Genomic DNA, 144,179 nt, shown 5'->3' with positions numbered 1-144,179 from the left:
TATTGCTTTCCTGCAATGTTAACTATGTTAAAGCACTTATTTTAACTGATATTATACACATTAATTATACTCTTATGTATGTAGATAGAATAAGAAATGTGCAGAATATGACAGTGTAATGGTGGAGGTACACACATATTGATAGATGTCTTGTAATGCACTGTTGAGGAACCTGTGACCCAAGTTTTTCATTCATTGCATAACTACACCGTAATTGTGTATGATATGTCAATAAACCTTTGAAAATCTTGAAAGGGATGTGCAAAATAGCCATAATATACAGTCTTTAATTAACTATTAGTAGAGAATAACGAGTAATGAATATACTTTATTACTTGTTTCCATTAATGTCAATTGCAGATACATGTTTAGTCTTCTCAAGCACCAACTATCAAACATCTCTCTTGATTGTTGGCACTTGACAATCACCTTACCTGAATTTTACTCAGGTGTAACTAAAGTCTGATTTAAGGGTTGTTTATATTTCACATAATTAATCAGAATCTGCAAAGTAACTCAAATAAATGCAGTGGAGTAAAAATACCAGGTTAACCTCTGAATTGTAGTGGAGTAGAATTACAAAGTAGCAATGAGCTGTCATGTGGGTATATATTAATGCTATATATTGATGCTGCGCATTATGGACACAAGTTATTTTCACCCATTTATTAATTATATGTTTTACATTTGATAACATTAATGTGTTTAATAATGGCAACTTCTAATTGTGGGAAAAACGAAAACGTTCAGTAGAGATGTCCCATAGAACATTTTGCGAAACACAATAGCCAGCATGTGTAGTTCTGGAGGGGTGTTCGATTCAGTTTTGGATAGTCTGGCGTGGTTTCGTTCCATTTCACACAGCTGTTTGACGCTCTGCGTAACCTTACGGGAACTGTAGTCCTAAACGATAGCTGGGGATTATGGGTAGTGTAGTGTCTTCGGCCATCCTAAACTCAGAAATGTTGACAATCACAATGATGCTCGAAATGTCCCTTATAGGCCTACGTCTGTTTCCGGTTATTTTTATTTTGAAATTCAGTTCCTGACGGACACCAAAAAAGCCCGAGATTATGGAATTAAACCAATAAATAAAAGCAAGGATAATTGTGTGTTATTGGTGAGTAAATAACAGTGTGTTCTTTTGAAAAGAATAACAAATTAGAAGGAAGCAAATATTTAAAAATACAGATTTCAGTATCCTGAAGCTCTGAACCCCATTTATTTTCCTCACAGACGGCAACAAAAGTCCGAAATTATACGATTTAAAATAAAAGCAATAATTGTGGCTTGATATTGAGTAAGAACATGTTTTTATGAACCACACAGCTTCCGGTCTTCCACGACCCGACCGGAGAAAAAGACGTGCTGCAGCCTGCAGGCACGAAACACGTTACCAGTAGAAATACATTGCTTTTAAAATCGTGCTGTGCAACACGAAAAAAAAGGGGCAAATCGTGATGGTGAACACGAATCAATAGATTAAAAATCGTGTTGGTGAACACGAAATGCCGTGAGACTGGGTTGGTTTGTGTGCTGTGTTTCGAGTGTTGTTTCCTGAGAACATGCTCAAAGGTCTTTTTTCCACATGTTTATGGTCAATATGTTCAGTAATGATTGATCAGCAGAAGACACTATATAAAGCTGGCACAGAAACTCTAAAGTAGATCTGAACAGACTGCCTCTTTGAGAATGGAGCGGACCATGTGTTTTCCTCTGTTGCTGCTGATCTGCTCTCTCTCTACGGCTCAGCTTCTGTCTGACAATGACATTGTTCCACATCCTGCTGAATCCCAGGGAGGAGAACCAACAAATGTGTCTGAGCACCAACAGACCTGTCCTCAAGACATCCACGCTGTGCTGAGAGAGATGAGCGCCTCTTTGGCTGAACAGAGGGTGGAGACGAGGCACCTTCAGAGAGAGAACGAAGGTACTGTGGTGTGTAAGGTGCGGACATATGGAAACCGTTCTTGTATAAAGTTTTTTGACTAAACCAGTTTACAGGATTACTTGCTGATAATGATACTGTTCACTTTACACTCTTCTTTTGTTAAAAAGGCTAGTTTGGCATGTTAGCATGCTGCTAACGTATGCTAATCAGAACCTCAGCAACATACAGCTGAGGCTGATGGGAGCATCTGTAGTTGAGTTACAAACCAAGCTATTCCGACCTAATACAATGTTGACTTGATGTGTCCAACCCAGTTTGTCACTCAAAATGTCTTTCTGGTGGCAGTCAAATCACAATGTCTGTAGCAACTGAATAATACACGTTGTTTTATACAGAGTCATGTTGTTAATGTGGTTTGAATAGGAACTACACAATTCAGTGAAATAGTAAGGGACGATGTGCAGCGAGGCGGTCCTTAATGAAAAAAGAACACTGGGTGATAATGGAGCCCAACGTGAAGCGGAGGGATTTTGATCTCAACAAACCAACGACTTGAGTCACTATTCATTTTTAAATGATTTTATTGATTTAAGACGTATTGTATTGCTCATACAAATGCTCAGACAAATGCTCCGTTCCACTGCGTACCAACGGCTGGAACTGCAGAATGTCTGAACTTAAGATGAATGGCAGCACTGATCGGGGTTAACTGTTCCTGTGCCAGTACGTTCACACTTTCTTCTTCACTAACAAGTCCTTAAACAATGCCAGAACAGCCCATAACGTGTTCCTGCTTTTACTTCCTGTCTGCCATCTTCTGTTGATTTCTCAGACGTTCAACGCTCTGCCTTTGAAGCTCTTTCCTTATCTCCCTTGATTCTCCTTAACAACGGTCATTATGTTTGCTAAGCAGCTGTGTGTTATCTTGTATTATTACATGCTTAGTTGAATACTCGATTCTGATTGGTCAATTCTGAACACGTGACACGTTGTTAATACCGAACAGACAGACCGCTGTCAAGGACTTATTGACCGTTGTTAAGGACGCTCACATCTTCAGAAAGAAGTCCGGTCGATTTAACTGTATACAGTTGGGCTTTTCGAACTGGGACATGAAAAACAGCGGAGAAGTAACGGGGCAGAAACCCTCCTTTTTACGCAGCGGTCCAGACATAGACATCAAACGGCGACACATATTCAGTGTGCAGTTACTTTGTCATTAGGGCAGGGATATCTCGAAACTTTCCAAGGTTTGACATCATGAATTGTGCTACTTTTAAAGCAAGGAGCGATGTTTTCAAATCTGTAATTAAAAAGCTCCTCAAAAACGCAAGCAGTTCCTACCGTTGGTTTTTCATACTGACAAGACAAGAGACGCTCGAACTGTTTTTCAAATGTAACAGTTTGAAAAGCAAGCAGACTGTCTGATTGTCTTTAGTTTTCCGCAGGCGTGTGATAGCAACATGGAGGATTTTAACATTCATTTTAATATATTTGGAGAGCACAGTAATTTGGAGGAATGGTTAGTGGCTGATGAGTCCCCAGTGAAGAAAAGAAAAAGACAAGAGGGACAATAAAACAGCGGATAAGTAACGGGGCAGAAACCCTCCTTTTTACGCAGCGGTCCAGGCATATACATCAAACGGCAAAACATACAGTGTGCAGTTACTTTGGCATCAGGGCAGGGATATCGAGATACTTTCCAAGGTTTGACATCATGAATTGTGATACTTTTAAAGCAAGCAGCAATGTTTTCAAATCTGTAATCAGAAAGCTCCTCAAAAACGCTATCGAAGCAGTTCCTGCCGTTGCTACGTTAGTTCAAACGGTAACAATGGACTATTTTTCTTAGCGGATGCATGTCAATTTAAATCAATACATACAACTATTTTTTAAATCAATAAAATCATTTTCTAAATCCATAAAAGCATTTCAATTAATATTGGGAGTCATAACGTTACTTTGTTGAGAATGTGGCCATGTAATAAGCGGGATAATGTGCCGATCTAGATCCCTCCGCTTCGCGTCGGGCTCCTGATCAGCCTGTCGGTGTTCTTTTCCCCATAATGACCGCGTCGCAGCACATTATCCCTTACTTAACAACCTCTGCAATAAAAAAATTGACCAATCAGAATCCAGTATTCTACTTAGCTGTGAAATAAACGAAAGTAGTGCAGGAATTAATTTGTTTTTATCGTTCAATAACTAACTATACATTCATTTGATTATTTAATAAAGCACAAACCGCTAAGCTGGAGTTACAGAAGACTGAGCTGGAGAAGCAGAAGACTGAACTGGAGAATCAGAAGACTGAGCTGGAGAAGCAGAAGACTAAGGGGGAGTTACAAAAGACTGAGCTGGAGAAGCAGAAGACTGAGGGGGAGAAGCAGAAGACTGAGGGGGAGAAGCTAAAGCAACAACTTCAAGGTAATGTGTGGACAAGATCATGGCTCAGTCAATTTATAGTGGAAATGATTGATGATAGTGTATCTTAAGTAAGGAGAAAACCCTGTTTGAGCAGACACATATATTATAATATATAATATATGTATTTTTTAAACATAAATGTTCCATAGGCAAAGCTAACCTTGATGAAGACAGTGAGGATGAAATACTTGTAACTATCAAACACTATTTCTTTCAGACTCAAATATGTAATGATGTCACTTTCTTCACAGTACAAGCAGCAGAGCTGATCACTGTGAAAGCCAGGTCAAATGTCACAGAAAGCCAGGTGGAGGCTCTGAGGAGAGACGCAGAAGGTAAACATAGATCTAAATTATTAAAGGTGACCTATCATGCAAAATGCACTTTTGTACGTCTTTTATATATGAATATGTGTCCCCGGTGTTCCAGGGAACTCACCAAGTGTCAGAAAACACAACCCTCTCTATTTTCCTCTATACCCAAATCCCTTAAAAAGGGGATGCAATGGATCTGATACAGACTGATCCAGATTTGAACACTTCTGTGACGTCACAGAAGTGGCACTATGGCTATTGGGCCAACTCCACCAATCAGGAGGATACAGCCACGGACATTGCCGTTCGAAAGCGCTGGAGACGATGTAGTACATATGCCAGGCCTGTAGATGGTGTTGTTCTCACAGAATCAGCCCGTGCAAAGACAGTGTTAAATTGAGCGAAATGAGGAATGGCTAAAATGCATGATCTGTTTGGTATTTTGAATATGCCTTATATAGGTATGGTCCTACACTATATTATTCAAATATAGCATGATAGGTCCACTTTAAATTAGGTTTTGAACAGGCTCATTCCCAAATATGTGCATATTTCAAAACTTGAATTCACAGTAAAAAACAATACAATGACTCCCTCTCCTTTCTCTCAGTCAAACAGGTGGCTTTCTCAGCCTCTCTGTTGGCTTCAGGCAAAGGAACTATCGGACCATTTAACACTCAAACTAATCTGGTCTTCAGATACGTCTTCTCAAACATTGGGAATGCCTACAACCCAAACACAGGTACTCAAATGTCCACACTTTGGCTATGCACATTTCAAATCAACAAACACATTTTAAGTTTCCTTCACTGACAAAAACTGTCCCACAGGTTTTTTCATTGCACCAGTGAGAGGAGCCTACCACTTTGAGTTCTACATAGGTGCTGATGGACACCCTTCACATCCTTCAGTTGCTGGGTTGATCAAGAATGGAGAGCTTGTTTGTATGGCATGGGAACACCAGCCTTCAGGTTACGGAACATCAGCAAATGGTGCCACGCTGCTTCTAGAGGTCGGAGATGTTGTGTTTTTGCGTTTGTGGGGAAACACAAGGATATATGACAGTGGGGATCATCATAGCACCTTTAGTGGTCATCTGCTTTTCACCATGTAAACAAATTAAACTATTTTTTTGCAATAGTACTTGTTGAAACAAGTGTTATTCATTTTTCCTTAACCCTTATGTTATGTTCACATTTTGCACCCTTTGGCAATGTTCGGGTCAAATTGACCCGGGACATATTTCAGGGTTTAAAAAAAATACAGAACTAAATTCAACATGCACAATTCCTTATATATATTGTCTCTAACTCATTCCCCAACAATATAAATGAAATATATGATTAGTTTTTGAAAATACTCTTTGCTGGATCAAATGTAACAATGGAAGTGTCCATCATTTTTTGTGATAAAAATGTAATTTATGTTAAAAATATATACACTGTAATAAAAACTAGGTTTACATTTTGCTCATGCTTTTCTAGGACTAATGTAAATGAAAAATGTTTTCATTAATGTTTATTATTTTTAATCTGTCATATAATAATCAAAGCCCTGAAGGAAATAAAGCAATGTATCAGCAATTGGAACACAAGAACCACACATCCAAAAGTATTTGGCTGTGAAATATAGAGGGAATGAAGCATCCATATAAATTACATAGAACAGATATAAACACAAAGCAAATAAAAACAATTAACAGTCACTATTCATAAAATACAGTATATCCGAAAACTATATTTGTCAGGATTCTCATGTTTTGTCACGTTTGTAGTTTTGTATGTCTGGTTATGGGTATTTTCCTCCTGGTATATTGTCTGGTCTCTTTTCCCTGTGTTTTCATGTCTGTCGTTGGTTTCCCTGGTGTGTCTAATTTCCTGATTGTTTTCACCTGTCACTCCTTGTGTGTCTCCTGTGCTCATCAGTGTCAGCCCCGCCCCTGATTGTTCCCACCTGTGTCTAGTTACCCTGTGTTTAAATTCCCCTGTCTCCCAGTGTTCAGTGTCGGTTCGTCTTGTGATTTGGCTTGTCCTCGGTGAGTGTTCTGTCTGTGTATATATAGCCTTGAAATAAAGGAATTATTTTTACTTTAATCTGCATTTGGGTCCTACCTGCTTCACACACCGTAACATTACGAACCGACCACAAATATAGGCCCAGCAGATCCTTTTGAGCAGGAGTTATTGGACTTTACTTTTTCTTTGGCTACCTGCTCTGATCAATGGATAGGAGTGGTCAGGGTTCAGCAGCGAGATGCTGCTCTGGCAACGCAGTCCACCTTACACCGAGGAATCAAAGTTTGGTGAAATTCTTACCTGCCAGGCTTTTAGATTACCTCACAATTTGTTTTCCCGATCCTGACAGACCCAGGTCTCCCAACTCCTGTTTTGACACCACACGCATCGGTGTGGTCCGTCTGGCGTCAGCCCCTGCTTCTCACCCAGTGTTTGCTACTGTCCAGGAGCCATTCGCTGGTACTCGTCTGGCCTTTGGAGGTCCACGGAGCCTCCAAACGGCTCCTAAAGGAAGGGGTCGCAAGGCCAGGTTGGCAGCACGAGCCCAAAGGGCCAGAGTTCCAGAACCAGTTCAGCCCCCAGCAGCCATGGTTACGGACCCAGTTCTGGCCCCAGCAGCCATGGTTCCGTGCCCCAGTACCATCCCACATAGCCATGGTACCGTGCTCCAGTACCACCCCACACAGCCATGGATCCGTGTTCCGGTTCCCTGCCCAGCAGCCATGGTTCCGGCTCCAGTGCCGGTCCCAGCAGCCATGGTCCCTGCTCCGGAACCGGACTTTACAGCCATGTTTACGGCTCCAGAACCGGACCTTTCAGCCAGGATTCTGGCATCAATTCCGGCCCCAGTCCCGGTCCCAGCAGCCTTGGTTCCAGACCCAGATGTGGCCCCAGCTGCCACAGGCCCATCTCCAGTTCCCCCTCGAGTTCCCTCTCGAGTTCCCTCCTCTAGTCCCTCCTCTAGTCCCTCCTTTAGTCCCTCCTCTGGTCCCTCCTCTAGTCCCTCCTTTAGTCCCTCCTCGAGTCCCCTCTCTAGTTCCCCTCTCGAGTTCCCTTCTCTAGTTCCTCCTCTAGTCCCTCCTCTAGTCTCTCCTCTAGTCCCCTCTGGAGTCCCCTCTCTAGTTCCCCTCTCGAGTCTCCTCTCGAGTTCTCTTCTCTAGTTCCTCCTCTAGTCTCTCCTCTAGTCCCCTCTGGAGTCCCCTCTCCAGTCCCCTCTCCAGTTCCCTCCTTTAGTCCCTCCTTTAGTCCCAACTCTAGTCCCTCCTCGAGTCCCCTCTCTAGTTCCCCTCTCTAGTTCCCCTCTCGAGTTTCCTTCTCTAGTTCCTCCTCTGGTCCCTCCTCTAGTCTCTCCTGTAGTCCCTTCTCTAGTCCCTTCCCTAGTCCCTCCTCAGGTCACTTTCCTAGTCCCTTCTCTAGTCCCATCTCAAGTCCCTACTGAAGTGCCGTTGGAGGTCCCGCAGACTACTCTTCTGCCGGGGGTCCTGCCAACCCCATGTCCTGTCTCGTTGGAGGTCCCGCCGTCTGCTCTCCTGCCGGGGGTCCTGCCAGCTCCTTGTCCTGTCTCGTTGGAGGTCCCGCCGACTGCTCTCCTGTCGGGGGTCCTGCCAACCCTTTGTCCTGTCTCGTTGGAGGTCCCGCTGTCTACTCTCCTGCCGGGGGTTCTGCCAACCCTATGTCCTGTGCTGTTGGAGGTTCCGCTGGGGTTCCTGCCAGCTCCATGTCCTGTCCCGTTGGGGGTCCCGTCGACTACTCTCCTGCCGGGGGTCCTGCCAACCCTGTGTCCTGTCCCGTTGGGGGTCTCGCCGACGACTCTTCTGCCGCGGGTCCTGCCAGCCCTAGGTCCTGTGCCGTTGGAGGTCCCGCCGACTACTCTCCTTCCGGGGGTCCTGCCAACCCTATGTCCAGTCACGTTGGGGGTCCCGCTGTCAAGTCTTCTGCCGGGGGATCTGCCAACCCCTTGTCCTGTTCAGTTGGAGGTCCCGCCAGCACCGGTCTCGTCGGAGGTCCTGCCAACTCCTGGTCCTCTTCCGTCGGGGATCCTGCCGAAGCCTGTCCCACCGGCTCCGGTTCCTGTTCGTCCTCCGGAGCTGATTGGCCTTCGCCCCACCTTGGACTCTGCCTTGCCCCCGGGCCATCCGCCCGAGTCCCCCACCTTGGACTATGCCTTGCCCCCGGGCCGTCCGCCCGAGTCCCCTTTCTCGGCTTCTGCCTTGCCCCCGGGCCGTCCGCCCGAGTCTCCCACCTTGGACTATGCCTTGCCCCCGGGCCGTCCGCCCGAGTCCCCTTTCTCGGCTTCTGCCTTGCCCCCGGGCCGTCCTCCCGAGTCCCCCTTCTCGGCTTCTGCCTTGCCCCCGGGCCGTCCGCCCGAGACCCCTTCCTGGTCCTCTGCCGTGCCCCTGGGCTGTCAGCCCAAGACCCGTCCTCCAGACCCCCTCCACCCACCCTGGTGGCCTTAGTTTTGGGGTCCTCTTGCGGCTGGCTGTGGGGGTCTTCCAGCAGCTGACTGTGGGGGTCTTCTTGCGGCTGGCTGTGGGGGTCTTCCAGCAGCTGGCTCTGAGTCAAGTTCATCTTCCAATTTGCTGTCAAATTCTGAGTTTACCTCCACATTATCCTCATCTTCAGAAATGTCTTCCTGTTCCACTTCACCGTGTTCCTCGAATGCATTCCACTCACTCTCATCCATTATTAGCTCCAAGGCTCTGAGCAGAATATCTATTGGCCATTTTGCTGGTAGATAATTGTAGTTCTGCACTACACACTGTAATGTGAGGTTATGTCTCTGTTTAGTCCCTCCTCCGGCGTGCAGGTGCGAGGGGGACAGTGCGAGAAAATGTTTATACATTTCTGGAAGATCTAAAATGTTTATAATGTTTTAGGATAGTTTTGTGTACACGCTACAAAGGGTAAAGATCAAGAGAAAACAGGATCAAACAGCTTGTGTGTGTGTGTGTGTGTGGGTCAGATTGACCCGAACCTCTTATGAAGGACATAAATGCGGGTGGGCATTTTTGTGGAAAAAAAATTAAAACAATTCCACATGTCCTTCACAATAAATAAGCCCCGGCCATTGAGTTTCAGGTTGAACGGAAATATCCTTATATTTTTTTGTATTCATTGGAAATGGAAATATGGTCAATTTGACCCGAACACCACGCAAGGGTATGACATCTGATTTACAACGCTGCATGTGATATAATGATAATATATATTTTTTTTTAATTTGTGAATTTTTCCATTCATGTTCCTTTCTGCTTTTGAATGAAATACCAATTGACAAAATACTTGTAACACATTTCATCATAAAATAAAGGAATTGTTATAATTTATGAAAATATTGTGTACATTTTCAAAATTAACTTAATTTACCTCACCATTTTGAGAAATACTAAAAATCAATACATTTTATTTTCCTCAATCAAGAAGACAAGGATAATCTACATGTTGGTTAGAGCTCAGCATCCATCAAAACAACTTTACTTTTCCTGTCGGATCTTTTTGTGTTTTTTCACTTTGCTTTATAGAAATGTGAATAATTGAGTTAATGTGACAGGGGAATTCCGTTTGTTGCTTCAAATCCATTTCACATAGCTGTGCTTTATCTGTTTTAAGCATCTCGACATACACAAGAACTGTACCAGTGCCAGCAAATGAGAGTCTCATTGACAGAGTTTGTCCTGTACATGAAACCTGAACGACGAAGTTTCAAGGCAGCAGTCATCTAAAAAAGTTAAATATATTGTTTTCATGTTCTCATACATCTGAATAAAAGCACAAACAAATCACTGCAATACTCCTTCAGGACTTTTCTTCACAATGATGGTTTGAAAATAAAAGAACGGGTTATTGTTCAAAATAATAATAAATAATAAAACAATAATAAAATAGAAGTGTCTTATATCTTTCGAAATATAACATAAACCCCAATGTTCATATATATATAATAATGAATTTGTTACCATTGTATTGAATAAACACACTAATAATACAAACACAATACAGCACACAATGCGTTCCTTCCTCATTTTTTGTTTTACTTTTTATTATCATTTCTCACATCGCATACAAACATATTTGCAAAAAACTTATTTACCACCAAATAAATAAGTTATAATAACATTAATAATGACAATAAAGACACAAAATGATATATACAAAGAAACAAAAATATCAAGACAGCAATGAGAAAGGGAAAGGAAGGGACGTGCAGAAGAGAGTATTGTGCTAATGTGTTACTGTGAGGGGATCCTTTGTTGTGAAGTGTCCGGCCTTCACGTGTGTGAAGAGGAATCTGCTCTGAATGTAGAGCATGAAAGGAGACAGGTTTTATTGACGGGGTTATATTGTCATTTTGTGTTGAAGAGAGTTTTCCCAGGTCTGCATGATCTGTTGAACGATTGAACGAATGGTTAATCGATCATTTTGTTCTGTCTCTCCAGTTGAGTAGACTAGTTTTTCTTTGCTACAGTTATTGCTATGATGATGAAAGTTTGGAGATGTAGTGGGAGAGTGATGGAGGATACATCTCCTATAAGAGAGCGATGGAGGGGGTGGGGGATTGCCGATTTTGAGGACCTCTGACAGCTTTCTCATGACCTCCGACCGAAACCGGGTCACTTGTATTGAATGAGTTGTATTTCAGTTACGGGACATGCTAAATGTTTTATTACTGATGGTGTGGCCGTTAATGTCTGTCTGATTTGGATCTGATGCCCATTTGTGTGTTGGTATGGAAATAGTGTTGTTGTGTCGAGAAAATAGTTTGTACATTTGTGATGATATCTTTTTTGGTTGTAATGAAGGAGGGAGATTGTCAAAGTGAGTCATATCCATTGTCTTATATGGCCTCCTTCAAATGTAGGGACTGGAAGTTGTCAGGGTTGGGGAAAATCAGGACCCAAATGCAGTTAAGAGGACAAAAGGTCAGGTAACAAAAAACGTGCTTTATTAAAAAGCCGATGACAGGAAAAACAAGAAACTTAACATGAACAAAAAGCGGGGAGCAGGACAGACAGGAACACACTTACAGAAGGGAACAGGCAGGTAGCACGGACACGGAAGACGAGCAGGTAACATGGACCAACATGGAGCGTGACATGAAAGACGATCGGACATGGAGAGCAGGGGAAGACAAGACTAAATACACAGAAGGGTAATCACAGGACAAGACACAGCTGGGCGGGGGAGGAGAAACACAAGGGCAACAGGTCAACACAATGAGACAATCAGACACAGGAAGGCAAGATCTGCGTGGGGTTGACTTGTGGAATGATCTGCCAGAAAGCGTTGTCACATCCAAGACGGTTAACTGTCTCAAATCCCGCCTCGACCATTACTGGTCAAACATCACCTTCACTTTGGACGATGTGACTGTTGCCAGCATCCATAGTAAATAAAGAATCAGTGATCTACTTATATATTTATGAGCGACTAAAAGGCCTTAGGCCTATTACAGCCGTATCCTATTGATTGATTGAAACACAGGAAGTAGGACCAGACAAGACACAAGGAGGAAAACATTTCAAAATAAAAAGGTGGAAAATTGTAACAAAATCCCAAACCATGACAGAAGTGACAGTGGTGGGGTAAATCATATGTGTGTATGACTTGGTCGCAGGTGCTAAGAGAGCTGCTAATGAAAAGATCCACTGCGTTTCTTCCAAACAAAATGTGAAACCAAAATGTTGATAACATATTTTCTGTCTGCGTCCAGGTAACAGACAGAACTGCATTGTGAAGCGAGGCGTTCAGGGAACCGATCTAAACACCAATGGCGTCATTATTCTAAGGAATATCATTGAAATGTTATATATTTTGAAGGAGATAATGTTAGTATTATGATCTCTACTTTCTAACTCTTCCTGTAATATTTATTTCTGCCTGTTCACATCTAGATCTAAATTGCTGTTGTCTCAGATGTTGGTGAGATCTCAGGCTCTATGAACACAGTCACTCTTTTTTCAGCTGCTTTACACTTTGTCAAATTTTGACTTCATGACTCAGCACTTTTTGTTTAATATCAGTTAGGACGAATAAGGTTGTTCTGAAGATCAGATAAAGCTGCTACTTCCTGCCTGTAGATGTTTTTATAACTTTGTGTTGTTCTTTAAAAGTCAGACTTTGTAACTATCCTGCATTAATTGAGGAAGCAAAGAGAGAACATATATTTGATAGTCATCTGACTTTGGTTTCTGGAAAGTCTTTGATCATATCAGCCAATGAACAGCCTCATTGAGGTCACCTTATCTCACTGTCATCAATGTTTGAACAAGTGGATGATCATTATTTTGTTGCATTGACCTGTTTTCACTGACCTGCCATGAAGTCATTTTAATAAACAAGTATTTTAATATTTGATGTTCCACATTATATATTTGTATTGTTTTATAAATAATACTAAAATAATACCAACATATTTCCTTCACACTAATGCACACCATTCATTGTAGATATTACAATAAACAATGTTTGGCCTTTAGAGATAATGAAAATGCACTTTGGCAATGAAATGTGTTTGAGTTTATATATATTGTACATTGTTGAACATGTCAGCTATTTAATTTGCTCTTCAACTTGTAAACAAGTCTATGTCTCTGTCGCTCAGCCTACATATTGTTTTGCTGTGTTAGAGAAAGCAAGAGACAGTCTGCCCTCACTCTTTCTCTCTCTTTGTCTCTGAGCTTCTGTAAAGCCTGCTCCTTCTCACAACAGTAATCTATTTCCATCCGCGTCTCAAACTAAACTGTGTTGGGTCCTTGAACTTGAGGGAATACGGCCTGTCAAGTCCTTGAAAAGTCCTTGAATTAGATTCTATCTGAGTCTAGACTCTATCTGCAGCTTTTCCAGAGTCATTTCTTCTGATTACATTTTTCCACAGGCCAACAACAGCTTAAAAAAAACTATTCCCTCAAAGAGAAAACCAAACATGCCCTGCTGTCGTGAGAGAGAAAGTGCATGTAAACTCAGTGTGCTGCTCTGTGATGCTAGTTCAGATACTTGGCATCTCATCTTGGGAGCAAGGTCATCAATGTTTGGGGTCCGGCTCTGAGCGGAGGAGACCCTCAGGATGGAGTGAAGGTGCAATATACCGGCGGGCCAGATCTAATAGTAATTAGAAATTATCCTGCGGGCCGAAAATTAAATCCACCACGGGCCGGATTTGGCCCCCGGGCCTTGAGTTTGACACATGTGTTCTAGATAATGTACAGTATATTGGTATGGTGTGTTTTATTGTTGTTTTCCTGATAACATGCTCAAAGTACTAAGTGTTATCAGCATTAGTTATTTCCACATGTTTATGGTCAATATGTTCAGCAATGATTGATCAGCAGAAGACACTATATAAAGCTGGGGTTACAACAGAAACTCTAAAGTACATCTGAACAGACTGCCACTTTGAGAATGGAGCGGACCATGTGTGTTCCTCTGTTGCTGCTGATCTGCTCTCTCTCCACGGCTCAGCTTCAGTCTGACAATGACATTGTTCCACATCCTGCTGAATCCCAGGGAGGAGAACCAACAAATGTGTCTGAGCACCAACAGACCTGTCCTCAAGATATCCACGCTGTGCTGAGAGAGATGAGCGCCTCTTTGGCTGAACAGAGGGTGGAGACGAGGCACCTTCAGAGAGAGAACGAAGGTACTGTGGTGTGTAAGGTGGGGACATATGGAAACCGTTCTTGTATAACGTTTTTTCACTTTACCAGTTTACAGGATTACTTGCTGATAATGATACTGTTCACTTTACACTCTTCTTCTGTTTGCTACATGTAGAGATCACAACAGTCGTTAAAGTGTTCAGGGAACCTCATGTAGCCTTCTTCTCAACGTTGCATGTGTAAGAATACATGCATTAACAGATGTAACAGCTTTCAGTCTGAACAACTATTGTTAAATGCTTGTTCACCTTTTATTTTAGAACAACAGCAATAATCTGATGTTGCTGAGAACATGTTCGACAATCCCGTTGATTATCTTTTCTAAAGGAAGGAGGTTAGCATGCTGCTAACATTTGCTAATCAGCGCCCCAGCAACCAGGGCCGGCCCTGACCAATTTGCTGCCCTAGGCAAGATTTTTGCTGGCGCCCCCCCTCCCCTTACCATCGAGTATTCAACTAAGCTGTGAAATAAACGAAAACAGTGCAGGAATGAATTTGTTTTTATTATTCAATAAATAACTATACATTCATTTGATTATTTAATAAAGCCCAAACCGCTAAGCTGGAGTTACAGAAGACTGAACTGGAGAAGCAGAAGACTGAGCTGGAGAAGCAGAAGACTGAGGGGAAGTTACAGAAGACTGAACTGGAGAAGCAGAAGACTGAGCTGGAGAAGCAGAAGACTGAGGGAGACAAGCTAAAGCAACAACTTCAAGGTAATGTGTGGACAAGATCATGGCTCAAACTATCATGCAAAATGCACTTTTGTACGTCTTTTATACATGAATATGTGTCCCCGGTGTTCCAGGGAACTCACCAAGTGTCAGAAAATACAACCCTCTCTATTTTCCTCCATACCCAAGTCTTTTAAAAACGGGGCTACAACGAGCGGATACAGATTCCATCCGACCCGACGTCAGCCCTGAATAGTGGGAGGTGACGCTCCGCCTATCAGGGGAATGAGAGGTTGCCGTGGCATGGTAACAGCATGGTAACAGCATGGTAACATGATGCTCGTGCCTCGCCCCCCTGCAAAGGAGGGGGGCGAGGTCAGCTGCAGCCCATTTGCCACAGAATCAGCCCTTGCAAAAACAGGGCTGGAATAGAGCAAATAGAGCGAAATGAGGCATGGCTAAAATGCAGGATCTGTTTGGTATTTGGAGAAAAAAAAATTCACAGACATGTTTTATATAGGTATGGCCCTACACTATATTATTAAAATATAGCCTGATAGGTCCACTTTAAGCAAGGAGAAAACCCTGTTTGAGCAGACACATATATTATAATTAGGGCTGTCAAGTTAACCCGTTAATAACGCGGTAAAGCAAAAAAAAATTAACGCTCCTAATTATTTTATTATTTTATGTGTATTTTTTGTCCTTGGTCGCCCGGTAGTTTCAGAGCGCATCGAGTTTAAAATACCATCTACAAGCTGATGCTGGCAGCCCCGCTCCTGCCGTCCGCTTGCGGCAGACCACACTTCCACGCTCACCGGCAGGCACCGACTGGCCATCGGGAGGACCGGGAGGGTGTGTGTATGTGTGTATGTGTGGCGCGAGCGAGCGAGAGAGAACTGACACACCTTACGTGTATTGTTGTTGTTAGCATCTGGTGCTAGCTAGCTACGCTAACGGATATAAGGAGCTGTTTCAATGAAAACAGAGGAGCGACATTTCGCCACAACTGCGCCGAGCACTTGACTTTATGCAGGAAGCCAGACAGTGGGACATTGTAGGAAAAGTCAGCACACTCAGCACGGATAGTGCGCGCAATATGATTGCAACGTCCAGGAAGCTCCCGTTCAAGCATATGCCTTGAGTTGCACATAGCTCCAACGATCCATCACACACACACACACACACACACGCACGCACGCACGCACGCACGCACGCACCCACACACACACACACACACACACACACACACACACACACACACACACACACACACACACACCACACACACACACACACACACACACACACACACACACACACACACACACACACACACACACACTTTGTATTGTATTATTGTATTGTATGAGAGAGGTTCCAGGTTGAATTGAGGCAGATATGTGTAATGTTCAGAGGTTGTTATGTTTAATATTCATGAGAATATTTGTCATTGATCAAATGATAACAAACAAACATTTGCATAAAGCATATTTGTCCACTCATATGTTGATAAGAGTATTAAAAACTTATTTTTAACTTACTTACTTAAAAAAAAATATCCCTCTAAGGAACATTTACAGATACAACATTTGCGATTAATTTGCGATTAATCGACTGACAGCCCTAATTATAATATATCACATTACATATTATAATATATTACATTACATGTTATAATATATTACATTACATGTTACTTGTTAGACGCTTTTATCCAAAGCGACTTACATACTCAATACTGTGGGCAATCCCCACATATATAATACATGTATTTTGTAAACATAAATGTACCATAGGCAAGGCTAACCTCGATGAAGACAGTGAGGATGAAATACTAATAATCAATTATATGTAATGATGTCACTTTCTTCACAGTACAAGCAGCAGAGCTGATCACTGTGAAAGCCAGGTCAAATGTCACAGAAAGCCAGGTGGAGGCTCTGAGGAGAGACGCAGAAGGTAAACATAGATCTAAATTATTAAATTAGGTTTTGAACAGGCTCATTCCCAAATATGTGCATATTTCAAAACGTTCATTCACAGTAGGTAAATAAAATGTCTCTCTCACTCTCTCTCCCTCTCTCCCTCTCTCTCTCTCTCTCCCTCTCTCCCTCTCTCCCCCTCTCTCTCTCTCTCTCTCTCTCCCTCTCTCTCTCTCTCTCTCTCTCTCTCTCTCAGTCAAACAGGTGGCTTTCTCAGCCTCTCTGTTGGCTTCAGGCTCAGGATATATCGGACCATTTAACACTCACACCAATCTGGTCTTCAGAAACATCTACACAAACATTGGGAATGCCTACAACCCAAACACAGGTACTCAAACGTATACATTTAAAAATAATATTAGGTTTTCCGCTATGCTGAATACTAATACATGATCAGTAAACAAATCTCAAGTTTCCTTCACTGACAACAAATGTCCCACAGGTTTTTTCATTGCACCAGTGAGAGGAGCCTACCACTTTGAGTTATACGTAGGTGCTCACGGACATTCTTCACATCCTTCAGCTGCTGGGTTGATCAAGAACGGAGAGAATATTTGTAGTGCATATGAACATCAGACGTCAGGTTACGGAACATCTGCAAATGGAGCCACGCTGCTTCTAGAGGTCGGAGATGTTGTGTTTTTGCGTTTGTGGATAGGCCAACGAATATATGATAATGAAAATCACCATAGCACTTTCAGTGGTCATCTGCTTTTCACCATGTGAAAGGGAAACTCTTTTTCTTCAGCCATATGCTCTATTTTTTGTGTTAAAGCTTCTTTTGTTTTTCGACAACAACCAAAAGGACTGTATCCGTAGAAGCAGATTAAAGTCCTGTAAATGAAAGCTTCACAGAAAAAGCCACTCATAAATATCACATATGTTGTTTCATGTTCTATTACATTTGAATACAATCATAGACATATCACTGCAATACTTTTTCTAAACACACAAAGTTGATAATAACAAAAAATAAATCTCAATGTTTGAAGAAAACCAAAAACATGCGTCTTATCTGTTTTGAAATGAGAGATGAAACACTCACCAATAGTTGTTTCAGATGTTGGTGAGAGCAGGCTATGTGAACACAGTCACTCTGATCTATTTCCAGATGAGATGCTTTACACTTTGTCATATTCTGACTTCATGACTCAGCACTTGGGTTTTGTTTTGGAAGAGAGAGGTTAATATCAGTTAGGACGAATAAGGTTGTTCTGAAGATCAGATAAAGCTGCTACTTCCTGCCTGTAGATGTTTTGTAACTTTGTGTTGTTCTTTAAAAGTTAGACTTTGTAACTATACTGCATTTATTGAGGAAGCAAAGAGAGAATATATTTGATAGTCATCTGACTTTGGTTTCTGGAAAGTCTTTGATCATATCAGCCAATGAACAGCCTCATTGAGGTCACCTTATCTCACTGTCATCAATGTTTGAACAAGTGGATGATCATTATTTTGTTGCATTGACCTGTTTTCACTGACCTGCCATGAAGTCATTTTAATAAACAAGTATTTTAATATTTGATAACCCACATTATATATTTGTATTGTTTTATAAAGAATACTAAAATAATACCAACATATTTCCTTCACACTAATGCACACCATTCATTGTAGATATTATAATAAACAATGTTTGGCCTTTAGAGATAATGAAAATGCACTTTGGCAATGAAATGTGTTTGAGTTTATATATATTGTACATTGTTGAACATGTCAGCTATTTAATTTGCTCTTCAACTTGTAAACAAGTCTATGTCTCTGTCGCTCAGCCTACATATTATTTTGCTGTGTTAGAGAAAGCAAGAGACAGTCTGCCCTCACTGTAACTCTTTCTCTCTCTCTTTGTCTCTGAGCTTCTGTAAAGCCTGCTCCTTCTCACAACAGTAATCTACTTCCATCCGTGTCTCAAACTAAACTGTGTTGGGTCCTTGAACTTGAGGGAATACGGCCTGTAAAGTCCTTGAAAAGTCCTTGAATTAGATTTTTAGGAAAATGTAGAACCCTAAACATACTTTTTGAACATAAACTGATTATCAACATATTTGGTATCCCCACTCCATCATACAGGTACTTCTAGATAATTTACAGTTTGTTGGTATGCTGTGTTTTTATTGTTGTTTTCCTGATAACATGCTCGAAGTACTAAGTGTTATCAGCATTAGTTATTTCCACATGTTTATGGTCAATATGTTCAGTAATGATTGATCAGCAGAAGACACTATATAAAGCTGGGGTTACCACAGAAGCTCTAAAGTAGATCAGAACAGACTGCCTCTTTGAGAATGGAGATTTTTAGTGCAATTAATGGCTCACCAACTTTAAATGTTAACAGAGAGAGAGAGATCAATAAAACACAAACACAGATATGGTTGACATAAATTATTATTCAGTTGCACAACAACAAATAATAATGGGGTACATCACCTAGAAGACTACTATCTCATTACCTCTTTAGGAGTCTTGCAGGATATGAATTATCCAATTGGCAAGACTAACAGCATTTTATTCTAATCATGGCCTCTTTGGTCTTCCGCTGACCTTGGTCAATTTACTTAGCGTGAATACATCTGGTAATAATTAGCAAAGACGATGGGGCCTCCCTGACCTGTGTTACCTTAATGAATAAGTGAGAAATACGCTGTTATAAGGAATCTGCCATAACAGACCAATGGAAACGTTGTCATGTTGCCGTTGTTCAGCATGGAAAGATTCATTAGCTAACAATGACATTATTGTTCTATTAATATAAAGGGAGGTCAGGTACTCTTTAAAACAGCTGCTAGCTACAGATGTAGCGCTTCGTTTCAGACGCCTACCCGGGCGGGTCCGTGATCGGCACGGGGTGGGCCCCTGCTGAAAAGGAAAACCCCCCCGCAGGACTTGAAACGCCCCCTTGATAAATACATTTAATTATAATGAAACCAGCAGCAATGGATCATGGATCCACCAGGGGGAGCCGTGAAAAGCTGCCACACTGGAACTCATGTGAAATAAACAGCTGATCTACAGGTATCTGATATAGCGGATATTTGTTAAGATCCATATGTCACGGATAGGATCACATTCTGTGCTTAAGTAAGAGACATGTAATCATTTACTAAACATCACCATGTTTTTATTTAACAAAATAATGTTTAATTCACGTTGGCGTAATTTACGCCGCGTAAGTACAAAACCATCGCTATGTTTTTAGATCAGGAAATGCATCCAGGGTCAAACAAACGATGTTCGATCGTGATCCTCGCGATCATTTAATGTATCATATTTCGCGAGTTGAAATGAATGCACTACATTTAATCCACGTGAGTTTACAACAACGACAATAATCGCTTTGTTTTTATATCACATCCGACGCAGCGGCTCTCTACCGATCATCCTAATCCCACGGGCAAACAATAATATGTACAGTGTTCATAGTTTACTGTATTATTAGTGTCTAATATTACTGCTATAATAATCACACATTGAGTTGTTGAAATCAGACCGTCGTTTTTTTTAAACGCTCTGAATGAAACGGCAGCTCTCAGGTGATCAGCTGTGTGTTTACACAATAAAATATGCATAGTAATTTAATACCTTCCAACACACATTGTAAGAATAGTTCTGTTTCATATGAGTGTTGAGAGCCGTATCCACAAATCTACTAATTTTGCCCTCAGTGCACCAGATTGATGCATTTAACTTCAATTTAAATAAAAACATCTTCTGTTGTAACAACAATAACATTATAAATAGTAACATAGCATGGTATTGCACATTTACTGTAGCTTTGAGTGTTACTGGCCTGAGATTTTTTTATTACATGAATGAAGGTGACTGAGGCTTTTTAATATAGACTTTTCAGTGTCCCACATTTTGCACAGAACTGTCCCACATTAGGAAAACAGATTGTCTGAGACAACTTGGCACTAAGAGTACTAATATGTCTACCATTTCTTGTATGAGTTTAATATCTGCATGTTCTCTTTTGGTTTGATTAGGACACATCCTGGGGATTTCAGAATGTTACTGGATTTTGATTTATTGTATCGGCTTCATGTCGCAATATATTCCCGAAGTCTGAAATGCAAAAATGTTCCACATTAGGGCAATTCACCCTGCATTTAATCATTTTGTTTATTTTTAACGAAATAAATGTGGTTTAATCCATCATGAAATTAATGTAGGCTATTTACTTAGTACATATCTGACATTAACGATTAACACACTGTTCATACTGCTCACAGGCTGATATCTAGTGTATTCATACCCCTCACTGTTTATTCATCATTCAATTCATTATATATTTTATTCTGTAGATTGTGAACATTACTTTTCACTTTACTGCTTGTTGCACCTGGTTAGAAGCTAAACTGCATTTCGTTGTCTCAGTACCTGTAATCTGTGCAATAACAATAAAGTTGAATCTAATCTTGAGCAGGAACTAATGTAGGCTATTTACTTAGTAGGCCTACATATCTGACATGAACGATTAAACACGTTTGTGCATTCTTTATGAATGCAAACCGAGTCATTTCGTTTATTTTTAACGAAATAAATGTGATTTAATCCACATAATTTACTGTGTTAATTGTTTACTTAGTATTGTTTAACTTGAATGTTCTTCACTTTTTAAATGCCTCTGTGATGTGCTGCTACCCATTTCCCCTCGGGGACTAATAAACGAATACTATGACATGAACGATTAAACACATGTGTGCATTCTTTATGAATGCAAACCGAGTCAAGCCGACTCTAATAAACGAATACTATATATTGAACGTCTATTGAATGGCCTTTGTATGTATACAGTACAGTATAGCCCAACCATTTACACCTTCCTTTTTTCCCGTCAAGAGTTTGAATTGGAGAAAGGTAATCGGTGGTGCTTTTATAGCCTATTGCATAATAACTGTGTGATTTATATTGCTTTTCAAATGCATATGGCCACCCATTTACACGGCTCTTCCCGTCAAGAATATGAATAGAACTTAGTTAGATCACTTTACATTTCTGCGAATGAATTTGTAATCACACACGTCTCCTTTGTAATCACACACGTCTCCCCATCCCGAAAATAAAAAGAGGAAACAATTTTCAAGTTCAGTTTTCACCATTTTATTTAAAATAACTGACATACAGTAACAGACACATGCTGTAGGCCTATCTGCTGCGGAAACCAGGACGAGCGATTTCGGGATCTGTTTTTCTGGGGCTCCTCAGTCTCTCGTTTACCCGGCTCCTGATCTTATGCCACTGGTCAATGTTCAGATTTGGGAACCGATTGGAAACATAAGACTCAATCTGTTGCTTCACATTGAGGGGAAGAGGCATTTTCCCATTGGTCCCAGTCCAGTTGGTTATTTTCACCATTCTCCCATATGTTACAAATGGCGTTATGGCCATGAACATATTAAGCAGCATAGATCTCAGGGCGATGCTGTCCCTTAAAAAAGCTGTCCCGGTAAAAACTTTCCTCTCGTTCTGAGGAAACAGCCCTGGTGGGTTCATCAGGAGTGACCGACTGAGACAACGAAATGCAGTTTAGCTTCTAACCAGGAGCAACAAGCAGTAAAGTGAAAAGTAATGTTCACAATCTACAGAATAAAATATATAATTAATTGAATGATGAATAAACAGTGAGGGGTATGAATACACTAGATATCAGCCTGTGAGCAGTATGAACAGTGTGTATGAATATGCTAAGATATATAAAGTATGAAAACGGTAGGACCATACCGTTCTCCAGCCCCAACCCCCCATGTTTCATATGTATGTTGGGGACCCTTTGTTTAAAACTAATTGGCCATCGGAATGTGTGGAGTCACATTCCACAGCTCTCCGCCCTCCTGTGATCCCCCGCACACAGAGAAAGAAATATCAAACATTTAATAAAAGTGAAAAACAATGAACAAGACTTAACGTATTCATCATAATTAATTATATTTATTTCGTTTGGATGTAGGTGATCTTCTACTATATGAACATTTTGGACCCAAAATCACAACATATATGTAAAAACAGATTTTGAAAATGATTTTATTTTTCACAACACAAACATACACAACGAAACCATTTAAAAGCTGGAAATATATACATGGGATGTGACTATGATAATGTGAAAGTTTGATTGAGGTAGCATGGGATTTCATTCTGATAAGGCAAAAGTGTTATTATAAATATAATACAAATATATATATATATATACACATTATGTACACAAATCTGTTTTTTCTGTCTTTATCTGTGCCACGCTTCAAAGCGGTTTCTGTCAACTACGACACAGAGGGCAACATCACAGATTCCTCCTCCTCCATGTCAAAAAACAAGCTTAAAGCTTGACTCACGTTCAGAGTTCTCTTCATCATAGTTGAGTCTTCAAAACTCTAAATATATCTAACTATATCTACATTTTCAATGTTTGTTTGTCACTTCACTTCAATCGCAGTCTCCCGCAGCCTCTCTTCGTCTCCCGCAGCCTGTCTTCGTATATCTTCGTCTCTCTCCATTTCCCGCCGTCTCTCTTCGGTTCCCGCCGTCCCTCTTCGTCTCTTTTCGTCTCGTTTCGTATCACTCCGTTTACCTGATTACCTCACCCCTTCCTGGTAAATACATCCTGTTGAGCAGAATCTACAGTTTCCAGTATTTTCCGTTTCGTAAAATGATAAAATACGGCGAAAATATTAAAATATGTGCTTCCATTATTCATACTTCTGAAATATATCTGTATTAACTTTATATCATCGTATGTCCGTGTTTATTGGGTATTTTTGCATGAAACAAAGACTGGCATATAGTTTCGAGCCAGTACTTTCGACAGAAATACACATATACATCCTGTTGAGCAGGATCTACAGTTTCCAGTATTTTCCGTTTCGTAAAATGATCAAATATGGCGAAGATATTCAAATATGTGCTTCCATATTTCATACTTTTGAAATGTATTAACTTTATATCACCGTATCTCCGTGTTTACTGGGTCTTTTTGCATGAATCAAAGACTGGGATATACAGTAGTTTCAAGCCAGCACTTTCGACAGAAACACACGGCAATGTTGTCCGGACTGTTGTTTTTATGCGGCACCGGCTTGAACAGGTCATGTGATCTGATCACGCCGGCGTGACGGTCGACTCCAAAGGGTTAATATTAAATACATATAAGTATTTGTACAACTTGTATTTAGAAATACTCTGTTGTAATTATTGATGCATACATTTGTTCATCCATTTAATGTGGCATCTGCTATAATGGGGTTAATGTATTATATTACTTAATAATACAATACATTATAATATATGATATAATAATTACATTTTAGTTTTATTCATTTCTTATTTCATAGTTTCTCATTATTATTATTATTTTTTATCGCTCATTTTATTTCCCCACGGGATTAATAACGGGATTAATAAAGGTCCATCTTATCTTATCTTAATGTATAAATTGATTTACTTCAATCTACTGTACAATATTACAGGAAATATACTGCATAAAGCAAACTATATACTTTATTTGATCTAAAATATTGATGTTTCTACAACACCCATTGTGTATTTTGTGAATGAAGCGCCATCTCATGGTTAAATCCTGTAATTGAACAAATGGGGAAATTGGGCAACGCCCTCTAGCAATTTGGCAACACCCCCAGCCCCTGGCATCCGCTGGGCTTTTGACTGGGACACACCCTTTTGAGTCTGATCTGGAGTTCTACATCTGTATGGGTACTTTTTACTGAAGTACATTTCAAAGCCTCCTTACTTTTACTTGAGTAAAGAAGTGTAGTCAGTACTTCTACTTTCACCAGAGTATTTTTAAACACGAGTATCTGTACTTCTACTTGAGTAAAGGATGTGTGTACTTTTGCCCTCTCTGGAGGCCAAAGGGAATTTACCCGTTAAACCATCCATCGATCTTTTAACGCTTATCCCGATGCTAAATAAATGGAACAGTGTAAATAATGAACTTGTGTTTAATGTTGAATTCATGTTGAACTTGGGCCTGCAACCATAGGAAAACCCAACATCTGTTGAACATGGCATTAAAATGAGTCCTTACCTTGGGCAGGAAGCGAGCCAGAATGAAGAAGACGATGATGAGAGAGGCGATCAAGCCGGTGCTCATACCAGCAGAATAGAAGAACACTTGACTCCTTTATGGAGGGGAGAAAGACGAGTGGTTCAATATGTTATTATCCTTTTAATTTAAATGCATCTTAGTGTTGTTAAATAGTCCTCATAAAAAGTGACCAACTGAGTAAGACTGCAAAGACGAACAACAACGCTCCGGAGAGGAAAACCAGAAACAGATAAATATCAAACTCTGCAACGAGAAAGAGAGAAGAGGAATCAATCAATCGATCAACGTTTATTAATAAAACCCAATATCACACATTCTATATTTCTCTCTTTACAGTTTGTAACTTAGAGAGGAGCAAACGTTCAACAGAACATGAGCTCACCCTCTGTGTTGTATTCATTACTGGCAAACAACAGGTGGACTAAAAACAAACCAACAAGACCCACGTGACAAACACCAGAAGTGATGATTAAATACAGATGTGTGTGATCTAAAATAACAACAATAATGGAGTTGATTGCCTCAGGCTGAATAAGCATGCTGGTTCCTATAACCTTTGTTCCTAATCTCAACCTCCTGCTGAACCAGAGTTGTTCAAAAGGATCACTGTAATGCAATGTCAGACTCAATCTCATCACGGGCACATCAGCATTAAGGTTGCACTCAAAGGGCCGGTTGTAACTTTAAGACTACATAAATATACATCTATAATATATATAAAATAATGTATTATATTATATTAGTGCCTCTGCATCGGATAGGGTAATAACTTCATAATTAACTACGTCTGAGAGCAGAAGTCTAGGGAAAATAATTGTAAGTCTCTTCAGTGCGCATGTCACAAAATTATTTAAAAAAGAAATCTCAAATGATGAGAAAAACGTCAAGTTCTGAGAAAAAAGTGGAATTCTAAGAAAAAAGTCAGGTTCTGAGAAAAAAGTAAAGTTCTAAGAAAAAAGTCGAATTCTAAGAAAAAAGTCAAGTTCTGAGAAAAAAGTGGAATTCTAAGAAAAAAAGTCAGATTCTAAGAAAAAAGTCAGGTTCTGAGAAAAAAGTCAAGTTCTAAGAAAAAAGTCGAATTCTAAGAAAAAAGTCAAGTTCTGAGAAAAAAATGGAATTCTAAGAAAAAAAGTCAGATTCTAAGAAAAAAGTCAAAATCTAAGAAAAAAGTCAAGTTCTGAGAAAAAAAGTCACATTCTAAGAAAAAAGTCAAAATCTAAGAAAAAAGTCAAGTTCTGAGAAAAAAAGTGTAATTCTAAGAAAAAAAGTCAGATTCTAAGAAAAAAGTCAAGTTCTAAGAAAAAAGTGTAATTCTAAGAAAAAAAGTCAGATTCTAAGAAAAAAGTCAAGTTCTGAGAAAAAAGTCAAGTTCTAAGAAAAAAGTGGAATTCTAAGAAAAAAGTCGAATTCTAAGAAAAGAAAAGTCAGATTCTAAGAAACAGGTAACAATGTTTTATATCACATTAGTGCCTCTGCATTGGATTATTATCAGTTCTGGTAATAACTCCATAAATAACTACGTCTGAAAGCAGAAGTCTCGGGCAGATAATAGAAAGCAAATATTCAACAATTACACCAATCGATCCGTCCTTTGGGGGTCTTGGAGGGGCCACAGAGAGGTGATTTCCCTGGTCTCTGTCCTGGATGTGTGAAATAACCTGAGTCCCCATTTCAGGGACACATGCTGGAGGTCTCTCTCCCGAGAGTGGACGTCCATTGTCTCTAAATAGGGTGAGGGAATGCTCCGGTTTTGGGACAAAATTAACATTAATTAACACGTACTTCGCCTCACTGGAATATTAACGGTCAGATTGAATACAACATCGACCCAATTTCTCCGGTCAATGACGGGAGAGACAAAACACTGTTCCACACATTTAAAAACACTTAAACAATTAAACAATGTTTACCCAGGATTCAGGCACCTACCCTGGCTTGTAAAATGCGGTGATGTGCCCTGTAGTTATCAGACTATTTAAAATATGTATACCCAGGATTCAATCACTTTTCCTGGCTTGTAAAGTGCTGTGAAGCAGCCTGTTCCCTGGGTGCAGTCTGGGTGGGAGAGCCATGCAAGGAGCTCTCTGTGTCTCTGTGTGAGTCTCACACCCCGCTTCTCTCTGGCTACTCTCTCCCTCTATTCACAGCACTTTTCTCCAGCTTTCAAAGACTCATTGCTGGGTAGGAAAGCCTTGTGCATCACCCTGGATCTCTGCATAGGTGCCTGTGAGTGTGAGACCCTGCTAACAGCAGTGAACCTGCTGCCATCATTACTAACATATTAATCAGGTGTTTTAACACTTTTTTCCATGAAAATTATTTGTATTCACTATCATGGGCTATAAAAGTGACATTTCTGGGTGACTTTGTCAGTTTATGGAGCTTAGCCCACAATTCCTGGAGGTTCCAGGCCACATTTGGGAGCTCATAGGCGGCCTGCCATGCGCCCCCACCCGTGGAAAGAAAAAAAAAAAAAGTAAAGAAAACGGTCAATTATATCTTGAAAAATTCTCGAAAAAACGACGGAGTGCCAACGGAGAAGGGGTTCAAAAAAGCTCAACCCTTCGGCGCTTCGGGCCGAAGCCCCGGACACTTTTCCACTCCCCCGTTGCAACTTACAACGGAGAGGGGAATCCAAGCCTCCCCTTCTCCGTCAAAAAAATGCATTCATCATTTTCAAGCTACCATCTGCATGAAATCGGAAACCCAGTTTTTGCATGGAGACCCCCCAGCATGGTTCTTACCAAACTTTAAGTTTTTGAACTGGTCTCTGGAGGAATGTAAGGGGAGTTGTCAGGGGACTCTATCCGCCTTTTGAGACACTATTTTCGGATACTTTTTTCCATTTTCACCCCTTTACTATGGTTCTCCAAAAAGTTAACTCAGACTTTTTCTGACTCTGGAGGAATGTAAGGAGAGTTGTCAGGGGACTCTACCCGCCTTATGAGACACTATTTTCGGATACTTTTTTCCATTTTCACCCCTTTTCTATGGTTCTCCAAAAAGTTAACTCACACTTTTTCTGACTCTGGAGGAATGTACGGAGAGTTGTCAGGGGACTCTACCCGGCTTATGAGACACTATTTTTGGATACATTTTCTCACGTTCACCCCTTTTCTATGGATCTCCAAAAAGTGAATTCAGACTTTTACTGACTCTGGAGGAATGTAAGGAGAGTTGTCAGGGGACTCTACCCGCCTTATGAGACACTATTTTCGGATACTTTTTTCCATTTTCACCCCTTTTCTATGGTTCTCCAAAAAGTTAACTCACACTTTTTCTGACTCTGGAGGAATGTAAGGAGAGTTGTCAGGGGACTCTACCCGCCTTATGAGACACTATTTCGGATACATTTTCTCACGTTCACCCCTTTTCTATGGATGTCCAAAAAGTGAATTCAGACTTTTTCTGACTGTGGAAGAATGCAAGGGGAGTTGACAGGGGACTCTTGCGGGCTCATGATGCACTATTTTCGGATACTTTTTTCATTTTCAGCCCTTTTCCATGGATGAATTGAAACTAGTTTTTTTTACATTTTGGTCAATTTGACCCAGTTCTGGTACCGCATTGCCTGGAGGATAGGACCGAGAGATGACAGACTCTCTGGCCGCCTCACAAGTCACTATTGTCGGACACTTTCTTTGCTTTACCCCGGTTCTATCACTCTTTCCTCCTTTGACCATAAAACGTGTTTCCTGGTTCTGGGGCACCCCAAACCCTCTCATGGTCGGGGTACCATGAATTGATGCATCGGACCCAATGTTGCCATCACCAGCCCCGCGTTGGTGCAGAGGTGGGACCATTTAACCTGGTGGTAACCCAAGTCCTCCCTTGGTCTGTGTACCATGCATTGAAGCATCGGACCGATTGTTGCAATCACCGGTTACGCTAACGCATATAAACGGAGAAACAGAAAATAATTTAAATAAAATTCCCTGTGTCTGTTTTAGTAAGGATGTCGTCCGAATGCCCGGTGTGCAGACTCTTCTATCTGGCTTTGAACAAGCACCTTAAGCACAAACATGCAGTGCGGTACTTGGAGGAAAGATTGACTCTTTGTTTGTAGATATCTACTAAACTACAGCATACAAATACAGAGAGTAATGTAGGCCTGTCATACTGAGTGATATATATTTTACACACTGCTCTGCTTTCTGCACGGACCTCACAGCTGTTCTCACTGTAAACATCGCATCGCGATGAGAGCAGTTTCTAAAATAATATCCAGGGGATGCATGCAGAGCTGTCATTGGCTGAGATAAGTCCGGCCATGCGTAACACCTCCACCGTTCCCGGAAATGCGTCCGCGGAGGAGCCGTGGAGGAACCATCAGTGTATCCTCGGTTAGAGCTCCTCTAGAGAGCCTCCTCGATGCTCGGTCCTTGATGTGCATTTAGAGAAATTAGATGTCCTTCAACATGGCGCGCTGAAATCCATTTACGGGTCACTACCGGAGGACCGAGGAGTCGAGGAGGGGACATTAGAGTATTGAGAAACCTCAAATCTCTTTTTCTTGGGTCCTGGAAGAGAAACATAATGAGCATGTGTTGCACGCCTGTTACGAGCTTTCCGGAAACCAACACGATGAGGAGAATTGCTCTGAGCCAAAACACCACTGTGTGATAGCACAATCCCTTCCTCATCCGACATAGTGGCGGCCTACTTTCGCTTCAAAGCTGCACAGTCTGCTATCAAATGACCAGGGTTATGACAAAAAAAACAAGGCTTTTCTAGCTTCGGACCTGATACTGGAAAACTGGCACAGGGAACGTATGTGTCACGAGCTCTATGGAAAAAATCTCGCTGAGGGGAATCACCCTCTTGATGAGGGGGATCACGCTGAGAGAAAACGCTTTTATGTGTACATTAAATGCAAACTCATCTGCTAGAGTGGCAGCCTGCTGAAGGGTAGATACTTTTTGCTCATTTAAATGAACTACAGTACGCTCTGGTACACAGTTTTTAAATTCCCCCAGCATCATTAGTTCACACATTGAGGTAATGTTATCATCTTTATAAGCTCTACACCACGTGTCAAAGAGGATTTTCTTCTCCCTCGCGAAGTCCACATAAGTCTGGCCAGAAATGAAATGAACATTTCAGAGTGGCCTTTTATTGTGGCCAGCCTAAGGCACACCTGTGCAATAATCATGCTGTCTAATCAGCATCTTGATATGCCACACCTGTGAGGTGGGATGGATTATCTCGGCAAAGGAGAAGTGCTCACTATCACAGATCTTTTCAGATTTGTGATCAATATTTGAGAGAAATGGTTATTTTGTGTATATAGAAAATGTTTTAGATCTTTGAGTTCATCTCATGAAAAATGGGAGCAAAAACAAAAGTGTTACATTTATATTTTTGTTCAGTGTATGTGGAATTAGCACATTCCTTACGGGAGATAACAGAGCCAAGGTTGGTCGTAAATGTCAACACACAGAATAATATCTTAGGAGTAAGGAAGAATTATTCTTTGACACTTAGGAGTAAGGAAGAAATATTCTCTAACAGTATATATTGTGACCACAATAGGTCCAAGCTCTGAGCCCTTATGCTTTGCTGCGGCAACACTGGCTGGATTCAATCAAACAGAACTCTAAACACATTTTCAGCTCTGCACACAATCTGCAATTCAACTCTGCACTTTCTAAAACCCTGCACACGGCTCTCTGAGTAACACACAGAGATCTGACATATTCACCTGTCAGCCATTTTAAAAACACTGCCATTAAACATGCTACACATAGGAGCCAATGAACAAATACACATGCCAGCTGACCGTTACTGCCTGCTGACTCATCAATCAGGATATAAGGACAAACAACAACATCCTGTTTATGAAATACACAAGAAAAGAAAGAAGATTGAAGTCGTTAATTCATGAGAAAAGCACTCTGATAGAAAGTCAGAAACATTTGATTGAAACAAATGTAAATAAAATGTCCAAAGAAAGCATTCAGAGTAATTCTTATTACAGTTTTATAATTGTTTTATATATTTCACAAATGATCTGCTTTGACTGCAGCTTGAGAAACTTCTGGATTCAGTCTGAAAGCATCCTTTTTTTAACTTTAAACATGATCTTTAATAATGTTGTAGTTTAGTTGAACTCTGAGAGGTCGACTCGCTGGACTCCTCACTGGGACTCTGGTTCTGGACCAGCTTGCAGGGTCCAGGAGTTCTTGGAGAGAAGGAGCGCTTTCTGCCGCAGGACTCGGGGGATGGGAGCTCCTGAACAGGGAGAAACAGCTTCAGTTATTATGCTCCAAATATCTGGAACAAAGTCCCATAAAGAATGTGTCTGCAGCTCAGAGAGTCCTGCTGGGAACCCACACATGTTGAGGAGCCCACAGTGTGATGATAGACATGTACAGTACGGGTCCCCAGCACATAGAATCTGCCGGATGCTAACCTGCATATGTTGGGAGAGCTTTACAGACCAGGAGAGGAACTAAGTACATTTACTCAAGCACTGTACTTAAGAAAAATTGTAAGGTACTTGTACTGTACCTGAGTATTTCCCTTGTAGGCTACTTTGTACTTTGTACTTCTATTCCACTACATGTATTTATACCTTTAGTTACTTCACAGATGTTTTGATAGACAGTTGTTGTGAAGAGAAACAGCCAAAATGATGAAGAGAGAAACCAGAGTGTTGTTTTCCTCTGAGGACATGCTCCATCAAAGAGTTTCATGTCTGGATGAATGGAGGATATTCAGTACTCACAGGTCTTCTGGATCGTGGCTCTGATCGTCTCATCTCTTCTGATCCTGTAGGGATGAACACAATCCAACAGTTATGGATCCAGTTTAAAATAAGTGTTTGTTCTTTGAGTCAGCTTCAGAGTCCTGATCTCATGCTTTACATCCCATCATATCTTCTCTGCAAACACTACGACTGACTGCCACAGCTCTCAGCTGCATGACAGGAAGTAACAGCCATTAGTCAAGGAACTAAACACATCCCATCAAACACAGACCACCTTTTCCACTCTTCTGTGAAATCCCATATGTCTGGTGGAAAGTTGATTACTTAATGAAGCTCAGCGCAAGTTCAACCAGGAAGACCGTCTTTACTCTTCATGTATTTCTATTCCCATGCTACTCTCTCTCCTCTCAATAAGTGACCGGGGGCGTCACTCTTCAGCTTAACCAATCACCTAGCTCTATTCCCAAGAGCCTATCATAACGCTCTGTCAAACCTTTTAAATCTGCTCTTCCCCCTCTGACAGCTGTCATTTCAGGTGACTCGATGCAACCCTCCTCCACCCCTTTTCACCTCCTGTCCCTCTGAATCCAGGGTCAAGCTAAACCACTCCCCTTCAGACCGACCCCAACTATCCATTCACCACCACCAGTGTCTCGACCCCAGGGGGATTTCATCGGATCGGCTCTACCCTCCCGAATGATTACAGCCCTTCCCGGGGCCTAATCACCAAAATTACCATTACATTCATTTGTGCATCTGCGCAATACATATGTATTATTACATCAAAACCTCTCCTGATTGAACTAAATATGGCTTTGCATTTCCAGCTGGCCTTCAATAGTTGATAGAAGAATGAGAGAGCCTGCAGTCAGTGGGTAACATGACTGATCTGTTGTGTTTCCCAGTGAGAGAAACACCTCCCTGTGATTCATACAATACTGCTGAACCAGCAGAAACCCCGTACTGACATGAGGGTCTCCAGTCTGCAGTCTGGACTCTCCAGAAGATCTCTCAGCAGCTCCACATCTGAATCCTGCAGAGCGTTCTCACTCAGGTCCAGCTCTCTCAGATGGATGTTGGACTTCAGAGCTGAGATCAGAACAGAACAGCTGATCTCTGACAAGCTGCAGTCCCTCAGTCTGAAGAAAGAAAACATGATGAGGATAAAACTTTGTTTATAATCCAATCAGATGTTTCTCAACATTTAAATGAATCTGAACAGAAACATCTGTCTACTTCAGAAAGTAAACTTTATCATGTAAAACTAAAATGACATCAGATGACCTTTATTCAGACGTTATCGTTTACTAAATATTAATTACATAGATTTACTTTTTACAACTAACATCTATTACAGTTCCTTTAAGAGACAGTCAACATGTCTGTCTGCAGTTCTTACTTCTTACTCTTAAAAATGAAATATGAATAAAAGGACATTTACAACTCTATGGATGTTAGTTATTAATGAATATTAATGAGGTTCAGTTACAAAGTGAACATGTGAGATCTCCAGCAGTAACAGAGTCAGTGAACTGACCTGAGGGTCTCCAGTCTGCAGTCTGGACTCTCCAGAAGATCTCTCAGCAGCTCCACTCCTGAATCCTGCAGAGCGTAGTTCTGACTCAGGTCCAGAACTCTCAGATGGAGGTTGGACTTCAGAGCTGAGGCCAGAGCAGAACAGCTGATCTCTGACAAACTGCAGCACTTCAGTCTGAATAAAGAAAACATGATGAGGATTAAAACCTGTTTATAATCCAATCAGATGTTTCTCAAATAAAAAAATAAAAGAAATAACCATAAAAAAGTCAAATCAAAGCAACTTTCTTTCAGTCACAGTTTCTCACAAATACTGAACCATGAAACCAGAACACAATCACAAGTCACCTTCACACTGTCTAATTACGCTTTCTTTATACATTTTCTTAAACATGAAAATGTTCTTAAAGCCCTTTGAATCATTCGGCAAAGAATTCCACTTCTTTGCTCCAGAGACACGTCTGCTTTAAAGCAGGACGTGCAGACGTGCGGTCACCACTAGATGCACTTTAACACAGGGGTATCCTCTCCTGCACGCTATGCATCCGTGCTGCTATGTTGTTTTGCCATGTCATAAATACTTGTGTATTCTGCTCTTGCTCTTTTGCACTTTTCTTGTATGTCGTGTATTTGTATCTGCTATGTTTGTAAAGGTCATGTTCTTAATGTTTGATGTGAGGGACTGCGGATGGAAAGTAGCTCAAAGCTAAACCCGGCATATTTACGCTTGGTACATGTATTGTTTTAAGTGTTCATTAAAGTGCATGTCCCTAATAAACCATTACAGCAGATAAACGAGCTGATGCTTGGAATGTAATCTCCTGCTCTGATGCTCATCCTCTGAAGTTTAAACTAATGTGTTTGGATATCTTCTGGCAGTATTCTGTTGTTTGCTTTATGCATAACTAAAGCCGTCTGTAATTCTATTAAACCTTCAAATGTGAACAGCCTTGACTCAATAAACTGTTTGTTCTCTAGGTTGTACATTATGCAACATTCTCACAGCTTTTCTCTGTAATGAAAGGTTTTAAATGACTCATCGAGGTGAATCTTTGAGTATATGAGTCAGCTGCATGCTGGCTCTGCTTGTTTGATGTAGCGTCGCTGTCCATCCATGGTGCGGCGTTACATTTGTGCCTCTATCCTGAGCACGCAATGAGCTCTCTCTCTCTCTCTCTCTCTCTCTCTCTCTCTCTCTCTCTCTCTCTCTCTCTCTCTATGTCTCTCTCTCTCTCTCTCTCTCTCTCTCTCTCTCTCTCTCTTGTGTGCTCGCTCAAGTTGGCTTCTCGAGTTCTCCGATTGGTTGGTTTTGTGGCACATTTGTAACGCTGTGCCAACTTGAGCGAGCAGGCAGGCCTGGGGGGGGAAATGTATGTCCGGGTCTGTCCTTTACAGCTCCTTTAAGAAACACTCAACATGTATGTCTGCAGTTCTTACTTCAGTACGTTAAAAATGAAACATGAATATAAGGACATGTACAACTTTAAAGAGCCTGTGACACCATCCCAACAACTGTTGTGCAATGAAATATTGGGCTACTAGTAATCTCGAACCGTCAGTTTAAAAAAGAAAAAGCGATACCGTTCCGTTAAATATCAATAATTTCGAACATCGCGGGGAAATTCCTTCACTCATTTTGAAGTTTTGGGAGAAGCCGGAAGTGACGTCAATGCGGGAACGCTTCGAGAGCCAAACACGGACAAAGTGTGTTGTGTCATGCGTAGAAATTGTGAATTGCTGAGTTTAGGCACGTTAATAACGTTTTAATGAAGTTGACTACAGTATATTCATATGAGTCAGTGCTTTCATGTCAATTCGGCGACATAAACATAAATGATCGTGGTGAAGATGATGATTACATTAGGATTAAAAATCGGGAGTGAGAGCTGCTGAATTTCCTCCTGTCGGATGTGATATAAAAACAAATCGATTATTTTTGTGGTTATAAACTCAAGTGGATGAAACTACATTTATTAGTGCTTTCATGTAAATTCGGCGAACATATGATACATTAAATGATGAGTGAGGATGATGATTAAAAATCGTTTGTTTGAGCCGGTCTGCATTTACTGATGAGAAAACAAACCGATGCTTTTTGTAGTTGTAGTACACCAACGTGGATTAAACGTGTGGTTTTTTACCACAATGTTGGGGAAATTAATGGATAAAATGCACGGATTATTATTATTATTCCCACTCCGATCGGGACACTAGGTCCACCGTTTCCCCGCAGCGAGGCTCCCCCCGTTGACAGTTACGTGGGCTGGGTGCAGTGGCGGACTGGCCATCGGGACGAATCCCGATGGGCCGGTACCGAAGTGGGTCGGTCGGATAAGTAACTAGCACATCCCCCATAGGCGGCGCGTGAGGCTCAGGTTTGAGAAGGCTAAATAACTTCTTTTACCTGACGCTGGCCGCCTCCGGCGTCTATAGAAAAGAGATCCACTCAGTGTGCGGAGTTTAAATCTCTCAAGTCATATTACAGGATAAAGGAAATACAGTTTAAACTGCCGTATGCAGAGAAGACGCCGACGTGTCGCACTTATCATTCATATTACATCATCAATCAGATCATCGATCATATAATATCATAATATATCATATATTTCCTGATCTGACTCAGCTTCTCCAGCCTCACCTGGCCGTGCAACACTCACAGTGTCACAGACTGGATGCAGAAGTATTATTTAACACATTATGTTGACGAAACACTCGAGACAAATGTAATTAAAGTCAGATCCACTCGTGTCTTAGACGTGAACGCGCTCTCAGCTGGAGAGAGAACCCCTGGCTTGATTTACCGAGTTGATAACCAGCGTCATAGGACCGCTTAGCGAGATCTCGTTTGTTAGTTTGTTGTTAGTTTGTTTGTTACTCAAACATATCCAGGGTCTGTTGAACTGGCTTCGTAGTACAGGGCACAGGTGGCGAGCAGCGCTAATGTCAAAGACACAGACATTATACATTATATTTGTATTTTACATCCCCCGCTCCCCCCGTTGACAATTTACTAGCGGTACCGAAGTGGGCCGGTCGAGAGTCCCGGGATGATTTTTAGTCCCAGTCCACCACTGGCTACATGACCATATGATCGCCCATATTGACGCACCTCATTCCTAAACTTCTAACAGATACAACATAAACCGATCCTTCAGCCTCATATGAGCTCTCAGACACGTTCAACATTAACCTGTCATCGCTGTCTGAGCTTGCTGCTGTGTGCGCCGTCGTGCGTTTACATCTGACTGTATATATATAAAGGTTTACATGCAGAAGCTGGGATCCTGGACGGTGCAGCTGGAGCGCTGTGCCCGCAATGACGTCACCCATCATTTGGCGGGACTTGAAGAATCTGCGAGAAGATCCAGAAAATGGTCAACATTGAAGGATTAATGGTTATCAAAGTACAAATATCCAAAATCAGTTCAGTAACGGTTTTCAAGGGGACAATATGTACTCAAATTGATGGGTTTGGATGATGGGGGAAAACCGTGTCACAGGCTCTTTAAGGATGTAAGTTATTAATGAATATAAATTAGGTTCAGTTACAAAGTGAACATGTGAGATCTCCAGCAGTAACAGAGAGTCAGTGAACTGACCTGAGAGTCTCCAGTCTGCAGTCTGGACTCTCCAGAAGATCTCTCAGCAGCTTCACTCCTGAATCCTGCAGATAGTTCTCACTCAGGTCCAGATGTCTCAGATGGAGGTTGGACTTCAGAGCTGAGATCAGAGCAGAACAGCTGATCTCTGACAACCAGCAGCGCTCCAGTCTGAATAAAGAAAACATGATGAGGATAAAAATCTGTTTATAATCCAATCAGATGTTTCTCAACATTTAAATGAATGGGAACAGAACATTCTGTCTACTTCAGAAAGTGAACTTTATCATGTATGTTACAGAAACATATTATACTCACTTACTTTAATAATATCATTGTTTGATTCTTATTTGCTAATGTTTATCTATTTTTACTACTTCTCACACTTCTTAGCTAAGCTTGGGAGAAGTCCTTATTGAGAAGATGTGTTGCAGTGTTGTTAGTGACTCTCTCTGTGCACCAACAGTATGACCTTCACCTCAGGTGAGCTGAGAACTTCCTGATACGGCCTCCCTCACTCCCTGACTCCCAGAATGCTCCTTCATCATCACCAAGCTCCCCCCTCCCTTTCTCCTCGCTCTGTGTTTAAATATGCAAACCAAACTCTACTCTTCGTCTTCCTCTCTGCAGACTGTGTGCTCTCTGTGAGACCGACTGAACCTTCTTCAAGGAATGAAATACCACAAAGAGCTGAATGCTTTGACTCTCGATCCACATTTGATGAATAAAATCCCACCACAATGTGAAACTAAAATGACTTCAGATGACCTTTATTCAGACGTTATCGTTTACTAAATATTAAATACATAGATTTACTTTTTACAACTAACATCTATTACAGTTCCTTTAAGAAACAGTCAACATGTCTGTCAGCAGTTCTTACTTCTTACTCTTAAAAATGAAACATGAATATAAGGACATGTACAACTCTATGGATGTTAGTTATTAACGTATGGAGCCCCCCCCCCATCCAGGATTTGGGCCCATGAGAAATCAGGGCTGATTGAAAACATTGAATTGTTGTAATATTATGTTTAGTGTTGTTATTCGTAGGGCTTTGTCCTAATATTTATGTTTGTATTAAACTATGTTGAAAGATTAGTGTAATATCATTTTTTAATTTTGCTATGAAACTCTGAATGAAAGTCTGCGTGATCTTAGAGATGTTAGTTTTCTAGTTCCAGAGGACCTTGGCGTGGATAAACCAAAACTGTAACATCCCGTCATGTCTGCTAAATTGTTCATGTCATGGTAGAAGGAGGCCCCGTCTACGCTGTAAAGAGACTGCTGGCAGTTCGTAAGCGAGGGCGAGGAAGACAGTTCCTTGTGGACTGGGATGGGTACGGTCCAGAAGAGAGAGCATGGATCCCAGCGAGTTTCATTGTTGATCCGGCCATGATTAATGATTTTGATCGGGATCACCCAGAAGTTCCTGGGACGTCAGGAGCCGTCCCTAGAGGGGGGGTACTGTAACATCCCGTCATGTCTGCTAAATTGTTCATGTCAATCAGGTTCATGTTATTGTTTCACGTTTAGTTCATAGCCCAGGTTAGATTTATGTTTAGTCAAGTCTTTTTGTTCACCTGTCTAGTCCTGTCATTGCACTTCCTGTTTTATTTTGTACTTACCTCTTGTCTCTCATTTCAGGTCCCCTTACTTCCTCCCTTTGTGTGTTTTCCTGCCATCATCAGCGTCTGCCCCGCCCCTGATTGTTTCCACCTGTTCCCCTTTACCTCATGTATAAATAGTCCTGTCTCCCTTTGTCCTGTGCCAGTTCGTCTTGTGCCTTGTGCCATTTAGAAAGCCAGCTTGTCTCGCCAAGAGATTAATGTACTTTGTGACCATAGTCACGTTTATTTAGTTTGTAATTTGCTTTGCTACGTTTTGCCTCTCGGGAGTGATTTTTTGTTTGAACTTTATACTTTTCCAAAGTAAAGACTTTTTTTGAACAAACTTTCTTTTGAGTCATGCTTTTGAGTCCAAGTGTCTGTAAGGTTCCTAACAAAAACAGGAAGTCCTGGATAGTTCCCCCTCTCGGCTCTTCTCCGGGAAACAAACGTAGTTTTCCAGCTCATGGTACCAACACCGACCCTGGCTTGAATACTCCGTGAAAGGCGAGGCTGCGTATTTCCCATGCAGAAAGTTTAAGGCTCATCATCATGACGCATCGTTCACCGTAAAAGGCTTCAAAGACTGGAAGCATGCCTTACAAAAGGACACAGCTCTTCCAAGGAACATTTTGTGTGTGAGAAATCGTGGAGAGAAAAACAAATGCGCATCGAGACTGGTCAGGAAATCACAACTCTTGTCAGCAAAGATCCGCTGGCTCGGAACAGATATTACTTGGGCTCCATTATTGACATTTAAAAAATTAAATAAATGAAATAACCATAAAAAAGTCAAATCAAAGCAACATTCTTTCAGTCACAGTTGCTCACAAATACTGAAACATGAAACCACATGTATTCTGCTCTTGCTCTTTTGCACTTTTCTTCTATGTCGTGTATTTGTATCTGCTATGTTTGTAAAGGTCATGTTCTTAATGTTTGATGTGAGGGACTGCGGATGGAAAGTAGCTCAAAGCTAAACCCGGCATATTTACGCTTGGTACATTTATTGTTTTAAGTGTTCATTAAAGTGCATGTCCCTAATAAACCATTACAGCAGATAAACAAGCTGATGCTTGGAATGTAATCTCCTGCTCTGATGCTCATCCTCTGAAGTTTAAACTAATGTGTTTGGATATCTTCTGGCAGTATTCTGTTGTTTGCTTTATGCATAACTAAAGCCGTCTGTAATTCTATTAAACCTTCAAATGTGAACAGCCTTGACTCAATAAACTGTTTGTTCTCTTGGTTGTAAATTATGCAACATTCTCACAGCTTTTCTCTGTAATGTAATGAAAGGTTTTAAATGACTCATCTAGGTGTATCTATGAGTATATGAGTCATAGATAGTCGGACCCATTAGAGCGGTGCACTCACTTTCACTGTCCGGCTGAAGCGCACGAAAAACAAACACTTCATCTCGGATCATCAGAGGCTGTTGCATCCAAGAAAGACTGATTGAAACCTACGTTACGAGAGACTACCACGATAATTGTAGGTGACTTAAACTATTGTATCTGTGTAATTGTAGATGTAAAGTAGAGATGTAACTGTTCATTGCCTTTATTTTTATATAAATATGATGTTAGTGCAATATTTTTACTATAACTTAAGCTGAAGCTAACGGTAATAACTATAAGATATATCTGAAATAAATAAGTGTACTGAAACAAATACCAATAACTGTATTGTATTGTTTTCTTATACGCAATTACTTCATACTGTCTCGTTCTCTTTTTCGTCCTGCATTTATTTTGCCCCCCTCAGAAAATAACTGGCCCCCCAGTGGCCTCCCCAGTCAAATTGGTCTAGAACCGCCACTGATAATAAGGCCGTCAACAGCCTGATGGCAACCTAAAACCCCTCTTTTTCTTTATCTCAGATAGAAGATATGATTGGAAACGAAACAGCCAAACAGAATTGACCTTCTCGAGTTCTCCGATTGGTTGGTTTTGTGGCGCATTTGTAACGCTGTGCCAACTTGAGCAGGCAGGCAGGCCTGGGGGGGGGGGGGGGGCCGCCCTGATCAAATGTCTGTCTGCCACCGGGTCTGTCCTTTACAGTTCCTTTAAGAAACAGTCAACATGTATGTCTGCAGTTCTTACTTCTTACTCTTAAAAATGAAATATGAATATAAGGACATTTACAACTTTATGGATTTTAGTTATTAATGAATATAAATGAGGTTCAATTACAAAGTGAACATGTGAGATCTCCAGCAGTAACAGAGAGTCAGTGAACTGACCTGAGGGTCTCCAGTCTGCAGTCTGGACTCTCCATAAGATCTCCCAGCTGCTCCACTCCTGAATCCTTCAGATAGTTGTTACTCAGGTCCAGATCTCTCAGATGGAGGTTGGACTTCAGAGCTGAGATCAGAGCAGAACAGCTGATCTCTGACAACCTGCAGTCCCTCAGTCTGAAGAAAGAAAACATGATGAGGATAAAAACCTGTTTATAATCCAATCAGATGTTACTCAACATTTAAATTAATCTGAACAGAAAAATCTGTCTACTTCACAAAGGGAACTTTATCATGTATGTAATAGAAACATATTATACTCACTTACTTACTTTAAAAATATCATTGTGTGATTCTTATTTGTGCATGTTTATCTATATTTACTACTTCTCACACTTCTTAGCTAAGCTTGGGAGAAGTCCTTATGAAGAAGATGTGTTGCAGTGTTGTTAGTGACTCTCTCTGTGCACCAACAGTATGACCTTCACCTCAGGTGAACTGAGAACTTCCTGATACGGCCTCCCTCACTCCCTCACTCCCAGAATGCTCCTTCATCATCACCAAGCTTCCCCCTCCCTTTCTCCTCGCTCTGTGTTTAAATATGCAAACCAAACTCTACTCTTCCTCTTCCTCTCTGCAGACTGTGTGCTCTCTGTGTGACCGACTGAACCTTCTTCAAGAAATAAAATACCACAAAGAGCTGAATGCTTTCACTCTCGATTCACATTTGATCAATAAATTCCCACCACAATGTAAAACTAAAATGACTTCAGATGACCTTTATTCAGACATTATTGTTTACTAAATATTAAATACATAGATTTACTTTTAACAACTAAAATCTATTACAAGTTTATTTATATAGCACTTTTCAACACAAGGCAATTCAAAGTGCTTTACAAAAAATGAAAGACATTAAGAAAATGGCATTTAAAATCAGTCATTAAAAAGAAAAGCTAATAAAATAAACATTAAAAGAAAAAATACATGGATAAAAGTTACAGTGCAGTCTAAGATATGAATAGTTCAATTAAAAGCAGCGACAAAAAGAAAAGTCTTCAGCCTGGATTTAAAAGTAGTAAGAGTTGCAGCGGACCTGCAGGTTTCTGGGAGTTTGTTCCAGATATTTGGAGCATAATAACTGAATGCTGCTTCTCCATGTTTAGTTCTGACTCTGGGGACAGAAAGCTGACCAGTCCCTGAAGACCTGAGAGATCTGGATGGTTAGCAGGAGGTCAGAAATGTAATTTGGGCCTAAACCATTCAGTGCTTTATAAACCAGCAGGAGTATTTTGAAATCTATTCTTTGACACACAGGAAGCCAGTGTAAAGACTTCAGAACAGGAGTGATGTGATCCACTTTCTTAGTGTTAGTGAGGACTCGAGCAGCGGCGTTCTGAATCAGCTGCAGCTTTCTAATATATTTTTTAGTGAGACCTGTGAAGACACCATTGCAGTAGTCGAGTCTACTGAAGATAAAAGCATGGACAAGTTTTTCCAAATCCTGCTGTGACATTAGTCTTTTAATCCTAGATATATTCTTTAGGTGATAGTAGGCTGATTTAGTAACTGTTTTAATGTGACTGTTGAAACTCAGGTCAGAGTCCATGACTACACCTAGATTTCTGGCTTTATCTGTTGTTTTGAACATTGCAGACTGAAGCTCAGCGCTCACTTTTAAACGTTCTGCCTTGGCTCCAAAAACCATTACCTCAGTTTTATCTTTGTTTAATTGGAGAAAGTTCTGACACATCCAGTCATTGATTTGTTCAATGCACTTACTCAGTGTTTGAATTGGAACATAGTCTCCTGGTGAAATTGTTACGTACATTTGTGTGTCATCCGCATAGCTATGGTAACTTATTTTGTTGTTCTTCATTATCTAAGCCAGTGGTAGCATGTAGACGTTAAAGAGAAGAGGCCCCAAGATGGAGCCTTGAGGTACCCCACATGTCATATTTGTCAACTCAGATGTGTATTTACCGATAGAAACAAAGTTGTTTCTGTCCTTTAGGTAGGATTCAAACCAATTTAGAACTATTTCCGAAAGTCCCACCCAGTTTTCCAGTCGGTCTAGTAATATGTTGTTGTCAACAGTGTCAAACGCAGCACTGAGATCTAATAATACTAACACTGAAGTTCTGCCACTGTCTGTGTTTAAGTGGATGTCATTAAAGACCTTGACAAGAGCAGTCTCAGTGCTGTGGTTTGGACGAAAGCCTGACTGGAACACATCGAAACAGTTATTTAAATGCAAGAAATTACTCAACTGTTGAAAAACTACTTTTTCAATGATTTTAGCTAGAAATGGGAGGTTTGATATGGGCCTGTAATTGTTCATTACTGAAGCATCTAGATTATTCTTTTTCAGTACGTTAAAAATGAAATATGAATATAAGGACATGTACAACTTTAAGGATGTAAGTTATTAATGAATATAAATTAGGTTTAGTTACAAAGTGAACATGTGAGATCTCCAGCAGTAACAGAGAGTCAGTGAACTGACCTGAGAGTCTCCAGTCTGCAGTCTGGACTCTCCAGAAGATCTCTCAGCAGCTCCACTCCTGAATCCCGCAGATCGTTGAGACTCAGGTCCAGAACTCTCAGATGGAGGTTGGACTTCAGAGCTGAGATCAGAGCAGAACAGCTGATCTCTGACAAACTGCAGCTCCTCAGTCTGAATAAAGAAAACATGATGAGGATAAGAATCTGTTCATAATCCAATCAGATGTTTCTCAACATTTAAATGAATGGGAACAGAAACATCTGTCTACTTCAGAAAGTGAACTTTATCATGTATGTTACAGAAAAATATTATACTCACTTACTTACTTTAATAATATCATTGTGTGATTCTTATTTGCTAATGTTTATCTATATTTACTACTTCTCACACTTCTTAGCTAAGCTTGGGAGAAGTCTTTATTAAGAAGATGTGTTGCAGTGTTGTTAGTGACTCTCCATGTGCACCAACAGTATGACCTTCACCTCAGGTGAACTGAGAACTTCCTGATACGGCCTCCCTCACTCCCTGACTCCCAGAATGCTCCTTCATCCTCACCAAGCTTCCCCCTCCCTTTCTCCTCGCTCTGTGTTTAAATATGCAACCCAAACTCTACTCTTCGTCTTCCTCTCTGCAGACTGTGTGCTCTCTGTGTGACCGACTGAACTTTCTTCAAGGAATGAAATACCACAAAGAGCTGAATGGTTTGACTCTCGATCCACATTTGATGAATAAAATCCCACCACAATGTAAAACTAAAATGACTTCAGATGACCTTTATTCAGACGTTATCGTTTACTAAATATTAAATACATAGATTTACTTTTCACAACTAACATCTATTACAGTTCCTTTAAGAAACAGTCAACATGTATGTCTGCAGTTCTTACTTCTTACTCTTAAAAATGAAACATGAATATAAGGACATGTACAACTCTATGGATGTTTGTTATTAACATATGGAGCCCCCCCCCCCATCCAGGATTTGGGCCCATGAGAAATCAGGGGCTGATTAAAAACATTGAATTGTTGTAATATTATGTTTAGTGTTGTTATTTGTAGGGCTTTGTCCTAATATTTATTGTTGTATTAAACTATGTTGAAAGATTAGTGTAATATCATGTTTTTATTTAGCTATGAAACTCTGAATGAAAGTCTGCGTGATCTTGGAGATGTTAGTTTTCTACTTCCAGAGGACCTTGGCGTGGATAAACCAAAACAGGAAGTCCTGGATAGTTTCCCCTCTCGGCTCATCTCCGGGAAACAAATGTAGTTTTGCCGGCTCATGGTACCAACACCGACCCTGGCTTGAATACTCCGTGAAAGGCGAGGCTGCGTATTTCCCATGTAGAAGGTTTAAGGCTCATCATCATGACGCATCGTTCACCGTAAAAGGCTTCAAAGACTGGAGAGTCAGTGAACTGACCTGAGAGTCTCCAGTCTGCAGTCTGGACTCTCCAGAAGATCTCTCAGCAGCTCCACTCCTGAATCCTGCAGAGCATTGTGACTCAGGTCCAGATCGCTCAGATGGATGTTGGTCTTCACAGCTGAGATCAGAGCAGAACAGCTGATCTCTGAGAAACTGCAGCTCTTCAGTCTGAAGAAAGAAAACATGATGTCACTTTAGAAAACAATGTTCCTGTTTGAAATAACTCCAGGTTTAATAATCTGTTCAGAGTCAAACAGGGTTTTAATCAGTGGCGGCCGGCCCATAGGGGCGCTAGGGGCGCCTCCCCCCCTCTTCCCACATGTTTGATTGTCATTTAAAATTAAAAATAAATAAAAATATATATTTACAAAATATATATATATTTTTTTTTTTTAATGAACAAGGTAAATATTATATAGTTGGTATCAGTAAAATGTATAATCTACAATAAAATCTCGTTTAAAATTGTTTTACTGATAAGTCACATGTTTCCTGCCTGGCCGCAGCGTGTATCATTACCCTCTCTCGTCTGGGCGGTAAGAAAGAGCCCTCAGCCAGAGCAGCAGCAGCCAACAAGCTGACTGTTGCTATCTGTAAACTATGCCGCCGAAACATAATTTCAGCCAATCAGCGTTGTCAGATCTGATGTTCAAAGGGCGCCCTGTCAGCGCCCTGGCCCGTGTGTCTGTGAGTTGTTTAGACTCGTATCCAAGGTGACGCTAAAGTCGTTGTCGAGGATGGCTGCGTCTGCTGGAGACTCCGGTGCTAGTGGATTGCCGGAGCTGTAGATTAACATTTACATGCTTATTGTTGTTGTAAGGCCAATGCCTGTGGCACCATGGAGCATATGTGTGGGCTGGACCTGTATTTTACAGGAAAGGAGTGAGCAGAGGGTCGAGTTGTCGATTCTTGTTCAGTTTTCATCTTCCTCACCCTCTCAGACTCTGAGTTGCGCGCACTGCTGCTAAAGAGACGCGCTACCATGGAAACCAAACAATGGTGTAGCTGTATTAAAGTCCGAGTGGAAACAGTCGTGAGTAAATCTGATTTTGTCAGAAATCGGGAAAATCGGGAGGGTTAGCAAGTATCACACACACACACACACACACCACACACACACACACACACACACACACACACACACACACACACACACACATAATGTTCGTATATAGTCTCCTGATTTTAAATGGGAATTAAATCATTTGAGTGTTCTCAAAGCACCAGTGTTCTGCAGTTCGTGTGGGCATACTGTACTGTTGCACAGTTTTGGAAGATTCATAGCTAACCACACCGAAGATTATGGATTATTTCATGTTTGTAAGCCTCAAGTTGTCCCCCCCCCCCCCGCCCTCTATCATCACCAGAAGTCATCATTTAAGGGGTCATTTCTCAAAAAATTCTTCCGGGGGACGATCCCCCGGACCGCCCTAGTATGGTTTGGTCACCATTTCCATAGCCCCACCAAAAATATTTTCCACCTGCCGCCACTGCTTTTAATGTCAGAGATGATGCAGAAACAATCCACTGATAATCTGGAACTTTAACTTTGATCAGATGTTGAACAACTCCTTCATCTCCCTCACAGCTCCTCAGTACTGACAGCATCTACACTGACTCCTGGAGCACAGGGTGAGTCTGTGGAAGCTCAAACTCTCTCCCTCACACATTCACCTTCTCTCTGTTACTCTGATCAATATTCAGTCATTAGCAAAACGGAACAAATTAAAATAACATTGTATTTGTTCAAATTCAGAAAATCATAAACACAAACAGATCAATATGAACTGCAGTCCGTGAACTGACCTGAGAGCCTCCAGTCTGCAGTTTGGACTCTTTAGTCCAGAACTCAGCAGCGTCACTTCTGAATCCTGCAGCTCGTTTTCACTCAGGTCCAGATCTCTCAGATGGGAGGGATCAGACTTCAGAGCTGAGGCCACGACTTCACAGTGAGTCTCTGAGAGTCCACAGCCAGTAAGTCTATAATAAAACATATATTACAACATGTGTTAAGAAAGGAGGACACATTATATTAACCTCAAGCATTTGATGAAAAAATAGGTGACATGTTCTGATAGTGTAGTGGAGAGGTAGAGATAACTCAGTGTTGGCACTAGTTTTGTGTCTATCACTAGGTTCACCAAGTTGGAAACATTTGCGTTACATCAGCATGTGTACCAGTTGTAAATATGCAGTGGTGTTTATTTGTAAATCATTTAGTATAATCACACAAATTCTGCGTTTTATATTTAATAATTATGTGTTCTTTATTTATTGATTGTTCAATACCTGACAAGGTCGGAGATGAAGAACTTGGGTCGCAGGTTCCTCAACAGTGCATTACAAGGCATCTATCAATATGTGTGTACCTCCACCATTAAACTGTCATATTCTGCACATTTCTTATACTATCTACATACATCTTATAAGAGTATAATACATATGTATAATATCAGTTAAAATAAGTGCTTCAACATAGTTAATATTGCTGGAGGTATACACAAATATTGATAGATGTCTTGCAATGCACTGTTGAGGAACCTGCGACCCAAGTTTTTCATTCATTGCATAACTACACCGTTGGTGAATCTTGAAATCTTGAAAGGGATGTGCAAAATAGTCATTATATACAGTCTTTAATTAACTATTAGTAGAGAATAACGAGTAATGAATATACTTTATAGTAGGGATCCTATTAATAAAAATAATGAAATTAAATAACATGCTTTAACCACTAGGTGTCCCTTTATATCAGCTGTGCACCTTTATGGTGTAAATACAGCCTATCTACCAATTGGATCAAATATAAAAGTCAGCCGAAATAGTGTTGATACTGCAAGGAGATGTATTGTGTGAAAAGAAATGTAAGATCTTGTTTAATTGCTGATATATTTATGATCCAGGTCACGTTTTCAGTGTTGGCGGCAGTTCCTCATGTTTGTCTAGAAGTCTTCTCATCAGGGCTCTATAAATAGCGAACTACGGCAGATATGTAATATTTAATGCAACCGAACCGTGTATTACAATGCCGTTATGTGATGACTTTCAAAGAGAAAAGCAAGAGCACTTGGAATAAAGTATTATTTTTTTTTTTTTCGGTCTCTTTCCGGTATTTGTTTATGATGATGTGATGTGAGATGTGAGATGTGAGATGTGAGACTGGGCTGGAGAATTGCACAGGGGAAAATAACGTATCTATGGCACCATTTTAGATGCGGATTGTGTTAAAGTAATACATTTGCGCTGTGGACCAACACTATACATTGACGGGGAAGGGGGTAGCAATAAAGATAACACCATTAAACAGTTACACAACCAGTATTCGAGTTGAGGGGGGATGAGGGGGGATGGCATCCCCCCTGCAATAAAAACGGTCAAAATCATCCCCCTTCTAAAACTGCCATTCCCCCTTTCCATCCATTATGTCATTTTATCAATGAACGTGGCACTGGTATTACTGCTATTTCAACATTAATTTTGCGCATTTTGAGTAAAATACTGTGGGCGAGGGAGCACACACACGCAATGACATTTTTACCAAGTCACTGATGCTATGCTATGCTAGTGCCCTAGAGGGCGCCAGAGCGCCGTGATGCACCTGTTTAATCGATGCCAGAAGCGCAGGTAACGGTCATCACAATGGCCAAGCGACCAGGAGGACAACGCGATCTGAGGGACTTCATATTTAAAAATACTAAAAATAACATTTCAGGTAAGTCAAGAGTCAGTCATCTTAGTCATTACTCATTACTTTACTCACCAAAGGTGGAATCTATGGACATAAGCAGCAATAACAACTTAGTTTGGAGTTTAGCTACGTTTTTCTCTCGTGTTAGCTAGCTGGTAAGACTCAAAACTGTTGATGAAATGATACCACCAGCACCAGAAGAGCTGCAAACCAAAGTTAGCCATGGAGTGCCACAGGGCTCAGTGCTCGGACCTATTTTGTTCACATTATATATGCTTCCGTTAGGCAATATTATAAGGAATCATTCTGTAAACTTTCATTGTTATGCGGATGATACTCAACTATATTTATCAATCAAGCCTGATGAAATTAATCATCTAAATAAAATTCAAGACTGCCTTAAGGACTTAAAAATGTGGATGACCTTAAACTTTTTGATGTTAAACACGACCAAAACTGAAGCTATTGTACTTGGCCTGAAGAATCTACGAAAAAAAACTATCTAAAGATATACTAACTATGGATGGCATTAATTTGGCCTCCAGTGAGACTGTAAGGAATATTGGTGTTATATTTGATCAGGATTTATCCTTTAACGCCCACATAAAATAAATTTCAAGGACCGCCTACTTCCATCTACGTAACATTGCAAAAATCAGGCATATCTTGCCTCAAAATGATGCAGAGAAACTAGTCCATGCATTTGTTACTTCTAGGCTGGATTAGTGTAACTCTTTATTATCAGAGAGTACCAAGAAGTCAGTCAAGTCGCTTCAGCTGATTCAAAATGCTGCATCTCGTGTACTAACCAGAGTTAGGAAAAGGGACTACATTACTCCTGTTCTGGCTGCCTTACACTGGCTCCCTATAGAACACAGGATATCATTTAAAATTCTTATTTTCGCCTACAAAGCCCTTAATGGGCAGGCGCCATCTTACCTTAAATAACTCATTATACCCTACTGTCCTACTAGGGCATTGCGTTCCAAGAATGCAGGGTTGTTGGTTGTTCCTAGAGTCTCTAAAATTACAATGGGAGCCAGAGTCTTTTCTTATCAAGCTCCACATTTGTGGAATCAGCTTCCAGTTTGTGTTCGGGCGGCAGACACCCTATCCATTTTTAAGAGTGCGCTTAAGACCTTCCTTTTTGATAAAGCTTATAGTTAGGGCTGATTAGATTCAGCCCCTAGTTTTGCTGATATAGGCTTAGTTTGTCGGGGGACATCTTACTTCTTCCTTCTCTCTGTCTATACCTGTGTACTCTCATGTTCCGATTAACCCAGCTTCCCCAAATTTCTTCTTCTTTTGGTGTCTATATACGCCGGGATCCGGAGTCATGGATGATCCTGCGGTCCTGTGTCCTGGATCGCGAGCCCTGGATCGTGAGTCGTGGCCGTGGTCCTGGATCATCGGTCCTGGATGGATATCCTCGTGGATTCATCTTCCTATTATACACACATGCATTTCCAAACATTTGGACTACCTATGTTGCAAATGTATTATCTTTTCAATTTACACACGGCATCTATTGCATGTCTGTTCATCCTGGGAGAGGGATCCCTCCTCTGTTGCTCTCCCTGAGGTTTCTCCCATTTTTCCCTTTAAACTGTGGGTTTTCTTCGGAAGTTTTTCCTTGTACGATGTGAGGGTCTAAGGACAGAGGGTGTCGTATTGTCATACTGATATTCTGTACACACTGTGAAGCCCACCCACTAAGACAAATGTAACATTTGTGATATTGGGCTATATAAATAAACATTGATTGATTGATTGATTGAAACCCCTCCTTCAAGCAGTGAACACTCTGGTCATCTCCACAGCTGAGTGTGAACGTGGGTTTAGTCCAACACACTCTCACTCCCTAAGCGTCCAATAGCGACGTTTGGTCAGTGTCCGTGGCGTCCAATTGTGACGCTCCTAGGCTCCTTCAGCGTCATAAAGAGACGCAAATAGCTTTCAACTGATTGCAATGTATTCCCATCTGCGTCGGGATTTGACGCTCATGGAAGCACGGCATTCGTTTATGTCGGCTGCCCTTAAAGGTAATGTGAGCGTCCATTCCCAGGAGTAAAGGATGGCAGAAGACACTACACTACCCAGAATCCCCAGCTATCGTTTGGACTACACCATGTGCTCTGTTTGACAAACCCCGTGATAGTCCTCAAGCTCTGTGATTGGAGAGTGTGCCGATTCTCGAACAGCACTTGAAATGGGATGGAACCACGGCAGACTGTCCAAAACTGGATTTGAACGGGTCCACCGCGTCCCCCCTCCCCCACCCCGTCCCCAGAACTACACATGCTGGCTATTCTGTTTCGCAACATGTTCTCTATGGCACGTCTCTACTGGGAGTTGTAGTTTTAAAAAACGTTTTCGTATTTCCCATAATAAGAAGTTGCCAGTATTAAACTGTGTACATCCCTGGAGGTTTAGGGGACAGGAAACACTCACATTTAAAACATATAATTAATAAATGGGTGAAAATTGCTTGTGCCCATTATGGGCAGTATTACTATATATACCCACATGCCAGCTAAGGTCAGAAGAGCTTTATTTAACAGCTGGTCTTATGTGTGTGACCCCTGTGATAACATTACATTACATTAATTGATAAGCCTGAAACATGCACTTGTCAAGGTTCAGAGGCACATTGTGCAAATATGGCAGTAGCCATCGATCAGCTTAAGATAAGATATACTTTATTGATCCCAAGTTGGAACATTTGCGTTACATCAGCATGTGTAACAGTTAAATATGCAGTTGTGTTTATTTGAAAATCATTTAGTATAATCACATAAATTCTGTGTTTTATATTCAACAATTCTGTGTTCTTTATTTATTGATTGTTCAATACCTGACAAGGCCGGAGATGAAATATCTACATACATCTATAAGAGTAATACATTATGTATAATATCAGTTAAAATAAGTGCTTCAACATAGTTAACATTGCTGGAGGTATGCACAAATATTGATAGATGTCTTGTAATGCACTATTGAGGAACCTGCAACCCAAGTTTTTCATTCAGTGCAGAACTACACCACAGTTGTGTAGGCCTATATGATGTCAATAAACCTTAGAAAATCTTGAAATCTTGAAAGGGATGTGCAAAATAGTCATTACATACAGTCTTTCATTAACAATTAGTAGAGAATAACGAGTAATGAATATACTTTATAGGGATCGTATTAATATCTAATAATAAAAATATTGAAATTCAATAACATGCTTTAACCACCAGGTGTCCCTTTATATCAACTGTGCACCTTTATGGTGTAAATACAGCCTATCTACCAATTGGATCAAATATAAAAGTGAGCCGAATTAGTGTTGATACTGCAAGGAGACGCATTGTGTGAAAAGAAATGTAAGATGTTGTTTAATGGCTGATATATTTATGATCCACGTCACGTTTTCAGTTCCTCATGTTTGTCTTCTCATCAGGGCTCTATAAATACAGAACTACGGCAGATATGTAATATGTAATGCAGCCGAACCGTGTATTACAATGCCGTTATGTGATGACTTTCAAAGAGAAAAGCAAGCACACTCGGAATAAGGTATTATTATTATTATTTCGGTCTGTTTCCGGTATTTGTTAATGACGGTGTGCTGTGAGATTTGAGACTGGAATTGCACAGGGGGGAAATAACGTAGGCTATCTTTAGATGCGGATTTTGTTAAACTAATATGTTTAGGCTGTGGACCAACACTATACATTGACGGGGAAGGGGGTAGCAATAAAGATAACACCATTAAACAGTTACACAACACAACAGAAATAATATCGATAGCAGCGTCCCTAGCAACCACCTTGGTAACAATGAAAACGTCGCGATTTCCTGAAGTAATCTTCGTAATAACTAGCAAACTAAAGATCATGTACATCCACTGCACACATAATCTGAAATAACAACTCATATTTCTCGCATCAAATGACATCAAAACGCATTTTAATGGCCAAACTAACTTTAAAATAGGCATTTTACAACTAGAATAAAACGAAGTTCGGCCATGTTTTCTTTTTCTGCAGGGAGACATTTAAAGATCACGTGACATAGACGCCAGCCATCGGAATGAATGGTGAAAAAAACGGGGTTTGTCAAACAGAGCACATGGTGTAGGCCAAATGATAGCTGGGGATTCTGGGTAGTGTAGTGTCTTCTGCCATCCTTTACTCAGAAAACATATTTGTTTCTCCGAATCGAAGGAGAAAAATACAAAAGCATTGTACACAATTTAAACCAATCAATGTTGTGTAATTAACAAGGATAATCTGGTGTTTTTTAGTCGATGAGTAGTGCAGATATCACTGTAAAATCAATCGACAGTAAGAGGAGTACTTACTTCCGGGTGTAAAATTTTCCGTTATCCAATGGGAATGGATGCTCACATTGCCTTTAAGGGCAGCCGGCATAAACGAATGCCGTGCTTCCATGAGCGTCAAATCCCGACGCAGATGGGAATACATTGCAATCAGTTGAAAGCTATTTGCGTCCCTTTATGACGCTGAAGGAGCCTAGGAGCGTCACAATTGGACGCCACGGACACTGACCAAACGTCGCTATTGGACGCTTAGGGAGTGAGAGTGTGTTGTTTAGTCAGATGAACATTTGAACCACAACTAGAAGCTCCCAAGAGGTCAGCCTTGCTTTTCATCAAGTGTGTTGGCCCTCCACTGAACAAGTTCAGACCAGAGGTATATGTCAAGACTTGGCTTCAAAGCCATTGCTTAGCTAACAATCCGAAAGCAAGAGCCAGAAAAATTGAGACCAAAAAATATGATTATGAAAATCTTTGGAGACTTATATGAGATGGGGGAGAGTGGAGTAGGCAGCCATTGACAACATTGGTCCTATTCTGTATTATCTTTATAATCTTTTAATATATTTTCATATTTTGTAAACAATTTTAATTTGCACTTAATGCCCTGTTAAAAAAAGTAACATTGGGAATGTTAACATAAAATATTTGTATTTGAACTGCAATAAAATGATGACGGATCAATATTTTTCTAATTTGTTTTCTCAATTTTTTCATGAAGTGTTTAATTTACATAATGATTTAATGAATAACGATACAAATATAACCCTTTAGATACCAGTTTTGATCGTATACCAGTAACTGCTTTTTTGAAAAAATACACTATAATTCAATATTCTAAAAACTATTTTGACTTTATTATTAGTATAATCAGCAGAGCCATCTGAATAATAAAGGAGGGACTGTTAACCTACAAGATTTGTACCATAGACTTCCATTATGACCATATTTTTGTATCTCCTCCCCACCTTTAAATTAAAGTGAAAAAAAGATTTTGCACTAATTGTCCTCTGCATTTGACCCTAAATGCTAGTGGTGCCATGGCAGCCCGGGACCGACTCTAATTCTGAGGTGCCTTGGTCAAGAGCAATAGCCGCGTTCACACTGCGGTACTTTTCCCACAAAGGTTCATGCGAACTTAGTTCATGCGAACTCTTTAGTTCGCATGAACTAAGTAGAGATCGCGTTCACACCGGAAAAAGTCCCTGGGGGTGGATTAGGCAAATGAAGCCGCTGACGGCACTTCTTCTTCTTCTGCTTTGGGTTTACTGGCAGGCCGCAAACCACTTCACGGCGTATACTGCCCAAAGTATACGCCCGGCGTATGCCGCCCAAAGTCCCCGGCCGGAAGTCCCCGGAGTTGGGGACTGGCTTCAGTAGAAGCTGCTGGGAGTCCCAGCAGCTTCTACTGAAGCCTTCCGAGTACATCGCCAGAACGCCGACACCTCCTCATCTCCACCGCTCCCATGTTTTATTTTGTGTTGCCATAAGTTAGACTCTCTGCGTTTCTGCGCTGGGCTAATGCTAATGCTAATAATGCTAATGCGAGGATAATAAAATGGCGGCTTCACAACACTTTTTGGGAGTTTTACGGGGCGTGGTTTGCAATTCGCCCAGCCAATCAGGAATATAGCTCTTTTCTCAAAAAAGAGCCGCTCGAAAGTCCCTGCTCTCTAGCAGGGACTTTCGAGGGGGTAAAAAGGTTCGCATGAACTACTTTTAGTACCGGCTCTTTTTGGTGTGAACGCGATCATGAACTAAGTTCGCATGAACCTTTGTGGGAAAAGTACCGCAGTGTGAACGCGGCTAATGAAAGGAGTATCTGAACATCCATAACAAGCATGTTGTTTTAGGAGTATAATATTTATCTTTATGCTGGTTGGTCTCCCATCCTCTGCGGGTTATCAGCACAAATGATGTCCCCATATGATAAAATCCACCATCCCCCCTGATTTTTTTTTACAACTTGAGTACTGTACACAACATAACAGAAATAATATTGATAGCAGCATCCCTAGCAACCACCTTGGTAACAATGAAAACGTTGTATGGACACAATCTCCTGAAGTAATCTTCGTAATAACTAGCAAACTAAAGATCATGTACATCCACTGCACACATAATCTGAAATAATAACTCATATTTCTCGCATCAAATTACATCAAAACGCATTTTAATGGCCAAAATAACCTTAAAATAGGCATTTTCCAACGAGAATAAAACGAAGTTCGGCCATGTTTTTTTTTCTGCAGGGAAAAATTTGAAGATCACGTGACAGACGCCAGCCATTGGAATGAATGGTGAAAAAAAACGTAGGGATCTTACAATTTCAGAGGCGTTTTTGTAGAAATACTACGTCCCAAATTGTGGACCAACGTAGTTATTACACGTTTTTTTGTGAGACTGGGTTGTCATTTCGGACGCCCTTACCCATGTGGGTCCGTGATCTGCACGGGGTGGGCCCTCGCTGAAAGGAAAACCCCCCGCATGACTTGATACGCCCCCTTGATAAATACATTTAATTATAATGAAACCAGCTGCAATGGATCATGGATCCACCAGGGGGTGCCGTGATTAAAAAGCTACCACACTGTAACTCATGTGAAATAAACAGCTGATAGATCTACAGGTATCTGATATAGCGGATATTTGTTAAGATCCATATGTCACGGATAGGATCATATTCTGTGCTAAATAAGAGACATCACCATGTTTTTATTTTATTTAACATCACCATGTTTTTATTTAACAAAATAATGTTGTTTAATCCACGTTGGCGTACTACAACTATACAAAAACAATCGTTTTGTTTTTTCATCAGGAAATGCAGGCCGGCTCATACAAACAATTTTTAATCATCATCCTCACGATCATTTAATCATATGTTCGCCGAATTGACAAGAAAGCACTAATAAACATCTTATCTTAATGTATAAGTTGATATACTTCGACCTACTGTACTGTGTAAAAACACCTCAACAATATTACAAAAAATATACTGCATATTAAAGCAAATTATTGTAAAGGTAAAAGTATGAGCATACAAAATAAAGAAGTGTAAACATTTACATTATTATTATGATTATATAATATATAAAGACTATATATTATTTAACTACAATTAAGATACAATTAGATATACTTTATTTGATCTAAAATATTGATGTTTTTTCGTTATAGCAGCCTGTGAAAACCATAACAAATAAGTGATTACATGCTCTTCAGCAAACACAACTGCAGAGCTGCAAACATTGCAAACAGACTAATTTCTACTGTATTTGTGAATGAAGCGCCATCTCATGGTTAAATTCTGTAATTGAACAAATGGGGGAAATTTGGCAACGCCCTCAGCCACTGGGATCTGCTGGGTTTTTGGTTGGAATCCGCTGGGTGGAGTCCTATCTGGAGTGCTACATCTGTACATTGCTTTTATCCTGTCATGTTATACTAATGTGTCTATTGAACTGCTGTGAAGCAAGTTTGGCTACAATTCCTGTAATAGGTGCTATACAAATATAAAGCTTATTACTAATATTAATATTATTATTATTATTATTATTATTATTATTGTAAATTACCTTTAATATGTCTAACTATATTTAAAATGAGTTACCTTTTAGAGAAGTGATTATATTTGTATGCCAAATAAGATAAAGTTTTCGTTTTGGACTTATATTTTGATAGTGATACAATCGGGACTCTTATTTTGAAGGAACTTTTACCGGAAGTCAATGGACAACAGAGCAGTGTAAACACACATGTATAATGATGGATAGATGACGAATAAATTAACATACTAAATAGTCGCATTCGGTTTTTAGCACCTGGTTGATAAGGGCACAAGCTCTTACGTTGGTCATGATTGTATACAAGCAAGGGTGTGCAATAAACAGATACCATCAGTTAGAGAGTCTGACCATCATTCAGCCGGGGATGCTACAATTATTATAGTGAATGTTTAAATGTTATCAATAAAGATTAAGCTCCAGAAAGCACATGGCTACTTAGCATGGAAAATGACGTCATTCTGCATGTTAAGTAGCCATGTACTTTCGTGTTATCGGCTGAAGTGCTTTTGTGTTATCGGCTGAATCTTTATTTATTGATTAGATCACGTTACTCTGATGATAGTGTTCAAGACAGCCAATATGTCTGAACTTGATCCTTAAAGTAATGTGTTACGGAGCCTTCTCTTCAATCTTTTTTCCACATAACGAGCATTTTGCTCTGCTCTTTTCCAATATGGAAGCAGAATGTGTGAAAGCATACAGCACAATGCAGGGTGTGTCTCTAGACATCTCTAGACTGGAATAGCGGGGCCCAGTACGTGAACTCCCCTCGCCGGTACAGACGCCAGGATAGAGGACATCAGGCTCCAGAGAAAACTTGCTTGAGTCCGAGTCCAAGTCGGAGCGTCAATGTACAAGTCGAGTCCGAGTCATCGTCGGGGGGAAAATTCACGAGTCCGAGTCCAAGTCATTGTACGCGAGAATTCACTAGTCCAAGTCTGAGTCGCGTCAATCAGTGCGCGAGTCCGAGTCGAGTCCGAGTCGAGTCACGAGTCCCGAAAATCGGCACTCGAGTCCGAGTCTTGAGTACTCCATCTCTGGGGGGGGGTGTGTGTGTGTGGGGTGTGTGTGTGGTGTGTGTGTGTGGGGGGGGGGGGGGTGGTTTTTCCTATAAGGGAAATAAACAAAATACAATCAATTGTAGTGATCACTTATTAACACACTGACACATAATTCACACGTGGAACTACAGTTGGGGGTATTGTTTCCGCACGGACATGTATGTGGTTTACTATATATATTGTGTGCCCTCCTGGCTTCTTTCTCTCTTCTTCCCGGACTGCAACCGGACAACATGGCCTTTGCTGCTCCCAAATAAAGTATCCTTTTGCACCTTTCAATGCACCGCCTCCGACTCCTATCTCTCGGCACTACACAATATAAGATAACTTATGCATACATAAAAAATATACATAATATTCCCAAAGCTTATAGAAATAATAGCCTAGACAAGCTATAATACAACATGTCTCCCTTCACCTACAATAATAAACACATTAACACATAATATCAAACACTCATTACCAGGGACACACAGAGATTCGAAGTTAAGCTACCACTAATGCTAACGTTCCACTTCCGGTCTTTGGAAAGCCGCAGCCGATGCTCTTATTGTGAAACGCTACAGACATAATACTTCTGGTTAGCGGAGAAATAAAGATCGATAATCTCTAAGAATCTCACATACATAAATGTTTATCCACATGAACAACATCTTAAACATTAATTATAAAGTGTAGAAAAACATAACAAGCAGTACTGTGGACAAACACTCACCTTCATTTACTAATGACACACTACACAACTGCACAACCTCCTGTAACTTTACTTCTGGCACACATCACCCGCTGAAACATGACGTCACCCAAAACACGTGGGTTAGCCCCTCCCAGTGGCGTCCGGCCCATAGGGGCGCTAGGGGTGCTGCCCCACCTCTTCCCACATACAAAAAAAAATATTAAAAAAAAATATATATTTATATGTTTAATGAACAAGGTAAATATCATACAATTGGTATCAGTAAAATGAATAATCTACAATAAAATCTCGTTTAAAATTGTGTTACGATGTCTAAAGTTACTGATAAGTCACATGTTTCCTGCCTGGCATTGCCCATGGCATTAGTTTATCATTACCGGGCGGAGCCCCCGAGCCAAACAGCAGCAACCAGCACGTTGCAAAAGTCTCAATAATAAACTGTGCCGCCGAAACATAATTTCAGCCAATCAGCGCCGTCAAATATTTTGGTCACGAGGGCGCTCACGTTGGCGCCCACGTTGGCGCCCACGTTGCTTACGTGCATTGACGTGAGTTGTTTTTTAGACTCGTGAGTGACCAAGGTGACGCAGTAGTTGGATGAGAATGGTGTGCAGGTGGAGTCGCCGGACCGAGGTCCGCACCCAATTCCGTGCAAGAGCTACTCTCCAATCCTTTCGAAAGGAGAAGTTTGGGAGATAAACTGTTGCTTAAAGACCTTGGACCGGACCAACCCGATTTGTATATATCGCAGCAAGCTCGTGAAAAAGACAAAACGTATCAACGAGGCTTCTAGCTGGTACACCAGAAAGGCATGGCTTGCTGGATGCAAACAGGTAAATGCTGTCTTTTGTTTCCCATGCTTGCTCTTCAAACAGCCGAGGACAGATACGATCTGTTCAGAAACTAGACAAAAGTTAAACAAGTACAAACCACAGACTGTCTGTGTCATGGAGAATACAGTAGCTGGTTTATTTATGTCTGTATAGGCCGTTGTTGTGAGTGTGGACGGTCGGAGCATATATAACGTTAGCTTAGCCAAGCTCCATTCAGAAAACAAGCATTCTAAAAGGTTTTTCGCCTGCCGTCTGTCTGCAGACTTGTCAAAGCATTAATTCATGGTTTTTACTAACCGGTATCAGTATGTTGTTACGTCGGCATCATTTAGAAACGTGTATTACAATTTAATCACTGTAAAATATGTTCATTGTGTTGTAGTTGTAGCTCCCGAGCCAGCACGTCTTGTTTGAATGATGCGAGTAAACACAGCTGGCAGCCGCGGTGAAACTCGAGCGACTAGAGCGATGCGATAGGAGCGTTTAGAGCGAAGCGAATATTCGCATGGCGTCCGGTCTGAACGCAGCATTAAAGCGAGCTCCGCGCTGCGCTGGAAACGCGTCATTACCTCACCAGAAATCCTAATTTAAGGGGTCGTTTCTCCCAAAAAAAATGTTTTACTCAGTATATCAACAGCCCCGCCAAAAATATTTTCCACCAGCCGCCACTGGCCCCTCCCCACTATGAAGACACAACTAAACTCTGTATAATAAAATAATACCAATAACTATAACTTTGGTGCATTTTCTACAGATAGACCTTTGCTGTTAGTCCATTTAATATCATATATAATAATATATTATATTAGAGAGTAAGGAGTTGTCAGTGTGATCTGATCACATGTCCGTGCTCCTGCTGTCACTGACTGTTACCAAAAGAAACAGAAATGATATGAATCACTTGACAATATTAGAGATGTACATATTTAAATGTTAATTAATATTCGGATGTGAATGATGGATGAAGGAAGTTTTGGCTTCTCTAAGCATCTGAACATTTATTGCACACACAAACACAATAAGGGGCGGACTGGGGGGAAAAAGTGGCCCGGGGATTAATTGACAGACAGGCCCACTTAATGCGCGGCATGTATCGGCCGGCCGGCAACGAAATATGTTACTTGCATTTACATGAACCCTATGCATTTTATGTTATTTTGGACAATTATTACATTACCTGAGCCCTTGAGTTGCCTAGAGAAAAATACTTACAGCATATATTTAGTGATTTTAATGTTAACAGATCATTGATGCAATAACATTTTGACCCAATTTGCCTGACTTGAAACATGGAATAAAACATGGGCGTAGGAAGCATCCTCAATGTGGGACAATTTAACAGGGGGTCTGGGCAGGTGGTGGACCTCACCTCCTCTAGGGGGGTCCGGGGGCAACCTCCCCCGGGAAGTTTTTTTTTTTAAATGTTGAAGTTAAATGCATCAATCTGGTGCACTTTGAGGGCAAAATTAGGGACTAAATCTATGGCAGTCAGTAGGGGCTTGGACTGTGAGCCGTAGGGTTGCCGGTTCAAGTCCCCGACCAGACCTACATATGGAGTGTGGACTTCTACTTGGAGAGGTCCCAGTTCACCTCCTGCCCTGCCGTGGTGCCCTTGAGCCAGACCCCCCATTTATCCGGCCAATGACGGGAGAGTTTTGAAAGTGACAAAACACTGTTCCACACATTTAAAAACACAATTAAACAATGTTTACCCAGGACTCAGGCACCTTCCCTGGCTTGTAAAATGCGGTGATGCGCCCTGGAGGTATCAGACGATTTAAAAAATTTATACCCAGGATTCAATCACTTGACCTGCCTTAGAAAGTGAGATTCTCTCCAAACGTTTTCCCCTAAAATGATTTATAATCATTATTTTTGCATTTAAATGATTTATTTTATTTTATCTTTATATATTAATATGGTTCCCTAACACAATGCACATAGTCTGGAGCTCACTGGGGTCCTGCATATATGATTTTTAATCACTATCATGGGGCTATATAAATCAAATTCCGGGTAATTCGGAGCACAATTGTACCTTTTACTATTTAAATGTATTTGTATTATATATTTTTGGGCTAGAAAGTGACATTTCTGGGTGATTTTGTCAGTTTATGGAGCTTTGGTCACAAATCCTGGAGATTCCAGTCTGAATGTGGATGCTCATTGGCGGCCTGCCATGCGCACCCACCCGTGGAAAGAAGAAAAAAGTGAAGAAAACGCTCAATTATATCTTAAATTAATCAAAAATGAAGTTTTAATTTTTTTTCGAAAAAACTACTGAGTGCCAATGGAGAAGGGGCTCGAAAAATCTCAACCCTTTTGCTCTTCGGGCCAAAGCCCCGGACACTTTTCCACTTCTCCGTCACAACTTACAACGGAGAGGGGAATCGAGACCTCCCCTCCTCCGTCAAAAAAATCTATTCATGTTTTCCAAGCTACCATCTGCACGAAATGGGACACCCGGTTTTTGAGAGGAAAAAAACGGCTGTTTCACTTCATGGAGGAATGTATCCGCTCCATGTGTGCTCTGGCTCGGATACAATTGTTGCACCCCCCAGCATGGTTCTTACCAGACTTTAAGTTTTTGAACCGGTCTCTGGAGGAATGTAAGAGGAGTTATCTGGGGACTCTATCCGCCTTATGAGACACTATTTTCGGATACTTTTTTCCATTTTCACCCCTTTTCTATGGTTCTCCAAAAAGTTAACTCAGACTTTTTCTGACTCTGGAGGAATGTAAGGAGAGTTGTCAGGGGACTCTACCCGCCTTATGAGACACTATTTTCGGATACATTTTCTCACTTTCACCCCTTTTCTATGGATCTCCAAAAAGTTAACTCAGACTTGTTCTGACTGTGGAGGAATGCAAGGAGAGTTTGATGGGACTCTACCCGCCTTAAGAGACACTATTTTGGGATACAATTTCTCCATTTTCACTGCTTTTCTCTGGTTCTCCCAAAAGATAAGAATATTTCCAGACTCTGGAGGAATGCAAGGGGAGTTTGATGGGACTCTACCCGCCTTAAGAGACACTATTTTGGGATAACATTTCTCCATTTTCACCCCAAAAAGTCAGACTTTTTTCCTGATTTCTCACTGATCGAATGGCAAACGCGACCCGCCATCGGAGGGCCTCCACCGGCCCGGCCTCGTGCCGGTGCTCTGGCGGTCGGTTCCTCCGAACTGCGGGTTCGACTCTGATGGCCGGGAGGGTGTGATGCGTGGGGGTAACCCCAAGAAAGCAACCTGCAACTTAAAGGAATTGACGGAAGCGCACCACCAGGAGTGGAGCCTGCGGCTTAATTTGACTCAACACGGGCAACCTCACACAGCCCGGACACGGAAAGGATTGACAGACCATCTTCTAACTGACACTGCTTCTAATAATACTTCATGATGTGCTGACAGCCAGTCCACCACACAATAAACAAAAACGGCTGTCTGATACCCTGGATGAAAGTACCCTCTCTAAGTGCACTATGTCTCGGATATATCTGATGCCTGGAGACCCCCCCCAGCCTGGTTCTTAACTTTAAGTCCAAACTGGTATCTGGAGGTGTTGCGGTGTGCAGGAAGCAGGACCCAAACGCAGACCAGAGTAAAAATAATTCCTTTATTCCAAGGCTATATATACACAAAGACAGAACAGGACACTCACCGAAGACCACGTCAATACACAAGACGAACCGACACTGAACACAGGAAGAGACAAGACTAAATACAGGGAGGGGTAATCACAAGACAAGAAACAGCCGGGCAGGGGAGGAGAAACACAAGTGCCCCAGGTGAAAACAATCAGACAACTAGACACACCAGGGAAACTAACGACGGGAGGAAAAACACAGGGAAAAGGACCAGACAATATACCCAGAGGAAAACATGACAGGGAGAACAGCAAAACACCCAAACCAAGACATAGAAAACGTGACATAACACAATAATCGTAACAGGAGGAATGCAAGGGGAGTCGAAAGGGGACTGTTCTCGCTGCTTGTCTTGTCAAACTGAGGGGTGTGTTTGAGGGGAGGGCCCTGGCTGTTTCGGCAGCCTCCGCTCCTCTCTTCTCTCCCTCCCTGAGGCGAGCTCGTGCTACCGCTGTAAAAGGCGGGTGCACGGGCACCCACTGCCACTCACTCTGAGCCTGGCTCCAGCGCGTTCTACCCGGCAGTCCGCCAGCAGATGAAAAACACCCACCTCTCCGCCTCTTCCGAGGGACGAGGGAACCGCGTGGCGGCCTCACCCTGGCCGTCCACCGTGCACCCTCCGGGTACCTGACTCCCCTGCCTCCTCCGGGGGCGGGTGTGAGGGGTTCAATGCCTCCTCCCCCCTGCTGCGGCGAATGCCGGAGCTGGATGGAGCGCCCGGAGGTACTGTTGGCCCCACATTACCATGTTGTCTGGAGGATAGGACCGATATGTGACATACTCTCTACCCGGGTTACAAGTCACTATTTTCGGACCCTTTCTTTGCTTTACCCCCGGTATGGATCAACTCTCCTCAACTCAATCTTCTTTCCCAGCCCCCCGGTTCTCCCTACTGACGCCCGGTTACGGGTCAGTTTGTGACTCATTTTCTTGGTGAGAAACATGAATTGATGCCTCGGATATGAGTGTCGGCCTGGTACTTCGGGGCACTCTATAGCTCAGTGTTGGTATTGGAGTCGGAGCCCCCCTTCTCCCTGTAAATATCATTTACCCAGCAGTGTTGAACGCAGATGGAGCCTCCCATCTTCCGAAAAGAGCGTACCTTTCAATCGATTTTAATCGATTTCAATCTGCTGGTGTCTCCACAGGTTTGGCTAATGTGACTTCCAAGATGCGGTCCAAGATGACGCCAGAATGCCCGCTGTGTCACCTGAAATACCGCACTCTCCCAAGACACTTGGTGTTCCGGCACCTAGTCCGCAACAAAACTGAACGCAGCATTCTCCTACGCATGGCCAATGGAAGAATAAACATTCGCCTGGAGCCCTGTTCTGTTGTTGGTTGTGCATACCATGGCACCAGGCTGGACCGGCATCTCGATATTGACCACCCGGAGCTAAGCCAACAAGAAGCAGACTTATCACTGCAAGAAGTGAAACGCAAGGTGGGGCTTAAAATGCTGAGGCAGCTGCGGGATGTCCACATGTTTCTCAACCTTGCATGGACTGATGTAGGGCTTCAGGGGTCGATTTCTCACACCCTGCTACGCACTGCCCTGGCAGACACTGTGAGTTTGGTAATGACTGCACATGTAACTCTTACCGATTCCAGTTTTACTAATTATCCCTATCTTTCAAGGTGAAGAGATACCAGGACCCATCCAATCGCGAGGCGCTCTCCCGGTTCATGTGCCACGACTTAAGGACGGCTAACCGGTACTACGCCAGCAACCCGGGTGTTAAGGAGGCCTTGGGCATCAGATACATGTTTCAACAGTCGTTTGCCCAGGCAACAATGGATGCAAAAGCTGAGGACGGGATTGGACCTGAAGCAGCAGGTCCCTCACTGCCCCAGCTCCAGCTCCAAAGCCAGAGTCAAAGCCGAAGGCAAAGCAAAAGACATCCTCCGCTCCAGCACAGCGTACGGTAGGGCGAGCTCCAGCCCATTGTCCCGAGTTCAGCAGCAGCAGCGATGATGAATTAACTCTGGTTTACCAAGATACCACCAGTGATCCCTCGGAGGATGAAGCCGATGCAGAGTTCCAGGCTGGGTTGCTGGAGCGGGTGAATAAACGGGAGAAAGAACCGAATGAGACTCTCCTCGATTCTGCTGACAATGACAGTGACAGTCCCTTATAGTCTACTTGCTTATCGAAGACTCTCCAGAAGCAAAGTCGCAAAAGACTCGCTGTAAATATGCATACATGTTCTTGTAAAATTGAAAATAAATTTAATTAATTAATTAAATACTGTTTCTTCTTTTCAAAATGCACCGAAACACCCATATATATTCAATTAAAGTCAGCACCGGATGATCAGAGCGGAGGCTCTTGGTAAAAACTCTATTTTAGCCCACTGTATGGTTCCCAGGGGCACCGGCATGGATGCTTTCCATCAGCACCGGTGATGCACTTTTACCCACTTTTGAAACACTTATTCAAGTAAGTGGTGGAAGTAAAGTCAAAGTGCTCGCATCTCCATGCACACCGTGAGGGCCCGGGGACCCATACTTAAGCACACTGCCTCGGACAAAAACCCCAAGTGAATGACTTCCATACAAGCGTGCCCCTGGTGATCTAACACTCTGAAAAGTGTCTGAATGTCTGGTAGTCACGTGTCGGCTGTAGGATGCTTAAGGGCAGACGATAAAGCACTGCAAAATACACCCCCCTTTAAGATCTCTAGGGGAATGAGGTTCTGGTTTTGTTGGTGTGCATGGAGGGGCTTAGTCCGAGTGAGGAGTGAGGAGGATGAGGAGGATGTGTAAGGCAGAGGAGGATAAAAAAAAAGTAAAACAAAGTGTGAACTTCCAGCAGGACAGGTGGTGCGGTGAAGAAGAGCGAATATGGATGCCGATGGGCGGACGGTAAAGCACCGCAAAATCCACCCCCCCTTTAAGATGACCAGGGGCACGAGGTTCTGGAGGGTGTGAACATCTGGGTTTAGTCCGTGGGGGAGTGTTTAAGTCCGGGGGCCCGGGGACCCACGGTGCGCGAGGTTATGGAAGTAAGCATGTCAGGGAGACATGCTGGAGCTGCTTAGTCTGTCCTTTGGGGCTCTGTGAAGGGCCAGAAATAGGTTGGCTGATGCCATATGAGAACTGCGCTCAAATCACTTTGTGCTTTTTAAACGGTTTAAAATCGTTTTTTCACTTTTAAAAACAGCTTTCTGCCCTGTAAATGATCTCTAATCATTATTACCGTTATGGAGGGGCTGCAGGAACACTCTCCCCGCCTTTCAAACACTTATTGCTGGGTATGAAAGCCATGTGCATCACCCTGGATCTCTGCCTGTGTGCCTGTGAGTGTGAGACCCTGCTAACATCAGTGACTCTGCTGTACTTATCTTCTTGTATATTTCATGAGTCAAATGTGGACAGTTTCCTGTCCATTTGACCGGCTGTGTATGCAGTCAAATGGGCATTTGAATTAAAACAGTTTAAAGGGGAAAGGAAACACCATTACAGCTATAATATTCCGGTAGTTTATTCATTTTACAATGGATATTGATCGTAATATTTATTGTATATGATATTACTCGCCAAAAGAAAATTAATTATCCGCCGGCCGGGTGGGGAATTCCGGGACCAGGCCGCTGCCATTAGGGGAGTCCCAAATGGAGACGTCACTGTGTGGGTCCTCGCTCCGGGTATCCATACCGGAAGTCAACACAACGTGGCAGATATGGCAGCGATGGAGGAATTTTGCAATGAGATCGACGTTTTGAACAATGAATTTGACTATTCGTCGGGAGATGACATTGATGTGGAAGCATCTACAGTTACCAGGCATCCCATGGCCTATGCTTATGAACCGATTCGGTCTAATACTAGAGTGGCATACGATCCGGAATCCGCTGAAAGTACCGACGGTTCTGAACTCGCCGAGTGGGATACCACCAGTTCCAGTACATTCTTACATAATATATATATATATATATATATATATATATATATATATACATAACTTAATAAGGTCACACTGTGTCAGTAAATACATGTGTGAGCTAGTAATCTGGTAGTGCTGCAATATTTACCTCTCTCTCGGCATGAAGCAACTCGTTTGGTGGCTCCAACTTCACGTTTGTTGACACTGGTGTCATTGTCTTGCGCGGCCGACGTGCTGGGACGGTCGGTGTTCCTGACTGCATACGATGAGAAATCGAATATTGTGGGAACAGATCCTGGCTTCAAATCCGATGTTTTGTATTGAACCAGGCATCCAGACTCATCAAACCTCATGTTGTGGACATAATCGTCATTAGTAAAGTGTTCGCTGCACACACGTGCGTACTGATTCAGCGGCGGATCGGACCGTTTCATGGAAATAACCTATGCTTTGAGCAACTTCTCATCCTTTAGTGGCAGCCTATGGAAATGTACTTCTTCTTTCTTTGTATAAAAACCATTTGTGCAGCCTGGGGCAATACAATAAACTCCTGACGACGACCGTTTTCTTTTGTTGGAAACCACTGGTGCATTGCACGCCATGTTGTTTGCAGCTGTATTGAGCTTTGGCCCAGGAAGCCGTACTCAGTGACGTCACTGGGAAAGTCCCGGATCGATGGAAGCGCCCAAGGTCATTAGGCGCGTATTTCAAAAAATAAATGTGCGTATCTCGATCGTTTACATTGGAAATAGACTAGATAAATACATTTCCTAATGGGAATATTGTCGCATGGAAAGCAGTTTGAAAAGTGTTTCCATTTCCATTTAAGGCACTTTTAACACTGACATACCCACGATTCAAGCTGCTTTCCTGGGTTACATAGTGTTGTGAAACAGCCTGTCCTCTGGGTGCGCTCTGTGGCTCTCACAGGCCGCTAACTCTCTGGCTGCTCTCTCCCTCTGTTCACATCACTTTTACCCAGCTTTCAAACACTTATTTCTGGATATAAAAGCCATGTGCATCACCCTGGCAAAAGCGGTTAGGCTGTATTTATTTCAGTCCATTTCACATGCGGCCGTTGCAACACATTTGGACATCCTGTCCATATGGCGACACGGAGCCCCTAAGGTATATAAGGGGAGTTGACAGGGGACTCTACCCGCCTTATGAGGCACTATTTTCGGATACTTTTTTTCATTTTCACCCCTTTTCCCTGGATCTCAAAAAAATTACTCTGACAAATTTAGATTCTGGAGGAATGTAAGGGGAGTTGACAGGGGACTCTACCCGCGCTATGAGGCACTATTTTCGGATACTTTGTTACATTTTCTGCACAGCCTGCTCTCTGGGTTCACAGGTTCACTCTGCCTCTATTTACACCACTTTTCCCAACGTTTCAAACCCTTTTCCTGGGTAAAATTAGGTCTGTCACTTTGGGTAACTGCACCACGCTCGGACGTCTCCCGAGAGTGGACGTCCATTGCCTCTAAATAGGGTGATCCCCCATACTTCCACTGGTTCTCCCAGGGTGTATTCAAAACCAGCCTCTGAAGTTGTTCTCCTTCTCAAAGGGACTTAGTGGTATTGTACAGTATACCAAGCGGGGAGTGTGCTGCCCCTTTTAAGAGGGCCTGCAAAGGGTTTTGGGTTTTGCACTGTGTGTCCATAAATTATTGCAGTAGTTTCCTGTTTCTGGCTGTCTATGGAGCACATGGGTTGCTTCCTGTCAACAAAATCCTTGCTCAAATTCTAGGGTCTTTATGTCTGTAAGTACCAAATCTTATATTGTCTTAGTTGCACATTTAAACTGAGTATATTCAAAAAACATGTAGAACAATGACTGATGCTAAACCTTGTTAGCCTGTGAACAGCAGTTTGAAATGTTTGTTTAGTCCTGTTTATTTGTATTTAGTGCTTAAAACGACAATGTCTGGTGACTGTGTATTTTGTTTGTGTTTCAGTTTTACAAAATGGAAATGGAAATGGAAATTATTAAGTAAACATCCAAAACTGAGCTGTTGTCTCCTGGGTATTTATTTCCGGGTTAAGCTATCTGCGAAGCCTGCAATCCAAAAGTATTCTTGGAAGGGCAGAATAGATCAAGACTTCCCTCCTAACAAACTTAACAAAGACGATCACATTTTTAGGGTGCATTCACACCAGCCTTTTATAGTTCGGTTGAATCGAACCCTGGTGCGTGTAGCCGCTTGGTGCGGTGCATTTGGATCGGTGTGAACACAGTCCGAGACCTTTTAAGTTAACTAAACAACCGGACTCTGGTCCGCTAAAATAGGTGGTCTCGGAACGCTTGCTTGATAACTGTGGAGCGGTTCATTGCTGGTGTGAACGCAGTCCGCACCAAAACATAGGAAGCGTAGTATTTACATGTCACAAAAACGCGGAGGTCTTCAAAAATCTTAAGCGAAAGAGTTTTTCACGACATCCGCGGTTGTTTAGTTAAAGAGTGAAGCAGAATGACGCGTTGAACAGTGTCGTGTAAAGTTAAAATGCTCCGTCAACTACATAAAATTAAGAACACCTGTCATCGGTGAAACGCCCCTCCTTACTGCAGAACGTCTCTCAGTATGTGTTATAATGTTTTTTAACGGACGTTGTCTGATTATATAATCATATGCGCGGGCCGCTAGTGTCTGTTGATCTCCAGATTAACAGCAGCATGAGAATAACCTGCCGAAAGTGCCGATGCTCCATGGCGGAGGCTCCAGTAGAAATTGCCGGGATTTGCGTTTTTACCCCCTTGACCAATGGTTGAACAGCATTTCCGTGCACATGACTTGTGTTTAAAGTTTATAGTCCGTTTGAGTTTTGCCCGTGTGAACGCAAACCGAACCTTCTGAAAAATGAAACAAAGTAACAAACTGTGATATGGTGCGAACCAGAGAAGCGGACTATTAGGTGTGAATGCACCCTAAAACTATGGGCTTCTGAGGGCTTGAGTACATTTGGACAAATGTTCTGTGATAAAGACATGAAATCCTTTGAACAGCTTTCGTTACAATATGATTTATCAAATACCATTTATTCAGATTCTTCCAAGTGAGAAGTTATCTTTCCGGCCAGCGTTTCCGCCAGGGGGGCGTCTTGCCGTCATTTGACGCCCTTATTCAGCTCTGGACGCCCTGAAGTCGAGCCGAGGGCGTTCAAAAATATTAATAATTCGAGAGAAGATCGAGAGTTTTTATCGCTTGAAATAACGAAAAGGACAAAGGACAAGGACATCCCTCTGTTGGAGGGGCAAAGGAGACTGGTGGGATTCTTTTTGGAGTATTGAAGATCGTTTCCCCGACATCGGCGGTGCCTGCTACAGGACAACACGGAACGTGCGCGATTTGGACATGATGAGCGGTGCTAGTGGAGCACGCGCGTGACTTTAAGACACCCCAGATTCAAAGTGAATACAAACAAACGCTCACTTCAAAATGCTGGAGAGAATGCGCTGAGCAAAAACCGTACACATATATTCTGGGCCTGTAATGTTTTGGGAGACTTCTGGGAAACAGTTTGAAGAGAAATGTCCGATATCTTCTTCTCTCAACAAAAACCCATTGTCCCTATCACTGGGGAAACACCAGAGGAGATACACAAATATTCCTATCTATTTCTGGTCATTAGAAAAGAGATCATCAAACAAATGACAAGGAATTGGCTACAAGATAATAATTTAGTAAACTCACAATGGAATAACTTAGTAAATGAAATCTATGTAACGGACGAAACAACTAGATTAGAAACCAAATGCATATCTTTGAGGAAAGGTGGGAGGAATGGGTCCGTATATAACAACATGGTGAATATAATTAATGTGTACCTGAGTATTCATAATGTATTCATAATGTATCCATTCTTTTATTGGTAATATTATTAATACTATTATTTTATTATGTCTTTTCGGATTGGTCATCTGTTATGTAGTTAATCTATGTGCTTAGATGTGTTTATTTTGTTATGTATGCTTTGTGAATATTTTCTTAAAAAGAAAAGAGAAAAGAAAGTAATAATAACATGTTTTTCTGATAAATGTAAGTCCTGCTGTGTGGTGTGATCACATGCTGAGAAACCTCTCAAGTCCTTCATGTGTTTGACATGTCGCCTCCATCACTCAATATGAAGAGAGGAACGCTTCAGTTGAACTATTATTATAAATAGAAGAACAGTAGGCGCGTTCACACCGCAGTACTTTTCCCACTTTAGTTCCGATATAGTTCCGAAATGTTGCGTTCACACCAAAAAGAGAGCCTTTTTACTCCCTTTTCTGTCCCTGCTAGAGAGCAGGGACTTTCGTGGAAGAAAAAGGTTCCTATTTCTGATTGGCTGGGCGGATTGCAAACCACGCCCAGTAAAACTCCCAAAAAGTTTTGTGAAGCCGCCATTTTATTATCCTCGCATTAGCATTATTAGCATTAGCATTAGCCCAGCGCAGAAACGCAGAGAGACTAACTTATGGCAACACAAAATAAAACATGGGAGCAGTGGAGATGAGGAGGTGTCGGCAGCTTCTACTGAAGCCAGTCCCCAACTCCGGGGACTTCCGGCCGGGGACTTTGGGCGGCAGTATACGCCGTGAAGTGGTTTGCAGCCTGCCAGTAAACCCAAAGCAGAAGAAGAAGAAGTGACGTCAGCGGCTTCATTTGCCTAATCTTTCCCCAGGGACTTATTCCGGTGTGAACGCGATCTGTACTTAGTTCATGAGAACTAAAGAGTTCTCATGAACTAAGTTCTGATGAACCTTTGTGGGAAAAGTACTGCGGTGTGAATGCGCCTAGTGTTGGTTTTATTTTGCTCTCAGTCAGGGCTCGAGCTTAAGGACGTCCCGTCGTCCCGGGGCCGAAAAATATAGTGTCGGGGAGGATAACAAATTATTTTGGGACGAATTTGGGACGAGAGTTAAAATAAAATACCCTGCTAACTCTACTACAAACGGCGATGAAAATGAAACCGACTGCACGTTTTGTGTAGCACACAGTTATTAAACCTCCTTGTCAACATAAACACACACGCACAAAACATTTAGCAACCCGCGAAATACACACACATGTAGCTACAGCTGTGCCGCTGGCTGTCAGCCAGCCACCCAGTTGGCTGTGCCGGCAAATTCCTGGCCCGCAAATTTGCGGGTCTAGCTATGTACTGAGTGTGTGTATTTCGCGGGTTGAGTGATGTACAATGGCAACCCGTGGAGGAATTCTGAAATGTTTTACCATTACATCACAAAAACGCACAGCAGAACCAGACTCCTCTTCATCCCCTATGGCTTGGGTCGGCAACAGGCGGCCCGCGGGCCATTGTTGGCCCGCCAGCAATAATATTTGGCCCGTAATTTTGAGAATAATAATTTTTTTTTTTACAACAAAGGACCGACAGTTGCACATCAGAGTTTCCGTTAGCCGCCGGTCATTATCGGCCGATATTCACTCTTAATAGTTTGATCGGTGCTCTCTATAAAGGCCGATCAGGAGAGCTGGATCTGATCGATATGGACATAAACGCGAGTGAAGTATAACCGGACCCGAGAGAGAGATCAGATCAGCTGCTGTGTCTGACGAGACTCCCAGCTCTGCATAATCACCTGAACCCCCGCCCACTGTTTATCGAGCTGCATGAGAAACTGACGTGCTGTCAGGAGAGAGAGGGAGGGAGAGAGGAAAAGAGAGCATCCGTTTCTCCCGTGTTATTATTAAAAGTTAATGTAAACTTTTGAATAATGTACTTCATCTACTGCAAGTAGTTTGTTTGAATGTAATAATGATGTTGTTTGTTGTTTGTGGAATCATTTATTGAAAAATGAATCTGAACTTTTCGATCCGTAACGATTATAAACTGAAGCAATAAAAATGAGCCCCATTAACTGAGTTTTAAACATCAGCATATCCGGTCCTAGTCCGGTGATTACCTGCTAACGGAAACTCTGCTTCACCATTCTTATTATTATTATTGAAACATGACCGGTAAGTTTCAAATTTGTCCAGTAAAATAAATTCTGTCCCGACATATCTGCTTACATTCATAATGTCAGCGGAGGGAGGAGCAGAGTGGCGAGTGAGAACTGTCATCTTCCCTTTACAAGCTTCAAACATGTATTTATCGTGTGATTTTGGAAATAAAAACGTCATATTCTGAAAGCCAAGACTTTGTTTATTTAAAATCAAACAAAACACCCTAACCCCGAAAAACTAGTTTTTTACGCAAATCCACGTTTATTTTTAAATGAGCCGTTCCGAATTTCGACTGTTTTCGATAGAGCAGGTCACATATGGCAAATGTGTGGTTGGGCGGAACCAGGTCAATTAAAGTACTTATTTAACTATTAAATACATTGAGTTTGAGTAAAATACTTGGCAAAACTGCTGTAATTGATTTATTTTGTTCTTTGGTATTTTGTAAAGGTTTTCAACCTGAAAGAATCCTAATGTGTCCTTGAAAAGTTGAAATAAAGAAAAGGAAAAAGGATTCCAGTTGTCCATGCGTCCTCTGTTGCCCCTCAAGCCTCTCAAATGTGGGCAAACACTCAAATAAATGCCAAAAACCCAGAGAACTTGACAATACTTATCAGAATAAAAGTATGTTAAATAACACTGCTACCTAGTTAATAACTCTACTTTACTCAGTGGAGGCTCGTCCATTGAGGAAAGGGAGGACCATCCTCCATAAAATTTCAGAGAAAATAAACTTTGAAGAGAACAATAAATACACCTCAATTTAAAAGATAAGTCTGTTAAAATACAGATAATAGCCCTGGCTTTGGGACTGAAATGGGGCTAGAGAGGACGAGCCTCCCTTTGGGCGGGTCTAGCCAGAGGCTCTGGATTGGTCGCCTATATCATCAGTGAACCAATCAGCAGATCTGACTGCACATCAGAGTGTTGATGGGGAGGGTTATCAGCGATATCAGAGTTTTTTCTGAACCAGGGAACAGGGGCGCTGCGCCCTCTTACCAAAATAAATTCCTTGAATTAGGCTTTGATTATGTTCTGCCCGCCATCTTGCGGCTCAGCAAAAAATTGGTCTCAGGCCAAACTTACTTGCCTACCCCTGCCCTATGGGTAATAAGGCTGAGAAGAGAACCCTCCATCGTATTCAGTCCTTAGCAATATGATGCGCCTCTCCCCATGTAGGGATGGGTACCAAGACCCGGTATTAAACGGGCCCCGGGCCGGAATTATTAAAGACAGTGGTAACGTTAAGCTCCGACGTTATCGGACTTTTTATCGGTACTGGAGACATTTAAAAATATATGTCATATGTATTATTGCTACATACACATTATGTCGCAGTTTTAATTTCACCAACTCCGTTTCTTTTGTTTGTTTTTTTTGTTTTTTTGTTGTTTACCTTTATTTAGACAGATAGGTCCCTTGAGATCATGGATCTCTTTTACAAGGGAGACCTGCATCAATTTAGTTCCACATGAAACATAAAAACAACATAATAACAAACAATAGAGGACATCATATTTACATATTCACCAACACTTACAAACACCCATAGTGTCAGAAAGCATCTCGTGCAGACGTGCCTTAAAAACATTCAGAGAAATAAAATTGCTCAATTTTAATTTGGACTGTAGGCTGTTCCAAGCAAGTGGAGCTGCGCACATAAAAGCCGTCTTACCTAAGACAATCCTCACTCTTGGCACATCTAACAAGACCACATCCTGCGATCTCAGACAATAGCTGCCCGCAACTTTCTGCTTTACCAGAGAACATATGTAATACAGGAGTTTGCCCAACATAGCTTTATAAATAAAAGTGTACCAGTGACTGAGCCTCCGTACAGAGAGTGATGGTAAACCTGCCTTGGTATACAGTGTACAGTGATGTGTAAGCGCTTTACAATTTGTGACAAATCTCAGAGCACTGTGATACGCAGCATCCAATTTGCTCAGGTAATTGGCAGGTGCATTCATATACAACAAATCACCATAGTCCAGCACAGGTAAAAAGGTCACAGTGACTAGCCTTTTCCTGGCCTCAAGCGAGAAACAGGACTTGTTTCTGAAAAAGAACCCTAGCCTAACCCTCAGTTTTTTAAGCAGGTTATTGACATGAAGTTTAAAAGAGAGACAATCATCAAGCCAGATACCCAAGTATTTGTAACAGGCAACAACTTCAAGTTTTGTTCCTTGTGTAGTTACAATATCTAAAACAGGCTCTGGTGTCTTTTTTGCTTTTGAAAAGAGCATTACCTTGGTTTTATCCACATTTAAAAGAAGCTTTAATTCAGAGAGCTGAGTCTGAATAGTGTTAAAAACAGCCTGTAATTCAACAACAGCCTCTTTAATGGAGGGACCTGCACAATACATCACAGTATCATCCGCATAAAAATGTAAAGTAGCTTCATCCACATTTTCACCTAAACTGTTGATGTAGATGGAGAATAAAAGTGGTCCTAGAACAGAACCTTGTGGTACACCATTAGAAATGTTTAACCACTCAGAAGACAGTCCATCAAAATGAACACATTGGGACCTTTCAGAGAGGTAGTTTACAAACCACCCCACTGCAAGGCTGGATATGCCAATACTGAGTAGCCTCTGCTTTAAGATGTGATGATCAACGGTGTCAAACGCTTTGGAAAGGTCAATAAACAGAGCTGCACAACTCTGCTTATTATCTAAAATACTAGTAATGTCATTTACCACTTTCATCGTGGCAGTGATGGTGCTGTGTTTCTTTCTGAATCCTGACTGATGTTTAGACAGGATATCATTTATACATAAAAACTCCTTTACTTGTTCACTCACTAAGCGTTCGAGCACCTTAGCCAGAACTGACAATTTAGAGATTGGCCTATAGTTATTTAAAATAGTTGCCTCCCCTCCTTTCAGTAAAGGCAAGACATAAGCAGACTTCCATACTTTTGGAATTGTATTTGTGCTGAGGGAGAGGTTAAAAAGAGAAGTAAAAGGTGGAGCAATAACATCTGCAGCTATCTTTAAAAAGAAAGGTTCTAAGTTGTCCGGGCCAGCTGGTTTCCTAGGATCTAACTTGGATAATGCTTTATGAACAATACCAACAGTTAAAGGAGTAAAACTGAAAGGGTTTTCCAGACCACATTGTTCAGAGTCAAGGATTGGAGCGTTCACAGAAGCAGAAGTACAGTCAGTGACAGAATCAAACAGAGAGCCACAAGACACAACATGCTTATTAAAGCAATTTAGCATAGTAGCCCTGTCTGATATAATGCCAGATGCTGTGGTAAGGCACGGAGGTAGCTCATTTGGGATATCACCAGTGGATATCGATTGTATGGCTTTACAAAATGTCCTATAATTATTCAGGTTTTCTGTGGTAACTGACAAATAGTACTTTGATTTAGCACTTTTTATTTGAGATGTGAAGCTATTTCTTAGCTGCCTAAAACGTAGCCATTCTACCTCTGAGCCTGATTTCCTAGCCTTAGCCCAAGCATTATTTCTCTCATGAAGTAGACTGGACAGCTTAGCAGAAAACCAGGGATTGTTTCGTCCCTTCACTCTAAATGTACGCAGAGGTGCATGTCTATCTATAATTTTCATAAAACCAAGATAAAAATAAGACCATGCGGTTTCTACATCAGCACACAAATTGATTTTACCCCAATCAAAATCAAACAGATCATGCACAAAACCCTGCTCCACAAAATGTTTTATGTCTCTCTTGATGATAATGCGAGGTTTAACCTTTTGGACCTTAGTGTCCCTAATTGTGGCTACAACACAGTGATCGCTCAGATCATTAGCAAATACTCCCACAGATGAGTATTTATGTGGAACATTTGTTAAAATTAGATCAATTAAGGAGGATTTATTTGGAGACTTAATATTTGGGCAAGTATGACTGTCTATAATCTGGGTAAAATTCAAAGAGGTACACAGGTTTTTAAAGTCCTCTGACACAGAAGTTAACCAGTCCCAATTAAAATCACCAAGCAGCACTATTTCCTTGTAGAAAAGTTGTGATAACAGTTTTGCCAATGACGATAGAGATGCAATAAGACTACATCATGCGTCTATGATGTATTTTCGAGCTTTCCAATCCAGACGAGATCTCTCTGTCCCGTCTGTGTGCGAGGGGGAGGGGCCGTTTGTAAAGGTCTCCTGACTGTGTTACAGACAGTCATCCTGGTTAGTGGTTACTCTGGGTTCTGTCTTCAGGACAGAGTGTTGGATTTTTTTGTTAATTGGATGGGACTTGATTGGAGTAATTTTCTCGTTTGTGTGTTTGTTTAAATATATTTGGGCTTTGTTTATGTGATTGAATGATTTACTCAAATAAAAAAGTTGATGAATTATCATCTAATGAGTTGTATGATGTTTTATTAATGTAAAAGGTCACTTTGAATGATTTTAACTAATGATAATGTAGAAAAACTAACATTTTAAATTCGGGACGGTCCACATTAATTTCGGGACGGCTTAGATTGTATTTCGGGACGGTTCCGGGAGGATGGGGAAAAAAGTTAGTCGAGAGCCCTGGTCTCAGTATTTAAACAGCAGAACATGTTATAGTGTTTATTTAAATAATTAAACTTCTGATCCACATTAGTTTATAAAGTTAATCACATCTGGACTTACTTGAACTTCCTGCAGTTCCTCACAGCTGGAATCAGTCTCCGTCGTCCGGGCCATGATGTGTTGTACTTATCCAGGTCCAACTCATCCATAACCTCCTCTGACATCTGCAGCATGTAGGCCAGAGCAGAGCAGTGGATCTCAGAGAGTTCCTTCTCTGATCTGTTCTCTGACTTCAGGAACTCTGTGATCTCCTGGTTTACTGAGAGGTCCTTCATCTCTGTCAGACAGTGGAAGATGTTGATCATCCTGTCAGGAGAGATATATTCACTGTTCATCTCCTTCAGGTTGCTGATGGCTCTCTGGATGGTTTCTGGTCTGTTGTCTGTGCGACCCAGCAGGCCTGCTAACAGACTCTGGTTGGACTCCAGAGAGAGGCCGTGGAGAAAGCGGACAAACAGGTCCAGGTGGCCATTTTCACTTTGGATGGATTTATCCATGACTCCCTTCAGGAAGACATCCAGGGATGGGTAATCCTGATCACTGATGTTGTTATAGTCTCTCTGCAGGAAGTCCGTCAGGGATGGGTCATCATCTTCACTGCTATCACTGTCTTCATCCCTGTCTCTCCTCAGGAAGTCCTGCAGTACCTCTGTGTCTCTGTTGGTGTAACAGTGCAACACGTAGACTGCAGCCAGAAACTCCTGAATGCTCAGATGAACAAAGCAGTAGACTGTTTTCTGGAAGATCACACTCTCTCTTTTGAAGATCTCTGTACAAACTCCTGAGTGCACCAAGGCCTCGGTGACACCAAGACCACAGCGCTGCAGGTCTTCTTGGTAGAACATGATGTGTCCTTTCTCCAGATGTTCAAACGCCAGCCTCCCCAGCTTCAGAAGAACCTCCCTGTCAGCCTCCGTCAGCTGCTCTGGATTCGTCTCATGTCCCTCTTCATACTTCTGCTTCTTCCTCTTGGTCTGGACCAGCAGGAAGTGTGAGTACATGTCAGTGAGGGTCTGGGGCAGCTCTCCTCTCTGGTCTGTAGTCAACATGTGGTCCAGAACTGCAGCAGTGATCCAGCAGAAGACTGGGATCACACACATGATGTGGAGGCTCCTGGAGCTCTTGATGTGAGAGATGATTCTGCTGGACAGGTCTTCATCACTCGATCTCCTCCTGAAGTACTCCTCCTTCTGGGCGTCAGTGAAGCCTCGTACTTCTGTTAACCTGTCCACACACTCAGAAGGGATCTGATTGGCCGCTGCAGGTCTGGAAGTTATCCAGACGAGAGCCGAGGGAAGCAGCTTCCCCCTGATGAGGTTTGTCAGCAGCACGTTGACTGAGGACTGCTGAGAGACATCAGACACAACCTCATTGTTTCTGAAGTCCAGAGAAAGTCTGCTTTCATCCAGGCCGTCAAAGATGAGCAGCACTTTGCAGACAGCCAGCTGCTCTGCTGTGACCTTCTGTAAGGTTGGATGGAAAACATGGAGCAGCCTGAGAAGACTGTACTGCTCACCTTTGATCAGGTTCAGCTCCCTGAAGTAGAGTGGGATCACCAGACTGACATCTTGGTTTCCCAAACCCTCGGCCCAGTCCAGAGTGAACTTCTGCACTGAGAAGGTTTTTCCAACTCCAGCGACTCCGTTGGTCAGGACCGCTCTGATGGGAGTCTGTTGGTCCGGTGAGGCTTTAAAGATGTCCTGGCACTTGATTGGAGTGTCATGGAGGGGCTTCTTCTTGGAAGCTGCCTCCAGCTGCCTCACCTCATGCTGGGTATTAACCTCTTCACTCTGGCCTTGTGTGATGTAGAGCTCAGTGAAGATGCTGTTGAGGAGGGTTTCACTTTGACCAGTTCCTTCAGTCACACGTTCGCATCTCCTCCTCAGACTGAGCCTATGTTCATCTAGAACCTTCTGCAGACCACTATCTGCTGGAAGAGAAGGAAACGTGAGAGAATGAGGAAAATGCTCTGAGAATCTAATTATAACAATAAAACAACAACAAACAGAGTGAGTTTAAATGTTGTATAAACAGCTTACTGTCTCTGCTCTACAACAGTACACCTATTCAGAAACAAAGGAACCAGGAAGAGGAATAAGACGCTGCGTGTGTTCGGCCTCTTACCTCGTACAGTTCTGGTCTGACTGGCTGTCTGCAGTCCAGCTCTGGTTCTGGGTCTTTCTCCACACTGGGGACAGGAGGGGTCTCCTGATGGAGGTCTTTGCTCCCAGTATGAGGTGATGCACTGTCTGCAGAACCAGTGTCCACAGCTGGTAGAGACTGGATCCTTCAGGACGTCCTGACACAGAGCACAGCTGGACAGCTGCTCCTCCACAGGACCACCACTCTTCCTCTTCCCTCTGTGGAGATGAACACTTTACATTAGTGGAGCTGATTCCCACCAATGGGCAGAGCGTCACAAACGTCACTCTCAAGACTCTTCTCCTCCAGTAGGACTCAGGTGAGGGTGCTGCACTTTTCCTTGTTCATGTGATGTTTTGGTGTTGTTGTTTTGTTTTGTTTCTTTCCGTTAACTGTCAAGTGGGAACTAAGTATTTTTGTTAGTTCGTGTTTGTGTTTCTCTTATTATCCTACGATGCTGTGATGTGTGGCTGTGAATAAGAACATATGAAGGACAGACCATCTGTTTATGTTTTTAGAAAGGGGCAGGTCATAGAAGATTATTTTCTTCTCCCTGCTCCTTTTCGGTCAAAGGCGTGTTTATAGAGACACGTTTTGTAAATATTTGTTATACATTAAGCTGTGCATACAATGAACGGAACAAATACAAATGAAATGAAATGAAAGATGAAATGTGTCACGCTTCACGAATACGCAGGTGACATGAATTTCACCTCTTCACTTTCTTGGTGTTGCCAGGCACGGATCTGGGTCTTTGCATTGACTCAACATGTAATCACACAAAGCTCTGTTATATCTGCTAATGCTAAACACAACCAGCTCACCAGGTCCTCACTATTATTAATAAACATCTTTAAAATACACATCATAAACATGCCCAAGTAGTAAATCATGTTTTGGACGATATATTTAGTTTCTAGTGAGTATTTATCAATATCTTAAAACCATGTTATGCCACTGATACAATGATGCCATAAATGAATATTGAAATATCCTCAAATAATGTTAGCTTGCTGAACTCTGCAGCCTTTGTTCTGTACTAAACTGCACACATGATATTATTAAAGAACAGTTTAATATATTAGATTATATAAAAACTGGATCCTCTTCAGGTCGGGTTACAGCAGAAACTCTTACTTTGTGTCTGAGGGTCCAGGTTCATTCCTGAAGTTTAGAGGTGGATGTTTAGACCAGTCACTCTTCAGAGACAGACAGCTGGGGACTGGAGACTCTGCTCTCTGTCTGTGGAAACAACACATGTTTTAAACATCATTAGTTCATTCAGAGAGCACATTTTGACTTCTGTCTGTATGTAGATTATTTACTATCGCTGATGACGCCAGGGATCAAGAGTTTAAACTTTGTTACTGTACTGTTACTACATTTCTTTACTGCGATCATTAAAGAACAGGTTAGACTAGAAAAGGCATTTCCTGCTGAAAAAGCGTGTAAGCTGCGCAAATGTGTTGCTGAACTTTGCTGAAAATGCAGAGAAAGCTGAATATTTGAATAGCTGAATGGTGACTGTAGCTGTATAAACAAGTGGCTTTTAGCAATAATGTTTAAAATATGTGCAATAGTTTAAGTATAGTTGATCAATCTCCACTAAGTATGTGTTATCCTGCAATAACTAGCTGATACATTGTAGTAAGGTATAAAGATATTAACATGATGACTGTTGGAATGGAACCGCAACCTAGAGAGATAATAATAATAATAATAATAATAATATATAATATTTGTATAGCGCCTTTCAGGAAACCCAAGGTCGCTTTACAAGTCGGGTAGGGGGGGGGAGTAAGGGAAAAAAGGCAGACAGGTTAAGGGGGTGGGGGGGGAAGTAGCGGAAAAATAAACCTATTAAACTAACTATACAGTGGGGAAAGCCTTGGTAAAAAGGTACGTTTTGAGGGCTCTTTTGAAAATGTCCAGGGTTGGGGCGCTGCGGATTTCGGGGGGGGAGAGACTTCCAGAGGGTGGGGGATGCCACACTGAAGGCTCTGTCACCAAAAGTCTGCAACCTGGTGTGGGGGGTGGAGAGGAGATAGGTTGGTAGTTGTTCAGCTCCTCAGGGTCCAAACCAGGCTTCTTGGGGATGGGAGTGATGGAGGCGGTTTTGAAGCAGGAGGGAACTATTCCAGATGACAGAGAGGAGTTGATGATGTCTGTTATGATGGGGCAGAGGGTGGGAAGGCAGGCCTTGACCAGCACCGTGGGCATGGGGTCAAGGGAGCAGGTGGAGGCCTTAGCATTGGTCACCAGCTTCGAGACCAGTGGAACATCCACTGGGGAGAAGGAGGAGAGAGAGCATTGGGGATTGAGGGGTTGAGCTGGGAGTGTGCATTTCTGTGTCAGGGGCCAGTGCAGAGAGGGGGAAGGGGCGGGCACCAGGAGTTGTTGATGAATGGAGATCACCTTAGCCTGAAAAAAGTTGAGGAATTTGGAGCAGAGGTCAGTCACACCCCAATGCAGTCACACAGAGCCACAGTCACACCTGGTAATAGGTAGTGTGGCTGGCTGTTCTAAAGGGTACATGAACAGTGGGGACTTGAATGTGTACTAAGAAAAGAAAAGAAAGTAAAAACGCTGGGAAAAGCAGAAAAATATTTTAACTGCATGTTTTTGAACTACAACCATATGTACCCAATAATCTGGAAGATATGTGGAAAATGTTAAAGTGTGTATGAGGTTTCCATCAGATAGTATAGTATAGGCTGAGCCAGTGTGTTAAACTCCAGTCTGTGTGTCTGTGTCTGAGCTGAGCTCCTAATCAGAACACCTGTGTCTGAGTCCAGAGATCAAAGGTTTCCATGGAGATGTGATCAGTGAAAGGAGAGGGTTTCATGTGAAAGGTTTTTGTCACATCCTTGCCCTCAACAGACATTTTTAAAAGTTCTATACTTAAATGTTTTTATTTTTCAACCTCAGAGATGTTTTCCTACATTTTCATCAACAAATGATGTCACAGGAGTGTAGGGTTTGGGACTTATGGCAGGTTGAAAAAAAATGTTTAGGCGAATTGCAAGCTCTCCTCCACTCTGTTTTGAGATCAAAGAACTCTAGACTTAACGAGTGGCGCACACTGTTAAAATCTGAAGAAGGCCTCTTTACCAAGCTCCAAGCCAAGTTAAATATTTCAAAAAGTGTAAAAGATATCAAAAAACTGAATGCCAGTTTAATAGCTGAATGCCTTTTGACCGTTTTAAAGTTGGAATGAAGTCTCTAGCTGAAAGTATGTGAGTAGCATTTTGCACACGGTGTAGCTAAAAGAGGATTTGAAGGTTACTCCCATTGGGTTACATTGTAAAAATAAAAGTTTAAAAAGCTGAATATCATAAAAAGCATACATGTCCAAAACAAGAAAAGTCATAGCAGTCATGTCCTGAAGGAGCTGAACATTTTAATATGTGAATGGTTTCTGTAGCTGAAAGTATGCTGAAGGAGTTAAACGGCAAACATTGGTTGAAATAAGTAGAAGAATAAAGATTTGAAGAACAATAGTCTGTTGCTCAGCATTCACACACATTATCAGATAACATAAAAACTGGATCCTCTTCAGGTCGGGTTACAGCAGAAACTCTTACTTTGTGTCTGAGGGTCCAGGTTCATTACTGAAGTTTAGAGGTGGATGATTAGACCAGTCACTCTTCAGAGACAGACAGCTGGGGACTGGAGACTCTGCTCTCTGTCTGTGGAAACAACACATGTTTTAAACATCATTAGTTCATTCAGAGAGCACATTTTGACTTCTGTCTGTATGTAGATTATTTACTATCGCTGATGACGCCAGGGATCAAGAGTTTAAACTTTGTTACTGTACTGTTACTACATTTCTTTACTGCGATCATTAAAGAACAGGTTAGACTAGAAAAGGCATTTCCTGCTGAAAAAGCGTGTAAGCTGCGCAAATGTGTTGCTGAACTTTGCTGAAAATGCAGAGAAAGCTGAATATTTGAATAGCTGAATGGTGACTGTAGCTGTATAAACAAGTGGCTTTTAGCAATAATGTTTAAAATATGTGCAATAGTTTAAGTATAGTTGATCAATCTCCACTAAGTATGTGTTATCCTGCAATAACTAGCTGATACATTGTAGTAAGGTATAAAGATATTAACATGATGACTGTTGGAATGGAACCGCAACCTTATAATTGAGAGATAATAATAATAATAATAATAATAATAATAATAATAATAATAATAATAATAATATATAATATTTGTATAGCGCCTTTCAGGAAACCCAAGGTCGCTTTACAAGTCGGGTAGGGGGGGGGAGTAAGGGAAAAAAGGCAGACAGGTTAAGGGGGTGGGGGGGGAAGTAGCGGAAAAATAAACCTATTAAACTAACTATACAGTGGGGAAAGCCTTGGTAAAAAGGTACGTTTTGAGGGCTCTTTTGAAAATGTCCAGGGTTGGGGCGCTGCGGATTTCGGGGGGGGAGAGACTTCCAGAGGGTGGGGGATGCCACACTGAAGGCTCTGTCACCAAAAGTCTGTAACCTGGTGTGGGGGGTGGAGAGGAGATCCTGTCCAGATGATCTTAGCTTCCGGGATGGAGTGTGGTAGCGGAGAAGGTCAGACAGGTATTGGGGGACGAAGGCATGGAGGGATTTGTAAGTCAGAAGATGGAGTTTATAGGTGATACGGTGCTTGACTGGGAGCCAGTGGAGGTGGATCAGGGTGGGGGTGATGTGCTGCCAGGGCTTGGTGTGAGTGAGCACCCTGGCAGCCGAGTTCTGCACATACTGAAGCCTGTCCAGGGCTTTACTGGGAACCCCGAACAGGACTCCATTGCAGTAATCCAACCGGGAGGAGACGAATGCATGAATGAGGGTCTCGGCCACGGAATCAGAGAGTGATGCTCGTAGACGGGAGATGTTCCTGAGGTGATAGAAGGCAGACTTAGTGACGGATTTGATGTGTGACTGAAATGAGAGAGTGGAGTCAAGGATGACACCCAGGTTACGGACTTCGGGAGACGGGAGATGGAACAGCCGTCAATGTGGAGGAGGAGATCCCCAACCTTCCGGAGCAGTGCTTTGGGGGCCACAACCATGAGCTCAGTCTTCTTACTGTTGAGTTTGAGTAGATTTGCTGTCATCCAGGTTTTTATGGCATGGAGACAGTTGACCAAAGACTGTGGAGGGAGCTGGGCGGATGGTAAGGTGCTGAGATAGAGCTGAGTGTCGTCAGCGTAGCAGTGGAAATTGAGACCAAATTGACGTATGATCTGGCCAAGGGGGAGCATGTAAATGGTGAAAAGTAGGGGACCAAGCACGGAGCCTTGGGGGACACCATGGTTGACTGGGGCCGAGGGGGAGGATGAGCCGCTGATGCTAACAAACTGAGACCTGGTTGATAGATAGGACTGAAACCATGACAGAGCTGTGCCAGTGATGCCAAGGTTGTCAGAGAGGCATTTCAGGAGGACTGTATGAGAAACAGTGTCAAAAGCAGCAGAGAGGTCGAGGAGGATGAGAATACTGATTTGTCCGGAGTCAGCAGCAAGAAGGAGGTCATTAGTGATCTTGAGGAGGGCGGTCTCTGTGCTGTGATGTGCTCTGTAGGCTGACTGTAGGGGTTCGTAGAGCTCATGGTTGGACAGATGTTGATGAAGCTGGGCGGCGACTGCTCTTTCCAAGGTTTTGCTAAGGAAAGGAAGGTTGGAGATCGGTTGGTAGTTGTTCAGCTCCTCAGGGTCCAAACCAGGCTTCTTGGGGATGGGAGTGATGGAGGCGGTTTTGAAGCAGGAGGGAACTATTCCAGATGACAGAGAGGAGTTGATGATGTCTGTTATGATGGGGCAGAGGGTGGGAAGGCAGGCCTTGACCAGCACCGTGGGCATGGGGTCAAGGGAGCAGGTGGAGGCCTTAGCATTGGTCACCAGCTTCGAGACCAGTGGAACATCCACTGGGGAGAAGGAGGAGAGAGAGCATTGGGGATTGAGGGGTTGAGCTGGGAGTGTGCATTTCTGTGTCAGGGGCCAGTGCAGAGAGGGGGAAGGGGCGGGCACCAGGAGTTGTTGATGAATGGAGATCACCTTAGCCTGAAAAAAGTTGAGGAATTTGGAGCAGAGGTCAGTCACACCCCAATGCAGTCACACAGAGCCACAGTCACACCTGGTAATAGGTAGTGTGGCTGGCTGTTCTAAAGGGTACATGAACAGTGGGGACTTGAATGTGTACTAAGAAAAGAAAAGAAAGTAAAAACGCTGGGAAAAGCAGAAAAATATTTTAACTGCATGTTTTTGAACTACAACCATATGTACCCAATAATCTGGAAGATATGTGGAAAATGTTAAAGTGTGTATGAGGTTTCCATCAGATAGTATAGTATAGGCTGAGCCAGTGTGTTAAACTCCAGTCTGTGTGTCTGTGTCTGAGCTGAGCTCCTAATCAGAACACCTGTGTCTGAGTCCAGAGATCAAAGGTTTCCATGGAGATGTGATCAGTGAAAGGAGAGGGTTTCATGTGAAAGGTTTTTGTCACATCCTTGCCCTCAACAGACATTTTTAAAAGTTCTATACTTAAATGTTTTTATTTTTCAACCTCAGAGATGTTTTCCTACATTTTCATCAACAAATGATGTCACAGGAGTGTAGGGTTTGGGACTTATGGCAGGTTGAAAAAAAATGTTTAGGCGAATTGCAAGCTCTCCTCCACTCTGTTTTGAGATCAAAGAACTCTAGACTTAACGAGTGGCGCACACTGTTAAAATCTGAAGAAGGCCTCTTTACCAAGCTCCAAGCCAAGTTAAATATTTCAAAAAGTGTAAAAGATATCAAAAAACTGAATGCCAGTTTAATAGCTGAATGCCTTTTGACCGTTTTAAAGTTGGAATGAAGTCTCTAGCTGAAAGTATGTGAGTAGCATTTTGCACACGGTGTAGCTAAAAGAGGATTTGAAAGTTACTCCCATTGGGTTACATTGTAAAAATAAAAGTTTAAAAAGCTGAATATCATAAAAAGCATACATGTCCAAAACAAGAAAAGTCATAGCAGTCATGTCCTGAAGGAGCTGAACATTTTAATATGTGAATGGTTTCTGTAGCTGAAAGTATGCTGAAGGAGTTAAACGGCAAACATTGGTTGAAATAAGTAGAAGAATAAAGATTTGAAGAACAATAGTCTGTTGCTCAGCATTCACACACATTATCAGATAACATAAGAACTGGATCCTCTTCAGGTCGGGTTACAGCAGAAACTCTTACTTTGTGTCTGAGGGTCCAGGTTCTTTACTGAAGTTTAGAGGTGGATGATTAGACCAGTCACTCTTCAGAGACAGACAGCTGGGGACTGGAGACTCTGCTCTCTGTCTGTGGAAACAACACATGTTTTAAACATCATTAGTTCATTCAGAGAGCACATTTTGACTTCTGTCTGTAGTAGATTATTTACTGTCGCTGATGACGCCAGGTATCAAGAGTTTAAACTTTGTTACTGTACTGTTACTAAGTTTCTTGACTGCGATCATTAAAGAACAGTTTAATATATCAGATAACATAAGAACTGGATCATCTTCAGGTCAGGTTACAGCAGAAACTCTTACTTTGTGTCAGAGGGTCCAGGTTCATTACTGAAGTCTGGAGGAAGCTCTTTAGACCGGTCACTCTTCAGAGACAGACAGCTGGGGACTGAAGATGTGTCCTCTTCCTCATCTTTTAAACCACTCATCTTCTCCAGTCTGAGAGATACACCAGTAACACTGGAGACACACACACTATAATGAGAGAGAGAGAGAGAGAGAGAGAGAGAGAGAGAGAGAGAGATGGCAATGACACGGCAATCTTAAGCTCTTAAAGAGATATACAAAAATAAGCAGTTTTAAAATGAGATAACCCCACAAATATGAAATAATAACTTCAAGAAAAATACAGCGCAGAGGATAACCAACGAAAACAAGAGTTTGGAAAACAACCTACAAGAAAACAAAGAAGAATAAGCGACAAGCTAGGTCAAGCTAGGACAAGCTAGGACAAGTTAACACAGTTAACCAGGCAGGTAAGGAGCCAACAACTACTTCAAAAATTAAAATAATAACTACAGTATTCATCAAAAGACAGAAGATTGAAAATAATATTTGCCTCTTATCTGATGGAAGAGGGACATTTATACTAACCGATACAAAGGAATTGCGCACAAATTAGCTACCTGCGAACTAGCGTGCTAAGCAACAACAAAGAAGAGCACCATGGCTGATGTAACAGTCGGGAAGCCCCTCCCCCTTGCACTTGAATACCCAAAGGAGGTAAAAAGCGCACAGGCAAAGAAAGCTTTCAAACGTAAACTTCTAAGGGATAACCCTGAGACATTAACAGCCGACTACAGCCACCAAGGAGACAAGATAGTGATCTGTAACCTCCTGATGTATACCGACAACACTGAATCCTGGCATAAAGCAATTTGTTCCCACTATAAAGACCACAAAAAGAGAGGAATATGTAGTGGCAGACAGGTTCTCATTGGAGATGATGACAGTGACAACACTATGATGAAGGTAAACATTTACCTTAATGGAACAATCATGTTCCAAGGGAGCCAGGCCAGTCTGACCTTAGTCCAAGAAGATTTCCTTATTATTAAGACACTAACAAAGACACAAAACAAAGAGAAAGCTAGCAGCGTTACCCAGGTCTCAGAGAGACTGCAGCAGCCTGAAGACAAGCTACAGGGAACAGTGACCCTTCCCAGAGAGGAGCAGGAGCTGCAGCCTGAAGACAAGCTGCAGGGAACAATGACCCTTCTCAGAGAGAATCTATCTCTACAGGAGGTAGAGATAGTGGAGATGAGAGAAAAACGTTCTCACTCACCATCATGGGCGGCGCCAGGATTTGTTTGCTGCAGTAGCTTAGCAGTTGCTATATGACAGCACGGCGTTGCTAGTTAATTTTCAAAATAAACAAACAATACCAGTGGGCCAAGCACGAGCCTGTTCATATTGTAGCGTTCACCGCTATTCAAGATCACTCAAGCCTTCAATGTCGAAAACGTTCTCTTTATTTACAGAACCAATCAATAGTGTAACACTCATGACTTTCACGTAACACACACCGGAAAACGCACACACATACACACACACCTGGAACGGGCAGTCTCTCCCTAACTCCCACCAACAACATTGCCTAAATAACGCACTTTTCCTCTTCTCTGGCCTCATTCTGTGACTCTCCTCCTCCTCCTCCTCCTCCTCCTCCTCCTCCTCCTCCTCCTCCTCCTCCTCCTCAGTTCCCTTCTCCTCATTCACAATTCCCCATGTTAGATCTCACTGTCAGCACGCCTCGAACAATGCGCCATGTCGGAAAATTGATTCATTTAAAATGACCATTTGTAACTGAGAGGAGTGACTGCTCATTTCTGCCGAGATGCTCAAAGGGTGAGACGCTGTGTCTGAGAATCACTGACTAGTAGAATTTGTATATTCTGGAGTGGAGCTCTGCAGAGAGCAGGGTGGAGGAAATGAGGGCAGTGGATCATCACGGTGCGGGGAGGAGCAGCGCTAGTTCCACTGCAGCTCGTGGTAGCAGCTAGCTGGTGCTGCTGCTGCGGGTGCAGCGGGTCAGTTGGCGGGGGCACCTGTTCTTCGTGGTCCCAATCCTCCCGGTTTTCATAGTGAACATCGGGATCCTTGTGGATAGCAGGGTTGTCCGGCTGGACCGGCTCCGTTGGAGAACGCGGTCGTTTACGCTGACTTGTGACTGTGAGAAATGTTTCCATTTTCGATCTAATGAGAATTAGCCAAGTAACAGTTCACGCAGTAAATTACAACGACCCGCCCCTGATAGATCCCGCGAAAATGTATCATATTTATACACATTCTCGCGGGCTGCGAGAATGTGTATAAATATGATACATTTTCATATCAAAACAATGGGGTTGCTAAGCCGTTGCTAGGCCAATTGTTGGAGTTGCTATAGCAACTCCTAGATACCCCCTGGCGCCGCCCCTGCTCACCATCCAGTGAATCATTTCAGCAGATTAAGGATGAACTCTGCCAGTTAAAGAAATAATTAAAAACGTCAATACAACAACTAAGAGGAGAAGTGACTGTCCTACAGGAGGACAGGCACATTCTAAAGAAAGAAATAACAGCAGTAAAAGAGGAGTTGCACCTCAAACATCAAACCACCCTGAGCCTGAAAGAGCAGCTCCAGAGTGCCACAGCACTGCAGCGACCCCAACCTGCCACGAGTAACACACAACTCACTGAGCCAAGGCCTTCAACCAGCAGCCTCCTGCTCCAGCAACCATCATCCAGTAAAACCTCACCAAACCCCACATTGAAAGCATTCACCAATGGCTCAGCACCCCAGCATGAGCCACAACCATCTACCAGCTACCAGCTACCAGCCAGACAATATTCCTCCTTCCACAATCAAAATAACAACCGACACAGAAGCGACTGATGCTGAAGTAATCATTCTTATTGACTCAAATGGAAAATTCTTAGATGAAGAACAACTCTTTCCCGGACAAAAAGTTAAAATAATATGGTGCCCAAGAACAGATAATGCACTTGATGTTCTCCCAAAGGCCAAACTAGGAAATCCAAGCCACATCATTGTGCACACAGGAACTAACAACCTTCGCATAGAGCAAGAGAGAGTAGCTGAATCTGTGACGAGAGTGGCGCTAAAGGCTACGCAGAGTTTCCCAAACTCTAAAATAACTGTCTCCACAATCCTGCCCAGAAGAGATTTCCACCCTCTCACTATCCATAGGATCAATTCGGAGATCTCCAGAGGATGTGCTGTAATGCCCAATGTCCACCTGGCACATCACCCCACCCTCAGCATTCACAGCCTCCATGACCACGTTCACCTCCGTAAGGACATTGTAAAAGTCTTTGCTAAGACACTTAAAGATGTGGCCTTAGGACGAAGCCAGGGCGGAGCCTCTGTTAGCCGCGGACGAGCTAGCCAGCATATAACTGGACCACAACTATCACCACATGCAAGAGAATATCGCAGATATCCCCTTGGATCAGGCCCCTATCCCCCTCCACCATTATTACCTCACCTTCAGAGCCACCCACCCAGAACCAGAGCCATACAAGCAAGACAGGCCAGCACCACTCCAATAAACTCAAGGCCCACACCAGGATATCAGCCCTGCCCCCCGTTTCAGCAACCAGCTCAGAAAAGCTACGCCACTGCACTGAAGACCCCACCAAACATCGACCTGGGAGAGATCACACACCTCCTTAGCCTTATATGCACCAAACTGATGAGTCAGGTCGTATAAGACTTAACTTAACTTAACACACACACACACACACACACACACACACACACACACACAAACACCTGTTTATCTCATTTTTAAAATGTATTTGTATTCTTCACTATGACCACCTCAATGACACCATTCTCCATCTCTATGTGGAACATCCAAGGTATACATTCTTCTCTGTTTGGACAGAAATATAGAACAGATTAATTTAAAGAGAACACACACAATGTAGACATTATTATCCTCCAAGAGACCTGGTGTCGATCTGATTCCAACATCCACTGTCCCCCAAATTACAAACAAATTCTTCTGCCCTCCATCAAAAACCCAGCAATTAAAAAAGGGAGAGACTCAGGAGGCATTATAATTTGGCACAAATTCGAACTCTCAAAATACATAACAATAATAAAATCCGAGCCCTCCCACATCTGGATTAAACTTTCCAAAAGCATCACATGTACAGAAAATGATTTGTTTTTATGTACAATATATGTTCCTCCGAGTGACTCTCCTTACTACAGCGAGGAAACATTCCCACACCTCCACACCCAAATCTGCAGAGTTCAGGCCCAAGGAAAAGTGTTGATCTGTGGAGACCTCAACGCACGTACTGGAACCCATCCAGACTCAAACTCAGAGAGTGGTAACAAACATATATTTGGACAAAACTTTCCCCGCAACACCACAAATCTCCCTCGTCATAATTCTGACCCTCAGATAAACAAGAATGGGAAAGACCTGCTCCAACTCTGTCAAGGCCTCGGTCTGTACATTGTTAACGGTAGGTTTAGAGGTGACTCTTTGGGAAGACCCACCTTCTGCTCGTCTCTTGGCACGAGTACCGTAGATTACATGATAACTGATTTGGACCCGCTCTCTCTCAGTTCATAAGTGTGGGGCCCACAAACAAACCAAACATTTGACAAATGGGAAAACCATCCAATAGAAAATGCTCACAATGAGTTTTGCAAACGCATCCTCCAGGTTCACAGGAGAACAACTAACAACGCCTGCAGAGCGGAATTAGGCACATTTCCATTATTAATACAAATCCAGAAACGATCAATTACATATTGGCTACATCTAAAAGAAAGTGAGCCCCACTCCTACCACCACAAAGCCCTGCAGCATCAAGAGATGAACAAGAGTCCCCTCTCTCAGCTGGTCCTGACACTCTGTTCACAAACCGGTTCACACTGTGATCAGGGCCAGGCTGAGCCCACATCTATTAGAGTCGACCAGACTATAACAAAACACACAAAGAACTACCTCACTTATTGGAACACTAAATCCCAAACACAAAGTAAAATGCAATGCTATCTGGCCCTAAAGAGACAGTACACTGTGGCAGCCTACCTGAGCACAGTGACTGATGTTAAACACAGGAAGTTGTTGACAAAGTACAGACTGAGTGCTCACAGCCTAGAGAGAGAGAGAGAGAGAGAGAGAGAGAGAGAGGCAGGTACAAGAAAACATGGCTGCCAAAAGAGGAGCGATCATGCCAACAGTGTGGAGGAACTGCTGTGGAGACAGAGCAGCACTTTCTCACACAATGCCCAACTTTTGAACCTGTACGGAAACAATTCTTCCCAAAACTCAAACATAAGCATCCTCAATTATTTAAAAATGAAAATGAAAAACTAAAAATACTTCTGGGGGAATATAAAGAGAGCTGCATTGTGGCAGGACAGTTTGTCTCTGCCTGCCACAGTCTGAGGGAACCGGACTGAGCAGATACACCAGCTCTCACATCTTATGTATATATATCATATTCTATTTTGTAATATATGAATAATATGAATCTGTATTCCTTGTAAAAAAAATTAAAACGTGTTCTAAGCAGTTTGTTTATAACTGTTCATTTGTTTATTTGTATGTATTTTGTATAGATGTTACAACTATACATAGCTTTGGCAATACTGTATGTAAATATGGTCATGCTAATAAAGCTTTTGAATTGAATTGAATTGAGAGAGAGAGAGAGAGAGAGAGAGAGTGTGTTCGAGAGAGAGAGTGTTTGAAATGAACGAAACAGCAGCAAAGGTCTGTCGAGTGTCTTCAAAGTTAGATCTGTAACAAAGACCTTAATAAATGCAACGGCCTCCCAAAGAACAGCTCGCCTGTCTGCCTTATTGAAAAGTGGGTTATTGAACCCGCAGTGTGTTGCTTCGGCCCTGGAAGACTGCAGAGAGTCACCCCTGCTTCCTCCACTACGGTCTGGGAGCCGACAGGAAAGGTTAACACTTGGTTCAAATACATCAAATCAGTCAGACTTCCGACAGGCCGCTCCCCATTTTGACTGCGCTGGGCTGTCGCATGTTATGTTGCTTTGATGAGTCAGAAAACAGGAAATAAAACCAGTTCACACCACTTGTAGAAGTCTCTTTGGACTCTAGGACGCTGATGTTCTGACATCCAGTAAAACAGAGTAAATAATGTGTTAGAAAGCAGATCCTGGTGTTAACACTCACCCTGTTGTCCTCCTGCTCCGTCCAGCTGTAAAATGGTGTCTGGCAGTCTGACTTCATACTTGGACTTTAACACCCTCACCTGTCTGCAGCTCCTCCTCTGATTCATAACCAGCCTTATCAGCTGAACCCGTTCACATACAGGGACTTTGTTCAGTGAGATGGAAATAGAGCTAAAAACATGCTCAACAAAGTTATTGACCCCACCTCTTAAAGGTGGGGTAGGTAATTCAATTCTGAAACACTTCTTGTTATATTCCATGGAATGCTCTTAACATCCCGATAGCAATGACTAAATTAAATGCTTTGACAATAAATATATACAAATATATCGTCTGTGGAAGCCGTGGCGCTGTAAAAAGCACATCCAGTTATCTGGCTCAGCCCGGCTAAAGTAACTGGATGGCCTACCTGGTTTTTTGCACTCCCCCGTTGCATTTTACAACGGAGAGGGGAATGGAGACCTCCCCTCCTCCATCAAATAATTCATTCATGTTTTTCAAGCTAACTTCCGCACGAAATCAGAAACCCGGTTTTTGAGAGGACTCAGAAAAAAACCAGCTGTTTCACATCATGGAGGAATGTGTCCGCTCCATGAGTGCTTTGGCTCGGATACAATTGTTGCATTGAGACCCCGCAGCATGGTTCTTACCAAACCTTACGTTTTTGAACTGGTCTCTGGAGGAATGTGAGGAGAGTTGTCAGGGGACTCTACCCGCCTTATGGGACACTATTTTTGGATACTTTTTTTTCATTTTCACCCCTTTTCTCTGGTTCTCCGAAAAAGTTAACTCAGACTTTTTCAGACTCTGGAGGAATGTGAGGAGAGTTGTCAGGGGACTCTACCCGCCTTATAGGACACTATTTTCGGATACTTTTTTCCATTTTCACCCATTTTCCCTGGTTCTCCAAAAACTTGAATCTGACTATTTTGCCCATGGAGGAATGACATGGGAGTTGACAGGGGACTCTACCCGGGTTATGAGGCACTATTTTCGGTTACTTTTTTACATTTTCACCCCATTTTTATGGTTCTCCAAAAAGTTAACTCAGACTTTTTTCTGACTCTGGAGGAATGTAAGGGGAGTTGACCGCCTTATGAGGCACTATTTTCGGATACTTTTTTACATTTTCACCCCTTTTGTCTGGTTCTTTTTATTTTTATTTTTATTTCTGTTTTGGTCCGTTTCACCCGGTTCCTTCTACCAGGGGCACTGCCCGGTCCTGGGTGTCCCCCGAAGGCCTTTGTCCAGCCGTCCAGCCGTCCCCCAACTCGACCTTACATTAACGGATTTGGTCCATTTTTGCTGCGTTCTTCTCCTCTCACCTCACTGATCGAATGGCAAATGCAGCCCGCCATCGGAGGGCCTCCGCCGGCCCGGCCTCGTGCTGGTGCTCTGGCAGTCGGTTCCTCCGAACTGCGGGTTCTTCTCCTCTGACCTCACTGATCGAAGGGCAAACGCGACCCGCCATCGGAGGGTCTTCTCCCCCGGTCCACGTGCCGGTGCTCTGGCTGTCGGTTCCTCCAAAGGGTTTCCAAGACGAACCATCTGACTCAGGGGTCCCACCACGGGTTCCGCAGCGGGGTGGAAGTTCCACCTCCCCACTTCGCCGCGGAGTGCCAGGCAAACATCAGTTTCTCTAATCCTCCACTGTTGCATAGTGGCCTTAGTCGGCTGCGGCATTCAGCAATTGGCCTTGCTCCGGGCACCAGTTCCCTCAGGGACCACGGCTCGGTGGCTTCACATGATATAGGGTCGACCCTACTTCATCACAGGCTACCTGTTTGATCCTGCGTAACGACCACATATGCTTGTCTGCAAAGAGGAAACTGCCTGGTCCTGCCCTGGTGTTCCTCCACGGCTAGTGTCCAGCCGTCAGCTGTGGTATCAGAAAATGTGACCCTCCATCGGAGGGCCTCCTCCCCGGGTCCACGTGCCGGTGCTTGGTGGTCGGAAGAATGATATTTTGCAGGACATGACGGAGCTCAGGAGTCTGCACTTTGAAGCTCCTGGAGCGGACACAGATATGTGTATTTGCCTGAATGATGGAAATAAACAAAGAATGATATTTTACAGGACATGAGGGAGATAGGTGTATTTTCACAGCTTTTTGGAAATACACCAAATGTGATATTGCAGGGCTCATTTACCCATGTGATGTTGTGCAGTACATTACTGAGCTCATTTAAAGACATGGAGTACCAGGGGCACTAAGGGGCACTAAGGGGCACTAAGGGGCACTAAGGTCTTACCTGGATGTCCTTATGTGTTTAGTCAGAGTGAGAGTGCTTAAGGCGAGACACGGCAGGCAAAAAACTTCGTTTTTCAAGTACTGGTCAATTTTGAGATGTTGTGCTATTTTGATGCTATAACATGTTTTCTTTCAGGCTATTGGAAGGAAAACGTACAAAATACACATTTAAGTGTTTATTTTACTATAGTTTGTCTATTTGCGTCTGTAGATTTCTCCTAAATTCACCAAAAGTTAGCATTCTAACGTAACATAAAGTACCGCGACCGCTGTGTGCACCATGTCAACAGAGATATCATTGGAAAGCTGTGTCTCTCCTGCACAATCTCATTGGATCCAGATATGGTAATTTCCTTTGTATCAGCAACCAATCGTGAAAGCACAAAGGGGTCTTAAACCAAGAAACAAAATCTCATTGGCTGGTGTCAATTTCTGACAATGTGATTCGTTCATATGCGTCACGTGGTGTGCTAAAACACTTCCTGGTTAGCATTTTTCCGCTAGAAATTGAAATCTCAAAATGGCAAAAGAACGGTGAAAAAAACTTTCACAGAGAAGACGACAACAATTGTCACTTGCCCGAAGCAAGGTTATACGAAAAACAAATGACCCCGAACATGAAATACCTTCACGGAGTGCGTCGTTGCGCAAGCTATCATCCAAAGAACAGGAGGGTTTAGCTAGCGCCTCACTGCAATCTTTAAAGGTCGTTTTCTCAAAATGAGTTTTTTCTCCTACTCTCAGTTCGAAATTTCAACTTCAGTAGCACGTAGAGACACCAAACCTTCCAGTTATATTCCTATCAATATTATGAAAGATTTTTCAGAATGGTTTGTTCATATATCATTCATAGCCTGAATTATTCAACATTGTATACACAAAAACTTGGCGAAAATTGATATTTTAGGGCTGTTGACAGTATTTTCTGATTTATGGAGTGATAAAAAGAGATATCCAATATACCTTCTGTAAAAGCCTTAGATACTAACATGACTACAAAATGAAACAAGAATTTTGAACCTGGTTTTATCCAAAATTCAGATTTCAATTCCTGAAATGTGTTAAAATATGTGCATATTTAATGAGATAATGGATAATTTTCATATTTAACCATGCTATTTCAGAAAACTTGTAATACAAAAGACAATTGACTTATTGTAAGTAATTAACTGGAGAAATTTCTAGGTGATACCTTTAAGTTAAAAAAATTACCCGATTCACCTGCGGTGTCTCGCAGTTTGGGTACACAGCTTTGCCAGAGGCACCCACCCGTGGAAAGACGAAATATGACAAAACAGTTAAAGTGTGAACCTCCAGCACAGGGGGGGTGCCGTGAAGAAGGCCGAATATGGATGCTGATGGGCGGACGCAAAGCACCGCAAAATCCACCCCCCTTTTAGGGTTTCCAGGGGCATGAGGTTCTGTAGGGTGTGAACATCTGGGTTTAGTCCGTGGGGGAGTGCTTAAGTCCGGGGGCCCGGGGTCTCACGGTGTGCGAGGTTAAGGAAGTATGCATGTTAGGGAGACATGCTGGAGCTGCTTAGTCCGTCCTTTGGGGCTCTGTGAAAGGCCACAAAGAGGTGGTTTTCGCGGTCTGTCTCCTGGAAGTGTGAAAAAACCTGTTTGCCTTTTGCCTTTGCCTGTGAGTGTGAGACCCTGCTAACAGCAGTGAACCTGCATTACTAACATATTAATATATTAACACTATAGCCCCACAATTCCTGGAGGTTTCCAGGCCGAATTTGGGAGCTCATAGGCGGCCTGCCATGCGCACCCCACCCCGTGGAAAGAAGAAAAAAGTAAAGAAAACGGTCAATTATATCTTACAATAATCAAAAATGAAGTTTAAAAAAATTCTCGAAAAAACGACTAATGTGGCTTTCACACCAGCGCTTTTCAGTTTCTAGCTCCGAGCGGGAGCTTTTCTGATTCAGCTCCAGTTTCCCTTTTCAGCTCCCGCTCTGTACACACCGCCCACTGGCGCCCCAGAGCTGCCCTTGCTGCGTCATGACGTCACCGTTTACATCGCTGATTTGCCCCCCAACGGAAGCTCACAACAACAACAACAGCGTCGGGTCCATGATCGTGTTGCTTTTAATCACACGAAGCCAGAATAAATTGAATAACGACTTCTCCAACCTTATACTTTGCTCCAGAGTGCCGTGGTTCATTGTTTATTAATGTGTTTCTGCAGCATTTACCGACCGCTGCAGTGCTGCTCTTCCACGGAGTGTATTCTCCCGTTAGCTCCCGGTTAGCTCACACTGCAGCGGCCGCTCTAAAGTATTCACTGTCCGACTCACACAAGCAGCTGATGCATATCCCCAGTTCCCCTTAGCCTAAGTGAATGTGTGTCTGAATTGACACTGTTTGGTATCACAACGCTGTTATGAAAGTTGCTCTGGTATAAAACGGGTGATGTTAGCATAGCAACCGAGGCTAAACTGACTACTTGCATCCGATAGCTGCAATAATACAAAACAACACGTCTGCCTCTCTCCACAATGATCGATAACAGTGAACGGATGGTCAAAGTAAGGCACAGATAAACAGAATCACACGAAGCCTGGTTAGTGTTGCCTGACTTTATAAAGTGTGTTTATAGGCACTACTGCTTGTAGGCAGGCATAACAGTCGACCCATGGGAGGTGGGTTTAGTTTCCTGCACGCCTCGACGTAAGAGAGACGTAAGCGACGTCACCTCTTAGCTCCAAAGCTCTTGCCTCTGGACCGACAATTTTTTGGAGCTGGAAATGAAGCGGATTCCGGAGCTAAGAGCCGGCGCAGCTCCGGTGTGAACTGGAAAACCCGGAGCTTTTCAGGCTCTAGCTCCGAGCCGGAGCTGAAAAGGCGCTGGTGTGAAAGGGGCATAAGTGCCAACAGAGAAAGGGGCCAACAGAGAAAGGGGCCAACCCTTCGGCGCTTCGGGCCGAAGCCCCGGACACTTTTGCACTCCCCCGTTGCAACTTACAACGGAGAGGGGAATCGAGACCTCCCCTCTTCCGTCAAAAAAATTCATTCATGTTTTTCAAGCTACCATCTGCACGAATCTGAAACCCGGTTTTTGAGAGGACTCAGAAAAAAAACGGCTGTTTCACATCATGGAGGAATGAGTGATTTGGCTCGGATACAATTGTTGCATGGAGACCCCCCAGCATGGTTCTTACCAAACTTTAAGTTTTTGAACTGGTCTCTGGAGGAATGCAAGGGGGGTTGTCAGGGAATTATGAGACACTATTTTGGGGATACAATTTCTCCATTTTCAACCCTTTTCTCTGGTTCTCCCAAAAGATAACAGAGTTTTTCCTGACTCTGGAGGAATGTTAAGGAGAGTTGTCAGGGGACTCTACCTGCCTTGTGATACACTACTGTTTTCGCGATCCATTTGATCAATGTTTTTCACCCCTTTCTATGGTTCTCCGAAAAGTTAACTCAGACTTTTTTCCGACTCTGGAGGAATGCAAAGGGAGTTGACAGGGGACTCTTGCGGGCTCATGATGCACTATTTTCGGATACTTTTTTTCATTTCAAGCCCTTTTCCATGGATGAAATTAAACTTGGTTTTTTTTACATTTGGTCAATTAACTATAATATAAACATGTGGGTTTTGTCCTAATTTGTTGATATGCTGTTTGTAGCTTTGCTGGCTGTTTACAGTTAACATTTAGTAGTATGCTAAAGTGATTCTAATATGGATGGAGCCTAAATGTATTTGTTATTTTTGTGTCTTTATAGCTCTTACGTCAATATTGGAGATTTCAATAAATTCATATCATCAGTCAAGTCTTTGACTATTATTCGGAGGGACATGCTACAACGATGCTTGGCAATGGGCATTATTATGTATTATAATTATAGGCCAGGCCTACTTTAAAGTCATGTTTCCCCTGGAAAAAGCTGGCCCACCCTATTTTATACTGGCCCACCCTAAAGTACATTTCTGCCTACGCTACTGGTAGGAGCCATATGTTCAAATGTATAATTTGATATATTATGTGTATATATATTTGAACATTCAAATTCTTTGTTATTAGTATTATTATATCATTTATTTAAACCAGCTGTTGTAAAATTGACATCATAGCCGACTGCAGCTGCTGGTAATGAGAAGGAGAAAAGAATGACGGAGCAACATCGTTTTCTAAAAATATGTGTTTGTACTGATACCTTGTGTTTAAAAGTGGGGTAGGTAAGTTTGAGAAACCGGCTCGAGATACACCTTTTGTTATATTCAATGGAATGCTCTTAACATCCCGATAGCAATGAATATCTTAAGTGCTTTGCAACAAATCCATAAAAAAAATGTCATCTGTGGAAGCCGTAGTACTGTAAAAAGCTCAACCAATCATCTGAGCCGGCCCGGCTAAAATAACTGGATGGCCTACCTGTCAGCCTTCCATCTGTGCACAAACTTATCTTGTGCCGCCATTGGTCATGTGCGCGTTTGTGTGTGTTGGAGGAGGGGCTCTGTAAGGAAGTGGCAGATTTGTTCCGGCTGTGTATTTTCAAATTCTAGCGCACTCGAGCTGGTTTCTCCAAAATTACCTACCCTACCTTTAACCAAGGAGAAGCTATGGAGAGGTGAATTCTCTTCCAACATGTGGCAGTGAATACATGATGCCTGTAAACATTGTGTTATCAAGTTCTTTAACCAATATGAATAAGATATTATAAATACATGATAACAGCTAATAAAACCTGTTTTTGGTGAACATGATGTCACTAAATAGTTGTGATGAGTCCCTGTATCTGCAGCCATTTGAGAAGAGATGAGTTTCTAGATAACTGGATCCATTCCCCAGCTGTGTTAACTCTGCCCTTTATTTACCAAGTGCAATCTGTAAATGAATACGCTCTGATGAAGGCTGCGTGCCAACACACCTGAGCGTCTTTCTGTTGCGATGTGAGGCAAATAAACAAAAGTGTTTTATTATCTATAAAATGGTGGTGTTATGAAGGCTCTTCTTCACCTAACGCCACGTTCCAGTGTTCCCGCAGAATGGTCTGAAGGTTCCTTCCCACCAGCTGGATGGCGTCCAGAGAAAACGACCAGCCGCCGACAATCAGGACATAAAACAGGCTTTTCTGCAGAGAAGAGATGAAGAAAGTAGGTGAGGCCAAACGATATTCACCTGTTAAACCAATTTATCTCCCAATATGCCACGTTTCTAATCCGAGTCCCTCCCCATGACTGACCTCACCTTATCCATAAAGGCCCGGACACACCAATCTGACAACAAAGAACTGACACAGACGGACCCGACTGTTGCATCGCCTCGCATCTCCTGCGTCGCATCGGAACACACCGCAAAGACTTCAGCCAACGGCCAAGTAGCACGTACGAACTGCGCATGCATGAGTGCCAATAACTCTCCTTACCAGCAGGCGGCGGTCGTGTGTATTCATCATTCAAAAGAGGCAACAACCGGAAGACAGACTGCGTGATAACCGAGAGAAGAAGAACAGACTGCGTGATATAAACAAACAACAAATAGCGTGTGCGTTCCATCTTCACTCTACAACGAGAAGCTCACGGGGCTTTCCGAACCTGTGTCGAGAGCTGGAGTTAATTAAATCTCAGATGTTGCCTTCTTAATAGTTTTGTTTGGGTCCCTCACTTCCGTTTAGCTTCTCATGCACTGATTCGCTAGCTGAACAGCCAATCAGAGTGAGTTCTGTTGCTGACTGCCTTTGGCCGACCTTTCGGCCGAAAAGGCATGGGCCCGGCTGAAAAGACCCGATGGTGCGGGACACACCAATCTGAGTAGGGCGTGTCGACACTCATCGTCAGCCTGACGCCCGCCGACGCCGATAATCGGGTTGGTGTGTCCGTGCCTTTAGCTGATTAGCTACCTTCAACATGCTGATTGGTCCACCTGAAGAAGAGGGGAGCATTTAAGATGCAACCATGCAGTCCCTCTGCCCTCTCTCTCATCTACTCCCAACTCTGTGTCTGTGTAGGAGATTTGGTCTGTTGTGCTGTGTTGTTAAAATGACCGTTTACCGAACCCTTTTGTAAAGCTAATTTACCTGTCTCGAGGACACGCTTTGTTTGTTTGTTTTTTGAGAAAACCTTCTTTTTGTTTGAACCTTTTTCTCCTGTTTACTGGCAAGAGTAGGTAAGAGGTATGTACTTTATTTCGTTTTGTTTTGGTTATGCAAGTTTTAGGAAAACCTCTGTACATACGATTTTTTTTTTATTGTTGGGTTTTGTCTCACCTCTTTTTGAGTGCATTAAATCTAAAAAAAGCTGAGGTCCTGTGTCGTTGACAATATCTTGTGAGTGGGAAGAGTGGGGAGAGGGCCATTTTGTGCTGCACCTATAGGTTCCCCTAGACCTGGGAGTAACATCTGTTAAACATGGCAGTAAAATGAGTCCTTACCTTGGGCAGAAAGTGAGCCAGTATGAAGAAGACGATGATGAGAGAGGCGATCAAGCCGGTGCTCAGACCAGCAGAGTAGAAGAACACTTGACTCCTTTATTGAGGGGAGAAAGAAGAGTGATTCAATATTTTATTATCCTTTTTAATTTAAATGCATCTTAGTGTTGTTAAATAGTCTTCATAAAAAGTGGCCTGCTGAGTGAGTCTGCAAAGATGAACAACAACGCTCCGGAGAGGAAAACCAGAAACAGATAAATATCAAACTCTGCAACGAGAAAGAGAGAAGAGGAATCAATCAATCGATCAACGTTTATTAATAAAACCCAATATCACACATTCTACATTTATCTCTTTACAGTTTGTAACTTAGAGAGGAGCAAACGTTCAACAGAACATGAGCTCACCCTCTGTGTCGTATTCATTACTGGCAAACAACAGGTTGACTAAAAACAAACCAACAAGACCCACGTGACAAACACCGGAAGTGATGATTAAATACAGATGTGTGTGAACTAAAATAACAACAATAATGGAGAAGATTGCCTCAGGCTGAATAAGCATGCTGGCTCCTATAACCTTTGTTCCTAATCTCAACCTCCTGCTGTGCCAGAGATGTTAAAATGGATTACTGTAACCCTAACCCTAACCCTGGAAGAAACACAACCAGAGTAGAATTGGTATAAGTTACAAGTGGTTTATTTGTAACTATAAATGAACAAAATGATATACACAAACAGCCTGGCACAAACAAAGGGCCCAACTGTTGCTATTTAACAAAAGGAGAACTCCAAAAGAGAGTTGCACAGTATTATCCCACAACGGGTAATACACAAAAGGAAAGAAAATACCTCACTTCTAAAGTGGAACAAACAACACAGCGAGAACACAGCTGTTGCCGATCTACAGGCGCTAATCTATCCTGGGTCTAAGCGATACACGCACAAATGCTAATCTACAGGCGCTAAGCTAACCTGGGTCTACGCGGTACACACTAAACTAAACACAGAACACTACGACACACTGCTAATCAGTGTAACTAGCACTGAAAACCTACTTAAGACGCTGCTAAGCAGTCTAACAAAGCACAGAATATAGCGGCAACACAACGAGAGGCTGGAGGCGTCTGTCTCACAATACAGAGCCTCTAGAATGATGTCCTTGCCCGGCCTTTGTACTCCTCCCCCGGATGACGTAGCAGAAGCGGGCGGGGATTGGATGACGTCAATCCAATCACCTCGGATGTTGCGAGGACGGGACGGCCAATGACATCAGAGGAACTGCACAGCTCATTTACATATACACACACAAACAGAGTTAATGGCCCAAGGAAAGCAGCGGCTGTAACAGGGTCAAACTCAATTCATCACGGGCACATGAGCATTAAGGTTGCACTCAAAGGGCCGGTTGTATTTTTAACACTATATAAATATACATATGTAAATAATAATAATAATAATATGTAAATAAAATAATATATTATATTGTATTAGCCTCTGCATCGGATAGGGTGATAACTTCATAATTAACTACGTCTGAAAGAAGAAGTCTAGGGCAGATAATTGTAAGTCTCTTCAGTACTCCTGTCACAAAATTATTTTAAAAATAAATCTCAAATTATGAGAAAAAAGTCAAATTCTACGAAAAAATAAAAAGTCTCGAAAAAAAAGTCAAATTCTAAGAAAAAAGTCAAATTCTAAGAAAAAAGTCAAATTCTAGGAAATAGAGGTAATAATGTATTATATTACATCAGTGCCTCTACATTGGATTATTATGAGTTCTGGAAATAACTTCATAAATAACTACGTCTGAAAGCAGAAGTCTAGGGCAAATAATACAAAACAATGAAGAGTTTGGTTCCAAAACTCTATAAATCCATTTTGATTAATTTGAGTAAAAATTAATTTTCTTTACCAAGAAAAGTGGCAAGTGAAAACCACTATTTTCTGTTTCAAATGTTCACATAGCATCTTGAGGTTATAATAACATTACAAATTAAAATCCAGAATTAGATTTTCAAAGATTTATTTTAAAAACTGATAATTTTTCCCCCAAAATGAAATAAATCCATGACACGTTTTTTTCCCTCCAAAATGCAATAGATCCATTTTATTTTTCATATTGAAACTTTCCAAAAATACATAACAGTAAGTCAGTTGATACATATGAAAACCTCTGAACTTGGTCAATACTAAACTTATATATGGGCACTGGGCCAAAAATACATCAATCATCGCTCGCAAAATGTATTTAACGGGTCATCTTGTTAATGCCACACATTCATTACAACAATAAAACATTACATGTGAGGAAAATGTATCATGAACAAGAACAACAATATCACATTAGACCACAGAAATTCCAAAATCACATTCATCTTTGCTATGTTACATTCATATTAGTGCTGTACGTTGTACGATTGTCTTGTGCATACTATAAATACATTGCATTCATATAACTATATCTGTGTAAAGAATGTGTGCCCAAGCAATACATCAGACAGCTAATGATACTAATTCCTTAAGTAGGCTACATTTTAACATGAAAACAAACAAAAAAATAGCAAGAAACTTAAACATTAAAGATTCAACAGAAAAGCTTAATTGTGCCTTGTTCACTTCATGATATAACCTAGGCTGCACATCAGGCTGCATTGAAAAGCCAGTGATGTGCTTGTTGTGAATTAAGCTGTCATTATCTAGCCTGTGCCTATCACATCAACATAGCATTGTTTAATGATACACATGTTTTAAGAGCAGGCAGTCCTGTATGAATAATATAATTCGTAAATCAAAATTAAACTCACCCAAAACGCTGCAAAAGGTGGCCTTGCAGACAGGAATTTTTGTGGGATGATCTTCGGTCAGCAAATGATATTCATTAGTGACCTCCCTATCCTTCTGCATATCGCTGTTGACAACCTTTGGACGTCTCCGCTGAACTTTTTTGACAGTGATCAGCTGCAAAAGGACTTGATCCTGCTCGATTTTAGTAGATCCAGAGTAAAAACACTGAACGTTTTTTTATAGATCCCCTGGGGTCAATGTGTCTGCGTGACAGAAGTTTGCTTTTGTATGAGAATGATAACAAGCGACAGCCGGCATGAGAATGATAACAAGCGACAGCCGGTGTTCCGGTTTAACTGGTTCCCCGATCAACTGGTTGACAGATGTGGAGGCGTGGCCTTCGACTGAAATACACATTTCGATCGCTTCTTCTGTCGTTTACATACATCTTTTGGTATATTTGGCTGGATAGGAACACTTTGATGCACATTCAGTACCAGTGTGTGAGGTTGTGGTTACGATGGCGATATCCGGACGCGAACAGCGAGGACTACAAAAAGAAAAACGAGTTGACATGGGCATGTCTGTTCAAAACATTGCGAGCTCCAATAAATCATTTAAACCAGCTATTGTTGCCCGAATTATCACTGAATATCGTTCCTAATGTGATACCAAGTCCATCTGAGACCTGTGTACACCTTCAGACAGCCTCCCAGTGAAGCGTACGTTGTTTACTCACAGTTTGAAAGCAGCGTGGAGAAGTTTTCAGCTGTGTTAAGCTGTGACCCTCTCAGGTAAACTGTGATCCTCTCAGGTAAACTGTGATTCGCCCATGGAAAAATGGGATCCGCCCAGATTAAACTGTGTTACATCTTCTGTGGCTATCTACCAGCGATCATGTTGAATATGAAAGACACATACATCCCTTATAAAAACGGCATTCTGCAGCACTCATCCAGATCAAATGTGACTGTTAACTCGTTTTGCAAAGATAGCAGCAGAAATGTTATTGCTGCATGTGCAGGGATATTTAGACTTTAAAATGCTGATGGGTCATTAATCTTGGTCTCGGCAAACAATATTAGGAATCTTCTATTCCAACTACATAATATTCAGTGTCCATCGACATGAAAATAACAAAAAAGTTCATGCTGGACTCAAACCCGAGTCCCAACAGCGAAAGTCACTCCAGCCCTGCACGTTAAGAGTGCGCCACGGATCAACACGATACTTCCCAGAGAATCAAAAATAAAATAACAGTGTTCGAAACACTCACGTCAATTACATTACATGACATTGCATTTACCTGACACGTTTATCTAAAGCGACTTACAATAAGTGCATAAGACCAAGAAGATACAAACTTGAAGAAAACATAATCATAAAGTACATCAGGTTTCATAGAGCCAAAAAATGTAAAGTGCTACTCAACTGGCTTTAGATAAGCCATTCCTTTATTAGTATATAAGTGCTTTGTTAATAATTCTAACGTCAATAAATCCTTTACAAACTATTCTTGTTGTCAGTCTTACATTTGTATCATCGTTATTAATATGATGTTGAGTCGATTTGATACCCGTTTATACTTGTATACAAGGATATCTGATCTCGGTGGGTCTTAATGAGGCTTGATACAGACCTCAGTCAGTATACTATATTATAATATGTATATTATATATGGCTTAAAGTATACATACATTCGCTCACATTATAAATGATGGTCGGGTTGCATTTTTCTGGAACTTTTTAACAAGGTTAATCTAAAAAGTTGTAGTGTGGTGGTTCGATACGTCGTGTTGATCCGTGGCGCACTCATAACGTGCAGGGCTGGAGTGACTTTCGCTGTTGGGACTCGGGTTTGAGTCCAGCATGAACTTTTTGGTTATTTTCATGTCGATGGACACTGAATATTATGTAGTTGGAATAGAAGATTCCTAATATTGTTTGCCGACCCATCAGCATTTTAAAGTCTAAATATCCCTGCACATGCAGCAATGACATTTCTGCTGCTATCTTTGCAAAACGAGTTAACAGTCACATGTGATCTGGATGAGTGCTGCAGAATGCCGTTTTTATAAGGGATGTATGTGTGTGTCTTTCATATTAAACATGATCGCTGGTAGATAGCCACAGAAGATGTAACACAGTTTAATCTGGGCGGATCCCATTTCCCTGGGCGAATCACAGTTTACCTGAGAGGATCACAGTTTAACACAGCTGAAGACTTCTCCACGCTGCTTTCAAACTGTGAGTAAACAACGTATGCTTCACTGGGAGGCTGTCTGAAGGTGTACACAGGTCTCAGATGGACTTGGTATCACATTAAGAACGATATTCAGTAATAAGTCTGCCAACAATAGCTGGTTTAAATGATTTATTGGAGCTCGCAATGTTTTGAACAGACATGCCCATGTCAACTCGTTTTTCTTTTTGTAGTCCTCGCTGTTCGCGTCCGGATATCGCCATCGTAACCACAACCTCACACACTGGTACTGAATGTGCATCAAAGTGTTCCTATCCAGCCAAATATACCAAACGATTTATGTAGACGACTGAAGAAGCGATCGAAATGTGTATTTCAGTCGAAGGCCACGCCTCCACATCTGTCAACCAGTTGATCGGGGAACCAGTTAAACCGGAACACCGGCATTTTTCCTCCTCCCGAGTGTCTCATTTTCTTAATCTCCTCATGTACATGATTACATTTCGATGGCTTGCGTTTCTTCCCCACCGCAGAAACCACCACAGGTTCATCAATGCCGTCAAAATTATTCATGTTTTTATTGTTTGTTGAAGTAGATAATGACGAAAGCCGGTACATTCAGGGTGCCGCCATTATTGTTTACACTGCGTGGAATGCTCTGTGATTGGTTGAGGTGCGTGGAATGGTGCACTGTGATTGGTTGAGCGGATGTATCGCATTCTGTAGAGAAGGGAGACTGGCGTTTGTCGCTTTTTGGAAAGAAAGTGAGAAAACAGGACAGAATAACATGGCGGATATCGTGTTTTGCGGAAAATTGAATGTTGACTTTTCAATACCGACGAAATACAATACTGATTTCGGCCGGAACTCATTTTTTTCAAAAGTGGCGTTTATCACGTTTTGGAACCAAACTCTTCAAATATTCAACAATTACACCAATTGAGTTGTATATTAAAGAACATCATTCAAAGCAGATTTGATCCAAAGATCTATTGGGTTTATATCCAGGAGAGCATGAACATAGAGAGTCCTCAGCTCGTTTACATAAAGCCACAAAACTGATCATTATTTTCTGTATCATTTTGTATTTGTATTTATTTTCTAAAAACAGATACAAGATATTGAATATATTTTATTTGTATTTCTTTTACAAAAACATTAAAAAAGCTATACCTAAGAAGACAACATTATTATGAATAAACAATAAATAAAATATTTTTTACGTGTACAAATTGGCACCAACATTGACTTTGATGCATTTTTTACATTTATAATGTATTCTTCACAGTGTGTAACTAATCAATGATTAGCAAGAACACTGTTTTTATTTTTTGAGCATTTTTATTTGTTGTGAAAAACACCAAGAAACTCAAGTCTCAATCTGGTGGGAAACAGCCAGGAAACAGTCTGGGGAGGAAGAAGCTTTCTGTTCCAGCATGACTAAGCCCCACAAAGCAGCTCCATCAATCAATCAATCAATCAATCAATCAATCAATCAATCAATCAATCAATCAATGTTTATTTATATAGCCCAATATCACAAATGTTACATTTGTCTCAGTGGTCTTCACAGTTTGTACAGAATATCAGTATGACAATACGACACCCTCTGTCCTTAGACCCTCTGTCCTTAGACCCTCACATCGTACAAGGAAAAACTTCCGGAGAAAACCCACAGTTTAAAGGGAACATGGGCGAAACCTCAGGGAGAGCAACAGAGGAGGGATCCCTCTCCCAGGACGGACAGACGTGCAATAGATGCCGTGTGTACATTGAAAATATAATACATTTGCAACATAGGTAGTCCAAATGTTTGGAAATGCATGTGTGTATAATAGGAAGATGAATCCACGAGGATATCCATCCAGGACCTATGATCCAGGACCACAGCTATGACTCAAGATCCAGGGCTCGCGATCCAGGTCACAGGACAGCAGGATCATCCATGACTCCGGATCCCAGCGTATATAGACACCAAAAAGAAATACATTTGGGGAAGCTGGGTTAATCGGAACATGAGAGTACACAGGTATAGACAGAGAGGAGGAAGAAATAAGATGGCCTGGGTGGATGAGTTTGGTGTGGAAGAACTTGACCTCAACCCACTGAACACCTTTGGGATGAACTAGAACGGAGAGCCAGCCTCTCGTCCAACACCAGTGTCTGACCTCACTAATGCTCTTCTGGATGAAAGGGCTTCCTCTGTAGAAAGCCATCCCAGAAGAGTGGAAGCCGTTATACAGATGTAGCACTCCAGATCAGACTCAAATGGGTGTGTCCCAGTCAAAAGCCCAGCGGATGCCAGTGGCTGGGGGTGTTGCCAAATTGCTAGAGGGCGTTGCCCAATTTCCCCATTTGTTCAATTACAGGATGTAACCATGAGATGGCGCTTCATTCACAAAATACACAAAGACAACTGGGTGTTGTAGAACTTAGTCTGTGTGCAATGTTTTCAGCTCTGCAGTTGTGTTTGCTGAATACTGTAGCATTTAATCACTTATTTGTTACTGTATGGTTTTCACAAGCTACTATAATGAAAAAACATCAATATTTTAGATCAAATAAAGTATATAGTTTGCTTTATGCAGTATATTTCTTGTAATATTGTTGGGGTGTTTTTACACAGTACAGTAGATTGAAGTAAATCAACTTATACATTAAGATAAGATAAGATGGACCTTTATTAATCCCGTGGGGAAATTCAGTAGTTCAAACAGCAACAGGGTGAGAGTGAAAAACAGGACAGCACAGATTCACACAGATTAATAAAATCAAAAATAAGATGAGCGATAAAAATAATGAGAAACTATGAAATAAGAAATGAATAAAACTAAAAATGTAATATCATATCATATATTATAATGTATTGTATTATTAAGTAATATCATACATTAACCCCATTATAGCAGATGCCACATTGAATGGATGAACACAACAGAGTATTTCTAAATACAAGTTGTAAAAATACTTATATGTATTTAATATTAACCCTTTGGAGTCGAACGTCACGCCGGCGTGATCAGATCACATGACCTGTTCAAGCCGGTGCCGCATGTGTTTCTGTCGAAAGTACTGGCTTGAAACTATATCCCAGTCTTTGTTTCATGCAAAAGACCCAGTAAACACGGAGATACGATGATATAAAGTTAATACATTTCAAAAGTATGAAAAATGGAAGCACATATTTGAATATCTTCGCCGTATTTGATCATTTTACGAAACGGAAAATACTGGAAACTGTAGATCCTGCTCAACAGGATGTATATGTGTATTTATGTCGAAAGTACTGGCTTGAAACTATATGCCAGTCTTTGTTTCATGCAAAAAGACCCAATAAACACGGACATATGATGATATAAAGTTAATACAGATATATTTCAGAAGTATGAATAATGGAAGCACATATTTTAATATCTTCGCCGTATTTTATCATTTTACGAAACGGAAAATACTGGAAACTGTAGATTCTGCTCAACAGGATGTATTTACCAGGGAGGGGGTGAGGTAATCAGGTAAACGGAGTGATACGAAGCAAGACGAAAAGAGACGAAGAGGGACGGCGGGAACCGAAGAGAGACGGCGGGAAATGGAGAGAGACGAAGATATACAAAGACAGGCGGCGGGAGACGAAGATATACGAAGACAGGCGGCGGGAGACGAAGAGAGACGAAGAGAGACGAAGAGAGACGAAGAGAGACTGCGATTGAAGTAAAGTGACAGACAAACATTGAGAATTTAGATATAGTTAGATAGATTTAGAGTTTTGAAGATGCAACTATGATGAAGAGAACTCTGAACGTGAGTCAAGCTTTAAGCTTGTTTTTTGACATGGAGGAGGAGGAACCTGTGATGTTGCCCTCTGTGTCGTAGTTGACAGAAACCGCTTTGAAGCGTGGCACAGATAAAGACAGAAAAAACAGATTTGTGTACATAATGTGTGTATATATATATATTTGTATTATATTTATAATAACACTTCTGCCTTATCAGAATGAAATCCCATGCTACCTCAATCAAACTTTCACATTATCATAGAGACATCCCATGTATATATTTCCAGCTTTTAAATGGTTTCGTTGTGTATGTTTGTGTTTGTGTGTACCTATATGAAAAATAATATCATTTTCAAAATCTGTTTTTACGTTTTTTTTTGTGATTTTGGGTCCAAAATGTTCATATAGTAGAAGATCACTGCTCTAAACAAAGTCAAAAATCCTACATCCAAACGAAATAAATATAATTAATTATGATGAATACGTTAAGTCTTGTTCATTGTTTTTCACTTTTATTAAATGTTTGATATTTCCGGTGGAAATGGGGGACTATCGGACATTCAAAATGCAGCATATTTTCACTCTTACACACATATATTCTCCTTTTACATACATACATTTTCACTCTCACACACATATATTCTCCTTTTACATACATACATTTTCACTCTTACACACATATATTCTCCTTTTACATACATACATTTTCACTCTCACACATGTAGCCTATATATTTACACTCACACATTCATACATTTTGCTCTCATATTATCATATTTCAATCCACACATTCATATATTGTCACTCACACATTCATGCATTTTGTTCTCATATTCATATAATTTAATGCTCATATTTATACATGTTGCTCTCATGCGAAATCTACTAAAACAAAGTATGTCATGGTGGTCAGCTGTTAAACACAAAAGTGTATCTTAAGGGCTGTAAATATAATAAGCCTGTTGTCAATTTTAGACACAAGCTTATTATATTTACAGCCCTTAATAACATTCATTTTCTGGACATGTGTGTCTTGGCCGTTTTCTTTGTTCCAAGCAAATGAGTGGTCAATGTTTGTAAACACAATCCCCAGGATGTGTCCTAATCAAACCAAAAGAGAAAATGCAGATATCATTCTCTCTCTCGACTCGCTGGTATCTCGAGCTGAGCGCTCATTGGTGTTCATACTGCTCACAGGCTGGGCTGCTGTGTATATCTAGTGTATTCATACTGTACCCCTCCTCACTGTTTATTCATCATTCAACCATTTACACCTTCCTTTTTTCCCGTCAAGAGGTTGAAAAAGATTGAGTCCTATGTTTCCAATTGGTTCCCAAATCTGAACATTGACCAGTGGCATAAGATCAGGAGCCGGGTAAATGAGAGACTGAGGAGCCCCCGAAAAACAGATCCCGAAATAGCTCGTCCTGGTTTCCGCAGCAGATAGGCCTACAGTATGGTGTCTGTTATGTCAGTTATTTTAAATAAAACGTTGAAAACTGAACTTGAAAATTGTTTCCTCTTTTTATTTTATTTATCATTTTCGGGACGGGGAGACGTGGGGAGATGTGTGTGATTAAAAATTAATTTGCAGAAATGTAAAGTGATCTACCTAAGTTCTATTCATATTCTTGACGGGAAGAGCCGTGTAAATGGGTGGCCATATATGCATTTGAAAAGCAATATAAATCACACAGTTATTATACAATAGGCTATAAAAGCACCATCGATAACCATTACCTTTATCCAATTCAAACTTTGGACGGGAAAAAAGGAAGGTGTACATGGTTGGGCTGTACTGTAGGCCTACTGTATACATACAAAGGCCATTCAAGCTAGAGTTCTTCTGGAAATGTTCACATCAGGCCAGAGTCCCCGACCCGATGCGGGTCACCCGTTGACGGGTGACCCGCAAAAAAGGTGATTCGCGGGTGGTATTTTTTCAAACGCTTTTTTCCGGGTTCGGTTCTGGGTAAAACAAAGATGATGCGACGCTTTTTGAGACAAATATGCAACTGCATGTGTTAATAATTGCACGTTTTCACTACTCATATATAGGCTAGGCTATGCGGGTTCGGGTCGGGTTGCGGATCTTATGCCGACTGGTCGGGTCGGGTTGGGGAACTAATTGGATATATGTGCGGGTAGCGGGGCGGGTTCGGTATTGCACGTCGCGGGTGCGGGCGGGAGCGGGTCTTGCAAATCATACCCGTGCAGGACTCTGCATCAGGCACCTTCAAGTTAAACAATACTACAGTAAATAATTAACACAGTAGGCCTAAATTATGTGGATTAAACCACATTTATTTTGTTAAAAATAAACGAAATATGATTTTGTTTGAATGATTAAATGTCATCAGGCACCTTCAAGTTAAACAATCAGGTGCACACTTTAATGTGCCGCCGCCTCCGGACTCGGCTTGACTCGGTTTAAAGAACGCACAAATGTGTTTAATCGTTTATGTCAGATATGTACTAAGTAGCCTAAATACATTTGTTCCTGCTCAATATTAGATTCAACTTTATTGTTATTGCACATATTGCAGGTACTGAGACAACGACATGCAGTTTAGCTTCTAACCAGGTGCAACAAGCAGCGAAAAGTAATGTGCACAATACTACAGTAAACAATTAACACAGTCAATTATGTGGATTAAACCACATTTATTTCGTTAAAAAGAAACGAAATATGATTTTGTTTGAATGATTAAATGTAGGGTGAATTGCCCTAATGTGGGACATTTTTGCATTTCAGACTTCGGGAATATATTGAGATATGAAGCCGATACAATAAATCAAAATCCAGTACCATTCCGAAAACCCCAGTAATATTAGACACTAATAATACAGTAAACTATTAACACTGTACATATTATTGTTTGCCCGTGGGATTAGGATGATCGGTAGTGAGACCCGTGCTGCATTTTCCTCCGGTCGGATGTGATATAAAAACAAAGCGATTATCTTTGTTGTTGTAAACTCACGTGGATTAAATTTAGTGCATTCATTTCAACTCGCGAACATATGATACATTAAATTATCGTGAGGATGATGATTGAAAATCGTTTGTTTGAGCCTGGATGCATTTCCTGATCTAAAAACATAGCGATGGTTTTGTACTTACGCCAACGTGAATTAAACATTATTTTGTTAAATAAAAACATGGTGATGTTTAGTAAATGATTACATGTCTCTTACTTAGCACAGAATATGATCCTATCCGTGACATATGGATCTTAACAAATATCCGCTATATCAGATACCTGTAGATCAGCTGTTTATTTCACATGAGTTCCAGTGTGGCAGCTTTTCACGGCTCCCCCTGGTGGATCCATGATCCATTGCAGCTGGTTTCATTATAATTAAATGTATTTATCAAGGGGGCGTTTCAAGTCCTGCGGGGGGGTTTTCCTTTTCAGAAGGGGCCCACCCCGTGCCGATCACGGACCCGCATGGGTAGGCGTCTGAAATGAAGCGCTACATCTGTAGCTGCAAAGGGGGATCAAGTGAAAGCCTGAGAGTTTGGAATGGGTGTCCTGAAAGCTCCTGCAGGTGTGATCAGAATCAGAATCCCTTTATTAGTCCCAGAGGAGAAATGCACATTGTTACAGCAGAAAGAGCCAGAGACAGCTTCAGCTTCATGTTACTTAAAGCATGCAGACAACAAAGTATTAAAGATTAAAACAAGAAATTATAATTAAAAAAAAGTTATACATTTAAAAAAATACACATCCTGTAACAGTTCTGAGGATTTAGCAGCCAGGTATATATTGCAGAATTTTAACAGCATATATATATATATAGCACATAGTTGGTATTTAACAACAAGGGGTGTTATAATCTGTGTTGTTGTGTGGGGGGTCTACTAGGGGTCGTGGTGGTTATATAGTCTGACCGCTGCAGGAAGGAAGGACCTGCGGTATCTCTCTAAGATGCAGGTGGTCCAATACATTTGTCTATATTGTGTATAATTGAGTATCATCCGCATAACAATGAAAATGTACCGAGTGATTCCTTATTGCCTAAAGGAAGCGTATATAATGTGAACACAATAGGTCCGAGCTCTGAGCCCTTATGCTTTGCTGCGGCAGAACTGGCTGGATTCAATCAAACAGAACTCTAAACACATTTTCAGGTCTGCACACAATCTGCAATTCAACTCTGCACTTTCTAAAACCCTGCACACGGTTCTCTGAGTAACACACAGAGATCTGACATATCCACCTGTCAGCCATTTTCAAAACACTTCCTTAAACATGCTACACATATGAGCCAATGAACGGATACACATGCCAGCTGACCGTTACCGCCTGGCTGCGTTACTGCTGACTCATCAATCAGGATATAAGTACAAACAACAATATCCTGTTTATGAAATACACAAGAAAAGAAAGAAGATTGAAGTCGTTAATTCATGAGAAAAGCACTCAGATAGAAAGTCAGAAACATTTGATTAAAAGAAATGTAAATAAAATGTCCAAAGAAAGTATTCAGAGTAATTCTTATTACAGTTTTATAATTGTTTTATATATTTCACAAATGATCTGCTTTGACTGCAGCTTGAGAAACTTCTGGATTCAGTCTGAAAGCCTCCTTTTTTAACTTTAAACATGGTCTTTAATAATGTTGTAGTTTAGTTGAACTCTGAGAGGTCGACTCGCTGGACTCCTCACTGGGACTCTGGTTCTGGACCAGCTTGCAGGGTCCAGGAGTTCTTGGAGAGAAGGAGCGCTTCCTGCCGCAGGACTCGGGGGATGGGAGTTCCTGAACATGGAGAAACAGCTTCAGTAATTAGAATAAGTAATTAGATACCTTACCGTTACTACGCTCATAAAGAATGATAACAATAATGCGTATTGAACTGGTTTAATTAATTAGTGAGTTTGTTTAAGGTAATTATAGAATGTTATCAGTAGCCTATGTCCGCATAGCAGTAACAACGGTAAAACTACATTAAAACAGAATTGTCCCCATTGTTTCTTTAATAGTTACTAACATTAGATATTTTATTGAGATGTGGACCGCAAAAAAAATGTGCCTGAATAACGAATTTAGCAGTTGGACATAAAAGTCAACTGAGTGTCACTTGCAATGACAGTGTTGTGTTTTTATTTTATGAGTTTATGTTATAATTTTCAAAAGGTCTTGTGTTTTATTTCGGGGGGGAGGCCCTTTTTCCAGTTTAGAGCAATAGCCCCTCCAAATGTCTGTTTTCATTTTTCATTTCAAACCTTTATTTAACCAGATTGGTCCCATTGAGATCATAGATCTCTTTTTCAAGGGAGACCTGCAGCATATAGGTTCCACATGAAACATAAAACAATAAAGGACATCATACATTATATTTACAGGATACATAGTTATAGACATTTACAAGTGCCCATTGTATCAGCAAGCATTTCATTTAGCCTAGCTTTAAAAACATGCAGAGGAATGAGATCGCTCAGTTTCAATTCTTGCTGAAGATTGTTCTGTGCACGTCCTTGCCAGCTACCCTGCAGTATACAAAGTCATTCAAACTAGCTGCACCTTTACCAGCTTTGAGAACACTTTCATGATCAATCATTATAAAACATATCATATATATTATTCTGAAATGGACCAATCTGCACTACGACTACTTTTACTGTTGCTACTTTCACTATATTTTGATGAGAATACTTTTCTACTTTCACTTGAGGAACACTTTGAATGCAGGACTTTTACTGTAACAGAGTATTCCTACACTCTGGTACTTCTACTTCTACTCAAGTTCAAGATCTGAGTACTTCTGCTTTTACTCAAGAACAAGACCTGAGTACTTCTACTTTTACTCAAGTAAAATATCTGAGTACTTCTACTTCTACTGAAGTATATTTTGATGGTAATACTGTAACAGACTGGTTATAATGTTGATGTTTTCATGTGTTTTATTCTTCAGAGTTTATTTACATTTTACAGAGTGTCAGTGAACGCCTCACTGTGTTGATAGACAGTTGTTGTAATAATGATGACGATGAAACAAAGAGAAACAGCCAAAATGATGAAGAGAAACCAGAGTGTTGTTTTCCTCTGAGGACGCGCTCCATCAAAGAGTTTCATGTCTGGATGAATGGAGGATATTCAGTACTCACAGGTCTTCTGGATCTTGGCTCTGATCGTCTCATCTCTTCTGATCCTGTAGGGATGAACACAATCCAACAGTTATGGATCCAGTTTAAAATAAGTGTTTGTTCTTTGAGTCAGCTTCAGAGTCCTGATCTCATGCTTTACATCCCATCATATCTTCTCTGAAACACTACGACTGACTGCCACAGCTCTCAGCTGCATGACAGGAAGTAACAGCCATTAGTCAAGGAACTAAAAACATCCCATCAAACACAGACTACCTTTTCCACTCTTCTGTCAAACCCCATATGTCTGGTGGAAAGTTGATGACTGACTAAACGTGGCTTTGCATTTCCAGCTGGCCTTCTCTAGTTGATGGAAGAATGAGAGTGCCTGCAGTCAGTGGGTAACATCACTGATCTGTTTCCCAGTGAGAGAAACACCTCCCTGTGTTTCATACAATACTGCTGAACCAGCAGAGACCCCGTACTGACCTGAGGGTCTCCAGTCTGCAGTCTGGACTCTCCAGAAGATCTCTCAGCAGCTCCACATCTGAATCCTGCAGAGCATTGTTCCGACTCAGGTCCAGATCTCTCAGATGGAGGTTGGACTTCAGAGCTGAGGCCAGAGCAGAACAGCTGATCTCTGACAACCTGCAGCCACTCAGACTGAATAAAGCAAACATGATGAGGATAAAAATATGTTTATAATCCAATCAGATGTTTCTCAACATTTAAATGAATCTGAACAGAACAATGTGTCTACTTCAGAAAGTGAACTTTATCATGTAAAACTAAAATGACTTCAGATTACCTTTATTCAGACATTATTGTTTACTAAATATTAAATACATAGATTTACTTTGAACTACTAACATCTATTACAGTTCCTTTAAGAAACAGTCAACATGTATGTCTGCAGTTCTTACTTCAGTACGTAAACATGAAATATGAATATAAGGACATTTACAACTTTATGGATGTTAGTTATTAATGAATATAAATGAGGTTCAATTACAAAGTGACAGTGTTGTAGTCAAGTCTCCAAGTCACTCTCGAGTCACCACTCTTCGAGTCCAAGTCCGAGTCACCAAGGGAGAGTCGTAGTCGAGTCCGAGTCCAAGTCCGAGTCACCCAAGGAGTGTCCGAGTCGAGTCCGAGTCATCATTACCTGTGTTCAAGTCCGAGTCCAAGTCTGTGTCACCAAGGGAGAGTCGTAGTCGAGTCCGAGTCCAAGTCCGAGTCACCCAAGGAGTGTCCGAGTCGAGTCCGAGTCATCATTACCTGTGTTCGAGTCCGAGTCCAAGTCCGTGTCACCTAAGAAGAGTCCAAGTCGAGTCCGAGTCACAAGTCTTCATGTATTAATCTTCGTGGATATATGTGTTGAAATGCAGCTGCTCCTCTACATTGCTTTCATCCTGTCTATTGAACTGCTGTGAAGCGAGTTTGGCTACAATTCTTGTAATAGGTTCTATACAAATATAAAGCGTATTACTAATATTAATATTATTATTATTATAATATATAAATAAACTATATTTAAAATGAGTTACCTTTTAGAGAAGTGATTATATTTTCCTATGGTAAAGTTTTCGTTTTGCACTATTATTTTGATAGTAATAAGATCGGGACTCTTATTTTGAAGGAACTTTTACCGGTTAAATCAGTTTACTGAGCCAGAAAGCACATGGCTACTTAGCATGCAAAATGACATCATTCTGCATGTTAAGTAGCCATGTGCTTTTGTGTTATTGGCTGAATCTTTATTTATTGATTAGATCACATTACTCTGATGATAGTGTTCAAGACAGCCATGTCTGAACTCGATCCTTAGAGTAATGTGTTACGGACAGGGTTGGGTTGTAACGGAATACATGTAACGGCGTTACGTAATCAGAATACAAAAATCAAGTAACTGTATTCAGCTCGCGTTACATTTGAAAAACGAGTAATCTGATTACAGTTACTTTCGTAAACCTCAAGTGAATACATTTTGGATTACTTATTGGAATTATTGGTGGAAAGATTTCCTCTCAACATTTAATATTCAAGTAGTTACAGCCGAATCATCGCAGCCCACAAAACCACCGCAGATGGACCAAAGAAGCGTTTGAAAACAAATCGCGGGTCCGCTGGCTCAGTGAAACAATAACAACGAAACATGGAGGAACACAAATCTGCGTTTAAATCGCGTGTTTGTATATATAGGTGTGTGTGGTTAAAACACATCAGCCTGCGGTCGCTCTTTAGCCTTACTAATGATTATTTCTGAAGGTATACACAGTGAAGGCGGTGCGTGGAAGGCGGTGCGTGAAAGGCGGTGCGTGAAAGGCACTGCGCGGCTCGCTCGTCTTCTCAGAGGCTAAGTTAACCCTCCCGCTGCCTCCTGGCGCTGCAGAGATTTCATGAAGTGAAGGAGGTGTTCCTTCTAAAAAACAGCTGTGGTCAGCAAATACTATGAGTGTCACGGACATGAATTCATAGATCAAGGCAGACTGGTGCACACACTCTCCTGTTTTGCCAATCCGGTGCTTAAACTATAGCTCTACACCCCTGGCCGAAATGTCCTTAAAATGAAGTCCGAGTTCGACATTTTAATTCATGTCCTGCCAACACTGGCAGGACAAAAGGCGACACGCCCGTTCTAAGCCGTGTCCCTCACTCCTCACATCCCAAGCTGCATCCCCAACAAGTGTATTATGTTGTTACATCGTTTCAGATGTGATGTTTCAGTTGTGCTCTTGATAAGCCATTAAAACAGTAAAAACACGTTCAGTTTCCTTTTGCTTTTTGTGTCTCCTGTTCACCAAAACATACCATCTGTGATGGAAAAAGAAAGTAATCCAAAAGTAATCTAAAAGTAATCTGATTACGTTTTTTTTAAGACACGTAACTGTAACTGTATTCGGATTACTTTCAGAGCCATGTAATCCGTAATCAGTAACTGATTACATTTACAAAGTAACCCTCCCAACCCTGGTTACGGAGCCTTCTCTTCAATATTGTTTCCACATAACGAGCATTTTGCGCTGCTCTTTTCCAATGTGGAAGCAGAATGTGTGAAAGCATACAGCACGATGCTGTGTGTCTCGAGACATCTGTGTCTCAAGACACGTGAACTCGCCTCGCAGGTGCACACGCCAGGATAGAGGACATCAGACTCCAGAGAAAATTAGCTCGAGTCCATGTCAGAGCGTCAATGTACAAGTCGAGTCCGAGTCATCATGGGGGGAAAACTTCACTAGTCCGAGTCCAAGTCAGCGTATGCGATAATTCACGAGTCCGAGTCCAAGTCATCGTGCGCGAGAATTCATGAGTCCAAGTCCGAGTCGAGTCACGAGTCCGGAAAATCGGCACTCGAGTCCGAGTCCAGGAACTGACCTGAGGGTCTCCAGTTTGCAGTCTGGACTCTCAATAAGATCTCTCAGCAGCTCCACATCTGAATCCTGCAGAGCGTTGAGACTCAGGTCCAGATCTCTCAGATGGGAGGGGTTGGACTTCAGAGCTGAGATCAGAGCAGAACAGCTGATCTCTGACAAGCTGCAGTCCTTCAGTCTGAAGAAAGAAAACATGATGAGGATACAAATCTGTTTATCATCCAATCAGATGTTACTCAACATTTAAATGAATGGGAACAGACAAATCTGTCTACTTCAGAAAGTAAACTTTATCATGTAATGTAAGTAGTATAACTGATGTCCCTTCCATCACATTAGTATACATAACAAGTGACAGGTGTGCCCGCCCCCCAATTATGCTAATGAGCATACCTTTGTTCGAGGTGTGATCACATGTAGCTGTGATATCACACGAAGGTGTGAAATCCTTTGATGTGAGGGGTGAGGTGTAATCACACGTAGGTATGAAATGCCCCCCTCTAGTAGCGCCTTTGTTGTCTAATCTAATTAGCCTTTGATGTCTGTCCTTTGATGTGAGGGTTGAGGTGTTATAACATGCCGGTGCTGTTAATCTATGTGTTGATTAAGGCAGTCTCTTAGTGTTGTGTGTGAGACTGTCTCACACCCCGTCCCCTCGCACCCTCGTCCCCTCCGGTCCTTTCCTGCCACACCCCCCATGTGAGGGGTAATGTGTTTTAGCGTGTAGGTGCGATATGTCCCCATGTAGTACAGCTATTGTTGTCTAATCTAATTAGCCTCTGATGTCTGTCCTTTGATGTGAGGGTTGAGGTGTTATAACATGCCGGTGTGATATCGCTTCGGTATGTTATAAGCCTTTGATGTTAAGCTATGTGTTGATTAAGGCATTAAGATAGTGGGGGTGGAGTTAGGTAAAAAGACTGTGACTCTAAAAGGCAAGTTTGTGATTTTAACACTTATTTACTGACACTAGGCAGATTTTGGCTTTTTTCTCTTTTCTTGTGTTACTAAGATACTTTTAGACACACTTTGATGTATGCAACACTTAACAAATGGTAGAATATGAAGTACTTTGTAAGGAATTTGGTTTCTTTTAATGGCCTAGGCAGATTTTGGCTTTTTTCTCTTGCCAAGATACTTTTAGACACGCGTCTGCAATTTTTGAGATTGTGCAGAAAAGTCTCCGAAACGCCTTGGATCCTCCATTTATCCGTGTAAATGTCTTTATCAATAAGACTCTGGTCAATCACAGTAATGAAGTCGGCGAGCCAAAGTCTTTTCATTAACGCGTTGTAATTGTTTCTGAAGAAAAGATCGGGCATGTCATTCAGACAATCGTGTTGCCTCTGGCCGGGGTGACTGACTCGGCATCCGTTTAGTTTAGTTAACAACAACTTCATAGGGGCTTTTAAATTTGTGTGAAGTAATTAAACATTAAGAATACAAGATCAGGGGGTCATTAAGATCTTTTAAATTATTATTACCCCTCTTCATAAAAGAGACTTCCTTATAGTTAATAAAGTAATTACACATTATTTCACAAGCCATACAACTTAAAAAAGAACATCTTTAGTTAACAAAAATCATATTAAAAAACTAATCTATTTTAGAGAGGGCAATAAAAGTTTTTTAGGTGTCTTAGTGAGTGAAAATGAATGGCTTTTTATTTAGTTTGAGCGTATTTCTTTTTTACCTAACTCCACCCCCACTATCTTCTGGCCTCACAGCCAAAGGAAGGGGGTTGTGACAGGAAGGGGTGAGAGGAAGCGGTGTGAGGCAGGGGGTGTGAGGGGGACGGTGGGAGACAGGCTCACACACAACTTCAAAGAGACTGCCTTAATCAACACATAGCCCAAAGGCTTATAACATACCGAAGCAATATCATACCGGCATGTTATAACACCTCAACCCTCACATCAAAGGACAGACATCAACGGCTAATTAGATTAGACAACAAAGGCGCTACTACAGGGGGGCATTTCACACCTACGTGTGATTACACCTCACCCCTCACATCAAAGGAGCTAACACCTTCGTGTGATATCACACTTACATGTGATAACACCTCGAACAAAGGGAGGCGGGACTTAGCTCATTAGCAGAATTGGGGGCGGACCCACCTGTCACTTTGTATGCATACTAATGTGATGGAAGGGACATCAGTTATCCTACTCATGTAAAACTAAAATGACTTCAGGTGACCTTTATTCAGACGTTATCGTTTACTAAATATTAAATACATAGATTTACTTTTAACAACTAACATCTAATACAGTTACTTTAAGAAACAGTCAGCATGTATCTCTGCAGTTCTTACTTCTTACTCTTAAAAATGAAACAGAGAGTCAGTGAACTGACCTGAGAGTCTCCAGTCTGCAGTCTGGACTCTCCAGAAGAAACTCCACTCCTGAATCCTGCACAGCGTTCCAACTCAGGTCCAGATCTCTCAGATGGATGTTGGACTTCAGAGCTGAGACCAGAGCAGAACAGCTGATCTCTGACAACCTGCAGAACCTCAGACTGAATAAAGAAAACATGATGAGGATAAACATCTGTTTATAATCCAATCAGATGTTTCTCAACATTTAAATGAATCTGAACAGAAAAATCTGTCTACTTCAGAAAGTGAACTTTATCATGTATGTAATAGAAACATATTATACTCACTTACTTTAATAATATCATTGTGTGATTCTTATTTGATAATGTTTATCTATATTTACTACTTCTCACACTTGTGGACAAGTGTGGACCATGCACGTTGGCATTAACAGACCCTTCTTTGTTCTTAAATGTCTGGTACTAATTAGAGAAAGCGCGGTTATCAGCTTCCCCCTTTTGACATATAGAGGTGTTCCTGCCTTTGTGTCCTCAGTGTTGACAGGGTCTTTCCATTATGAGAGTTATGTGAGATACCTTGTAAATGCTCCGGCCGAGAAACAGTCAACATGTATGTCTGCAGTTCTTACTTCTTACTCTTAAAAATGAAACATGAATATAAGGACATGTACAACTCTATGGATGTTAGTTATTAACGTATGCCGCCCCCCCCCCCATCCAGGATTTGGGCCAATGAGAAATCAGGGCTGATTGAAAACATTGAATTGTTGTAATATTATGTTCAGTGTTGTTATTTGTTGGGCTTTGTCCTAATATGTATTTTTGTATTAAACTATGTTGAAAGATTAGTGTAACATCATGTTTTCATTATGCTATGAAACTCTGAATCAAAGTCTGCGTGATCTTGGAGATGTTAGTTTTCTACTTCCAGAGGACCTTGGCGTGGATAAACCAAAACAGGAAGTCCTGGATAGTTCCCCCTCTCGGCTCTTCTCCGGGAAACAAACGTAGTTTTTCCAGCTCATGGTCCCAACACCGACCCTGGCTTGAATACTCCGTGAAAGGCGAGGCTGCGTATTTCCCATGCAGAAAGTTTAAGGCTCATCATCATGACGCATCGTTCACCGTAAAAGGCTTCAAAGACTGGAAGCATGCCTTACAAAAGGACACAGCTCTTCCAAGGAACATTTTGTGTGAGAAATTGTGGAGAGAAAAACCAATGCGCATCAAGACTGGTCAGGAAATCACAACTCTTGTCAGCAAAGATCCGCTGGCTCGTAACAGATATTACTTGGGCTCCATTATTGACATTTAAAAAATAAATAAATGAAATAACCATAAAAAAATAAAATAAAGGTAACATTCTTTCAGTCACAGTTGCTCACAAATACTGAAACATGAAACCAGAACACAATCACAAGTCACCTTCACACTGTCTAATTACGCTTTCTTTATACATTTTCTTAAACATAAAAATGTTCTTAAAGCCCTTTGAATCATTCGGCAAAGAATTCCACTTCTTTACTCCAGAGACACATCTGCTTTAAAGGAGGACGTGCAAACGTGCGGTCACTACTAGATGCACTTTAAAGGAGACCTATCATGCTATATTTGAATAATATATTGTAGGGCCATACCTATATAAAGTATGGCCATTTTGCATGATAGGTCACCTTTCAGAAACAGTCAACATGTATGTCTGCAGTTCTCAAAGGCGACTGGTCATTAGGGCCACAGCCCCACTCAGCAGAAAAAAGAATTACAAAAAAATGCAAAAAAAATACATCTTCAAATATATTTTAAGATGATGTTTAATCATCTGATTCTTCAGTACATTGCTGTTTTAGTCTGTGTTCTTCTAATTAGTGTCTACAGTGTGTCTATTGAGCCGTTTTGAGCGATGTGGGTCAAGCCCCGATCTAGCCGCTTTCTCACACTGTCTAAGTGAATGGGTCCTGTAAAAACTACACTGCGCATGCTCAGAGTATTTTTCAATGTGTGCGGCAAAAACATAATCACCATAGGGGCAGTGTGCCTTGCATCCCCACCAAACGTAATCTCATAATTCAGAGAGCTGATTGGCTGTAAGTACTAGTGTGTGAAGAGGAGACGAGAGAGAGCAGCGTATAGAGTGGTGCAGTGACGCGTCTTTGAGATTTTTGTCCAGAAGGATAGGCAAATGGACTTCATCTTCAAGTCAAGGTAAGACCGCAATTCGATTGAAGATGGGATCTTACTAAGAGAGAACAATCCAACATTTAAATGATAAAATTACCTTTGTTGGGTATTCTTTTGTTGAACTGTCTGTTTAAAATTAATCGAAGCATCAGACAAAAAAAGCTTTTGAAAAAATATAATATTTTGATTTAGGTCAAAATATAATATTTGTAAACCTGAAGAGTCAGTGCCAGAGCCTCAGCAGCCATGAACCTCACTGCAGAAGCTTATATATAGCTTATATATAGTATGTGCCCCACCACTTTTGTACATATAAAAACGCCACTGGCAGTTCTTACTTCAGTACGTTAAAAGGAAATATGAATATAAGGACATTTACAACTTTATGGATGTAAGTTATTAATGAATATAAATGAGGTTCAATTAGAAAGTGAACATGTGAGATCTCCAGCAGTAACAGAGAGTCAGTGAACTGACCTGAGAGTCTCCAGTCTGCAGTCTGGACTCTCCAGAAGATCTCTCAGCAGCTCCACTCCTGAATCCTGCAGAGTGCTCTCACTCAGGTCCAGATGTCTCAGATGGATGTTGGACTTCAGAGCTGAGATCAGAGCAGAACAGCTGATCTCTGACAAACTGCACCACCTCAGTCTGAAGAAAGAAAACATGATGTATCTTTAGAAAACAATGTTCCTGTTTGAAATAACTCCAGGTTTAACGGCCCGTCCACACTACAGCTTCGACAGCTTCAAAAACGGTTTCCAACGCGTCTGCCCATTCACTTTGAATGGGGTGACGTCACTTTTCGCCGAACTGCATTGTGGGAAGCAGAGCGGACCTTTCCTGGCGTTTCAGGCTGCAAAGGTTGAGCAATGTTCAACTTTTGAAGCTTCTGAAGCTTTTGGTGGAAGCGTCAGCCAATCGAATCATATGCCAGGACAAGCTCTAGCCAATGAAACCGCTGCTTGTGTGTCAGGGGCGGGAGATTCATGTGATTGGTTGTTGGTCGAGCTTCAGACACGCCCAGCTCCAAGCTTTTTTTGAAGCTGTAGTGTGGACGGGCCGTAGTAATCTGTTCAGAGTTAAACAGGGTTTTAATCTCAGAGATGATGCAGAAACAATCCACTGATAATCTGGATCTTTAACTTTGATCAGATGTTGAACAACTCCTTCATCTCCCTCACAGCTCCTCAGTACCGACAGCATCTCCACTGACTCCTGGAGCACAGGGTGAGTCTGTGGAAGCTCAAACTCTCTCCCTCACACATTCACCTTCTCTCTGTTTCTCTGATCGATATTCAGTCGTTAGCAGAAACGGAACAAATAACAATAACATTGTATTTGTTCAAATTCAGAAAATCATAAACACAAACAGATCAATATGAACTGCAGTCAGTGAACTGACCTGAGAGCCTCCAGTCTGCAGTTTGGACTCTTTAGTCCAGAACTCAGACGCTTCACTCCTGAATCCTTCAGAGGGATCTCACCCAGGTCCAGATCTCTCAGATGGGAGGGGTCAGACTTCAGAGCTGAGGCCACGACTTCCCAGTGAGTCTCTGAGAGGTCACAGCCAGTAAGTCTATAATAAAACATATATTACAACATGTGTTAAAAAGAGGAAACATTATATTAACCTCAAGATTTGACATGTTCTGATAGTGTAGTGGAGAGTTACGGCCCGTCCACACAGCGGCGTGCGTTGACGCTTCCCCATTCACTTTGAATGGGGTGACGTCACTTTTAGCCGAAATGCATCGTGGGAAGCGACGTGGAGCGTAGCTGGCGTGGCTCGCTGCAAAAGTTGAGCAATGTTCAACTTTTGACGCCTCGGCAGAGGCGTCAGCCAATCGAATCATATGCCAGTACAAGCTCTAGCCAATCAAACCGCTGCTTGTGTGTCAGGGGCGGGAGATTCATGTGATTGGTTGTTGGTTGAGTTTCAGACACGCCCGCCGGCAAGCGTCAGCGCACGCCGCTGTGTGGACGGGCCTTTACGGTACGTCCACACAGCCGCGTTAAAAAAATCTTGGAAATCTTGGAGGTGGTGTCTGAAGCTTGGGGATTTTTTGCGAGCAACCCGACCAACAACCAATCACATGAATCTCCCGGCCCCGACATATAAAGCAGTAGCAATGTTAAAACGAAGTAAACTGGATATAAAATCCCCAAACAGACGAAAACCTACCAGTTTCACCCACTGTCTCTGCCACCTCCCTCCATGCCTAGTTCATCCGGTTTGTATCCCGGTAAGTTAATAGGGACTGGTCATAAAGAACCGGGTTATTTGCTAGCGCAATAACAAATTTCTCCTCCATTTTTATGAATATAGAAAATGAACTGCGGTATGTCACTCCCAGCTTGCACGCCGTTTGATTGGCTAGCGCTTGTACTCTCATATTTGCATAAACGGGATTTGATTGGCTAACGCTTCCACCTCAGCTTCAAAAGTTGAACATTGCTCAACTTTTGAATCCTGAAAATCCTGGAAATCTTCGCTTTGCTTCCCACAATGCAGTTCGGCGAAAAGTGAAGCAACGTGACGTCACCCCATTCAAAGTGAATGGGCAGAAGCGTTGGAAGATTTTTTTACGCGGCTGTGTGGATGGGCCGTCAGTGTTGGCACTAGTGTTGTGTCTATCACTAGGTTCACCCCGGTGTGTCGGCAACACATACAGATCAGGGTTTCCGCTAGGATTTTTTCTCGCCGGTCAAATGTCCGGGCAGAATTTATTTTACCGGACAAATTTGAAACTTACCGGTCATATTTCAATAATAATAATAATAAGAGTTGTGTAGCAGAGTTTCCGTTAGCAGGTAATTACCGGACTATGAGCAGATATGCTTCAGTTTAAAACTCAGTTCACGGGGCTCATTTTTATATTGCTTCAGTTTATAATCGTAACAGATCGAAAAATTCAGATTCATTTTTCAATAAATTATTCCACAAACAACAAACAACATAATTATTACATTCAAACAAACTACTTGTAGTAGATAACGTACATTACAGTGGCGGCGCTAGGGGGTGGCTACTTGGGCTCAAGCCCCGGATATTTTCTGAAAAGCCCCGGATGTTTCACTTAAAAAAAAAAAAATTCAAATACTTTTTTTTTTTTTTTTTATAAACGTCTCGGGAGTAATGTGCAGTACCGGAGTCCACCAGAGAGGCAGCCACTGTGGGACATTAGCCTGCGTACTGCGTAGCCTGCCCTGAAGAAGAAGTGATCCTTCCTAGTGCCTGACGAGTTTTAAGCTAATAGCCTATACAGTTATGGATATTAGAAAGTTATTGTCATCGAAGCAGGCGCCACATGCTGCAGCAGCAGCAGCAGACAACAATGTCATCACCAGCAGTCAAGAAATGGATGATGTTTCAGGTTTGTTAATCTAATGGTGATATCTGCACTCTGGCTGACTGAGTAAGAAGTGAAAAAGAGTGATGTAACGTTAATGTTATAGCATAAACATGGATTAACCACACAAAGTATACCCTTATATGTTAGTATGTATACAGAACATGACTAAAAATTATCCTAAGATGTAAAGTTAACCCTTCATACCTCAGTCTACTTTTAAGACACTAAAATAACGTATTCCATTTTGTATTTTGTTTTCGCGCGTGGAATTATACCGGCTCTCGTTTCAGTACACATGACAACAGAACTGACAGGCAACCCTCTGAATCCGATTGGCTGTGACTGCATCCACTCAGAGTGTCCGATTCAGAAACGTGACTTTTACACTCTTTACGTCACAAACAAAGATGGTGGATGAGAATAGATCTATAAAACGATAAGCAATGCGCCAGAATCAAGGTGAGACTATCCGCATCCTTTAAAACTCTACGCACATTCGTTTCACCTTAATAAGTAATTGACTATTTGAGTGAGTTAAGGCATTAGTTTGCTTCATTAAAGGGTGTTAATGAGTATTCTCCAGTGCCTTTTGTCCGCTTTTAGGGTTAATGTTGCTCTCAAAGTGCACCAGATTGATGCTTTCAACTTCAATATTTAAAGAAAATATCTTCCCGGGGGAACATGCCCCCGGACCCCCCGAGAGGAGGCGACGACCCCCCTAATGGATGTTCGGTCCACCCCCCACTTATAAAAAATAGCACTGTACCCCTGCAACCCCCCCCCCCCCCAAATCCAACAACTCCTGGGCTAGCCCCGGATCTCCTACAATCCTAAATCCGCCTCTGGTACATTATTCAAAAGTTTACATCACATTTGAATAATAACACGGGAGAAATCGGATCCTCTCTTTTGCCTCCCTCTCTCTCTCTCCTGACAGCACGTCAGTTTCTCATGCAGCTCCTGCAGCTCGCTAAACAGAGGGCGGGGCTTCAGGTGATTATGCAGAGCTGCGTGTCTCGGTCAGACTCAGCAGCTGATCTGATCTCTCTCTCGCGTCCGGTTACACTTCACTCCCGTTCATGTCCATATCGATCAGATCCAGCTCTCCTGATCGGCCTTTATAGAGAGCACCGATCAAACTATTAAGAGTGAATATCGGCCGATAATGACCGGCGGCCGATCGATCGGAGCCTCCCTAATTATTACCAGACATTTTGACCGGCAGGTTTGGAATTTACCGGTTTTTAATAAATCTTACCAGCTAAAACGGTGACCCTGATACAGTGTGTGTGTGTGTGTGTGTGTGTGTGTGTGTGTGTGTGTGTGTGTGTGTGTGTGTGTGTGTGTGTGTGTGTGTGTGTGTGTGTGTGTGTGTGGTTTTTCCTCTAGGGGAAATAAACAAAATACAATCAATATAAGATAACTTTTGCATCCATAAATAATATACATAATATTCCCAAAGCTTATAGATATAATAGTCTAGACAAGCTATAATACAACATGTCTCCCTTCACCTATAATAAAAAATACATTAACACATGATGTCAAACACTCATTACCAGGGACACACAGAGATTTGAAGTTAAGCTACCGCTAATGCTAATGTTCCACTTCCGGTCTTTGGAAAGCCGCAGCCGATGCTCTTATTGTGAAACGGTACAGACATAATACTTCCGGTTAGCGGAGAAATAAAGATCGATAATCTCTAAGAATCTCACATTTAACGCAACATAAATGTTTATCCACATGAACTACATCTTAAACATTAATTATAAAGTGTATAACAATATAACAGGCAGTACTGTGGACAAACACTCACCTTCATTTACGCACACTGACACACAACACAACTGCATAACCTCCTGCAGCTTTACTTCGCACATCACCCTCTGAAACATGACGTCACCCAAAACAACTAAACAGGTATCAACTCTGTATAATAATATATATATATATATAATCTGTATATAACTATAACTTTGGTACCTTTTCTACAGATAGACCTTTGCTGTTCATTTAATATAATATATAATAATATATTATGAGTGTAATGAGTTGTCAGTGTGATCTGATCACATGTCTGTGCTCCTGCTGTCACTGACTGTTACCAAAAGAAAATAAATTAAATGAATCACTTGACGATATTAGAGATGTACATATTTAAATGTTAATTAACATTTGGATGTGAATGATGGATGAAGGATGTTTTGGCTTCTCTGAGCATCTGAGCATTTATTGCGCACACAAACACAATTAACAAACCAATAAAGTTTCAATATGTTCAACTTGATACCATCAGATGTTCCCAGTAACTCAGCATTAAGACATTACTCTGTTGTTGGTGGGACATAATATAGATCTGATTTTAAACTCGAACATATTGTGATCCAAACGCGTGTGTTTAATGATAAAGAAACTACTAGAAAGTAATCATTAAAAAATGGGTTGTTGCTACACTTAAGGTTTGGAGGGAAGTCTGTCGTAATCAAAAACTATTTGAAGATTTAATCTTCTTGAAAGAAATGCGAACTGATCAAGACTTCCCTCCTCACAAACTTAACAAAGACCATCACATGTTTAAACTATGGGCTTCTAAGGGCTTGAGGACATTTGGACGAATGTTCGGTGATAAAGACGTGAAATCCTTTGAACAGCTTTCGTTACAATATGATTTACTCAAATACCATTTATTCAGATTCTTCAAGTGACGAGTTATCTTTCCGGCATTTAAAAAAAGAGATATTTTCATGACATCAAGCCATTGATAAAATACATGCTTACAGTTTATGACCCTGGAGTGGAAACAACATTTCTAACTAAGATGGTTCAAATATTAGAATAAAGAAATCAAGGTGAACACAGTATTATTAATGCAACAGATCAATGGGGAATGAATGATCCTGCAATATACCAGTAGATTGGTAACAAATGTGCAGAAACATTCATAACACAACCAACTCAAACTAATGAAGCTTAGCGCAAGTTCAAGCAGGAAGCCCAAGCTCTTCATTCATATTACACGTCACTTCTTTACCCTCTCCTCCCTCATTAAGTGATCGGGGGCGTCACTCCCCAGCTAACCAATCACTCCTCTCTCCATTCTCACAAGCCTATCGTTGCACCCGCTAATCCCTTTATATCTGCTCTTCCCTCTTGTCAGCTGTCATTCCATGTGACAATACGCAAATGGCAGTACACTAATACTCCTCTTCCGTTAAACACTCAGGAATATATAAGCTCAAGATGTCTAATTCAGACTTTTTCGACAACGAACCTTTTTCGAAGGATCTCGATCCTGGCTCCGACGTACCTCCAGAAGTAGCTTCCAACTCCTCAAGCCACCGGCGCATGAGCGCCCGTCTGGCTTCCCATGGCGGCTCACGTACGGCAGAGGCAGACTTCCTCTTCTTCCATCTACTGCAGCAGGGCATTTCTGAAGCCCCAGATCTCCCTCTCTCCCAGCTTCGGTAGCTCTCGGACCAAGTCTCCGGCGCGGTACACCAGCCCAAGCCAGCAGCTCCAGCCAGCTCTGCCGAGAGATCAGGGCGAGGTCGCGGGCGAGGTCGCGGGGGAAAAAGGACAAGGAAGGCGAGTCCTCCACGAGCTCACTCGTCGAAAAAATCCACCCCTTCCCAGGCTCACCCCAGCGCCGACCAGCCCGGGAGCACCGGAAACCAGCCCCTCGCGGACGTTAGCTTAGCAAACACCCTGCAATCTCTGGCAAGCTCCTTGCTGCTAATCGACGCTCGCCTCCAGTCCATGGAAAAGGGCCCTGCTGGAGCTTCAACCTCTTCCGCGAACAGGGCCGGGTCTTCTGCTTCGGTACCGCCAGGGTTTATGCCGGGTCAGGGTCTTTTACATCCACAAGCGGTAGCTCCCTCTCACTCCCTGGCTTCCGCCCTCCCAGCTCCTCCAGGCAGGATTTACATTCCCCACCCGCTAACATTTCCTCACGGCTTAGAGCGAAAATTCTCAAAGGGAAAGACATTAATCTCGTCAGCCTTATTTTGCCTTCCCCGGAGTGCGACAAGTCCATTGCCACGGGAGGAAGCATCACTGCCGTCTTCAAGTCTTCAGACCCCCAGCTCCTCAAAGACCTCAGCATAGGGCAATTTCTGGTTGCTTTTGGCATCTTTCGGGAGGTTCTCTGTTCAGTTTACCCCGAAAGAAGGATCGAATTAGATGCTTATCTGGCCATGATCGGCGATCTTCACCTTAAATACGGAAGATCCGTTTTCTACTTTTACCATCAAAGTTTTTCAAGCAAAGCAGCGCTTCACTTAGCCCATCACAACGTTCGCCTGGATTGGTCCGTGCTGGACACCGAGCTGCTCGTGATGGCTACCGGCGGCCATCAAGTCGCTACGTGCAACAGCTGCGGGGTGCAGGGCCACACCTCCCCTTTCTGCCCTTCAGTGCCTCTCTCCGGGCCTAGAGTCTTTCCCACGCCGTTTTACGGGAATAATAGTCAAAGCCGTCAGGTGCAGCATAGGCAAGACGAGAAGATTTGTCATAACTTTAATGAAAACGTGTGCTCCTACCCATATTGTACATTCCTTCACATCTGAAGTTCCTGCAAGGATGCTCATCCGAGGTCTGTATGCCCCAGGCTCAACCGCAGCTTTGCCACTACCTCGCGCCAGGAACCACGTGGCAGATCATCTTTCGAACCATCCCCCCCTACCCCCATTAACGCCACACATTAGCAGCGGCCGTATCTACTCACTCAGACACTCAATGAGTCTTCTTTTTTTTTATTCATGGATGCTGCCCCATCCTTGGTTTTGGGGGGTTTCTTTCAGGGAGAAAGAGAAGTTCATGTAAGATGATAGAAGACAGTCTAATCACCCAATCAAGTGCATCTATGTCTCACCGTGGCGTAATTAAACTGCTAATTAAGCTAGTCCTATCATTTTATGCTAGGCATTTGCACTCATTTATATTTGGTTTCATGCTCACATACATGGCTTACGATAAGCCAGGGTATGATATTCATGCATTATTGTACTCAAGCTAACAGCTGCATTACATTGTCTACATCTCCCTCTTCGCCCGGACATCGGCTCGTGCCGTCAATCCAAAATCTCTCCAGTTTACCTATGGTAAACATGCATATAACTAGTGGTGGTGTCTTAATAGCATTTCAGGGCTTCGTTCAGGATAGGTGAAGCAACCCTGCGGCAATCAAGGTAATTATTCCTCATCCCTACAACAACCGGACAGTGGTCCTCCTCTGCCTTCACATCCTACATTCGCCCGGACAGCAGCGCCACACGGCCATCCAAAGATCTCTCTAACCTGGTATTTATGCATTTAGTGGTAGTGTTCATCTGTGTATGTTTAACCCTGCATTGCAGGTCATCGACCATCGTGTCGGCAATGTTTAGTGGTAGTACGTAAGCCCGGCACTGATTCCGGCCGTCGGCTCTCGGGTCAGCATCTTATGATGTACAGTAAACCCGGCAGTGATTCCGGCCGATTGTTTAATCCACATGTTAATCTCTCATTTAATCCATAGATCACTGCAGTCAGCCCACAAGGTAAGAAACTCATTACAGCTCAGTATGTCATACTTCACTTCTTTGGGGGTTTCTTCGGAGCGGTTCTTCCCCTCCTGAATGATAATCCTGCAAACCGGGGCCTAATTGCCAAACACCATTCCATTCTCCTGTCTCAATTCTGGCAATCATTATTTCATTCATATGACGTGTCCCAGTAATAAATATGTATTTCATACATCAACGTCTCTCCTGATTGAACTGGAAAGAATACACATGAAGCTTTTAATTCCATACTTTAAGACACCCCAGATTCAAAGTGAATACAAAGAAAGCCTCACTTCAAAATGCTGGAGAGAACGCGCTGAGCAGAAACCAGACACATATATTCTGGGCCTGTAATGTGTTAGGAGACTTCTGGGAAACAGTTGGAAGAGAAATGTCCAATATCTTCTTCTCTCAACAAAAACCCATTGTCCCTATCACTGGGGGAACACCAGAGGAGATACAAAAAGATTCCTATCTATTTCTGGTCATTAGAAAAGCGATCATCAAACAAGTGACAAGGAATTGGCTAAAAGATAATAACTTAGTAAACTCACAATGGAATAACTTAGTAAATGAAATCTATGTAACGGAGAAATCAACTAGATTAGAAACCAAATGCATATCTTTGAGGAAAGGTGGGAGGAATGGGTCCGTATAGAACAGTGCTTCTCAAAGTGTGGTCCGTGAGCGCCCCCTAGTGGTCCGTGAGTATATTGGTAACATTTCACATTTTAAATAAATAAGTTAATTTAAGTTTTCCGCACTCTCGCGGGAATATCTCCGCAAAGGAGCGAGGTTAAGTTTCACTTTTGATTGCATGATATAGCCCAGCGCAACACCTTCGTCACACATGTTGCAACCTGTTTGTACCATTTTCAGGCGATTTGTAATCTGTTATAGAAAAACGATGTGTTTTTGGATATTTGTGGAGTTACGTGGTCCGCGAGTGTTTTTGTATTGGTTAAGTGGTCCTTGGTATGAAAAAGTTTGAGAAACACTGGTATAGAACAATATAGTGAATATAAGTAATGTATACCTGAGTATTCATAATGTATTAATAATGTGTCCATTCTTTTATTTGTAATATTATTAATACTATTATGTTATTGTGTCTTTTCATATTTGTCATCTGTTATGTAGTTAATCTATGTGCTTAGATGTGTTTATTCTGTTATGTATGTTTTGTGAATATTTTCTTAAAAAGCAAAGAGAAAAGAAAGTAACAATAACATGTTTCTGTGATAACTGTAAGTCCTGCTGTGTGGTGTGATCACATGCTGAGAAACCTCTCAAGTCCTTCATGTGTTTGACATGTCGCCTCCATCACTCAATATGAAGAGAGAAACGCTTCAGTTTAACTATTATTATAAATAAATAGAAGAACAGTGTTGGTTTTATTTTGCTCTCAGTATTTAAACAACAGAAATGTTATAGTGTTTATTTGAATAATTAAACTTCTGATCCACATTAGTTTATAAAGTTAATCACATCTGGACTTACTTGGCCTTCCTGCAGTTCCTCACAGCTGGAAGCAGTCTATGTCGTCCATCCAATGATGTTTTGTACTGACCCAGGTCCAACTCATCCAGAACCTCCTCTGACATCTGCAGCATGTAGGCCAGAGCAGAGCAGTGGATCTCAGAGAGTCTCTCCTCTGATCTGTTCTCTGACTTCAGGAACTCTGTGATCTCTTGATGTACTGAGAGGTCCTTCATCTCTGTCAGACAGTGTAAGATGTTGATCATCCTGTCGGGAGACATTTTATAACTGCTGATCTCCTTAAGGTTGCTGATGGCTCTCTGGATGGTTTCTGGACTGTTGTCTGTGCGACCCAGCAGGCCTCCTAACAGTCTCTGGTTGGACTCCAGAGAGAGGCCGTGGAGAAAGCGGACAAACAGGTCCAGGTGGCCATTTTCACTCCAGACGGATTTCTGAATGGCTCCCTTCAGAAAGACATCCAGGGATGGGTAATCCTGATCTCTGCTGTTGTTATAGTCTCCCTGCAGGAAGTCCTTCAGTACCGCTGTGTCTCTGTTGGTGTAACCGTGCAACACGTAGACTGCAGCCAGAAACTCCTGAATGCTCAGATGAACAAAGCAGTAGACTGTTTTCTGGAAGATCACACTCTCTCTTTTGAAGATCTGTGTACAAACTCCTGAGTGCACCAAGGCCTCGTTGACATCAAGGCCACAGCGCTGCAGGTCTTCTTGGTAGAACATGATGTCTCCTTTCTCCAGATGTTCAAACGCCAGCCTCCCCAGCTTCAGAAGAACCTCCCTGTCAGCCTCCGTCAGCTGCTGTGGACTCGTCTCATGTCCCTCTTCATACTTCTGCTTCTTCCTCTTGGTCTGGACCAGCAGGAAGTGTGAGTACATGTCAGTGAGGGTCTGGGGCAGCTCTCCTCTCTGGTCTGTAGTCAACATGTGGTCCAGAACTGCAGCAGTGATCCAGCAGAAGACTGGGATCAGACACATGATGTGGAGGCTCCTGGAGCTCTTGATGTGAGAGATGATTCTGCTGGACAGGTCTTCATCACTACATCTCCTCCTGAAGTACTCCTCCTTCTGGGCGTCAGTGAAGCCTCGTACTTCTGTTACCCTGTCCACACACTCAGGAGGGATCTGATTGGATGCTGCAGGTCGGGAAGTTATCCAGACGAGAGCCGAGGGAAGCAGCTTCCCCCTGATGAGGTTTGTCAGCAGCACGTTGACTGAGGACTGCTGTGAGACATCAGACACAACCTCATTGTTTCTGAAGTCCAGAGAAAGTCTGCTTTCATCCAGGCCGTCAAAGATGAGCAGCACTTTGCAGACAGCCAGCTGCTCTGCTGTGACCTTCTGTAAGGTTGGATGGAAAACATGGAGCAGCCTGAGAAGACTGTACTGCTCACCTTTGATCAGGTTCAGCTCCCTGAAGGAGAGCGGGATCACCAGACTGACATCTTGGTTTTCCAAACCCTCGGCCCAGTCCAGAGTGAACTTCTGCACTGAGAAGGTTTTTCCAACTCCAGCGACTCCGTTGGTCAGGACCGCTCTGATGGGAGTCTGTTGGTCCGGTAAGGCTTTAAAGATGTCCTGGCACTTGATTGGAGTGTCATGGAGGGGCTTCTTCTTGGAAGCTGCCTCCAGTTGCCTCACCTCATGTTGGGTATTAACCTCTTCACTCTGGCCGTGTGTGATGTAGAGCTCAGTGAAGATGCTGTTGAGGAGGGTTTCACTTTGATCAGTTCCTTCAGTCACACGTTCACATCTCCTCCTCAGACTGAGCCTATGTTCATCTAGAACCTTCTGCAGACCACTATCTGCTGGAAGAGAAGGAAACAGGAGAGAATGAGGACAATGCTCTGAGAATCTAATTATAACAATAAAACAACAACAAACAGACTGAGTTTAAATGTTGTATAAACAGCTTACTGTCTCTGCTCTACAACAGTACACCTATTCAGAAACAAAGGAACCAGGAAGAGGAATAAGACGCTGCGTGTGTTCGGCCTCTTACCTCGGACAGTTCTGGTCTGACTGGCTGTCTGCAGTCCAGCTCTGGTTCTGGATCTTTCTCCACACTGGGGGCAGGAGGGGTCTCCTGATGGAGGTCTCTGCTCCCAGTATGAGGTGATGCACTGTCTGCAGAACCAGTGTCCACAGCTGGTAGAGACTGGATCCTTCAGGACGTCCTGACACAGAGCACAGCTGGACAGCTGCCCCTCCACAGGACCACCACTCTTCCTCTTCCCTCTGTGGAGATCAACACTTTACATTAGTGGAGCTGATTCTCACCAAAGGGCAGAGCGTCACAAACGTCTCTCTCAAGACTCTTCTCCTCCAGTAGGACTCAGGTGAGGGTGCTGCACTTTTCCTTGTTCATGTGATGTTTTTTTGTTGTTGTTGTTGTTGTTGTTGTTGTTGTTGTTTCTTTCCGTTAACTGTCAAGTGGGAACTAAGTATTTTTGTTAGTACGTTTTTGTGTTTCTCTTATTATCCTACGATGCTGTGATGTGTGGCTGTGAATAAGAACATATGAAGGACAGACCATCTGTTTATGTTTTTAGAAAGGGTCATAGAAGATTATTTTCTTCTCCCTGCTCCTTTTCGGTCAAAGGCGTGTTTTTAGAGACATGTTTTGTAAATATTTGTTATACATTAAGTTGTGCATACAATGAACGGAACAAATACAAATGAAATGAAATGAAAGATGAAATGTGTCACGCTTCACGAATACGCAGGTGACATGAATTTCACCTCTTCACTTTCTTGGTGTTGCCAGGCACGGATCTGGGTCTTTGCATTGACTCGACATGTAATCACACAAAGCTCTGTTATATCTGCTAATGCTAAACACAACCAGCTCACCAGGTCCTCACTATTATTAATAAACATCTTTAAAATACACATCATAAACATGCCCAAGTAGTAAATCATGTTTTGGACGATATATTTAGATTCTAGTGAGTATTTATCAATATCTTTGCCATTTAAAACCATGTTATGCCACTGATACAATGATGCCATAAATGAATATTGAAATATCCTCAAATAATGTTAGCTTGCTGAACTCTGCAGCCTTTGTTCTGTACTAAACTGCACACATGATATTATTAAAGAACAGTTTAATATATTAGATTATATAAAAACTGGATCCTCTTCAGGTCAGGTTACAGCAGAAACTCTTACTTTGTGTCTGAGGGTCCAGGTTCATTCCTGAAGTTTAGCGGTGGATGATTAGACTGGTCACTCTTCAGAGACAGACAGCTGGGGACTGGAGACTCTGCTCTCTGTCTGTGGAAACAACACATGTTTTAAACATCATTAGTTCATTCAGAGAGCAGTTTTTGACTTCTGTCTGTGTGTAGATTATTTACTATCGCTGATGACGCCAGAGATCAAGAGTTTACACTTTGTTACTGTACTGTTACTACGTTTCTTTACTGCGATCATTAAAGAACAGGTTAGACTAGAAAAGGCATTTCCTGCTGAAAATGCGTGTGAATGCTGTAAGCATTGAAAAGCTGAATGGTGACTGCAGCTGTATAAACAAGTGGCTTTTAGCAATAATGTTTAAAAGATGTGCAATAGTTTAAGTATAGTTGATCAATCTCCACTAAGTACGTGTTATCCTGCAATAACTAGCTGATACATTGTAGTAAGGTATAAAGATATTAACATGATGACTGTTGGAATGGAACCGCAACCTTATAGTTGAGAGACCAATGCAGTCACACAGAGCCACAGTCACACCTGGTAATAGGTAGTGTGGCTGGCTGTTCTAAAGGGTACATGAACAGTGGGGACTTGAATGTGTACTAAGAAAAGAAAAGAAAGTAAAAACGCTGGGAAAAGCAGAAAAATATTTTAACTGCATGTTTTTGAACTGCAACCATATGTCCCCAATAATCTGGAAGATATGTGGAAAATGTTAAAGTGTGTATGAGGTTTCCATCAGATAGTATAGTATAGGCTGAGACAGTGTTAAACTCCAGTCTGTGTGTCTGTGTCTGAGCTGAGCTCCTAATCAGAACACATGTGTCTGAGTCCAGAGATCAAAGGTTTCCATGGAGATGTGATCAGTGAAAGGAGAGGGTTTCATGTGAAAGGTTTTTGTCACATCCTTGCCCTCAACAGACATTTTTAAAAGTTCTATACTTAAATGTTTTTATTTTTCAACCTAAGAGATGTTTTCCTACATTTTCATCAACAAATGATGTCACATTTGATGTCACAGCTTGTGCGGGAGGTGGAGCGTTACCAGTTGGATCTGGTTGGGCTCACCTCTACGCACAGCGTCGGCTCTGGAACCTTACTTCTGGAGAGGGGTTGGACTCTATTCTTCTCCGGAGTTTCTCAAGGTGTGAGGGGCCGGGCGGGTGCTTCGTTGTTGGAGTTTACCCCAGTGGACGAGAGGGTCGCCTCCCTATGCCTGCGGGTTATGGGGGGAAAACTCTGACTGTTGTGTGTGCTTATGCACCCAACAGCAGTTCAGAGTATACGGCCTTCTTGGAGACCCTGGAAAGAGTCCTGTATGGGGCTCCTGAAGGGGACTCCTTAGTCTTGCTGGGAGACTTCAACGCACATGTGGGCAATGATGGAGACACTTGGAGGGGCGTGATTGGGAGGAACGGCCCCCCTGATCTGAACCGGAGTGGTGGTTTGTTACTGGACTTCTGTGCTAGTCATGGATTGGCCATAACAAACACCATGTTCGAACATAAGGATGCTCATAAGTGTACGTGGTACCAGAGCACCCTCGGCAGAAGGTCCATGATCGATTTCGTTATCGTATCATCGGACCTGAGGCCGTATGTTTTGGATACTCGGGTAAAGAGAGGGGCGGAGTTGTCAACTGATCACCATCTGGTGGTGAGTTGGGTCGAGTGGCGGGGGAAGCCTCTGGATAGACCTGGTAAGCCCAAACGTGTAGTTTGTGTGAACTGGGAACGTCTGGAGGAGGCCCAAGTTCAGGAGGCCTTCAACTCATACCTCCGGCGTAGCTTTTCGGGCATTCCTGTGGAGGTTGGGGACATTGAACCAGAGAGTGGTCGGTGTTCAAAGCCTCTATTGCCGAAGCCGCGGTGGGGAGCTGTGGTCTCAAGGTCCTAGGTGCCTCAAGGGGCGGTAACCCTCGAACCTCCTGGTGGACACAGGTGGTCAGGGAAGCCGTCCGACTGAAGAAGGAGGCCTTCAGGGATTTGTTATCCCGGGGAACTCCCGAGGCAGTGGTAAGGTACCGACAGGCCCGAAGGGCAGCAGCCTCAGCCGTGGCCGAGGCAAAGCAGCTTGTGTGGGAGAAGTTCGGAGAAGACATGGAAAGGGACTTTCGGGCGGCACCAAAGTTGTTCTGGAAAACTGTCCGACACCTCAGGAGGGGGAAGCAGGGAACCATCCAAGCTGTGTACAGTAAGGATGGGACGTTGTTGACCTCAATTGATGGAGTGTTGGGGCGTTGGAAGGAACACTTTGAGGAACTCCTGAACCCGACAACTCCGCCCTCTATGTTAGAGGCAGAGCTGGAGTATGACGGGGGATCAACACCAATCTCCCGGGGGGAGGTCACTGAGGTCGTCAAACAACTCCACAGTGGCAAAGCCCCGGGGGTGGATGAGATCTGCCCAGAAATGCTGAAGGCTCTGGGTGTTGAGGGACTGTCATAGTTGACATGTCTCAACGTTAGGTGGAAGTCGGAAACAGTACCGAAGGAGTGGCAGACCAGTGGTGGTCCCCCTTTTCAAAAAGGGGGATCAGAGGGTGTGTGCCAATTACAGAGGCATCACACTACTCAGCCTCCCCGGGAAAGTTTACTCCAAGGTACTCGAAAGGAGGGTCAGGCCGATTGTCGAACCTCAGATTGAGGAGGAACAATGCGGATTCCGTCCTGGTCGTGGAACGACGGATCAGCTTTTTACTCTCGCAAGGATCCTGGAGGGGGCCTGGGAGTACGCTTATCCGGTCTACATGTGTTTTGTAGACTTGGAGAAGGCGTATGACCGGGTTCCCAGGGAGTTACTGTGGGAGGTGCTGCGGGAGTATGGGGTGAGGGGGTCTCTACTCAGGGCCATCCAATCTCTGTACTCCCAAAGCGAGAGCTGTGTCCGGGTCCTCGGCAGGAAGTCGGACCCATTTCCGGTGAGGGTTGGCCTCCGCCAGGGCTGCGCTTTGTCACCAATCCTGTTTGTAATATACATGGATCGGATTTCGAGGCGTAGTCGTGGGGGGGGGGGTCTGCAGTTCGGTGGACTAAGGATTGCACCACTGCTTTTTGCAGATGATGTGGTTCTAATGGCTTCATCGGTCTGCGACCTTCAGCACTCACTGGATCGGTTCGCAACCGAGTGTGAAGTGGCTGGGATGAGGATCAGCACCTCCAAATCTGAGGCCATGGTTCTCAGCAGGAAACCGATGGACTGTCCACTCCAAGTAGGGAATGAGTCCTTACCCCAAGTGAAGGAGTTCAAGTATCTCTGAGTCTTGTTCTCGACTGAGGAAACAATGGAGCGTGAGATGGGCCGGAGAATCGGAGCAGCGGGAGCGGTACTGCAGTCGCTTTACCGCACCGTTGTGACGAAAAGGGAGCTGAGCCAGAAGGCAAAGCTCTCTGTCTACCGGGCCATTTTCGTTCCTACCCTCACCTATGGTCATGAAGGATGGGTCATGACCGAAAGAACGAGATCGCGAATACAAGCGGCCGAGATGGGTTTTTTCCGCAGGGTGGCTGGTGTCTCCCTTAGGGATAATGTGAGAAGTTCGGTCATCAGGGAGGGACTCGGAGTTGAGCCGCTCGGAGTTGAGCCGCTCCTCCTTTGCGTCGAAAGGAGCCAGTTGAGGTGGTTCGGGCACCTAGTTAGGATGCCACCTGGGCGCCTCCCTAGGGAGGTGTTCCAGGCACGTCCAGCTGGGAAGAGACCAAGGGGTAGACCTAGGACCAGGTGGAGGGATTATATCTCTTCGCGGGCCTGGGAGCGCCTTGGGATCCCCCAGTCAGAGCTGGTTGATGTCGCCAGGGAAAAGAAAGTTTGGGGCTCTCTGCTGGAACTGCTACCCCCGCGACCCGACCACGGATAAGCGGGAGAAGATGGATGGATGGATGACATGATGTCACAGGAGTGTAGTGTTTGGGACTTATGGCAGGTTTAAAAAACATGTTAGGCGAATTTCAAGCTCTCCTCCACTCTGTTTTGAGATCAGAGCACTCTAGACTTAACTAGTGGTGCACACTAATGTTACAATCTGAAGAAGGCCTCTTTAACAAACTCCAAACTAAGTTAAATATTTCAAAAAGTGTAAAAGATATCAAAAAGCTGGATGCAAGTTTAACAGCTGAATTTCTTTTGACCATTTTAAAGTTGGAATTAAGTCTCTAGCTGAAAGTATGTGGAAGGAGTAGCATTTAGAACACGGTGTAGCTAAAAGAGGATTTGAAGGTTCCTCCCATTGGGTTACATTGTAAAAATAAAAGTTTAAAAAGCTGAATATCATAAAAAGCATAAATGTCCGAAACCAGAAAAGTCATAGCAGTCATGTCCTGAAGGAGCTGAACATTTTAATATGTGAATGGTTTCTGTAGCTGAAAGTATGCTGAAGGAGTTAAACGGCAAACATCGGTTGAAATAAGTAGAAGGATAAAGATTTGAAGAACAATAGTCTGTTGATCAGCGTTCACACAAATTATCAGATAACATAAAAACTGAATCCTCTTCAGGTCGGGTTACAGCAGAAACTCTTACTTTGTGTCTGAGGGTCCAGGTTCATTACTGAAGTATGGAGCTTCCGGCATAGACCGGTCACTCTTCAGAGACAGACAGCTGGGGACTGGAGACTCTGCTCTCTGTCTGTGGAAACAACACATGTTTTAAACATCATTAGTTCATTCAGAGAGGACATTTTGACTTCTGTCTCTGTGTAGATTATTTACTATCGCTGATGACGCCAGGGATCAAGAGTTTAAACTTTGTTACTGTACTGTTACTACGTTTCTTTACTGCGATCATTAAAGAACAGGTTAGACTAGAAAAGGCATTTCCTTCTGAAAATGCGTGTGAATGCTGTAAGCTGTGCAAATGTGTTTCTGAACTTTGCTGAAAATGCAGAGAAAGCTTAATATTTGAAAAGCTGAATGGTGGCTGTAGCTGTATAAACAAGTGGCTTTTAGCAATAATGTTTAAAAGATGTGCAATAGTTTAAGTATAGTTAATCAATCTCCACTACGTATATGTTATCCTGCAATAACTAGCTGATACATTGTAGTTAGGTATAAAGATATTAATATGATGAATGTTGGAATGGAACCGCAACCTTATAGTTGAGAGACCAATGCAGTCACACAGAGCCACAGTCACACCTGGTAATAGGTAGTGTGGCTGGCTGTTCTAAAGGGTACATGAACAGTGGGGACTTGAATGTGTACTAAGAAAAGAAAAGAAAGTAAACACGCTGGGAAAAGCAGAAACATATTTTAACTGCATGTTTTTGAACTACAACCATATGTCCCCAATAATCTGGAAGATATGTGGAACATGTTAAAGTGTGTATGAGCTTTCCATCAGATAGTATAGTATAGGCTGAGCCAGTGTTAAACTCCAGTCTGTGTGTCTGTGTCTGAGCTGAGCTCCTAATCAGAACACCTGTGTCTGAGTCCAGAGATCAAAGGTTTCCATGGAGATGCGATCAGTGAAAGGAGAGGGTTTCATGTGACAGGTTTTTGTCACATCCTTGCCCTCAACAGATATGTTTAAAAGTTCTATACTTAAATGTTTTTATTTTTCAACCTAAAAGATGTTTTCCTACATTTTCATCAACAAATGATGTCACAGGAGTGTAGGGTTTGGGACTTATGGCAGGTTTAAAAAACATGTTAGGCGAATTGCAAGCTCTCCTCCACTCTGTTTTGAGATCAAAGCACTCTAGACTTAACGAGTGGCGCACACTAATGTTAAAATCTGAAGAAGGCCTCTATACCAAGCTCCAAGCCAAGTTAAATATTACAAAATACTGAATGCAAGTTTAATAGCTGAATGCCTTTTGACCGTTTTAAAGTTGGAATTAAGTCTCTAGCTGAAAGTATGTGGAAGGAGTAGCATTTTGCGCACGGTGTAGCTAAAAGAGGATTTGAAGGTTCCTCCCATTGGGTTACATTGAAAAAATAAGTTTAAAAAAGCTGAATATCATAAAAAGCATACATGTCCAAAACAAGAAAAGTCATAACAGTCATGTCCTGAAGGAGCTGAACATTTTAATATGTGAATGGTTTCTGTAGCTGAAAGTATGCTGAAGGAGTTAAACGGCAAACATTGGTTGAAATAAGTAGAAGAATAAAGATTTGAAGAACAATAGTCTGTTGATCAGCGTTCACACAAATTATCAGATAACATAAGAACTGGATCCTCTTCAGGTCGGGTTACAGCAGAAACTCTTACTTTGTGTCCGAGGGTCCAGGTTCATTACTGAAGTATGGAGCTTCCGGCATAGACCGGTCACTCTTCAGAGACAGACAGCTGGGGACTGGAGACTCTGCTCTCTGTCTGTGGAAACAACACATGTTTTAAACATCATTAGTTCATTCAGAGAGCACATTTTGACTTCTGTCTGTATGTAGATTAAATACTATCGCTGATGACGCCAGGGATCAAGAGTTTAAACTTTGTTACTAAGTTTCTTTACTGCGATCATTAAAGAACAGGTTAGATTAGAAAAGGCATTTCCTTCTGAAAATGCGTGTGA

General features: G+C 42.1%; 1 protein-coding gene and 1 pseudogene across 11 annotated transcripts; both read right to left on the bottom strand.

Moving 5' to 3' along the window:
- Nucleotides 1-30,369: 30,369 nt before the first annotated feature.
- LOC117442439 (protein NLRC3-like) lies at nucleotides 30,370-144,018 on the bottom strand. 11 transcript variants are annotated; one of them, XM_071202420.1, is made up of 18 exons: nucleotides 143,876-144,018; nucleotides 142,187-142,291; nucleotides 137,643-137,747; nucleotides 86,550-86,705; nucleotides 86,212-86,316; nucleotides 82,586-82,690; nucleotides 80,139-80,243; nucleotides 78,984-79,219; nucleotides 76,920-78,789; nucleotides 46,449-46,622; nucleotides 44,640-44,810; nucleotides 43,217-43,387; nucleotides 40,717-40,887; nucleotides 36,865-37,035; nucleotides 33,267-33,440; nucleotides 32,698-32,868; nucleotides 31,748-31,791; nucleotides 30,372-31,251 (listed from the first exon to the last, which is right to left on the bottom strand). In XM_071202420.1, coding segments are annotated over exons 1-18 (4,158 nt in total). In that variant the 5' UTR covers nucleotides 143,998-144,018; the 3' UTR covers nucleotides 30,372-31,249. The 11 variants fall into 11 exon arrangements, with proteins under 11 accessions (XP_033934333.1, XP_071058528.1, XP_033934327.1 ...); XM_071202424.1 differs by lacking the exon at nucleotides 32,698-32,868 and adding an exon at nucleotides 36,533-36,617 and having other exon boundaries at nucleotides 30,373-31,251; XM_071202421.1 differs by having other exon boundaries at nucleotides 30,373-31,251; nucleotides 76,920-78,786.
- Nucleotides 113,651-137,257, bottom strand: LOC139432853 (NLR family CARD domain-containing protein 3-like; annotated as a pseudogene).
- Nucleotides 144,019-144,179: the final 161 nt, after the last annotated feature.

The sequence above is a fragment of the Pseudochaenichthys georgianus genome, unplaced genomic scaffold (assembly GCF_902827115.2).
Source record: "Pseudochaenichthys georgianus unplaced genomic scaffold, fPseGeo1.2 scaffold_429_arrow_ctg1, whole genome shotgun sequence".
Classification (NCBI taxonomy): domain Eukaryota; kingdom Metazoa; phylum Chordata; class Actinopteri; order Perciformes; family Channichthyidae; genus Pseudochaenichthys; species Pseudochaenichthys georgianus.
Note: the sequence above shows the minus strand (reverse complement) of the source record. Positions and strands in the feature narration are given on the sequence as shown.

Excerpts from the sequence above, each read along its gene's own strand:
- LOC117442439 (XM_071202420.1), bottom strand. The coding sequence starts at position 143,997 with ATGTGTTGTTTCCACAGACAGAGAGCAGAGTCTCCAGTCCCCAGCTGT. Across the intron at positions 80,244-82,585 it reads CCTGGACCCTCAGACACAAA|ACAGAGAGCAGAGTCTCCAG; the intron begins GTAAGAGTTTCT and ends TTGTTTCCACAG. Across the intron at positions 32,869-33,266 it reads TGCAGACTGGAGACCCTCAG|ACTGAGGGACTGCAGCTTGT; the intron begins GTCAGTTCACTG and ends TTCTTTCTTCAG.